Consider the following 138256-nt stretch of genomic DNA (forward strand, 5'->3'; position numbering starts at 1 on the left):
CATTCGTTATATATATATATATATATATATATATATGTATATAAACTCAGGAATTTACAGTAAACGTATAACAATGCTAATGACTTTAATTTGGCTTGCTTCAAACAACTTCTCTACTTCTTTTAAAAATAACTTTTAAACAACTTTTTATTTTATGCATCGCTTAATGGTTACTACTATCGGTAGCTGATTGATTTAGTTTGAGCTTTTAGACAAGTTTCGCAGCAATTTTTCCCGAAATAATTGTGTGAACACTGGTTGTTTTTTGGTACAAGGTAACACCATTTGAAATTGTCCACACATTTATCTGAAATAAAATAATATGTTTAGAAAACAGTAAATTTACTTTTAAAAATTGTAATACTAAATTTTATTTTACGATTTAGTTAATAAAATTTACGGATTTTAGACTTAAATGAGTAGCATCAACTGAATATTAGAACTTAATCTTAATTTTTTTTCAAAAATTGCTCATAAATTTAAAGATATAAAAAAGAGGAAAGCTTCAATTGTTGCGTCATAACCATTACGTCAAAATCGTCAAAGGAGTAACGTTAAAACCTTAAGGATTTTATTAAACGATCTCGTCAAGCTAAATTCTAGTTATAATAAGCCTAATACTCAATTTATTACAAAATATTTAAAATTTTCTCACTTTTGTTATCGGAAGGGCATTTGTTGGTATTGCAAGTTTTTCGAATATCCGGTTTTTGCCCGGGCCGGCATTTAATCGAGGGTCGACCGAATAATAAACATCTTACAATTCGCATTTGGTATCCACCACCACATGTTACTGAACACTGAAAAAAATAATAACTTTATTGCAGTTAGCAGGATTAATTTCTAACAACTAAATCATGCCATTTTCTTAAACTTATTTTTTTGTATTAAGAAGTTTCTATTTATTTAAAATTCGAAATCATAATAAAAAAATAAAATCTAGAATGTTTTAAGTCTTTAAAAAGTAGTAAACTACATTACAACTGGTTTTTATAAGGATAAAAAACTTTTTATTAGTAGTTGTTCTGCTTAATATAAGCAAAAAATACTTTATTAATCCAACCTGTTGCCAATTGCCAGTGATCCAGCTTGCTTCAGTGACACCTGTTTTTAGAGCAGATCCTCTCTCATTCACCTCAATCCGTCTCAATCTTTCACTCGTCGTCCTGACAGTGGTGGTTGTTGGAGTGGTTGTCATGGCAACGGTTGTCGGGCAGCTTTTTATTAAACAAATGGCTGTCCTGTCGGCTTTCCAGTCGTTGGGCTTCTTGATTCGCTTGCATCGTTTTGAGCGGACGTGATAGGTTTTGCCGTTTCTCGATTTGTAAGTGCATTTAAGCTGCCTTCTTTTAATGCCCTCATCGCAAGATTTCGAACACTGGAAAAAATTTAAACATTGTAAAAAATTAGTTGACAGTGTAACTGAACGATTTTAAATACAAGAGGAAAAACTGTCATTCAACAACATTTTTTGCCCTTTTTAACTATCTTTGCAGTAAAATTTAACTGCGAGCCAAAAACATAAGTAGCGATGCTTGACTTTTGCGGTTAACATATGTAAACACGAAACTAAAGGATTTGTTAAAAGAGCTTGGGGTTACGTAATGTTTATATAAGTAAACAGTCTTTTTACAAGCTAGTAAAACTTATTGTTCTCTTTTACTTTGATAGAAACTTTTATCGAAGTGTAAACTAAACAAAACTTTTTCGTAACAACCGAAAGTTAAATAAGGATTAAGTTTTCTATGTATAAGAAATAACTTAAACATCAAAGATTTTAGTCTGAAAAAGCAGCATTACTAACTTGTCCCCATGGTGTCCACTGCCAAGTAAATTTTTTGACCCTGCATTTTCTAATAAGACAACTCTGTCTGCTGATTGGTTTAGTTTTTGTACATTTGATGCTTCTCAGTGTCTGAAGTTCTGATTGACAGAAAACAGTTCGATGTTGGTATCCTTGCCCGCAACGTCGAGAACACTGTAGATTTTTTTGTTAAACTCTGTCTATACTTTTTAAGAAATAAGAGTTTTATTACAGTTTGTTATGAAAGTAACTGTTAAAATAACAAAAATATCAGTTATTTAGGTATTTATCTTTTTTAAAACGACTAAACAACTGTTTTTTCTTCTTTTGTTTGTTTTAAATTTAAAATGTAATATAAAAAAAGGTTTTACCAATACTGATTAATAAAGATTAATTTTTAAAGTTTTAGTTAGTTACTGGATAAAAAATGTCAATTATTCAAATTTATTTTTTATTAGACTTAACAATCGAATATTGTAAATAGAGTGAAGTTATTATTCTCTTATTAGTTAGTTATTTAATGAATTGTTATAAAAAAACCATTTTCAGGATTTAAATTATAAAGGGCACTAAAACAGAATTAATCCTATCATTTTTACCCGAGACCACAGATTGATATGTTTTTAAAAGTTTCAAAAAAGTAAATAATAACATCCAAGAAGATGAAAACCACTTCCTCTTAAAAACAATGAATTTTGACTGACATCTTAAAACTTGTTCACTTGTAAACTTTAAAAACAAATACACTGTAAAAGTACAATGGCGAAAAATAACTTGTTTTTTTTTACGTATGGTTTAACAAAATTAACAGGTGATTTTTCAAAACGTGACTAGTTATAAAATTAATTATATAACATAGACCTTATTTAACTTGACGGGGTTTTTAAATATTATATCTACTAAATAAGATGATTTTTAAATGTTTATTTAATAAAAACTTATTATTTTAACGTAATTCAAAATTCAAAACTTTTAACTACGGGCTACCTTTTTGAGTTGAAGTTAATTAAATTCAGGTAAGGCTTGTTACATTAATATAAGTTTGAGTACATCAACACATTTAATTAGTACGAAAATTAATTGATTCTCAATAAGTTTATAAAATTTACAAACTTTGGACCATGGGCCGGTGTGCCATTGGGGAGGACAAATTACGTCATAGTTGCATTGCTGTGTTGTTGCTGGTTTTGATGACGTCACGCATTCGTAATTGGGAAACAAAAGATCCCCGGTTGCAGTCAATGACATGCACTTGATCTGCCTCGATTTTATGCCGCCCCCGCAACTTCTGCTGCATTCACCCCAGTCATCCGACACCCATCTGGATAAGTTTAAATAAATGTGTTATGTTTATTTAATGGACAAGTTATTATTTATTTTTAACAAAAAAAATTAAAAGTTTATACAATTTTTACTTTTTTATTTATATATTTAAAACAATTAAATTTAAAACTGTATTTTAAAACTATTTTTGCAACTATACAAAATAAAACCTTTAGGAAACTAAACAATAAAAGTTCTACTCATAAAAACATATTTAAACTTAAAAACAATTTTCAAACCTTGCCGGACATTTTTTATTATTACAACGCCTTGTAATAACAATTGGTTTGTCTGATGATTTGCAGTAATAGTCAGATACTGTTTGTTCTTTTTGTGTAATTCCTTTTAATATTTGTCTCCTCAAACAACTTACTTGAAGAGTTTGTGATCCTGAAATTAACATTATTCTTGTACATCAATTGTTATAAAAAGTTTGTGATAGATTTAACCATAAAATCAGCAGTTTTTTATTCAATTTTTATCAAAATAAAACTAACAGAATATATACTAGTTTGAAAATATATACTTTTGAAACTAGTATTGTTATTGTTCCACAATTTTGAAAAAACTTTAAGTTTAGAAGTCAAATAGTCAACAAGAAACTTAAAAAGTGAAGTATTTCTACCGAAAGATAGAATCGATAAAAAGCAAATGGAATAGCAATATATACTTTGTAACGTTAAAGTTGAGTAAACGATAAGCGCTTAATTTTGTGACGTAATGATCTATTCTAGAAAAACAACCGGTGCACTACATAGAATATAATGCTTATATCAATAACCAATATGTTGCACTTGTTTGTTACATTCTTTTAATGTTTTTCAACAAAAATAGCTACTTTTATACCTCTTAAACTATTTAATACCTACTAAAGGTCTCTTAAGATGTAATGTGAAACTAATGTCTAGTATTTATGTAATATACTCAAAACATTATCAGGAAATTAAATCAAACTGTATGGTCTGAAAACCTTTAAGTTAAAAAAGTTGTGTTTTTTACTCTCGCTTAATTGATTTATCAACAAATAACTTTATTAAACAAAGCAATTTAGCTCTCATCTTAAATACACAAAGGCCAAAAATTAATATAAAATTATACTATAATCATTATTTATAAAATAATCAACGGCTTGTAAAATGTCCTTTTGGTTTTATACTTACTATTTTAGATTTAAAGGCATTATTATGAACTATTTCAAACCTCCAGCACAAGATTTAGTGCATTCTGAATACTTTTTACTCCAAACATATTTTTCTATTGGAGCGACCAGCTCATGTTCATAAACAACCAATATTCTTGGTTCAGGGTAATTTCGTTTTTGATTTATGTAAGTCCAAGTTATACCCGGATTATCAGTTACTACTAAAACCTTAAAACAGTTTGATAAATTAAAAAACATAATTATTTTGAACTTAAACTTTAGCTATACTTTATAGTTCTTGACAGTACAAATTTAGCAGAACTCTGTAAAAAACCAAGCAAAAATTTAAACCTCGATTATCAAGTCTTGATATATCGGGCCTTCGGTTGAAAGAGATTCGGTTTTATATGGTGTTCGGTTGTATAACCATTCACTTCCGGCAAATTTCCGATCTCCTTGCATATTAACTGCCCAGTTTCCATTGAGGAAATATCTGGAAAAGTATAAAAATCAAAATGGTTTATCAAATAAACGAAAGTTAAAAATTCTTTTAAGCGTTTTTATGTTTTATTACCTTGGTATTTACAATATGTAATAAAATGTTCTGTACACTTAAAATTTTATTTTCAGTTATTTTAAACTATATACCCAGACTTTGTTGCAGCTAAAATTTAAGCTTCATGAAAAAATAAATTTAGCTGTAAAACAATAACGTAGAAGTTCAATAAAAACTCACTTTGTATTTCTTGTGTTTGCATTTTTCACTGCAATATAGCTGTGAGTGCAGCATTTGTTTTCTTTTATTTCAATTTTCCTTGCCCCAGCTGGAATGCGAACCACTCTGTAGTACCCTGCATTCATTGTTAAGTGTGAGAAAATAATTAGGAAACAAATGTACTACAAGTTCCAAAGATTTTCGAAAGCCGGCTGATGTTACACAGCCTTTTGTTATTGAACTTAGGTCTAATTTTATTTTGATATATAATTTGTTTGACGATACTAAACTATTGTTAATGTGCTCTTAAATAGGAAAACGCGATATAAAACAGCAGATCTGTTGTTTAATTTTTATATGGTAATTAAATAGTTTGTCTAATGCAAATATTAAAAAATACTTAAGTGTTTGAAATTCATAACTAGATTTTTGGTTTAGGGATATATTTTTTATGGTCAACTTAAAATTTGATCGTACCAATTTCAAAAGAAATTTTGTCAAAAAACTACATTTAAAATTCTTAAAAAATATTCAAACAAACCGCTATTGACGACTTTTCTATCGTAGACACCACTTATTATTTGGCATGTAGAATTGTCACCATTACAAACACCACATGCGTCTATTGTCGCGTTTGAATTTATTTTATTGTCACATCCTACTCTCTGTAACAAAAGCAAATACAATCTATTAAGTAATAAGAATAAAATAGAAAATGAAACAAAAAGCATAAAGTATATATGTTTTGTACTTTTACTTCACGAGTGAGTTTATACTAAACAAATCTACCCTAATCCAGTTAAAAGTACAAACAGTGGTGATAACCACACAAATAATTTTCAATTAGGCATACAATTTCGGAACTAATTTTTTTTATTTTGAAACAAACTTGGTGTAAAACTTTAATATTTAAACGTACAAAAACTTTGTAGTTACTATTATTAGATATGTAACCTTTTTAATGATTTGACTATTTTAAGAATAACATTCAGTTAGTTATTTAAAGATACAAAAAACTAACAAAAATTACTTTAACAAACTACTTTTAAATTTTAAAAACACTAACAGAAAGGTAAAAAGTAGGGTTAACAATATATTTACTTTCATTTTATCTTAATACTTTAAACTACTTAAATAAATTAAAATAGATAACTTCAAGAAAACCAATTAAACTGACCGTGCATTTACCCTGAATACATAACATATTTTTATCTTCAGTACAAGGTGTTCCATCTATAACTTGATCTGCCAACATATCGAAAAATCCGAATCCTTCAGCTTTACATAACAATTCACATTGTCCTCGACCTAAACAATAAAATTTGAATAAAATCTGTTCAGTTTCAGGTATTTGAAAAGCTATTGAGCTACTTAGTTAGGCTTAAGTATAATAGTTTCTACAGCTGATTTAATTCAAAAGTAATAATCTGTATTTCACAAAATTTGGAAGTTAAGATTGTCATAAACATGTTTAAATTGTTTTGTATTATATAAATACTATAAACATGTTTTAACTGACCAAAAGTGGTGAATTTAGTGAAAGGTACCCATTTGTAATAAGTTCTTCTGTAAGGTTTTGAATCAAATTTTGAACACTGTTGCTCTCTGAATGTTTTTGTTGAAGGCTCACAATTCTAAATTTTAGAAGATTATTAAACTAACAATTAAAATAACTCATGGCAATATCCTACAAACTAAAAAGAAATAATATTACAAAGTTGTAGATAAGAACTCAGCAGTTAAAAAAAAACCTCTGGGCTGCAAATTTCGTACTGTTTGTCTTCGCCATTACAGGGAATTCCCCCAAATCGAGCTTGGGGCTGTCACAACGCCGAACTCTCCATCGGACACCGCGGCCACAAGTCCTCGAGCAAGATGACCAATTATCAAATTTGCTCCATCCTCCGTTTATTCTATTTGGGACTTTCCCTAATGTGACACATTCGCCTCGTCTGCACCACTGTTATTAAAATGTTTTGATAAACAAAATTCTATTACTTTATCAAAAGTTAATGTATAACTTTTTATCTTTTATTTTGCTAGTTCTTTTAGTCGAATTACAGACAATTATTAAACATTAAAAAAACAATGTAAATGATAACTCGGATGGTTTTTATAAACAGCATGTTATATCTAAATTCAAAAATAGTATGCATTTAAGTAGTTTTATATATATATATATATATATACATAAATTACTAACAAGATTGTGTCCACATTTAGTACCTTCTGCAGCTGGCATATATTTTGTTTCACAAATTTCTCCCCTTCCACACCATAAAGTCTTACATATTCCTTCCTAAGTAGAAATATTAATCTATAAGTTTAAATAGGTAAAATGTATATACATATGGTAAAATGTATAGTATGGCTTGCAGAAAATTAGAAAATTAGAAATAATGTTATTTTAAAATATATCTGTTTGTTTAAGTTTGTAAAACAGTTATATTAAGAATAGTTTAGGTTATATGTTTAATAAACAGCAAATGATGTTGTATGTTAACTTTGTAATGCTGATTAACTAACTCTTTGCAAAAAATAAACAAAATAAACCGGATCGAACGAAAAGTAAACAAAAATATTAAATATCAACTGAGTTTAATAAGCTGTGCAAACATAAAGTTTGTATCTAAAAAGACTTGCCGGTTTTATTGTTTGTTTTTCTATAGTTTGCAGGTTATATAAGCAGTTAACTTTTCTCTCTTTTATCAATTAGGAAAATGCTTTGCTGGTAATTAAGTTTGTTTCAATATGAAACCGCTGATAAAACTGGCTTAATAGTTGTTTTAATCAGTTTTTATAGGTCAGTAAATATTAAGCTCTGGTTTAATTCAGGTTGTGTTTTTTACTGTAAACGTGATAAGCTGCATTGTTCAAGTTTAACTGTTTTTACATTAAAAGCAATTAGCGATTGAACACAAATCAGCTGCAATTAAACTACTGTTTTTACGATCTATAACGGCTTTAATTACTGTTTTAAAATATTTTCAAAACCAGCTAATTACATACGGTAGCATAAAAACAACATTTGATATTTAAAAGAGTTGCAAAACAAGTAAGTTTGTATTTTATTAGGCTACCGCGTGCAAAAACTTTAAAAAAAATTAACTTTAATATTTTTATATTGAATTAATTTTTTTTTTACTAGCTACCTTCGTAGCTCATTAAAATAATGAACTTTTTGAGTATGTAAAAAGACTTTTTTAATAGTATAAAGTGTTTATACTTTTTGCTCGCATTTATCTGTAAATTAATCTACATTCGTGTATAGCTTCTAATAGAAGCATGTAAAAATGTTGACAAGTTAAATTACTTTTTACGTTTGCTTGTCTGTTTTGTAACACCTTTTAAAGGCTTAGTAATTTAAAGGCGAATAATAAGTTTTGAAGTATTTCAATTGACTTTTTACGTTAAAAATAGCGGAAGCATAGATAAAGATCATAAAGAAATCAAGTTATGCTCAAAATTAACTACTAAGCTCACACGTTTTTTATCATAGTTTAAGTTGACTTGTTTTTAAAAATATTTTTACTTAAACTAACAAGTCCATGTTTGTATTTGTGTTTGCAAAGTTGTGTTTTGTTGCCAAACTGCCATCTATACTGTTCTTCAGCCGAATAAGTTTGTCCTGGTTGCTGTGACGGATAATTAAAATTAGAAGTTATTTCTGATGGACTGTCATTCATACAATAACTGTCTGAACTCCTGAAAAAAGTGTATATTTATAAAACTAATTTAGAAGAAATTTTTACCTTTTAGCAAGTAATGTTATTTAATTTTTAATAGCAATTTTTAAAATTTTGTGTGATGAATAATTTGAATTATTTACTTGAGGAAGTCTTTTAATGATTCTTTGCTGCATTGGGACGAGTTAAATACCCCATTAAGAGAATTTAATGTATGTGACATGATGTTTCCTTCACTCAAATTACACGTATTACTTTCACCATCATGTCTCATTCCAAGACTGTATGAAATTGAAAAGTTAAACTATATTTATTTACATTAATAAAATTACTATTTTTTACTATTTACAACAATACACAACACCTACCTATGTCCAGTTTCATGAGCGACAGTAAAAGCAAGTCCAAGACCAATGTCCTCGTTAATTGCACAACTTTCTTTTCTACGACACATACCTCCTATTTGCGCAAGGCCTGATATTGAAAACAGTAAATACTAAAAAAGTTTAACAGAATACAGTACTAATTATTTAAATAATATAGTTATGTATCTGTACTGTAAGGTACAGATGTTGTTTGATTTTTAATTTTATAACTTATAAAACTTTAAAAAACTTAACTTTATAAATATTTACAGAAATTATTAACTAATGTTGAACATGGTTTGTTCTTGTTAACACAAATATCAATTCCTGTGAGTAAAATTGAATGATCAGCTTTTCTACTGCCAATTTTATCTTGTTGTTTTTGCTGCCATTCACAAAAATTAAGCAATGAAGTATCTGCTCTGTGGCTTAATTCCAACTCCTTAAGAAATATTAATATTTTACAAATACTAGCATAAAAAATATTTTAATATAGTGATGTATTACTATAAATCATAAAAAACTTTGCATGTATTTCAAACACCTATTACAAATAACTAACTGAATCATCTTCCAGTAAAACAATTCCAATAATAATGACGTTAACATCAGAATATAAACTTGACACCTAAAATATTTTTTGACAGTTTATTCAATTAAAATAAAATCAATAAAAGCCAAATGATTTAAAACAAGTCAAGCTAAAAAATTGTAAAAAAATACTTTTAATTTTTTTATATTTATTTTTAAAACAGTAATACACTTTCTAACTAAACCACAACGTATCAAAAGAACTTAAAACATTTATTTTTAATTATTCTATAGTTTAAAGAACATTTATGATCTTGCAGGGTATTATAAATTTCATAATTGGATGTTTGTCGGCAAATAAGTTCCAGGTGTTAAAGCAATAACATTGTTGTCTAAGTTTAATTCTTTAGCATTGTAAACATCAAAAACCCACGAAGCTAATTACAAGTCAAAACTTTCAATTACCTTAAAATATTAAAGAACTTTTAACGAATTATATCTGTTTTATGTTAGTTTTAAAAACTATAAAAATACCTATCGATGTGCAACTTATATTTACGAAAAGCTTTCGTTACTACAAAAACACTAGTTATTATCCAGTTATAACTAGCTCCTAGTAGCTTTATGAAACGGTAAAATCGTTATGTGTTTACCAAGGATACCCGTAAAATTAATTACCTTTTAAGTTTTTAAAATATCTGTTTTCAGTTTAATACAATTAAAATTAGTAGAATTTCTTATATCTTTATCTGCTTTTTAAATTTCTGTTCTCAGTGGATCAGCGCATAAGTTATCTTAATTCTACGTATTAATATTACTAGTATTTCTAATAAATACCAAAACCCAAACTTGTGATTCCTTTTAGAGCTTTTTTAATCTCATTTAAAATTAGCTTCAATAAAATAGTAATGTATTGTAGAATTTAGCTGAGTACATAGTTTTCGGTTAGATAATAACTAAAAGGGTCAAAAATTTGCTACTGAAAAAGCAATTACGGTCTAATTTTCAAAGATATACTAAGAAATTTTAAAGAGAAACATGATTTAATCTTTAAAAATTAAACACCTAATAACTTTAAAGTTTTAACTATTTCATAAATATTGTTTTTTAAGTTTGTACGATAAAATATAATAATGTTAAATAAAAAGCTAACAACTTATATGTGATTGCATAGAAAGACTTGTTACTTTTCTAACCATGTTCATAATAGTTAGTATGTAGATTGTAATAGTTACTCCTCTCATTATTTTTATGCTTTTCAATAAACTTTTTATCAGCAACCACTAAAGTTTCAATTCTCTTCTTAACTCTTCTCTCGTCTCTCTCATAATAACTCGACCTTTCTCTCGAAATTGACCTGCGAAATGTTCTTTCTGCTTCAATTCTCTCTTCTTTTTCATTTTGATCTTCCTGTGAAGATGTACGAATTTCACCATTTGACAGGATAGTCAGTGTCTTGTTCTCTATATTTTCAATGATATCTACTGGGTCTGTTGTAAAATAAAATGCGTTACTTTGGTACAGTTTGACTTACCTTGTTTATTTTTAACAAACAGTCGAATAAGCAAAACAACTGCTGGTTTATCTAAAAAGCTAGTGTAGTAAAATTAAGTAAATAATTAAGCTTATTATTTAGTAAAAATTAAAATAAGCTCTCTTTACTTATGTAGATGTCTTCTGATTAAAATTGTTGTTAATAAACAAATATACTAGCTTTAAAACAAATAAAATAGAAGTTTACGAGGAAACTATGAAAATAAAAGTAAAAAATAATTTTAATTCATAAAAATTTTAAGTGAAGTATCTTTACAAGAAAAATTTTAATTTGAGTTTAGATTTATTTTATTTTACATCTGATTTATTTAATTATTTGTCATGCACTTAAAAACAAACCATCGTTTTTTTACGTCATAAAAGATGTCTCATGTTAATTTAGTAGTTTTTTGAAGATTCAACATTAAACTATAAATAACGGTAGACATACTTAATAGTTCGCCTAAATTAAAAAAAAACATAAAAAAATATTTGAAAAAAAAATAACAAGTAAGAGATTTTTGGAAAATTTTATGAAGTTATAAAAGTCTAAGATTTATGTGATCTTAAGTTTTTCTTGTTTAATTTACAAAAAAAAAACATTCCAAAATCCTTCAAGTTATATAATTACTATTGTAAACAGTTTCTCTATCGTAAGCATATCAAATTTAATAAAGTTCAACTTCTCAATAGATTCAGATTTTATATCACAACAACTTAGCTCAGTAAAATCGACTTTTCATTGTTTAGAATAGAAACGTTATTTTCTCTGTATTTGCTTATATAAACTACTAACGCCAAGTTCACAATTAACAATAGAAAAATGCTTTTTAGGTCGTTTCAGCGACACTTAAGACCTATTAGTTTATGTTGTTTATGTTGCTGCAGAAACTTCTACACACATGAATTTGTATAAACAATTATTCACAATAACAACAAATACACAAAAGAATTTATGCCTTACTAGACAGAAGTACATAAGTGACATCATAAACAATGAAATTTGAAAACTTTTTTATAATGCAGTATTTTGTACAAGTTAAAAGTTTTATTGTAAAATACTCTTACTGTTCAACTTTTAAAGATGTTAAGTGATAAACATATTAATTAGGCCAAAAAGTTGCTTTTTGAAGCTTTTTATGTAGATTTATTATTACGTCATAGATTTTTCTGAAAACTTTCAAAGCATGTTGTAATTAGAAGGAGAAAACTTATTGAAAATTTAATATTTAAAACTCTAACAAGAATCATGGAAGAACTTTTAACCAGCGAATTCTATTTGCAGTGACTTTATAACAAAATATAGTAAATTAAAACTTATACTTTGGAAGCATACTTCTCGGTAATTTAGATAAAAAGAAATTAAATGGTCTTTAACTAACCACAACACTAGACGCACGCCGAATTTTTCACGAAAAACGTTTTAGTTATGACGTCATAAACTTACGTCTTCTTCCCTTGCCACAGTACTGTATTTCTTCTTCTTTATTGCCTCCTTGACCTTGATGCACGTGATTTTGACGTTTCTTGTAGATGACGTGAGGATCTGATTCGAACTTATGACGTTCATCCTCACTTATATGGATATCGTCTACCGGTTCTATTATGATGTCATCATCGTTTGTTCGCATAAAGCCGGTCTGTAAAGGATAGTTTATATTGTTAAAGTTTGATGAACTTGATCAAACTCATATTTTAATTATATGAACAATTTTTTATATACAAACTAGATATTATTAACACAAAAACTAACAAAACAAACTCTTAACTTTTTAAACAAAAATTTTTTCTAGCAAATCTAGAAATAAAAAGTGTTTTTTTTTTCAAAAAATAGTTTGTTGTGTGAAGTTTTTTGTTTACTACAAAGTTGTGTCGAATGACAATTGTAAAAGCACTGATGTCACAGTTGCAGCACTTGTACGTCATAAAAGTTGTAAAATGAGCTCCAGATGACAATTGTACTTGTTTAAAATTGTATGTAATTTTACTACCAACTTAAATTAAAGCACTTACTTTTATTTACTAACTTTAAAGCATTTTAAATGGTAACTTTTTACTTTCTCTTCACACGTTAGAAAATTTTTATGTTTTAAAGTTATCCAAAAGTCTTTTATCATTTAAAAAACTTAATAAATGCTGTTACAAATTATTAAAAAAACTTGCACAACATGTGTCGAGTTAATAAATATTAAAATGTAAATTTTTTTATATTTATATTGACGTTGTTAATTTCATGTTAAGTGTACTTATTTTGTAGTTATTTAAATTAAGATTTGTAAGACTAAGTTTAAATAAATTTTTTCATGTTAATATTTGATTTTTAGTAATTTTCGTAAAGTTTAATTCCTTTAAAGTATGTTTTCTTGATAAAAAGTAATTAAAGTTAGTTTTTGGATGTTTATACCAAAAGTTGTTAAAATTTGATTAAATTAGATCTGTAAATTTTTTTGTTACTTTATTTACCGACAAACGACAATTATACTTAAGCTTACTAACTACTTGACCTCATACGTAAATACATATTATGACAAACAATCTGGTAGTTTTTTTCAAACTGAGCAATTGTATACAATATTGGCCAGATTTTCTGTTAAAATTACAGACTAATCCGTTAAAATGACCTAATTTTATTTCACACGCTACTAATTAATAATGACTTTAGAAAAAATAAATATGCTTTAAACAACAAGTACTACACCAGCTTCTATACTTATAAAAATAAAGTTTAAATATAGACTGACTACGAACTTAATAAAACAATGAGTGTACATCAAAAAAAATGCAACAGTATTTGAAGGTTATGTAAAAAAGAAGGTGTAATTAAAACATTACGGTTAGTTATGTAATTTTTTGAAAATAACCACTTTTTGTCCTCAAAATCATTCAATTATTGAAGCTGACTTATTTTAAGAGTTCAATCACAGAATACTAATTAACAAACGCGAAAATGTGATGTTTATGAAAAAAAAGACCTCGATATGTAGTCATAAAGAATCTAAGCTTAATGATTTACTATTGCACCAATGAATAAATTGAAAACAAAAGCAATATGTTTTCAATGTCGGCATCTTCAAACAGAAGCTAAATGGAAATATTTCTACCGGTTCTTTTGTAAGATATTTAATAGCATAACGGTTTTGTTGTATTGTTATTTTCGTAGCGTTGGTCTACTTTGACTACTTGCGAATTAACTTAGTTTCTTACTAAGTGTTTAGGAAATTTTAAATGCTGTAGCCTTAACAGTGGCTTGATTAATAATATGTAATTGATGCAATAAAGTTGCTTTTTTGAGTTAAAATATGTTTGTATACATTTGATAACAATCAAAAACCACAAAGAAACAATTATCTACTTTTTTGCAGACAGATAGTCATCTGTAAAACATAAGATTACTTAATTTTGTTCAATATCTTTTTCATTAAATTAACTAAAACAACTATTTCAAAAATATTAAAATTAAAAAAAAAATAATTGTACTGTTTTTTTGATAGTAATTTTCAATAATATGAATTTAAGATATTCTATTTAAAACAGTTACTAGAATTTGTTTTCCACATAACTGACTACTTCAAAGAAATTCTTTACAGTTATGCGAAGTGGTTTAAACTTTCACACACTTACATCATAACACTTCTTTAAATCAAAGGTAACTTGTTAATTTAAACCTTATGGATGTCAAATAGCTAATAGTTATTTATTAGACTTAAGCAACTACAACAACTTAAAAAACTTATGATTTTAAACAAGTTTATGTCTATTGGTTCTCATTGAATTGTTTTCACTTGTTATAAAAAAAGTTATAAAACCTATAAGTTGTTTTAAGTTGATAACTCTTTAAGTGGCTCAATTTATCTTACATGTATAGTTTATAATAAAACCAAGCAAACTTATAAAACTTTGACATTTATGTAGTACTTTTTCTACCAGTTTTAAAACAGCTCAACCCTTTTTTCCACATTTAAAACAGTGAGATCAGTAAGGTTCATAGGTGTACACAATTAAAATCATAGAATATAAATATGAAATTTTTGTAATAAACTATAGCGTTTGTTTAATTAAGTTGAAAACTTGTTACCATTATGTCATAGTTAATTCAACTAATTTGAATACCTCTGGCAAAAAATTAAACTTGTTATAAAGCGGAAATTCAAGCCATTATCAAAATTTTATCTAATTAGATTTAATCTAGTTTTCTAAAAGTCACACAAAAATTTTTGCTGCGCTTTTTTGCACATTTTTCTGCACCGGTAAAAACTGAATGAAACTTTCTCTTTATGATTTATTAATTGCAGCTTTATTGATTGCAGCATTCAAGAGATTATTGCAGCAATTTTGCAGCTTTTATGTTTAAATCTATAATTTAAGATAATATGTAAAAGTAACTTACTCTCTTTTAGTTTTATAAAAGTTAGTTATTTTAATTGTAACAAAACAACAATAACAAGACCTTAACAAAAAAATAAACTAAGTTTTTGTTTAATACCTACAATCAATTTAACTAAAGTTTGATATAACTATTAAATAATATTCCACTGGTTATTTTAGTTAATAAAAGTGATACAAATAATAAAGCTAAGTAAACTAATATATATTATTTATTGTATGTATTTATTAATTAAATGTTAAACTAAAACTTTTTTTTATTTTGAATGTTTTTTTCAGAATTTAAAATTAAACAACACAAATAAGAAAATTTGTAGGTGTTGATTTAGTTTGAATTTTTTTTACAAGCGTGGATTTTGTTTTATAGTAATGTTAAGGCTATAAATTTTAATTGTATATATACTTTTTTTTTAAATTTGATATTAAAATAAAACAATAAAAGAAATTTAATTTTTTTTCTCTAAAATGTAATCTAGCAAAAAAAAATATAGATACATAATAAAATTTTGTTTACAGTTTAGTTTAATTAATCTTGGTTAAACAAACCTCAAAAGTATAACTTCAAAAAAAATACTTTTGCTAATCTTTTGTAAGTGATTATACAAGTAACCAAAAAGCATGAATATTCCTAGAAAGATAAACACATGTTTGTATAAAATAACATGTCTTTTTGCTTTCAACATCAATTAGAGTTTACTTTTATTTATTTTATAAAAGTTTTATATTTTTCCCGCGCAATTGTTACCGTACTCTCCAACTGTTTGAGCTCAAAAAATACCGGCTTATTTTACTTTTAAAATCTCTCATATCAAGTATCTCGTATATTCTCACTTATACTGCAAATATATAATTGTAACAAAACAAAAATTTGCGAATTAAAATATATATGATGAGGCAGTACAACCGTAATTAAAACTTTTGATACTTATAACTACAATTTTAAAGAATTTAACTAAGTTAAACATTATATAAACTATTAAATTAGTTGTTGATAAAAACAAGTTAATTTAATATAAAACTAATTTTTGAATTATAAAAAAGTTAATATTTTAAACTATTAAGTAAAATTTGATATTGTAGATGTACTAATCAATATGACTTAATTGTCGAAGGCTTAAAACTTAGTAAGCATATGTTTTAAATTAGATAAAAACTTTTGAATAAACGGTATTTCAGAATTAAATTAAACCAAATAAAAGCTCTAATTATATTCATCAATCTACAAATTATACAATAAAACTTAAAAAGTATTGAAACAATTGTTATACTTATTAAGCTAATGAACTCATGAACTTTAATTGGAAACACATTAGATCATATTTTAAATATAGAAAGGTTAATAATATGGAAAGTGTAAAACCACAATCTTGTGGAAAAATGATGAATTTGATCTGCTTTGAGTGATGCATGACTTAAATAGGAAATAGATCTTAAAGTTTATGAATTTTAATGCTGACATAACTAATTGATTATAATGAAAAGTAAAGATTTTTCAATATGTATATTTGTTCATATTATTTTCGCATTTAAGTGTTTTTATCGGATGTAATCTTATTGTGGTATAATATTACATGAAAAATAAATATGTAAAAGTAATTTACTTTAACAATATAAACATCATTGTTTAATGCTATATATGTTATTAGTTAGTAATTTTTAACATTTTTTAGTGTTCAGTATGTTTTACTGAAATTAGAAGAACTTTATCTCATGTAATAAATACAAACTTGTTTATGTTAGTTGTCACTATATAACCATACAAATATGCTTAAAGTGTTGTAATTAAATATATTAAGTAGTTTATATTAACTATTTTTAATAAACGTTTGAAAAAAGTACAACTGTATCTTTAAGTGAATCAATAGTTTAATACATATATTTGTGTTTACTTTCAGAAATCGTAAAAGTTAACAAGTTTTAACTCAAAAAACCAAAAAAAGCTTATAGTGTATCATTGCCAGCCTAAGGTAATGACAAAGTTTTAATTTATAAACTTATAAAACTAAAAAATGAGGTTTTAAAATTTATAGTTTAGTTTAACACTTTTCATTATTTGTAAATTTAACCAGCTACAATCTTATATAAAAAACTATTACTTTAATGATACTCGTTTTTAATCTTAAAAAGAAAACTGAAAAACCTTCATAGTTAAATTAGTTTTTACAATATTTACTTTTAAGCTGGCTAACAAGTGACTAAAATGTTTAAAAATATTTCCAATGTGTACTGAATCATAAAAAATACATTATATCATTATAAAAGATTTCATTTTTTTAACAAAAAAATAATAAAAAGCATATAAAAAACCAAAACAATAGTCAACATTCAAGGGTTTTTTGTATAAAAAAGTTTATGGAATAAAAATGTTCGTTTTAGTTTTGCCTATGATACATAACAAACTGTAGGTGCAATTTACTATCAATAAAACTTTGGTTTAAAATTTGCACCCTATAAGTTCGACTATTTCAGGTAAAATACTAAACATAAATTTCTTTGATGTATTCAACCTATGTACTAAATACGCTTAATAGCGTGATTAAATTAAGTAATGATGTTGAAATTGTTTTCTTCAAAATTTTTAATACTAATAAATTGTGCATACTAAACATGAATTAAAACCTCAAGCAGCATTAAATTTTTACAACAAAGTCTATCACTGAACATCAAATGAAGTAATCTGTTTTGTGTTTTAATAATTTTATCATATATTTAAGTGTAACGACCTTTTAACCAATAACTAAAAAAATATGATCGATAATGTTTAAAAACTTATGACAGTTGGTTATGTTGTTTTTAAATGAATTTAATCGTTTAATTTACGTTTCTGATACCAAAACTATTAAATATATCAAAGCTAATAAAAACAAGTTAACAGCAAAAAAGGTTTAATTTAAACTAAGAGTAACATTAATTTTATTATTTAAGTGTTAAGTAGCAAAACTTAGTTACTTGAACTTAAATTTTCTTTACTTTTATTAAAGCACATAAAGTTTTTTTTTTTCATCAAGAATTGATCCGTCAAAACAATTTATATCATAATTTCATTAGCATCATTAAATTAATATGTGCTAATTTCATTATAGGTAGTTATATTTATACGAAAAAATGTATGATTTAATGAGTACCTTAAAGGTTTTGAACAGCAAAAAAATAAACATTTATACTTTTTGTGTTCAATTATTACGATGCCAGAAAAGTTTGTAAACTAAAAGTTACTTTTTCTGCATAAGTAATAATATATATCCTAAAAACTATAAACTTCTAAAATAGTTTACATATACTAAATTACTATATAATAAATATTTTACATTTGCTAAATTACTCATTAACACGATATGTTATGTGGTAGATAATTATGCTTAATAGTCGCGAGGAAATATTTTTTGTATTTAGTTGCCACGGCTGTTAAGACTTTTAAAGCTTAAAAGATCAAAGTAAAAAATGCTTTACTATCGAATGGAAAATCAGTATATATTTTTCAAATTGTTTAAAACAATTTTGTTAAAATTTAGCTAAAAATTACTAGACTGAAAATTACTTTTTTTGTTTAAATAGTATGATGATTATCAAAATTTAATTTCTGTCAGTCTTTTACGTATGCTAAATTTCTCCATATTTATAGAAATGCAGTTTGGTAGGTAATTTAGCTTATTAACTGTGTGGCAATACTTTTCGTATTAAGATTCTACAATTTTTAAGACTTATGAAGCTTATATATGAAAACAAAAGAACTTAGACTATTTAATGGCAAATAAATTTATTTTTTTAGTTTTAAAATCTATTATTGTTAAGATAACGTAGACTTGAGATTTTTTCAAAGTTAATATCGAAAAACATCTATAAATTTTTATGTTGTAAGTTGTTATCTAATTACATATATGTAAATTTTACGTTTAAGAATATGTAGATAAATAACGTGTTTTTAACTATGCGAAATATATTTGAAATTTATTTTGAACAATTTTAGTACGGAGATATTATGTAAAATTTATACTTATTATTTTATAAATATATTTAAAACAATTTCTTTTCAATGAATCACTAAAACCGAGCTTTGAAAGTTTATGTTTGATAAACCAGTATAAAATTTAAAAAATGCTTGAAAAATTTTTCATTTTTACTTGTTTAAAGAACAATAAACAAAACAATTAAGTTATTGGTCAACAAACTGACTTTTCAAAACTTTTATTCTAGCTTGTTTTTAGTCATTTAATCATTAATTTATAAACAGTATTAAATAAAAGATTGCATTTTTTGTATCTTCATGCTTTGTAGTTATGAATCAGTTCTCATCAAAAAGAAAAACCAAAACGCAAATATCTGGAAATTGAAAGATAACCTTATTGACAATGTTTTAGCTAAACTTTCGTCGTTAATATAAGTTTGAAAAGCAAATTCTTATAACTTAGTATAACTACGTCACAAGTTTTCTTAATGAAAAAATACTTATGTTGCAACTGGTATTTAAATAAAATAAATTTCCTTCTGACAACATAAACAATACATTTAAAATTATTATAAGGTGTTATAAGTTTATTTGATAAGAAACAGTACGACAAAAAAACTAATCGAAATAACAAAACAAAATATAAGAAAACACGTTCTTGTAAAACTGATAAGTTTGTATTTATTGTTTTGTAATTAAAAAAATACTGTAGGATAATTATGTTTAATTTGAGGTTTCATTGTTAAATTAGTATAATACTGTTGCAAACAAAAAGATGATGATTATAATATTTATTCAAATGCTACAAAGAAACAACCAAATGAAACACATTGTTATATCAATTATTTTCGAATAAGAAGTTTTGCACTTGATAAAACTTAGATAATATTTCTTTCTAGGCTTAATACTGTATTTAACATGAGGTTTAAAAGATAAACTTCTATATAAAGGTATCGAAAGAAAGCACTGTAAGCAATAAATACGAAAGCAAAGAAAATATGTCCTTTAAAAATATTGGACTTAACAATAAAAGTTTGGAATGTGTGAAAGTTATGATGAGTTAAAATAATAAAAAAAGTTTTATTTGAGATTAAAACAATAAATTAAACTATTTTACCTCAATTAGATTAAATTTATTAAATAAAGTGTTGTAAATTTAAGGTAACAAAATATATGAATTTTAGGTATATCTGAAAAATATTCAATTAGTTTCACATAACTAGTCATACTGATATATATTGGTGATAAGTTTGTATATAAAAAATATAAAAGTTTATAAAATTGTTTTCATACTTGAAGGCTTAAACTAAAACAAAATAATTTACCTTTACTTATATTTAGTTATTTTGTTCTTGTATTTTATAGCTTTCTAAAACGAAAGTATTTAGAAGTGATAAAAAAACGTCGTAAAACTAATAAATGGGCAGTGATTAAGCTATTTTTTTTAATTAAAAAACTGTTGAAATTGTAATCGACTTTATATTGTTTTTTTCACTCGTTTTATATATATATATATATATTTATATAAACTCAAGAATTTACAATAATGTAAAACAATGCTAATGACTTTAATTTGGCTTTCTTCAAACAACTTCTCTACTTATTTTAAAAATCACTTTAAAACATTTTTTATTTTATGCATCGCTTAATGGTTACTACTATCGGTAGCTGATTGATTTAATTTGAGCTTTTTGACAAGTTTCGCAGCAGTTTTTACCGAAATAACTGTGTGAACACTGGTTGTTTTTTGGTACAAGGTAACACCATTTGAAATTGTCCACACATTTATCTGAAATAAAATTATCAAGTTGAGACAACAGTAAATTTACTTCTAAAGACTAAAACTAGATATTCTTACGATTTAGTTAATATTATTTCAGAATTTTAGACTTAATTGAATAGTATCAACTGAATATCAATTTTATATATTTTTTCTACAATCGCTGAAAAATTTGAAGATATAAAAAAGAAAGAAAAACTTCAATTGTTGCGTCTTAACCATTACGTCAAAATCGTTAAAGGAGTAACGTCAAAACTTTTGGGACTTGATTAAACGAACTCGTTAAGCTTAATTCTAGTTATAATAAGCCTAATACTCAATTCATAACAAAATATTTAAAATTTCTCACTTTTGTTATCGGAAGGACATTTGTTGGTGTTGCAAGTTTTCCGAATATCCGGTTTTTGCCCGGGTCGGCATTTAACCGAGGGTCGACCGAATAACAGACATCTTACAATTCGCATTTGGTATCCGCCACCACAAGTTACTGAACACTGAAATAAATAATAACTTTATTGCATTGAACAAGAATAATTTATAACAATTAAATCATTGCATTTTCTAAATGTCATTATTTTTATATCGAGGAGTTTCTATTTCTTTCAAATTCGAAAGCATAGTTAAAAATAAATCTAGCAAATTTTAAGTGTTTAACAAGTAGTAAACTACATTGCAAATAAATTTTAAAAAGATTAAAAAATTTTTAGTAGTAGTTATTCTGCTAAATATAAACAAATAATACTTTATTAATCAAACCTGTTGCCAATTGCCAGTGATCCAGCTTGCTTCAGTGAGACCTGTTTTTAGAGCTGAATCTCTCTCATTCACCTCAATCCGTCTCAATCTTTCACTCGTCGTCCTGACAGTGGTGGTTGTTGTAGGTGTTGGGGTGGTTGTCATGGCAACGGTTGTCTGGCAACTTCTTACCAAACAAATGGCTGTCCTATCGGCTTTCCAGTCGTTGGGCTTCTTAATTCGCTTACATCGTTTGGAGCGGACGTGATAGATTTTGCCGCTTCTCGACTTGTAAGTGCATTTCAATTGCCTTCTTTTAATGCCCTCACCGCATGATTTCGAACACTGGAAAAAATTTAAACATTGTAAAAAATTAGTTGACAGTGTAACTGAACGATTTTAAATACAAAAGGAAAAACTGTCATTCAACAACATTTTTTGGCCTTTTTTACTATCTTTGCAGTAAAATTTAACTGCGAGCCAAAAACATTAGTAGCGATGTTTGACTTTTGCGGTTAACATATGTAAACACGAAACTAAAGGATTTGTTAAAAGAGCTTGGGGTTACGTAATGTTTATGTAAGTAAACAGTCTTTTTACAAGCTAGTAAAACTTATTGTTCTCTTTTACTTTGATAGAAACTTTTATCGAAATGTAAACTAAACAAAATTTTTCGTAACAACCGAAAGTTAATTAAGGATTAAGTTTTTTATGTATAAGAAATAACTTTAACATCAAAGATTTTAGTCTGAAAAAGCAGCATTACTAACTTGTCCCCATGATGTCCACTGCCAAGTGAACTTTTTGATTCTGCATTTTCTAATTAGACAACTCTGTCTGCTGATTGGTTTAGTGTTTGTACATTTGATGCTTCTCAGTGTCTGAAGTTCTGATTGACAGAAAACAGTTCGATGTTGGTATCCTTGCCCGCAACGTCGAGAACACTGTAGATTTTTTTGTTAAACTCTATTTATTCTTTTTAAGAAGTAAGAGTTTTATAACAGTTTGTTATGAAAGTAACTGTTAAAATAACAAAAATATCAGTTAGTTAGGTATTTATTTTTTTAAAACGACTAAACAGCTGTTTTTTCTTCTTTTGTTTGTTTTAAATTTAAAATGTAATATAAAAAAAGGTTTTACCAATACTGATTGATAAAGATTAATTTTTAAAGTTTTAGTTAGTTACTGGATAAAAAATGTCAATTATTCAAATTTATTTTTTATTAGACTTGACAATCGAATATTGTAAATAGAGTGAAGTTATTATTCTCTTATTAGTTAGTTATTTAATGAATTGTTATAAAAAAACAACTTTTCAGGATTTAAATTATAAAGGGCACTAAAACAGAATTAATCCTATCATTTTTACCCGAGACCACAGATTGATATGTTTTTAAAAGTTTCAAAAAAGTAAATAATAACATCCAAGAAGATGAAAACCACTTCCTCTTAAAAACAATGAATTTTGACTGACATCTTAAAACTTGTTCACTTGTAAACTTTAAAAACAAATACACTGTAAAAGTACAATGGCGAAAAATAACTTGTTTTTTTTACGTATGGTTTAACAAAATTAACAGGTGATTTTTCAAAACGTGACTAGTTATAAAATTAATTATATAGCATAGACCTTATCTAACTTGACGGGGTTTTTAAATATTATATCTACTAAACTAGATGTTTTTTAAATGTTTATTTAATAAAAACTTATTATTTTAACGTAATTCAAAATTCAAAACTTTTAACTACGGGCTACCTTTTTGGGTTGAAGTTAATTAAATTCAGGTAAGGCTTGTTACATTAATATAAGTTTGAGTACATCAACACATTTAATTTATACGAAAATTAATTTATTTTCAATAAGTTTATAAAATTTACAAACTTTGGACCATAGGCCGGTGTGCCATTGGGGAGGACAAATTACGTCAGAGTTGCATTGCTGCGTTGTTGCTGGTTTTGATGACGTCACGCATTCGTAATTGGGAAACAAAAGATCCCCAGATGCAGTCAATGACATGCACTTGATCTGCCTCGATTTTATGCCGCCCCCGCAACTTCTGCTGCATTCACCCCAGTCATCCGACACCCATCTGGATAAGTTTAAATAAATGTGTTATGTTTATTTAATGGACAAGTTATTACTTATTTTTAACAAAAAAATTAACAGTTTATACATTTTTTACTTTTTTATTTATATATTTAAAACATTTAATATTTAAAACTGTATTTTAAAACTATTTTTGCAACTATATAAAATAAAACCATTAGGAAACTAAACAATAAAAGTTCTACTCATAAAAACATATTTAAACTTAAAAACAATTATCAAACCTTGCCGGACATTTTTTAATATTACAACGCCTTGTAATAACAATTGGTTTGTCTGATGATTTGCAGTAATAGTCAGATACTGTTTGTTCTTTTTGTGTAACTCCTTTTAATATTTGTCTCCTCAAACAACTTACTTGAAGAGTTTGTGATCCTGAAATTAACATTATTATTGTACATCAATTGTTATAAAAAGTTTGTGATAGATTTAGCCATAAAATCAGCAGTTTTTTATTCAATTTTCATCAAAATAAAACTAACAGAATATATACTAGTTTGAAAATATATACTTTTGAAACTAGTATTGTTATTGTTCCACAATTTTGAAAAAACTTTAAGTTTAGAAGTCAAATAGTCAACAAGAAACTTAAAAAGTGAAGTATTTCTACCGAAAGATAGAATCGATAAAAAGCAAATGGAATAGCAATATATACTTTGTAACGTTAAAGTTGAGTAAACGATAAGCGCTTAACTTTGTGACGTAATAATCTATTCTAGAAAAACAACCGGTGCACTACATAGAATATAATGCTTATATCAATAACCAATATGTTGCACTTGTTTGTTACATTCTTTTAATGTTTTTCAACAAAAATAGCTACTTTTATACCTCTTAATCTATTTAATACCTACTAAAGGTCTCTTAAGATGTAATGTAAAACTAATGTCTAGTTTTTATCTAATATACTCAAAACATTATCAGGAAATTAAATCAAACTGTATGGTCTGAAAACCTTTAAGTTAAAAAAGTTGTGTTTTTTACTCTCGCTTAATTGATTTATCAACAAATAACTTTATTAAACAAAGCAATTTAGCTCTCATCTTAAATACACAGAGGCCAAAAATTAATATAAAATCATACTATAATCATTATTTATAAAATAATCAACGGCTTGTAAAAATGTCCTTTTGGTTTTATATTTACTATTTTAGATTTAAAGGCACTATTATGAACTATTTCAAACCTCCAGCACAAGATTTAGTGCATTCTGAATACTTTTTACTCCAAACATATTTTTCTATTGGAGCGACCAGCTCATGTTCATAAACAACCAATATTCTTGGTTCAGGGTAATTTCGTTTTTGTGTTGTGTAAGTCCAAGTTATACCCGGATTATCAGTTACTACTAAAACCTTAAAACAGTTTGATAAATTAAAAAACATAATTATTTTGAACTTAAACTTTAGCTATACTTTATAGTTCTTGACAGTACAAATTTAGCAGAACTCTGTAAAAAACCAAGCAAAAATTTAAACCTCGATTATCAAGTCTTGATATATCGGGCCTTCGGTTGAAAGAGATTCGGTTTTATATGGTGTTCGGTTGTATAACCATTCACTTCCGGCAAATTTCCGATCTCCTTGCATATTAACTGCCCAGTTTCCATTGAGGAAATATCTGGAAAAGTATAAAAATCAAAATGGTTTATCAAATAAACGAAAGTTAAAAATTCGTTTGAGCGTTTTTATTTTTTATTACCTTGGTATTTACAATATGTAATAAAATGTTGTGTACACTTAAAATTTTATTTTCAGTTATTTTAAACTATATACCAAAACTTTGTTGCAGCTAAAATTAAAGCTTCATGAAAAAATAAATTTAGCTGTAAAACATTAACGTAGAAGTTCAATAAAAACTCACTTTGTATTTCTTGTGTTTGCATTTTTCACTGCAATATAGCTGTGAGTGCAGCATTTGTTTTCTTTTATTTCAATTTTCCTTGCCCCAGCTGGAATGTGAACCACTCTGTAGTACCCTGCATTCATTGTTAAATGTGAGAAAATAATTAGGAAACAAATGTACTACAAGTTCCAAAGGTTTTCGAGAGCCGGCTGATGTTACATAACCTTGGTAATTAAACTTAGGTCTAATTTTATTTTGATATATAACTTGTTTGCTGACATTAAACTATTGTTATTGTGCTCTTAAATAGGAAAACGCGATATAAAAGAGCAGATCTGTTGTTTAATTTTTATATGGTAATTGAATAGTTTGTCTAATGCAAATATTAAAATATACTTAAGTGTTTGAAATTCATAACTATATTTTTGGTTTAGGGATATATTTTTATGGTAAACTTAAAATTTGATCGTAACAATTTCAAAAGAAATTTTGTCAAAAAACTACTTTAAAAATTCTCAAAAAAATATTCAAACAAACCGCTATTAACGACTTTCCTATCGTAGACACCACTTATTATTTGACATGTAGAATTGTCACCATTACAAACACCACATACGTCTATTGTCGCGTTTGAATTTATTTTATTGTCACATCCTACTCTCTGTTACAAAAAAAGCATACTATCAATCAATAAGAATAAAACAGAAAATGAAACAAAAAACATAAAGCATATATATTTTGTATTTTAACTTCACGAGTGAGTTCATACTAAACAAATCTACCCTAATCCAGTTAAAAGTACAAACAGTGGTGATAACCACACAATTAATTTTCAATTAGGCATACAATTTCGGAACTAATCTTTTTTATTTTAAAACAAACTTGGTGTAAAACTTTAATACTTAAACGTACCAAAATTTTGTAGTTACTATTATTAGATATGTAACCTTTTTAATGATTTGACTATTTTAAGAATAACATTCTGTTAGTTATTTAAAGATATAAAAAACTAACAAAAATTACTTTAATAAACTACTTTTAAATTTTAAAAACATTAACAGAAAGGTAAAAAATAGGGTTAAAAATATATTTACTTTCATTTTATCTTAATACTTTTAACTACTTAAATAAATTGAAATAGATAACTTCTAGAAAACCAATTAAACTGACCGTGCATTTACCCTGAATACATAACATATTTTTATCTTCAGTACAAGGTGTTCCATCTATAACTTGATCTGCCAACATATCGAAAAATCCGAATCCTTCAGCTTTACATAACAATTCACATTGTCCTCGACCTAAACAATAAAATTTGAATAAAATCTGTTTAGTTTCAGGTATTTGAAAAGCTATTGAGCTACTTAGTTAGGCTTAAGTATAATAATTTCTACAGCTGATTTAATTCAAAAGTAATAATCTGTATTTCACAAAATTTGGAAGTTAAGATTGTCATAAACATGTTTAAATTGTTTTGTATTATATAAATACTATAAACTTATTTTAACTGACCAAAAGTAGTGAATTTAGTGAAAGGTACCCATTTGTAATAAGATCTTCTGTAAGGTTTTGAATCAAATTTTGAGCACTGTTGCTCTCTGAATGTTTTTGTTGAAGGCTTACAATTCTAAATTTTAAAAGATTATTAAACTAACAACTAAAATAACTCATGGCAATATCCTACAAACTAAAAAGAAATAATATTACAAAGTTGTAGATAAGAACTCAGCAGTTAGAAAAAAACCTCTGGGCTGCAAATTTCGTACTGTTTGTCTTCGCCATTACAGGGAATTCCCCCAAATCGAGGTTTGGGGCTGTCACACCGCCGAACTCTCCATCGGACACCGCGGCCACAAGTCCTCGAGCAAGATGACCAATTATCAAATTTGCTCCACCCTCCGTTTATTCTATTTGGGACTTCCCCTAATGTGACACATTCGCCTCGTCTGCACCACTGTTACAAAAAGGTTTTATTGATAAACAGAATTTTATTTTTTTATTATAAGTTACTGAATAAATTATTATAATTTTTACTTTCCTAGTTATTTTACTTGAATTAAAAAAATAATTAAATAATAAGAAAAAATCAATTTATGTTAAAATTTGGATGGTTTCTGTAAATGTTTTATGTTTATTCAAAGATAGCATGCAGTTAAGTTTTGTTATATATATATATCTATATATACATCAACTACTAACAAGATTGTGTCCACATTTAGTACCTTCTGCAGCTGGCATATATTTTGTTTCACAAATTTCTCCCCTTCCACACCATAAAGTCTTACATATTCCTTCCTAAGTAGAAATATTATTCTATAAGTTTAATTAGGTAAAATGTATATACATATGGTAAAATATATAGTATGGTTTACAGAAAATAAGAACATTGTAAATAATGTTCTTTTTAAGTATAACTTTTTGTTTTAGGTTGTAAATCAATTATATTAAGAACAGTTTAGACTATGTGCTTAATAAACAGCAGATGAAGTTGTAAGTTAGCTTTGTAATGCTGATTAACTAACTCTTAGTAAAAATAAATAAAATAAATCAGATCGAACGAAAAGTAAACTAAAGTATCAAATATCAACTTAGTTTAAAAAGCTGTGCAAATATTTTACATCTACAAAGACTTGCCGGCTTTATTGTTTGTTTTTCATTAGTTGGCATGTTATAAGTAGATAACTTTTCTCTCTTTTATCAATTAGGAACATGCATTGCTTGTAATTAAGTTTGTTTTAATATGAAACCGCTGATAAAACTGGCTTGATAGTTGTTTTAATCAGTTTTTATAGGTCAGTAAATGTTAAGCTCTGGTTTAAACCAGGTTGTATTTTTTTTAACATGTTTAGCTGCAGTACAATAGTTTAACTATTTTTACATTAAAAGCAATTAGCGATTGAAAATTAATCAGCTGCAATTAGTTTACTATTTTTACGATCTACGACGGCTTTAATTACTGTTTTAAAATGTTTTCAAAACCAGCTAATTACCTATGGTAGCATAAAAACAACAAAATTTGATATTTAAAAGAGTTGCAAAACAAGTCAATTTGTGTTTTATTAGGCTAGCGTGTGCAAAAACTTGAAAAAAAATTCAACTTTAATATTTTTGTATTGATTTAAAAAAATTTTTTAAAAAGCTACCTTCGCAGCTCACTGAAACAATAAAAATTTTGAGAATGTATGTATTAAGCTTGCTTCTACAAATATTAATTTATAAGTACAAAGTGTTTATACTCTTTGATTGCTTCTTTCTGTAAACTAATGTACATTCGTGTATAGCTTCTCAAAGAAGCATGTAAAAATGTTGACAAGTTAAATTAATTTTACGTTCGCTTGTCTGTTTTGTAACACCTTTTAAAGGCTTAGTAATTTAAAGGCAAGTAATACGTTTTGAAGTATTTTAATTGACTTATTACGTTAGAAATAGCGGAAGCATAGATCAAAATCATAATGAAATCAAGCAATGCTCAAAATTAACGACTAAGCTCACACGTTTTTTATCATAGTTTAAGTTGACTTGTTTTTAAAAATATTTTTACTTAAACTAACAAGTCCATGTTTGTATTTATGGTTGCAAAGTTGTGTTTTGTTACCAAACTGCCATCTACACTGTTCTTCAGCCGAATAAGTTTGTCCCGGTTGCTGTGACGGATAATCGAAATCAGAAGTTATTTCAGATGGACTGTCATTCATACAATAACTGTCTGAACTCCTGAAAAAAATATTATATTTATAAAACTAATTTAGAAGAAATTTTTACCTATAAGTAAGTAATGTTATTTAATGTTTGATAGCAATTTTCAAACTTTTGTCTTATGAACAATTGGAATTATTTACTTGAGGAAATATTTTAATGACTCTTTACTGCATTGGGACCAAGTAAATACCCCATTTAGAGAATTTAATGTAGGTGACATGATATTTCCTTCGCTCAAATTACACGTATTACTTTCACCATCATGTCTCATTCCAAGACTGCATGAAATTAAAATATTAACTTGTAATTTTTTAGGTTATTAGAATTACTACTTTCTGGTATTTACAACAGTATACAACACATACCTATGTCCAGTTTCATGAGCGACAGTAAAAGCAAGTCCAAGACCAATGTCCTCGTTAATTGTACAACTTTCTTTTCTACGACACATACCTCCTATTTGTGCCAGACCTGATAATGAAAACAGTAAATAATGAAATAATTATGACTGAATTATTAGTTAGTAAATGAAGTTTTGTATCTGTCGTATGGGGTACAACCAGAGACGAAGCTAGCTCAAAAAAGTTACGAATCTGCAAAAACTAAAATATCCTAAATAACACGTCCTAGCGGGAACACAGCAATTTAAACTACCTCTAATATTATTAAATTTAATCTGAAACTATGCAGTTATGTTAATACATCAAAAATGAAATGTTTTTTGAAAATGAAATTCAAACGAGTGATAACGGTATACAAAGCTATTTATTTTGTTCCACACCCCATATGACTTTTTATGTCATGCCACTTGTGTAAACCCAGAAAACACTCATTAGAAATAATAAATAATAATTAAAAAACTTTACACACTGTGATTTAATAATTATTTAGAATATTAATAACCTAATGTTGAACATGGTTTGTTCTTGTTAACACAAATATCAATTCCTGTGAGTAAAATTGAATGATCAGCTTTTCTACTGCCAATTTTATCTTGTTGTTTATGTTGCCATTCACAAAAATTAAGCAATGAAGTATCAGCCCTGTGGCTTAATTCCAACTCCTTAAGAAATATTAATATTTTACAAATACTAGCATAAAAATTATTTTAATATAGTGATGTATTACCATAAATCTAGAAAACTTTGCATGTATTTTAAACACCTATTACAAATACTAACTGAATCATCTTCCAGTAAAACAATTCCAATAATAATGACGTTAACATCGTTTTCTAATGAAGGATCAGAATATAAACTTGAAACCTAAAATATTTTATGACATTTTATTCAATTAAAAAAAATCAATAAAAGCCAAATGATTTAAAACAAGTCAAGCTAAAAAAGTGTAAAGAAATACTTTTAAGTTTATTATTTGAATTTTTAACACAGTAATACACTTTTAAATTAAACCATAACGTAAAAAAAACTTTTTAAACGTTTATTTTCTATTATATTTAAATTCGAAAAACATTAATTGTCTTGCAAGGAATTTAGTAATTCTATGATTGAATGTTTACCGGTAAATAATGTTCCAGATGTTTTATTAACAGTATTGTGTAATTTAAATTCTTTTAGCACCATAAACATCGAAACCTACAAACCTAATTACAAGTCCAAATTTTTAACTAGGTTAAAACATTAAAGAATTTTTAACGAATTATATCCGCTTTATGATGGGTTATAAAAATTTTAAAAACACCTATCGATGTGCTAACTATACCAATGAAAAACTTTAATTACAACAAAGACACTAATTATTATCCAGTTTTAACTAGTTTCTAGTAGCTTTATGAAAAGGTAAAGTCGTAATGTGTTTACCAAGGATACCCGTAAAATTAATTGCTTTTTAAGTTTTCAAAATATCTGTTTTCAGTTTAATACAATTAAAATTAGTAGAATTTCTTATCTCTCTATCTGCATTTTAAAATTCTTGCGCTACAATTCAGTAGATAAACGCATTAGTTACCTTAATTTTACGTATTACTATTGCTAGTAATTCTAATAAATATAAAAACCAAACTTGTCAATCCTTTTTAGAGCTTCTTTTAATCTAATTTATTATTAACGTATTAAAGTAAATTAAAGTATTGTAGTATACAGCTAAGTACGTAGTTTGCGGTTAGACAATAACTAAAAATGGGGCAAAAATTTGCTACTACAAAAAAAATTAGGGTAAATTTCGCAAAAATATATTAAGAGACTTTAAAGAGAAACATGTTTTTTAAAATTAAACACCAAATAATTTTTAAAGTTTTAACTATTTCACAAATATTTTTTTTTAAAGTTTATACGATAAAGTATAATAACGATAAAATATAAGCTAACAACTTATATGTAATTGCATATAAATATTTGTTAATATTCTAACCATGTTCATAATAGTTAGTATGTAGATTGTAGTACTCCTTTCATCATTTTTATGTTTTTCAATAAACTTTTTATCAGCGACCACCAAAGTTTCAATTCTCTTTTTAACTCTTCTCTCGTATCTCTCATAATAACTCGACCTTTCTCTCGAAATTGACCTGCGAAATCTTCTTTCTGCTTCAATTCTCTCTTCGTTTTCATTTTGATCTTCCTGTAAAGAAGTACGAATTTCACCGTTTGACAGGATAGTCAGTGTCTTGTTCTCTATATTTTCACTGATATCTACTGGGTCTGTTGTTAAATGAAACGTGTTATTTATTGGTACAGTTTGAATTAACTTGTTTATTTTTCACAAACAGTTGAAATAAGCAAAATAACTGCTGGTTTATCTAGAAAGCTAGTGTAGTAAAATAAAGTAAATAATTAAGCTTATTATTTATTATAAACTAAAATAAGCTCTTTTTACTTATGTAGATGTCTTCTGGTTAAAATTTTAGTTTTTAAACAAACATACTAGCTTTTAAACAAACAAAATAGAAGTTTTCTATCAAATTATGAAAATATAAGTAGAAAAAATAACTTTATTTCATAAAAAGTTTTAGTGATGAAACTTTACAAGAAAACTTTTAATTTGATTTGATATCACAAGCAACTTAGCTCAGTAAAATCGACTTATCATTGTTTAGAATAAAAACGTTATTTTCTCTTCATTTGCTTATATAAACTACTAATGCCAAGTTCACAATTAACAATAGAAAAATGCTTGTTAGGTCGTTTTAACGACACTTGAGAACCCTTGGTTTTTGTTGTTTATGTTGCAAAAACTCCTACTCACATGAGTTTGTATAAACAATTATTCACAACACCAACAAAAACACAAAAGACTTTATGCTTTACTAGACAGAAGTACATTAGAGACATCTTAAACAATGGAATTTAAAAAACTTTCTCGTAATGGAGTACTTGTTTCAAATTGTAAGTTTTATTGTAAAATACTTTTAGTGTCCAACTTTTAAAGTTGTTAAGTGATAAACATGTCGAATAGGCCAAATAGTGGCATTTTAAAGCTTTCTATGTAGCTTCATAATCACGTCATTGATTTTTTTCGGAAAGATTTTAAAGCATATTGTAAGTAGAAGGAGAAAGCTAATTATAAATTTATATTTTATAACTCTAACTAAAATCAAACAAAACGTTTAACCATAAAATTCAAAACGGTGACTTTATTGCAGAACAATTTAAATTAAAACTTGTATTTTGAAAGGATAATTTAGAGCAAATAGTTAAAAGGTTGTCTGTTTACCACAAAACTAAACACACGCCGACTTTTACACGAAAACGTTTTAGTTATGACGTCATAAACTTACGTCTTCTTCCCTTGCCACAGTACTGTATTTTTTCTTCTTTTTTGCCTCCTTGACGTTGATGCACGTGATTGTGACGTTTCTTGTAGATAACGTGAGGATCCGATTCGAACTTATGACGTTCATCCTCACTTATATGGCTATCGTCTACCGGTTCTATTATGATGTCATCATCGTTTGTTCGCATAAAGCCCGTCTGAATAAATATAGCTTTTTAAATTAAAATTAAAAAAAGTTATTGAAAATAGCTATAGAAGTGTTATAAGCAAGTTAACATGTACAAACAACATTGACTAATCAAAAACGGTTCAATAAATAATAAAAACGTCATCAAGAAAAATAAAAACAAAAGCTTATATATAGTACAAAAAAAAGTGTAATGTCTGTTCAAAGACAGGTTGTTGTGTCGAGTTTATTGTTTACTACAAAGTTTGTGTCGAGTGATCATCATACAAGTACTCATCTGCCAACATAATTGCAGCATTGTTACGTCATAATAGTCGTTGAATGGCAAAAAGATTAACATGCTAAAGAGTTGTAAACAAGTTTACTATAAACTAAAATTATGGCAGCATTCTAAATTAGTTAACTATTTTTAAAACATTCTAAATTCAAAAGTATTAATTTACGTTTCACAAAATCTAGACCAGCTAAATTGAAAACAATGTTTCAAAAAAATTGTCCATAAATGTATCTATCTCTAAAAATATGTAGGTTCGAAAACCGTAAAGACTTGAATTGTTCACGTTTTGATCTAAATTTAAAAATGTAAAGTTTGTTTTATTCACGTTGATGCTAAAAGTTTTACGTAAAATTTAATTATTTTCGTCTTATTCACTTTTGATATCTGTTAAAGAACTATCATGGTTTTATTTTCTTTTTTTTAAGATGTTTAAGCTTTTACGTACGATAAAGTCTTTAAAAGCTATTTTCGTCAAAAGCTATATTTTAAGTACGTTTTGAATGTTTATGTACTCAAAGTATTTTAGTGTACTCTAGATAGAAGACAAAATTGTCTTTAAACAACAAAATTGTTCTGTTTCAAAAATTAAATTTAAAGTATTTCAGCTTTCAACTTATGAAAGTGTACCAAAAAACTTGCAGTGTTTTTTATAATTAGGTAGTGAAATTGAAACTTGACAGATTTTCTGTCAAAATTTCGAACTAATCCGTCAATCATGATTTTGTTCACAGGTACTATAACAGATTATTTATTTACATTTTTTTGTGAATATAGAACACAAACGTAACCATAGAAGACTGACTGTGCATCAAGATATTAAATAAGAAGATTATGTTAAAAATAAAAGGTAATAAAAACAAACATAAATTTCGAACAAAAACAAAATTGAAAGTTCAAAATTACGTTAGGATTTTTTACTACAACAATATTAGCACGTAATAGTAATTAGTAAACGAGAACATGTGTTAATGATGAAATTGACCACGTGAGTAACCATTAGGAATTTCAACAAAGGTGAAGATAAACTTATTAGTTTCCTATTTAGTTGTACCAAAGAAAAGACAAACAGCAAGTCTGGCTGCTTTTGAACGTCGGCGACATCAAACAAAATTTCAATGAAAATATTTCTACTTGTTCTTTTGTTACAACTTTATAGGTAAATACTTTTGTTATATTGTTAACTTCGTAGCGTTGGTCTAAATTTTGCTGTTTGTAATTTTATAAATTATTTTGTGTTTTGGTTATTTTAGATGTCAGTTGATTGATGTATTTAAAGTTAGTATTTTTACTTATTTCTTTTTTATCTAATGACAATCAATAACCGCAATGAAACTATTATTTATTTAATTGCAGACAGATAGTCATCTACATAGCACAAAAAAAAACTAATTATTGTTTAATAGATATAGAGCTCCTAAATTTTAATATAAACTTTATAAACTAAAATAATTTTACTTGTAAATGAAACTTTAAAATATATTTTTTTTTCTAAGAACAACTTTTGAAAATATAATAAATAAATTTGTTCTACTTATGATAGTTTCTAGAATTTGTTTTTCACACAACTGACTACTTCAAAGAAATTCTTTATAATTAGGCAACGAATTTAAACTTTTACATTCTTACATCATAACACTTCTTTAAATCAAAGGTAACTTGTTAATTAAAACCTCATGATTGTCAAATAGTTAACAGTTATTTAATAGACTGTGGCAATTACAAAAATTTGAGAAATTTAGCTTGATTACAACTTATTTGTTTACTATTTTGCATCGCAAGATTTTCAATCGTTGTATAAAAACTTATTTAAAAACCTTTAAAAAAACTTTTTTAATTAAAACAAATTTGACCTACTATTAATACTATGCAAAATAAGTTAAATTTGTAATGATTAAAAAAACACTTAAACATCTAAAAAAACTCACTGGTCAATACATATTTTGAATCTAACTACTTTGAGGTGTGTAAAAATTCTAAAAATAGTCTGTAATAAATATACATAGCAGTTGTTTAAACATCAAACGCTTTAAAAGTTATCACTGAAACAAATGTACAAAACGTTGCTGTTACTAACCAGTCCGTTGCAGGTTGTCATGGCAACTGGTCGGTTACCATGCGACACCAAGCGTCCGTGGTAGTGACAGTCCCACCCGTTTCCCTCGATAATCCGACTTCCGTTCTTGTCCATTCTCTTCACGTAGAAATTGGGGGACAGCAGTTGTGAGTTGGGCCTAAGGTCAAACAGGAAAGACTGGCCGAGACCACGGACTCGATAGTGGACCACTTTGTAAGTTTTTCTGCTTTTTTCTTCATTCAAGCTTCTGCGATGTCTTTTTGTTGCTTTTTGGTCAATTTTTTGATGGTTGAAACTTCTGTCCGTTTTAAACGGTGTCACAATTTCAAAACCTAGGAATGTTTTTTATTTTTCTTTAAGTTTTCTGTTGTGGTTTTATCTAGAAATATTAAAAAACTATATACACAAAACAACTAAAGATTATTTTAATATAAAATGATTTTTAAATTTGGTTTTACAATCACCTACTTTGCAATGTTTGAAAAATAAGCCCCTATTCTTTTTTTATCATACATCACACATTTACTAGTTAAACACCCATTAAGTTTTTTAACCCTAACATTTTATTACCCTTTAATAACCAAATCTACAACCACTTTGCAAAGCCCTGATTCGAAATCATTATAAAAATTGCTTATATTGTCTTACATAGAAAGTTTATAACTTAATAATAAAGGTATAGAGCTATAACAAAGAAGTAGTAAAATTTATAAAATTTAAAAAAATACTTTAATTGTACTTGCAATTTTTTGGAAAGAAATTTTTATTAAGTTAGATTCACAGGTTTAAACTTTAAGAAATACCAGTAAGCAAAGTTAAAAAACTATTTGTGAATTTTGAGTGTTAAACATGTCATTTATTGAAAATGAAATGGCAGAAAAGTTTTTGTAAGCTAATATTGTGATAACAAGCAGAGTTTATTTAATTAAGCAGAAAACTTGTTACAATTATGTCATAGTTAAATCGGCAGAATTAAAAACCTCCGGCGAAAAATTAAAACCTGTTCAAAACCGGAAATTCAAACCCATATCAAAATATAATCAGATGAGAAAATCTGCCGAAGTTTAAAATCACGTGAAAGCGATTGCCGATCTAAAAGCAAATTTGTTGCCAAACATAATTTCTGCACCGGTTAAACTGAATGAACTTTTTCCTCTTTTGTGACGTAACTGTTAGTTTTCGGTCGTTGACGGCGGTACAGAGTTCGTGAAGAAAAAATAAACTTCAACGTTAAAAATATTTTATTTTGCTAGCTTCTAAATATATAATTATTCCATTTGTTGTTTTAATCTAGACTATTTTTTTATACAAAAATTAACTAGTTCTTACATTAAGTTTTCATTACAGAAGATATAATGAATAACCTAAATATTTCAGGAGTAGAAGTCAAATGAAATTTAAACAAAACAAGGTTTACAGCAAAATAATAAAATCGCTTAAGATAAAAAAAAATATTTTGTTAAAATATTTCAACATACTACCAATAGATTTTACTTAAACATAAATATTTCCTACAAAAGTTATCTCAAAGATTTCGTTGAAAAAGCTTAGCTTTAAAACACCACTTAAAAACAATGCTCATTAATGCAATCATAATATTTAATCACTATATCCAACTACTTATCTTTTACAATAGTAAACAAAAATAAAAAACCTTCTAAATGTCTATGCGTGGTTTGCTTGAGTTTTTTGTGTAAATTTTGATGGTGTTCTTCGTAATGTTCTGGCCATGAATCCAAATCAGCACCATTAATTTTTTTCTGTTAAAATAGTACTGTTACTAAAAATAAAGTTCTACAAGCTGTCAAGACAACTTATTACAGTTATATACCAGGTATAATAATAAAGCTTGGTCAACATGCTTTATTTAACCTTTAATATAGTACAAAAAGCTTTTTGATCAAACAAATTTGTTAAAAATTAACAATAAAAACTTTCAAACTTTCACTGACCTGTAGAGAATAGTTACACATCAAAATAAAATATGAGAAAAGTTGAAGAAACTTGAAAGACTTTTTTGTAAAAGTTAACATATCAGGGTTGTGATAAATATTAAAAAGTTCGAAAAGTAGCTAGTAAAAGTTTAAAGCTGCGTGATTTTTTTTCTGTATTTCCAACGTGCAAACACGTTCTACTTGTAATTGTTAACTTGCTCGACAAATATCTAGATCCAGCATCAACAACTTTTTCTCTTTTCAGATCTCTCGTACATGTACTCTCTCGTGCCTGAACTTAACTTTCGGACTTTTTCCTTTTTTTTTGCGTGATTTTGAAGATGTAAGAAAAAGTTGTTAACTTCTTGCGAGCTTCGTAATTTTAAATATATTTCGAGCTATTTTTATATCTATCATTTATATCTATCAAATGAAAAATTCTCAATTATTTATAAACATATTGCTGTTTTATAGTATATCCAGCAAATGAAAAACTTAAATTTCAATTAAAAGTTTTAATAGTTCAATACTTAAGTTTATACTTGAAAATACAATTTCTTAGTTTTAAACTGAATGTTACTAATAATCTATGTTATTTCGGACATTTTTTATAGTCTGATCACTTACTGTTCCGTTAGAGTATTAAAAATATCAATGACTTCTTTCATGTTAAAACTAGAAAGTTGTTCTTTTTTCTCATTAAAAAAACATACTATGTGACGCAAATCAACCATAGATCAAAAAATAACATTACATCAGCTTAATTATAATTAAAAATATAAACCATGACATAATTACTATTAAAAGTCCAGTGGTATAAAAAAACTTTTCAGTTCAAACTGAAATTTTCATCATAAAAAAGCTTTTGTTTATTCAACTAAATGAAGCAAGTTTAACTTCTTTTAAACTAGATTTAAACTAGATTAGTGAACTTATATTGCTCATAATCAATACAATGTTTTTTAAAGTATGATTAAAGTTTTTATTTACAAACTAAATATAATCATTACAATAGAAAATGATGCATAATAGAACTTCTATAGCTTACTGTATTACCTGTCAATTAGTAACTGTCAACACCTTTAAAAAACTCTTCAATGTAGAACAATAAATTAAAAAGACTTTTTTTCAAAGTGTAATGAGCTAAATTTAAACATCGAGGAAGAAAACATATTTTCATTTATTAAACAAAACACTGTTTTTAATTTCTTTTTTAACTATAGTTCACTTTAAAAAACTTAAAAACAAATATCATGCTATTAAAATATATATAAATAGTTAAAAAGAAGTTATCAACTTTCATTGTTTTTGTGTTTAAATTTACTCAGTTTAAATAGCTTTTAAGAAATCTTAGAATTTTTTAAACGATATGTAAAGTCTTTCTAGATGCAAATTTAGAAATAAAAGTTTTAACTTAATTAAAACTTTTCTTACGTGGTACAATTTGGAAAAGTTTATAAAGTAAAAAACATCATTTACATTTAACAACAAATTAAAAATTGATTTTATTTTACATAAAAACAACTTTATAAAACTGTGGTACCTACAAACAATTAAGTAGCGACTAATCATAATTATCTTACACCAATATTTCTTGTAAATCATTTTACCACTCAAACTTTTATTGTTAATTCTTAGATTTTATATTGATAAATTAGAAGCGTCAAACCGCATTGCAATTATTAAATTAATCTAAAACCAAAGCATACCGCAAAGGAAGTTTGTAATTAATACAGGTAAAAACTCTCAAAATTATTCTAACTGAAAATTAGAAAACAAGGTTTTACATCTTTTGGCATTCATCTCAAACTTTTTTTTTTAGTTTGTGCGTGTTATGTTACTTTTATATAAGTAGAGTATTAAGTTTTAGAAATATTAATGTAAGTTCCGATTACACAAAAATAAAACTATGTAAACTTTACAAGATGTTGTAAAATATTTTAAGAAAAGTATGCTGTAACATTTTCAAAATTACGTCTTTATAGCAAACAATAAGTTTATATACATATTGAGCTTAACAAACACTAAAAGGTTAAACTTAGTTTTGTTTGGTTTTATTATTAAGTTTACTAAACTATATTTTACAGTACTTCAAAAGTTATGTTCATAACTTTACAAAAACATAAAAGTTAACTAAATAGTACCTAATAAAAAGTATGCAATAATTTAAACCTTAACTTAACTGTATTTTAAAGTTAGTTTAAAATTTAATTAACGTGTAAAATTAATAAAACTATATTTTTTATTCACAAAAAAAAACAAAGTAACCTGAAAAAAAAATTAAACGTTTAGTTGGACTAATCGTTGACAATTTTATACACAAGCGACATAAGTTTATTAAAAAAATTCTAACTTAGTTTAACTTTGTTTAAATTCTAAAGTAAATAATCGCTTTTAAATCGCTTTTACTCAATATTTCAACATGTTGAGCATAAATTTTAAAAATACATTTTTATCACATTTATCTTAATTTTGATTTCAAAAAAATAATAACTTGTTTTTCTAAACTTCTCTATGTTAAATCTAGTTAGGTTAGGTATGACTTAAACTATTAACGCTTACAGAAGCTAACTCATAATTTTTTTATGCAAAAAAAAAGCTTTTTTCGTATTTACTAAGAATTAAATATTACAGCTATTTATTGTATACCTTTTAAAATTTTACAAAAAATTTATAACAAAACATGTCCAGCCAAGTATAAAGATCTTAATATATAATTTAGGCTCTTTAGATTACCTTTAGTTCAACTATTTTATAATTTTTTTTTATATATTACGAAGTTTTATTTATTTCAAGTTAAAAGCAAAACAGTTTAGCATTTCTTGTCCAATCTAGGCTAGTAAACAGCTAAAACATATGGCAAAAATTTAACTCTTTAGCAGTGTGCAGCGGTTAAAAAAATTAACAAGCTCTCATACAACTTTGTTACAAAAGGATGTATTTTGAATTTTTTTTCAGACAAGTGGAATCTTGGGGTAGATTTAAAATGTTTTTAGTAAAAAAATTGCTCTAAACAAAGAAAGCATCTTTGTTTTGAATTAATTAAATGTTATTTGTACTCAGCAGTTAAACAATGTTATCTTTACATTATATAGACATGTATTTGTGGGCAAAATACCTTAATAAGAAACCTTAAAAAGAATAATTAACATAGCTTTAAGAGAACGTTAAAAATATAATTATTAGTTTTTTAGCGTAAAAAACTGTAAAAAAAATTTAATAGCATATCACTAACAAACTCAGTGAAAAATGCTTTTAAATAGCACTAAAGATAATTAAACCAAGAAAGATCTAATCACTAAATTAAATAAATATTTAACACCAATTAATATATAAACTTTAGATAACATTTTTTGTTTTTTATAACTTCAGTCATAACACCTTACAGAAAATTTATTATTGTACAAGTTTATATAAAAAAATTCAGAAAGTAGTTCTAATCATAAAGCCGAAAACAATATGAAAATATTTTTCTTAACACTGCGTGTATAGTGTACTAACATACTTAAACTAAATTAAACGTCATTGTTTTAAACATAAACAAGTTCTATAAATAAAATTAAAATAACGTTAACAATGCCTTGTTGTTTTAACTCAGTTTTTTTTGTTAGAAAACATAACAAGTAATACAGTTATAAAACAAGACTCAAGCCGAGAAATGAGCCGAAATCACGGATTGGCTTCTATCAGTTGCATGTTTCAAGGACACAATAAAATTCCCAATCTTTACAAAAGATAGGAGTTACATAATAAAGTGTATACTAAAAACCATTACTGATTTCGAGCAAGTTTATCTTCTGCGGCTAACAAAGGTGTGAGTGAAAAAATGATTAATTTTGCATAATTTGCAAGTTTTTATGCATAGAACATGATAGTTTTCCCCTAGTTTGTTTTGTGTATTATGGGGTTTGCCTTGTAGCAAAAAGTATTTGTTATAGCTTTTGTGGAAAGTACCGTATAGCGTTGATTAAAACTTTATTTAATATTAACTGTTTAACGCATTAATTGGGACTTGACTTCTATTAAAGTTAATTATTCATCAATTAGATCTAATTAAAACATTTTGTTGATTTTGATTAAAAATATTTATCACTTAGTTAGTTAAAAGTTAAAAATTATAAAACTATTAGTCATATCATCAAAGAAAAGCAAAAAATTTAAAATGTTACTAAACGGGAATATATTTAAACTAGAATATAAATCTACTAGAACAGCTCATTAAATCAAATTTGAGCTTGTTTATTTTTAAATAATAAATAAAACAATTGAGTTTAAGTTACTACAAAAAAAAACTACGACAAGCAAATTCAAAGCGAAAAAAGACATAACACTTTTAAATAATAACGATTAACACAAATATAAATTTAGATGTGTTTAGTTATTGAGGATTTTTTATTCAGCTTAGGTATGTTCTCAACATGTTTTTGTTTTAAAAAGTATGTAAGTTAAAAAAATATAAACTGTTTAGAAGGTAATTGAAATTTATCTATTATATGGAAGTAGTTTACATTCGTTGTATTTATACTAGTGTAAAGAAGTTAGTGCATTTAAATTTAAAACATCTTTTAAAAACATCTATTACTTCGTACGTTTTGTATTTAAACTGATGATAGTAGTCTGTTATAACGTTTATTATTTTGTAAATGATATAGAAATTATTTCCAAGATAGTTTTCTATAAATTAATAAATTGAAATAGTTATCTATATTCAACGCAACTTATTTTTATAGTATTAAATTTTATTACATTTCAATTTTAGAAATAATTGGTGTAGATAGGAAACATCAAAAGATATTGAATAAACTTAGCTTAAACTCTGAGTTATTAAGATTTAGTTTTAATGAGTCTATATAATTCTCAGAAAAGTAAATACAATCAATAAAGGTTTTTTAAACTAAAACTGAAACTTGATGCGTGTAGTTCATGTTAAAATTTTGACTAAAAAATTGTTCTTAGTGCTAGCTGTACTGCTGAGCAAACAAACAACTCAAAGTTTACAAGCACAAAAATAAAAAAAATAAAATGACATAGTGTTTTGTATATTTACTGTTTTTGGTATGAAAAGCGAAAACTCAATATATAAAAAGGATTTTCGTTTAATCAAAGGATTTTAAATTTCTACGAATAAAAGCGAACGTTATTACTTTAATATAAATTTATATTTATGATTATTTTATGTATTAACAATTATTTATTTGGTTTTATTAAGATCCTATTTTTTGAAGTTTAGAGATTTTGTAAACAAATTTTGAAGTTTAGTTTAAAAACGAACATCACTTTACATTTTAACATATTTTAGATTACTAATAGCACTGAAAATTAGCACTAAAATTGAAAGTTAATAAAGCATATTTTTCTTTTAAAAAATTTTTTCAAATTAAAAAAAGATAAATCAATTCTGGTTTCCATAAAGATTCAACAAAAACACATTTTGATACATAATTGATCAAACTTGAATTTAAGTAAGAGGTTTAAACATTATGCAAATCAAAGCTAACAAGTTCAAAACTATTCTGTTGTTTAACGTTTTTTGTTGATATGCTTAAGCAAATATGCTTCCTATTAAAACGACATATTTATGTTTATGCAGTTTTTTTATTTAAAAGAGCATTTTGTAACAAATTGGGTAAATAAAACTTTTAATAGACTTAACAAACCTTATTGTTTTCACAAACTTTAGGCTAACTTCACATATGCTTACTTTTTAAGTTTTATCTTTGAATTTAAAAGTGTTGCTGTTAACTTTATATCAGTTGATCAATTGCACGTTTATACAAAACTTGAGTTTGACTGTTACTTAAGAGAACTAAGGTTAGAACAAGTGTTCTAAAAAAACGTCGTCAACTTAAAATATAACTTTAAATACCTAGTTTATAAGTACTTATATGATAGATATTTTTAATAATGCTGTTTATTTTTTATTTTTTTATGTATAAAAAGTAAGCAAAGTGTTTTTTAGTTTTATTAAAACTATAACTAGCGTTGTACACAGTTAATTTTGTATAAAAATTGTTTGTCTTAAGAAGTTAGGACTCAATAAGTGTAAGTAACTTATTATGATAAGTTTTGAATTAAAGACATTTATAGTTTAAAAATGTAAAGTATAGATTTTTGTTCAAAACTTAGATTAAAGTTATATGAGTCGCAAAATATTGCTTGGCACTACTATTGTTTTTTTAAGTTATTTTAATACTATAGATATCATTTAATAAGTAAAGGTTTAAAGTTTTAAGTTTAGTATTGTTTTAAAAACTAAGTATTTTTTTTTTCTTCATTAAAAAACTATAATTAGAATAATAAATTGTTTTTCAGAGTAAGTATATTAGCTGTAAAAATAAAATATTTTTATAAAACTACTATAATTAGATTTTATTCAATTAGATTTTAAACACAATTGTAAAAAATACTAATAAAATATTTAACTACTAATAATTATTTTAAATTTTTTTCGAGTAAAAATTAGGCACCTTGAAAAGTTAACTTAAAATTAAAAACAAAGAAAATGAAGATCCTATAATTTATAAAAAAATAAGATTTATTCTGTTTTTTTAGACAATGTTTAGTTTTTGTTTGTTACAAGAAATCAACAAGATTTTTTTAAAGTTAAAAACTCTTAAAATATTACAATAAAGTTATTTTAGTACTTTATATAAGCTGATAATCATGCGTTCGTGATGTGAAGTACGCAGGTTGATTAAATCACATTTTTGCGCATTTCCTTGTGAAATCATCAGTACTCAACACTGTATATTACAGCTGACTGCTGTTTAATATCGTTTAATTGGATAACCAGTAGCAGTAACGTTTTAAGTATGAAAGTGGTTTCAGTTTCATTGTTGGTGGTTCTCTGCGTTCAGCTGGCTTATTGTGGACTCTCAAAAGGTTTGTTGTTTTAATTAATAGTTTACTGTTATAGCTGTTTAGTATTTCAAATATTACAAACTGTTTTTGAACGAGTTTTTTTAATTTAATTGTAATATTTTTGTGGTCGTACTAATAAGTTTTGAGAAGTGGAGCTTTTTTTAATTAAAATATTTCATAAAAATCAAAAACACAATATATGTTTAAATAAAAGATGCGCAAATGTTTACCAAAAAAGCACAGTTTGAAAATTTTAAGACTTTTAAGCAATTTATACAAACTATAACTATAATTTTTATTTTACAATATAACGTAAAAAAACACTTTTATGTGTTAACTAAAAAAATATTTATTTTTAAAGTAAGGACAAACACCAAGTTTATTTATTTTATCGTTAACCACTAGTCAAAAATTACATTTATGTGGTAACTAAAAAAAACTTATTAATTTTTTATACAGGACCATGCAAGGTAGCGGCAGAGCTTGCAAAAGCCAAGCACGAGGAAGAGTTCAAGAATCTTCCGGAGCCTGAAGATTTGGAAGACATCCCAGTTTGCGACAACAGTGGTTGGTATGCGCAGTTGCACTGCGGGTAAGCCCCAAATAAAAATACATAAATGCATAATTAGTTTATTTTATTATAAAACGTTTAGTAGGTATAAATGTATATGTATTGGTTTTTTATGTAGATAAGTGAATGTTTCTTTTGTTACTTAAGCTAGAATTATTTTTTTGTTACTAAAGCATTTTTAGTTTGAGCATACTGTTGCATGAGATGACTCATGCAAAAGTTTAGTGCTTGACGGTTTTATTTACTACATATATCATCATTTAAATTTAAAACAGCAATTCGCGAATTAAAACAAAATAAGTTCACATGTTTTATTTACTTTGAATATTATTTTGCAGTGTCAACTTGTGCTGCTGTTACAACAAGTTTACTGGAAAGAAACAATTCTGCAAGCCCATCGAGGACAGAAGCATCCGTTGTGATCAGCCCTAAGTGTTTAAAAAGTTTCTTTTTGTAAAAACTTGTTGAATAAACAGTATTGTGATAAGTTACAGTTTTTTATGTATTATTTTTCAATAGTTAGTTAGATGTATAAAGTTACAAACACGTACACAAAATTAGTTTTGGAAGCAGCGTGGTATTTTTGTAAGTACACCAACATGATAATAAACTTTATTAGGTAATGTGTAACAACAAAAGTAAAACTGTAACGTTTTATAACTGATCAAAAAAGGTTTAAAAGATTGAGAAACGTTTGGAAAGTATGCAGCTAGTTTAGCGCAGTATTTGTAGCTAAAAAAAACTCAAATTATTTATTTTAAAATTAACAAAACTTTGATATTTTTTATATTTTATTTGATCATATTGTCGCTAACTAGTTCGAAAATTAAGATCAAAAGGTTAAAATCCGCATTTTTACCCACACATTAATATATATCTTACATTACTAACTTTCCTACAGTTTTTCAAGAATGTTATTAAAATTTTAATAAAAAAGTTGAGTATAGTGTAACTTTTATTTTTATTTTTTGTAAAAGTTAAAATAGTTACATTATAAAACCAAATATTGATAACGACAATCATTGTTTGATAAAAGCTTTACATTTACTAAACGGTGAATTAAAGTTATACTTTTAGTATTATACAGCTAAAAACATTTAACAATGACTAATATTAACATTTGTCGAGATCAATTTTTGTGTCATGTTTTATGTTAAACATTTCACACCAAGATTAAAAGGAAAAATAGCTTTTTTAAGCCAACATACACTTTAAACTATCTTTTAAATACAATCAATCATTTATGTAGGATTAGAAAGTCATAAATTTTGAGTTTTATTTCCTATTTAAGTCATGCATCACTCAAAGCAAATCAAATCCATCATTTTTCAACAAAATTTTGGTTTTACACTCTTCATATTATTAAGATTTCTATATTTGAAATGTGATGTAATGTGTTTTCAATTGAAGTTCATGACTTGTTAAACTTAATTAGTAAAAGTTTTACTTTAACCATTTTTCTATTACTATTGATTTTTTATACCATTTAAAAAAACTAGCTATTACTGTTTTTTTTTTCGGAGGTCAAGTTTTACCACTATTATATCAAAAAAACATTTAGATCTTAACTGTCAAAATATTTAGATTTTAACAGTCAAAGTTATGGGACAATTTATTTCAAATAGTTCAATTTTTACTATGCATTGTAACATCAAGTTTCATTCCAACTTAAAAAATAAATAAGATCTGTGGTTTTTTTTTTGGTTTGTTCAAATAGAATTATATTAATTTCGAGAATTATGTGTATAGGCTTGTAGTGAGTTTGCTTAACTTCTGTGAAAATTTCGGCGTAAAAAAACTCTCATATTTGTCCTTTATTTACTAGCAAATGTCTGAATTAAAGTTTATTAACTTTTTACAGCTTTGATACTTTAAAGCTTTTATTTTTAATTCAAAAGCATTAATTTACCCTAAGTTTGAAATACGATAACGAGAGATTAAAGTTTGAGAGATTTAAAAGATTAAAAAGTTGCTGATGCTTTAGTTTTTATCTTGTTGCTGTGTTGCTGCAACCCGCTAGATTAGAATACGTCATAAAGAAACCGAAAATTCGTCCAGTTTAACCGGTGCAAAAAATATTCGATAGAAATATTTTTAACCGAAATCTATCTTTTCTGTGTGAACTTTAAAAAACTAGATTTAATCTAATGAGATTAAATTCTGTTATCAATTTTTAGACAAGTTTTAATCTTAATTGCTGACTTTTATATTTATGGATTTAATTATGACATAATTGTTTTAAGTCGCCAACTTAATCAAACATTTAGTGTTCGTGATATAACAAACTTTTATGAAAAGTTTTTACTTTATTTCCAAATAATATTGTGTTTTAAGTTTATTCTTATTTGTTGCAATCAACAAAATCGGCAAAAGTCTGCAGAACAAGTCCGGACTTTCGTTTGCCGTGAGACAAGCTCAAATTTAACAAAAGGGTTGATCATGCCAATTCGATCATCAGACCACAAGTTTCGGTAGACTGAGACCGGTTTCGTCCTTATTAGGACTCATCAGTCAGTCACAACCGAAAAAATTGTAGTCGTCAATCTACAAACGGTTTATCATGCTTTCACATGAAGCAACCATTTCAACAATTTCTTATTTGTTGCGGTTTTCAAAAACACTAGCTAGTAAAATATACTTCTTTTTAATAGTTGTTTACCCAGGTTAATAAAAATAAACACATAAACTATCTTTGATACATTTCTGATATCTAAAATTATATACCTTTACGTACTTTAGCACTTTTTAGTTCCTAAATCGCTTAACATCAACTTTTGATAACTCAAAATACACAACTTATTGTTATTAATAACTTGATGATATTCGTTTCTTTACTATAATTTCAAAAAAAAAAAAAAAAAATGTTGATTAAATGATAAAAATTTTGAAGTAGTTTAGAGATTAATTTAAGTTTCTTAAGTTTTTGTAATTGCTACAGTCTCGTAAACACCTGTTAGCTGTTTGACAACTTCAAGGTTTTAATTAACAAGTTACCATGTTACCTTTAATTTAAAGTAGTGTTATGATGTTAGAATGTGGAACTTTAAACTTGCGTAATTGTAAAGAAGTCCTTTTGAAGTAATCAGTTTTGTGGAAAAAGAATTTTAGTAGATGTTATACGTTGAACAATTCTTTTTTTTTTATATTCTAAAAACAATCTAGAACTTTTCTTAAAGTTTGAACCTTAAGTAAATCTGCTTTAAATGAAAATTAAATAAAAAAAAACATTCTTTTTTGTTTTCTAGATGACAAAACAATACATAATTCTATATTTTCACTTATTGATTTTCACCATACAAAAGCAAATTCTAGATAGAAATTTTTTAAAATATAAAGTACACCAATCAACCGCATAGACACTAGCAACTTAAGTGACCAAAACACAAAGTATTAAATTAGTTCACCAACAGTTGAACTTAGACCAACGCTACAAACAATGTAACAAAAACGTTTCGTTAGTGATATTTAACAAAATAACAGAGTATTTTCATTCAGCTATTGTTTGATGTTGCCGACCTTGATAACCGTTCCAAAACAAAGCATTACTGGTGTAATTAAACAGCGAATTATTACGTAAAAATTCGTTTGAACTTAATTTTTCTTAAATTCCTTAAAACTACTCACGTGGTAAGTTTTTCAATATCACATGTTCTAATTTACCAATTGCTTTTACGTGATTGGACTATTAAGATTAATCCGCTATTGTAATTGGATAGATCTAAGGACAATCAAGTGGTTGTTTTCAAAGGGACATTTAAAAAAGTATTTGAAAAAGCGTTTTTTATTCTTAATTCAATATCCGTACTAGTTTGTCTAGATTACTTTTTTGCATAACCTTCTTTAAGTGTTGCATATTTTTCAATTTACAACCAACGGTTTTAAATTATGCTTGTAATAAATCTATAGTTATTAGAAGTTGTAAACATAAAAGCTAATTTAGTACCTGCATATGACATCATATTTATTTTTGCTAAAGTTAGTACTAAAAATTCGCGTCTGTTATAAAATTAGGTTATTTTGTCGGATTAGTCTGGAATTTTAACAGAAAGTCTGACCAAATTTACTTTCAATAGTGCACTTTGAAAAAATACTACGAGATTATTTGTCGCAAATTGTAATAGTAGGTCTGTAGTAGTAATATGCTGAATACTATTTAAGTTGTAGTTTTTAAAACAAGTTGCTTTTAGTATAAAAATATATTTTTTTTTAGTTTACTAAAATACTTTGAATACATAAATCCCCAAGGCATACTTAAAATAAAAAAATGGAATAAAAGTATTTTAAATAGAATTTAATTTTTACGTTTAATATCAAATGTGGTATAAAACACGAAGAAAAAACATTGCTATTCTGATAATGATATTAAGAACAAGTATAAAACAGAATTGTGTAAGTAGAAGTTTATACTGTCAACGAGAATACAATAACTTTTACATATTTAAACTCTGATCAAAACGTATACACGTTTAATTCTTTGCGGTTCAAAACTTCACAACATTGAATAAGATTTTTGCGTGACAAAATATTTTAAAACTACATTTACCATGTTTTGAATTTTGTAAACTCAGATTTAAAAAAAACCTCTTTCGAGAAGGCTTATAGTTAGTTTAAATAAGGATTGTACCATAAATGTAGTTATTATTGAAGCTGTCTACTTTTATAAAACCTTAAACTCATTGCCATCTGTAAGAGACAACACTCTAAAACCATTATTACGTAACATTACTGCAGATGAGTGCTTGTGTGAAGATCACTCGACACAGTCTGTTTAAAAAAAAAATTTTTTGCGTTATAAATTAGCTTTTTTTTTTTTTTTTTTATTTAGATAAAAGCAATTTTTTTATCATTTATTGGACTTTTTTTTAACTAAACTAAGTTATCTCTATCACAAAAAACTTCCATATAACTTTTGTAAAATGATTTTCATTAACGTGTTTTTACTTAAACTACAAAGAAAGGAAGATGTTTAACAGTGTTGTTGAAAGGAAAGAAAATGTGTGTTGATAACGTCATAAATAAAATGTCTTTCTTGGAAATGTTGGCGTGCGTTGGTGTTGTAATTGCGAGGAAACTTTTTAATTATTCGTTTAAAAATACCAACGCATGTGTTACGTTTCCAAAAAAGTACTTTAAAACATAATATAACATATGTTTTATTAAGGTCACCAAAAAAAAATACTAGTTAAAGTTTAGACATGATTTTAGTTATGATTGTATAATCATAAGTGTATAAACTAAAAACAATATAACTGACTTTTTCTTTTTATTATACTTTTTAATCTACTTTAAAAATCAATGACGTGATAAAGAAACTAATGGTTTAGAAAGCTTTGAAAAGCCGCTTTCTTACCTATTTGACATGTTTATTACTTGACAACCTCTAAAAATTCAACATTGCAGGTAATTTACAAGATATTTTTTCAGTTTATACGAAGTATTTCATTATTACGAAGTTTTCAAAATTTCATTCTTTACAGATGTGACTTATGTACTTCTGTTTAATAAAGCATAAAGTCTTTTGTGCTCTTGTTGTTATAGTAAATAATTGTTTATAAGATGTCATGTGAGTAGAAGTTTCTGCAACATAAACAACAAAACCAAGGGGTCTTAAGTACCGTTGAAACGAGCTAACAAGCATTTTCCTATTGTTAATTGTGATCTTGAAATTAGTAGTTTATATAAGCAGATGAAGAGAAAATAACCTTTTTAACCTAAACAATGATAAGTTGATTTTACTCAGTTAAGTTGCTAGTGATATCAAATCTAATTCTATCGAGAAGTTGAAATAACACAATATTAACATATTTGGTATGCTTACGATAGAGAAATTGTTTATAATAGTAGTTATGTATTTATTTTTTCAAGAGTTTATTTTACGAACTAAGTTTCGGTAAAAGACCTCGTAAGTGCTTAAATAAAAAATCTAAACTGATATGTAACAGTCATGAAAAACAGTATTTAAAAAAGAACAGTAGTTGAGATCTCTTTATTTGTTTTCTTAAAGTCAAAACATATAATATAGTAGTAGTTATATAAGTTTAAGGTTGTTCGAACTTTTTTTTTGTAAATTAAACTAGAAAAACTTAATAACACATAAATCTTAAACCTTTATAGCTTGGTAATTTTTTTTTTCCAAATGTTCTTTTTTTTGTTCTATTTTACTTACTCGAGCGAATTATCAAGTATGTCTATTTTTATGGTTTATAGTTTAACTTTAAAAAAAGTACTAAATCAACATGAAACATGTTTTATGACGTAACAAATCTATCGTTTTGTTACGTCATAAAAAGTTATCTAAATGTGGTATTTACCTGGCCTCAGAATCATTTAAAAGACTTTTTAAAGGAAGTTATATACTTTAGATAATAAAAAAATATAAAAAAAATGTTTTAAACAAAAATGACATCACCAGGAAAAACTTTTTGCTAAGTTCTAAAATAATTTTCTGTACACAAAAGTTACATTATTTACCCGGACTTCAGAAAGCTATTGTATGAACAACAGTCCTTCAGAACTAACTTCTGATTTCGATTATCCGTCACACCAATAAGGACAAACTTATTCGGCTGAAGAACAATGTAGATGGCAGTTTGGCAACAAAACACAAATTTGCAATCATAAATACAAACATGGTCTTGTTAGTATAGTTTTTTTATGAAAACAAGTAAATGAAACACATACTATTTACTTAAAGATTTTTATAGTCTTAACAATTCTTTATGATCTTTACCAGCTACGCTAAGTCATTACCCAATAATGCTAACTTAACAAGCTAATTAAAGTACTTTAAACTTATTATTTGCTTTTTAAACGAAAGAGGCCTTTAAAAGGTATTACAAAACAGACAAGCAAACAAAATTGTAATTTTACTTGTCTATTTTTTTAAACGAGTTTTAAGAAGCTTATAACGAATTTAGATCAAATTAATTAAAAGCAATCAACAGGTAAAACGTATTGAACTGATAAAAAAGTTTAGTAAAAGCAAATTTGATACTTAACGCTAATTTTTTTATTCTTAAAGTAAGATTTCGAAGAAAATAAATAAAAAAAGTTTTCTTTAAATGAGAAATCTTAAACTTCATTTGCTTTTAAAGTAAAAACATCCTTTAAAGCATTGCTTCTGAAATAGGGTTCCGCGTTACCCTAGGGTCTCGCGACGCCTATCAGGGGCTCCGCGAAGCTTTTCGAAATTAAAAAAAGAACATTAATTTAATTAAACATTTTATGTAAAATTAAAATTAGGGGTTCCGCGGAAAAGTTGAACTTTGGAAAAGGGTTCCGCCACTAGAAAAAGGTTCAAAAGCACTGCTTTAAAGCTTTTGATCGTTGTAGCCTAATGAAAAAAATGTACATGTTTTGCAACATTTTTATTTCTAAATATTATTGTTTTATGCTACCATATGTTAACTAGTCGCTGGTTTTATATCTAAATTAAATGACTAATTAAGACAGTTATAGATCGTAAAGTTATGAGATTAACCACAGCTAATTAATTTCAAAATGCTAATTGAACTTACTATAAAATCATTAAACTTCACTATTGCAGCTAGATAGGTTACAACAACAGTTATAACCTGGGTTAAACCAAAGCTTAACATTTACGAACCTATTTAAGACGATTGAAACAACTATTAAGTCGATTTTCATTTTTGCTTTGATATAAAAGCAACAAGAACTATCGGCGTACAAGTATTTATTTGATAAAAGAGAGAAAGGTTAATTGCTTACAACTTGCCAACTGTAGAAAAACAAACAATTAATATTTGCACAGCTTTTTAAACTAACTTAACATTTGATATTCAGTTTTAATTCTAGTTTAATGGGCTTAATACCGATTTCAGTCACTAAATCTTGTTTAAACAGTTTGAATAAATAAAATAGTATTAAATAAAAATGATTGCACAAATTTTAAATATTCAATTTATTAAAAATTCAAATTAAATTATTTTTTCTTAAAATAAAAACTACTATTTTATGGGAACAACATTAGTCAGTGGAACACGACTAATAATGGCACACTGGTCCCATGGTCTATAGTTTGTAGTCTTTGTAAGTTTTGTGAAAAATAAACATTTGTCATTTAAATAAACAATTTAACAAAAAGAATTACTTTAAAACAAAACCTATCTATTTAAGAATTTAAAATCCGTAATCTTGACTAAATGTGAAACTTTATACAACTTGTTTTTAAAAAATGGTCACGTTTAACAAAACCACCCGATAACCTTGCGAAATACATTAGTAAAAGAAACAGGTTAATTTTGTCATTTTACTTTTTACAGTATTTTTATTTTTAAAACCTATAAATGAACAAATTTAAAGATGTCAGTCAAAATAAATTTATCTTTCTGTTGATAAGCGGAAATTTTAACCAACTTCTTGGGTGTTATAATTTGTTTTTGTAAAACTCTTAAGAACATGTCATTCTGTGGTCTCGGTAAAATTGATGGGATTGATTGTGTTTTAACTACTTTTATTTAATTAATTTTTGAAGTTAAGGCTTATGTTTTTCTTAAAAAATTATTGTATAACTACTTAAAATAAAATTAATCAATTTTTTAAAACTTAGTGGTTTTTATGTAATTTTAAACTTAACACTAATAAAATACAAATATTAAAATTATTAAATAAATTAAAGTTTTAGTACATTTTAATATTTGCACCCAGTAATTAAGTCAAGTCTTAAGAATTAATCATATTTAGTCAGACTTTTATATACAAGTTTTTTAATATAACTTATAACTTTGAGCTAAATTAAACTAATATTTGATACTTATTAAGATCAATTACTAAAAAGTTGTTTTAAACTTTGTCAAAAAAATATAAAACGCTGAATTGCAGTTAATTTTTGTTATGTTTAGTATAGAAAATAAATATTTATAGAAATTACAACAGTGTTCTCGACGTTGCGGGCAGGGATACCAACATCAAACTGTTTTCTGTCAGTCAGAACTTCAGACACTGAGAAGCATCAAATGTACAAACACTAAACCAATTAGCAGACAGAGTTGTCTTGTTAGAAAATGCAGAATCAAAAAATTTACTTGGCAGTGGACACCATGGGGACAAAATTTCAATATAATGTTTCTAAACCTAAAATATTTAATATATTAAGTTTTAGGTTATTAAATTTTCATGCATTTAATATAACTTACTGATAAAAAAGTTCAATTAACGTAACGACAAAACATCTTTTGACTTCAAACGTATTGGTCGAAGACAGTAAAACTTTTGTTTAACTAATATAAACATTACGTAAGTCCAAGCTCATAAAACAAATCCCTTTTGTTTATTTACGTTTGGCAAAGGCAAAAATCAAACAACATGAACTTATGTTTTTGGTTTATAGTTAAAGAAAATTTACTTGTAAAACTTTTTTTACTGACAGTTTAAATTTTGTTTTTTGCTTCCATTTAGTTTAACAATTAGAAAAGTAAGTCTGTTGACGAAGAACTTGATCATTTTTTTAGTTCTGATACTAAGAAAAATTTCTCAAAATTTTCTCAATATAAAAATTTTTTTAACTAAATATTAGTTTATCAAATATTTTTTTTAGAAAAAACTAGGTTTTGGTAATTTTTTAAAATAATTAATCTTTTATATTTAAAAAATATTTAAATTTGGTTTAAATATAAACATAGCATCTCTGTACTTTAGTTATTAAAAAATGGTTTTAAGTACTTTTTCAAGGTTAAAAACAAGTTATTTATCTACATATTCATGTAAGTACAATATACATATATTTGTTTAGAAAAGGTTAACAAATTAGAAAATAATTTTTGTTTATTTAATGGTATTTTTTAATAAACTTTAAAGTCTAGGTTATCTTGATAATCATAGATTTTAAAAATTTTGAAAAAACTAAATTTATTTGCCAATCGATAGTTAAAGTTTTTTTACTTTTATCTTTCAAGCTTTATATGTCTTAACAGTCTTAACAACTAAATCGGAAAAACATTGCCACGCGACTATTAAGTTAAATTGTCTACCACATAATATTTAACGTATTAAAGAAAAATTTAGCATATGTAAATATTGGTAGAAATTCTTTTTTGATGTTCATCATACTACTTTTACACAAAAAAGAATTTTTATTTTAGAAATTTTTAGCTTGTTTTTACCATACGTTGTTTTAAATATTTTGAATAAAATATTAGTTCAATAGTAAGACATTTTTTTCATCTTTAAAGCTTTATAAAGTCTTAAAATCCGTAGCCACTAAATTCGAAAAGTATAGCCTCGCGACTATTAAGTTAAATTATCTACCATATAACATTTAATGTATTATAGAGGAATTAACTATATGTAACAAATGTATCACTTAATCTTTATTTTACTACTACTATAACAGAAGTTGTAATTTTTAGTTCACATACCTTTTTTATTTTGTTATAGTTAAACATATTAATGTAAGTAATTGTTTTTTTTTGTTGGTAAAAACTTTTAAGGTACACATTATAACTGTTTTCTATTTATTTATTCATATATTTGTGGAATGAATATAACTATCTGCTATACAATTAATACATGTTAATTTTTGATGCTAACAAATTTGTCATATAAACTGCTTAGACAGTTTAAGTATTTAAGTTTGTAAAATAAACACTAAAAATATAATATTGTTGCCAGTTAAACTTAAAACTACTTTTATATTAATCTTGTTTTTATTAGCTGTTATGTAGTTAATAACTTTGATATAAAGATAATAAAAAAGTGATAAAATAAATTCAAAAACACTAAATCAACTGTCACAAGTTTATAATACTATCAATCATGATTTCCTAATTGTTTATTAAAAGGTCATTAAAAATGTATGACAAAACTATTTAAACTCAAAACAGATTATTTCTTTTGATGTTCAATGCTATACTTTGATGTACAAATTATATGCTATTTGATGTTATAATTCATGTTTAGTATACAAAATTTATTAGTATTAAAGTGGTTTGAAGAAAAGTTTATATAACATCATGACTTATTATAACCATGCTATTAAGTGTACTAGTATATATAGGGTTAATACATCAAAGAACATTTATGTACATACTTTTATTTACATTCAACAAATAATGTTTCAAGTGTGTTAATTTTAACTTAAGTTTTATTCATAGTTAATTAAACACACTGTAGCTATTAAAGTATAATAATTTTAGCTGCTTAAGTATTACTGGCAAAAGTTATTAACAAAGTTTTTAATATAAGTTATACAAAAAAATATTATAAATTTTGACTGTTGTTTTGGTTAAAAAAAAATTTTTTCATTATTTTTTTTTTTAACAAAACAACATTTTATAGATGATAAAACATTTAAAGTTTTACGGAGCAGTGAAAAAACTAACCTAATACAAATAACTAAATAAGTATTATCAAACGTAAAAGAACGCTTTGCAACATTTGGTTTACTTATAAAATTTGCTAAGTTTATTTTTAATAAAAAGAAGGTAATTAAGCCTAAGCGTTGACCAACTTTCATTATAAGGATAAATTTAGTAAGCTTCACAAGTTATAAAAAGTCATACTATATTATAATTTTTTTTTATCTTTTAGTTCAAGTTTAAGAAATTAATAAATTAAATAACTTTTTAAAATTTTAGGCTTGTTATGGTACGTTGCACAGACTTTTTATAAAATTTTTTAGATTTATTTTATAAAATGTTTTAGATTTATTTTAAGAACTTTTTCAAACTTCTGACAATAAAAATTTCTGTTTTATCAATGGTTTATTTAAAAAAATATTTATTATAAATTGTAAAAAAACCTACTTATTAATTTTTAGTTTACTACAATGTAAAAACAGCTGTATGGTTTTATAAAAATTACAAACGTAATCATGTTTGCAATAACTGTATGAATAAAATTTACGCAACTGTCAATAAAACATGCTGAATTTAGTTTTAAAAAATTAAAAACTTTTTAATTACTTACGTTATGAACAACATTTAACAGTGACGACTATGTTATTTCTTGAAATAAATTAATCATGTTTTGTTATATGCTAAAACAAACCACAAAAATATTACATCCGATAAGAACAATTAAATACTAAAATATTGCAAACAAAATATAAAAAATATATTTTAGTTTTTATTACAATCAGTCATGTCAGTATAGAAAGTAATAAAATTTAAGTTATATTTCCTGTTTAAGTCATGCATCACTCAAAGCAAATCAAATATATCACTTTTCCACAATATTATGGTTTTACACTTTCCATATTATAAAATTTCTAAATAGGGAATATGATGTAATGTATTTTCAATTAAAGTTCATGGCTTTTTAGACTTAATTAGCAAAAATTTTGTATCAAATAGTTTTTATTTTTTATTATTTAGTTTCTAGACTAATTAACTTAGTTTAAGTATAATATTTCAAGTAATATTAATTTAACCCTGTAAAAAGTTTTCTTATGCTTTTATTCAAAAACAAGAATTTCATTAAATGTCAATGAACTATTAGGTTTTCAACACCCAAGTAAAAATAGATTAATACATTTACAAAATAAACTTTTAACTGAAAATATAAAATATAAACTTTTTGATAAATCAAACATTAATTTTAGATCTACATGAATTTATTTTTACACTACTAATAGGTAGTGTATTAGCTGTATATATATTATTTTATTCAAAAACAAAAGATTAAAATACTGCTGACTATTTGGGTGAAAAATGTTATTATGAGTATCAAAAGTTTTAATTAGAGTTAGTACCGGTTGTAATGCCTGACTATATATACTTTAATTCACAATTTTTATTTTCGTTATAGTTAAATAATCGCAGCATAAGTGAGAATACACGAGATATTTAATATGAGATATTGAGTATAATAATTGGTATCGTTTGAGCTGCAACATTTGGAGAATACGTTAACCATTGCGCGGGAAATATGTAATAATTGTTAAAATAACTAAAAGTAAACCATAATTGATGTTGAAAGCAAAAATGACATGTTGTTTTATACAAGCTTGTTTTTAACTTGCTTGGAATGTTCACGCTATATGGTTACTTGTGTAATCACTTACAAAAGATTAGCAGAATGTTTTGTTTGTCGTTATACTTTTGAGGTTCGTTTAATCGAGAACACTTTGATAATAAAACTAAAAAGTAAACGAAACTTTACTATATCACTAATATTTCTTTGATTTGATTACAGTTTTCAAATAGTTTTTCAATTTATTTTTATTGATTTTGTCATTGTCAAAGTTTTCAAATGTTAAAAAAGATTATTAGGATTTATAGCCTAAACATTATTATAAAACAAGATGTGAGCTTGCATAAAAAACTAAAATTAAATCAACATCTAGAATTTTCCTTATTTGTATTCTGAAGATTTAAATACAAAAATATTTTGAAAACTGGTCAACAATTGAAGTTAAAAAAATGTTTTGTGGTATAGGTAAATGTAAAATAAATAATATTATTTAGCTTTGTTAATTGTATCAACTTTATTATTTAAAACAAGTAGTATTAGTTTTTTTAATAAGAGTATCGAAGTTTATATACAATAACTATTGCTATTATAACAACAAACAATAAAAGAACTTAAATTTTCTTTTATTTAATTTAACTCTTAAGGGCATAGGGGAGTTAACACCCATTTTTGGTGTTTGATCTTATTTTATATAGTTTTTACTAAGCTACAAAATGCTTTTTACAGATTTAAAAAATTCAGTTTTTTTTTTAGATATAGCCGGTCAAAGTCGGAGGCAGCTAAAGGTTTCTTATAGGAGGCGAAAACTAAAACGGCAAAAATTGACTATTTTACTAAAAATCTATCTTCTTCTACGTTTTTTGAAATAACTACCTCAAATTTTCCGGAAATGTTCCTTGATATATTTATGAAATTCCTTTGGAAGGAATTTTCAAAAATTAAAAAATTAAAATTTTAAATAAAAAATAAACAAAAAAAAAAATTTTTTTTATTTTTTTGTTATAAAATTTTTATTTTTTAATTTTTTTTAATTTTGTTTTGACAGAATTTTTCAAATATTGCAAGTTACATTTCCTAAAAATTTGAGGTAGTTATCTCAAAAAATGTAGGAGGAGATAGATCTTTAGTGATTTCTAGTTATTTGCCGTTTTAGTTTGCGCCTCCCAAAAGGAACCTTTTGTTGCCTCTAACTTTGACCGGCTATATCTCAAAAGTTATTTTGAATTTTTTAAATCTGTAAAAAGCATCTTGTAGCTTAGTAAAACCTATATAAAATAAGATCAAAAACCAAAAAAGGGTGTTTACCTCCCTATGCCCTTAATATAGTTGCTTTGTTTTAGTGAAAAATATGTACATTAAAAGAAACGAAAACATATTTACCCACATACATCAAAGCCAGACATGTTAAAACGCTTTGCTTTGTTTACTCGAGCGTGAAATTACTAACTTAAAACAAACCAAAGTTTATACGCTTCATTGCTGAATTACCATAGTAACTATTAGCATTTTACCAACTCTGATCAAAGCTGCAAAGTTGCTGCAATAATCTCTTGATTGCTGCAATCAATACCGCTGCAATTATTTAATCATAAGGAGAAAGTTTTATTCGGTTTTACCGGTGCATAAAAAAAAGCTTAGCTACCATGTTTGTGTGATTTTATAAAATTAGATTAAATCTAATTAGATTAAATTTTGATATGGGTTAGAATTTCCGGTTTTAAACAGGTTAAATTTTTCGCTGGAGGTTTTTAATTTTGTTAATTTAACTATGACATAATTGTAACAAGTTTTCTTCTTAATTAAATAAACTTTGTTCGTTATCACGATTTTAGCTTCCAGAAAAAATATTACGTGTCATTTCCATAAATTTACATGTTTGATATTCAAAACTTACAATTTTGTTGTTGCGGTTTTTGCCAAAACATTAAGCCTATAAATTAATAAACTATAGCTGTTTAAATAATGTTATTTAATTATAAGGGGAGAAGGTAGACATAAAACAACGCAGTTTGTTCTAAAATTTTTCTTTTAAGTTCTATGATTCTAAAAGAGTGCACCTATAAACCTTATTGTACTCACTGTTTAAAATGTGAAAAAATAGTTAAGTAGTTATAAAACTTGCCTAAACAGTAATACATTTATGTCAAAGTTTTATAAATTTACTTGTTTTTTTTTATAAACTATATCCAATGACATTAAAATGTATCCAAGTTGTGTACGACTCGACAACCGAAAGGTTTTTTGTACACCAGGTCCTACGACCAATTATTTTGATTGCTTTTTTTTCGTTCAATAAACAATACTACTAAATATGTATGATAAATTGAACCATTTTAAGAGTTTTTTAAATAAAATGTTATTGTTACGTGTGCAAAAGTTTTAAAAGTCTCTTAAACTAAAGTTTTAAACTGCTAAACAAAGTTTAATAAAAATACTGACAGAAATATACTCTACGTTTTGTAATATGACACCGCTAAAAACAAATATAAATTTCAATCATCAAACAACTGACCTTTAAACATCAAAGAGACATCGCAAAAACTTGAATGAATAAATAATCCGAAAAACTTACAAAGTTGTCCACTATCTAGTCCGTGGTCTCGGCCAGTGTTTCTTGTTCGACCATTGGCCCAACTCACAATCGCTGTCCCCCGATTTCTACGTGAAGAGACAAAAATGGAAAGTCGGATTAGGTAAAAGGGTAGGACTGTCACTACCACGATCGCTTGGTGTCGCATGGTGACCGACCAGTTTCCATGACAACCAGCAACACACTGGTTAGTGACCAGAGTGTTTTGTAAATTAGATTCATTAATAACTTTTCAAAGCATCTTATGTTCAAAACACTGATCTCTAGTTTAGTTGTCCAAAAGACTCTTGCACGCTCCAAGAACTTCACAAGTTTAATAAATGTGTTGCCATGATAATTTTTTCAACATTCATTGATATTTTAATCATTAGAAAGTCAACTTGTTTTGCGAAAAAAAAAGTAAAAGTTTCAGAGTCTAATTTGTATTTATGATTTTATATTTATAAAAGGTTAACAATATATGTTTTAAACAACTGTTTTTATAACAATTTGAAATGTTGTTATGGAAACTAGTAAATAAGTCAATATCAAGCCTACATATCTGAAATAATTAAAATTGCCACAGTCTAATAAATAGCTATTAACTATTTGACAATCATGAGGTTTTAATTAACATGGTACCTTTGATTTAAAGAAGTGTTATGATGTACAAATGTGTAAGTTTAAACTTCTTTGCGTAATTGTAAAAAAATTCCTTTGAAGTATTCAGTTAGTGGAAAACAAATTCTTATAAATGATATACACAGAACAACTTTATTTTTGAACTATTAAAATTGCTATTTAGAAAAAAAAGGCACAAATTTCTTTTATTCATTTATAGGTTTTTTAAAAATTGTTAAATAAGTCGAAAGAAGCTTTAATTTAATGAAAAAGCTATTAAAAACAAATATTGTGTTATATAGATGACTATATGTCTGCTAAAAGGTTCATAATTGTTTGTTAGTGGTTATTGATTGTCACCACGAAAAGCAAGCTTTACATAAAATACTTATAAGCTTAAAAGGCATCAATCACTTATTAAGACACCAACATTAAAAATAACCCAAACACAAAATAATTAATTAAGTTTAATCACAAATAATTTTATGCGTTTTTGCAAAATATACAAAAATAATTAAAATACAAAAGCGTCTAAAACCTACGTAAACAAAATTTGCAAAACAAAATATTAATGTTCAAATAAATTTTACTAAAAAATATTATATGTTGCTAAAAAACAAAAAAAAAGCATTAAAACATTATTTTTTTATTGATACTAGAAAATAAAAGAAAAATGACCTAGCGTAAAGTTTACCGTGTCAAAGTGAACCAAGTAAGTTGTACTTTAAAAAAATCGTACCAAAACGCGCAAACTTCAAAATTTGTTTGGTTATAAAATTTCCACAGCTTTTTGCGTGACTATATATTTTACAACTTTGTTTTTCGTGAAACTCGTTTAGATTTTTTAAAACTCAAACTAAAAACTTCCTTTTGAAAAATTTCTATAAAAAACTAAACTCCGATGCTACTAAAAGTTTATTTAGTATTAAAGTTGTAATTATTTATTTACATGTTGAACTCATTCCCATCTGCAAGGTACAAGGCTCAACAACTATTATGACGTAACAATGCTGCAATTATGTTTGCAGATGAGTGTTTGTATATTTACCACTTGACACCTACTTTGTAGTAAACAAAAAAACTCAACAAAACAACTTGCTTTTTAACAGAAAAACATATTTACACTAAATTCCAAGCGTTAAGTTATACTTTGCGAAAAATGCTACTGTGTTTTTTTTTTAAACGTTTTATTTTTGTTTAAATCAAGCTTAGTTTGTTTTTGCGTTTATAAGAACATACTATTTTTTCTCTTTAAAAACAAGCCACAACAAAATTATTTATACAGACTGGTTTTATGCGAACAAACGATGATGGCATCATAATAGAACTGATAAGCCACAGCCATATAAGCGGAGATGAACGTCGTAAGTTCGAATCGGATTCTCAAGTCATCTACGAGAAACGTCACAATCAGGTGCATCAACGTCAAGGAGGAAAAAAAGAAGAAAAAATACAGTACTGTGGCAAAAGAAGAAGACGTAAGTTGATAATGTCATAACTAAAACACTTTTGTAGAAAAGTATCAAGGTCTAGTTTTAAATATGTTAATAACTGTCTCAAAATTATCACCACATTTACGTTTTGATAACAAAAAAAAGTTAAGTGTATTGTAGGTTAAAGGTACTGAAACTTACGAAAATCAATATAAACTTTCAAGTATGGATTTAATTGTTAATGTAAAGCCCAAATTTATGAACAAACATATATAATTTATGCAGTTCATAAGCTACTACATTTTGTATGTATTATATACTGCTATGTGTTAAATACATACCAGTTTACTAACACAAAATAAACCTTTGCCATATCAATAAACCTAAAAAAATACATAAATATATATATACATAGTTACAGCATACTTTATCTTCCCCAAAAGTATTTTTTTGACGTAATAATTAAGCTATTTAGAAAGCTTTGAAAAGCCGCTTTCTGACCTCTTTGACATGTTTATCACTTAACAACCTCTAAAAGCTTTAAGGGTAATTCATAAAATAAACTTTCAGTTTATACCAAGTACTCCATTATTAGAAAGTTTTCAAATTCCATTGTTTACAGATGTCACCTATGCACTTCTGTCTAGTAAAGCAAAAAAGTCTTTTGTGTATTTGTTGTTATTGTGAAGTATTTTTTATATAAATTCTTGTGAGTAGGGGTTTTTGAAACATAAACAACAAAAACCAAGGGGTCTCAAGTGTCGTTGAAACGACCCAGAAATCGTTTTCCATTGTTAATTGTGAACTTGAAATTAGTATTTTATATAAGCAAATGAAGAGAAAGTAACTTCTCCAATCTAAACAATGATAAGTCGATTTAAGCCTAGTTTTCTTGTGATATTAGTTTAAATCCTTTGTAAAGTTAAAATAACAAAACGTTTTTTCATTAGTTACCTTTTTGATAAAAAATTATTTGAAATATAATTTAAAAAAAATTAGTAAACGTTTGTTTTTTTTAAGCTATACTATAAAGAAATTATATTCTACAAACCTTCTTTTGTTTATGGTAGTGTTTTTGTTTTTTTATTACTTGAATCAGTAACAAATTTAATTTTTTTTGAATTTTATTATACATATTATAAATTTAAGGTTGTATTTCAAATCCCTTAACATGTATAGAAGTAAAACAATAAACAAAATAAATTGAAATCACTTATCGTATGATTAATGATTTTCTTAATATAAGCTAGCAATTAAATTTAATTTAAACAAGTATAGTATTAAATCATCCTAAATTATAACTAACATAAAACATTTTAAAAATGGATGGTGTAGTTTTAAAATACCTGACGGATATAAGCATTGGCGATAAATTCACTTGATCAGCCGTAAATTTAAAGCGATTTAAACAAAATTTGTTGATTTTCACAAAAAAGTAGTTTACTTAAATCCTAATGAAATAATTTTTTTCTTTCCCTTTATAATTAAAAATAGTTGCACGAAACTTTCATCTTAATTATGAAGTTATTAATATTCTTATAGATTATATTAACTATTATTATTCTTAAATCAGGTGGTAGTGACGTATTGTCACTTATTCTTTAACTATAGTACACTAGATTAAAGTTATAGACTATATATATAGGTGTTTACGAAATTTTAAATACACCAGTGTACATAAAACTTTTATATTACAACAATATAAATATTGATAAAAAGTTTATTGAAAAGCATAAAAATGATGAAAGGAGTACTACAATCTATATTCTAACTATTATGAATATGTTAAAGTTTTGTTTGGTGTTAAATTAAACGTGTTGAAGTTAAAAACAATTTATTAAAAGATAAACAAAAATAAAGTTAAGACAATATCACCATAGTACTTTGAATAAAAAGGATATTAATTACGTGACTTGCAAAAAAGGAAATTAATTATAATGTTTTAAAGTATTTGACTCCAGATTTTCAAAGCTTTAAAGTATCGTCATAAACTTTGCCGATCAAACCCCAAGTGCGTTTTGAAGTAGCAAAATTTTATCACTATTAAATATTACCTTACCACAAGATAAGTGCTTTTGTGTAAATTTTGTTACTTTACTATTAGTTTACATACTTCATTATGAATTAGACTAAAAAAAAATAAAAGAATCCGTAACTTAGTGTTTGAATTTTCGCAGAAATATTATTAGAGTAATATGTAGATCGAATGTAACTTAATTGCTAACCTACCATAAAACTTTGAATTCAAATAATATGACTTTTAGGTGTACACATAACTTTTAATCTTATAACTAAAAGAATAATGTAAAACTAAAAGAGTAAATAGTAAACTTCTAATAAAAGACAACTGACCACTGAAAGTAGAAGTTTAACTAGAAACAAATTTGTAAAATTTTTAAGCGTTAGCACAAAATTAAAGCTATGCATAACAGGTGTTAAATATGTTATTATTCTCTAGTTTTTTTTAAACTTTGGTAACTGTTAACATCAAAATCTACGATCTTAACTACCATTCAAAACTGCTAACTACGTTTTAACATTAATAGAATTTTAACGAATATTAACCGATTTTTAACGCGTTTTAATGATTAAATCTACAACACCTGTTTATGCATAAATTGTGTAAACGCTTGAACAATTTACAAACTTAATCTAATTTAACTTTAAGTTATATTACTTAGTGGCATGTTGATTTCAATTGAAAAAATTTATACTTGGATTCTAAGTTACATGGTAGGTTAGCAATTAAGTTACATTAGTTCTTCGTACTACCCTGATAATATTTCTAGGAAAATTCAAATACTAAGTTTACGGATCGTTTTAAAATGTTCCTTTTTAAGTTTTTGCACGTGGTAACTTTTTAAACAACCAGTTTAGTTGTTTTGTAACTTTTATATGAATTTTAAGTTAATTATATCTGAGCTTGCTACGGTAGTTAATTAGTAGCTAGTTTTACGACTAAATTTATTAATTAACACTGTTATAGATCGTAAAGATATGATACTAATCAAGGCTGATTAACTTTAAAATGTTAATGACTTTTACTGTAAAGTAATTAAACTTTACAACATCAGTTAAGTAAGTTTACAATGCAAGTTACAAAGTTGGTTTACGCAAAAGATTAACATTTACTAAAATATAGAAACTGATTTAAACAACTATTAAGCCGGCTATCATCAGTGCATTAATACTAAAATAAAGTTAGTCATTAGCTATGCAAGTATTTAGTTGATAAAAAGAGAAATGCTAACAGCATGTAACTTGCCAAATAATTCAAAACAAACAATAAAGCCGGCAGTCTTTGTAGATGTACAATATTTACACAGCTAATTACATAAAGCTCCCTTTGACATTTAATTTACTTCTAGTTTAATTCGGATTAACTAAGTTTGCTTTATTTGCGTTTTTAAGCCTTAATTAAGCAGCATTACAAAACTAAAATATTATTCCATTTAATGTTTATTCAAGTATAGTGTTAAATTAATTTAAGTGTTAATGTTAAGATTTAAAACCGATAGTTGTAACTAAAAGGAGAGTAGCACTAAATTATTTATTTTTGTTAACTTATGGAAAAATATTTCAACTTAGGAAGGAATATGTAAGACTTAATGGTGTGGAAGGGGAGAAATTTGTGAAACAAAATATATGCCAGCTGCAGAAGGTACTAAATTTGGGTTTTCTCTTGTTAACAATCTTGTAAGATACTTAATTTATTTTTTTATGTTTTGCTAAAAATTCGTACATGTAACAGCTTATTTGAAATAAGTAAATTAAAATGTTTAGAATATTAAAAGTCTTTAAAAAGTTACATAAACAAATATAAATAGAATGAATGGTTTAAACAAAATTTTGTAAATATACTTAACGTGTCTTTGTTCGTTGTTGGTTATTTAGTTTTCAGAGTTTATGTATTTTTTTAAGATTAATAATTGAAAATAAAATCTTGTTTCGAAGTTCAAATTTAATATATCAGTTATAATTGTGTAGTTTTTAAATTCAGAGAAAAACCTAAATTAAATAAATTATTTTCTAACAGAAAACTAACGAAAACGTTGAGTAAAAATAATCGTTTAAAATTCAATTTCTCGCTTACCCTGCAAGTAAGCTGTATTAGGAGACACACATTAAAAGAAGTTACACAAAAAGAACAAATAGTATCTGATTATTACACGAATCATCAGATAAACCAATTGTTACTACAAGGCGTTGTAACATTCAAAAATATACAGCATGGTAAAATATAAATTAAATTAAAATACATCATTAATGTAAAAATAATTTGATATACTTGTCATAAAGAATATAAATGCTTATTCAAAACATTTAAAAGTAGCTGTAGTTTTAGTAAAATAACTGTAAAAATTTAAAAAATACTAATGTAAAAGTTTTTCTCAATATAAAATATTAGTTAAAGTTTATCCAGATGGGTGTCGGATGATTGGGGTGAATGAAGCAGAAGTTATGGGGGCGGCATAAAATCGAGGCAGGTCAAGTGCATGTCATTAACTGCATCCGGAGATCTTTTTTCCCAATTACAAATGTGTGACGTCATCAAAACCTGCAACGACGCAACAATGTAACTCTGACGTAATTTTTCCTCCGCAATGGCATACTGGTCCATGGTCCAAAGTTTGTAGATTTTTGATATAAAGTTTATAAAACAAATTAGCTTTTGTTTAATTAACATGTTAAAATTTGATGTGTAGTTCTATGAAATAACTTTATTAGTTTAATGTGTAGTATGTCTTGATTTTACTAAACTTTAAATAATTAACCAAAGTTCTAAGTCAAAATATTAAAGGTAAAAACTTTCCTTCTTAACAAACAGTCACGTTTTACCAAACATTCTGATAAGTTTGCGGAATATATACGTAAGAAGTACAACTTATTTTTGTCACTTTACGTTTTTTGGTTTGTATATTTATTTTTAAACCTACAAGTGTATAAATTAAAAGATGTCAGTCAAAACTAAACTTTCTGTTTATTTTCAAAACAGGTTTTAAAAAACTTCTTGGGTGTTATAATTCATTTTTGTGAAGTCTTTAAAACATGCCAATCTGTGGTTTCAGTGAAATTTATGGATTAATTATATTTTTATGACATTTTTAATTTATTTCCTGAAAAGAAACTTTGTTTTTTAATTAAAAATTGTTGTATAACTGACTGAAATGAGATTAATCTTTTCACTAATATCTATTGGTTTGTACATATGTTTAAACTTACTTTTAAAATTGAACATTTTTATTTTTAAACTGATCATAATTTTTATACATTCCAACCATGTTGTGTAAAGTTAATAATTTTCTCAAGGGTGTTTTTGATTTTGCTTTTGTATTTATTGCTTACAGTACTTTCTTTAGATACCTTTATGAACAAATTTATGTATTGAACCTCAAACTGAATATAGTTTAGCTTAAAATAGTTTTAATTTATTTTTAAGTAAGATCAAATTCAAAACTAAAACTTTCTAATAAATTATACAGGTATATTTTTATTTGCAATACTTTCATACAAGTTTCTAAATAAAACCTCAAATAAATTAAAAACATCTTGAATTTTAAAATTTGCAAATCTTAAGTGACAATAAATTCAAACTTATAAATTTTCAAGCATATATTTTTCTTGTTTTATGTTTATTTCTGTGTTATTTTGATTTGTTATTTTCGTTCTACTTTTTAATTACAAACAAACTAAAAATCATTTCAAAGCTTATATATTTTTACTCTTAATTATATTTGCTTGTATAACTTCTACTATGTTAAGTTTTAGGCAAATAGAGTATTGTAAAAGTCTGGCTTGAAATTTGTAAAACAATTTGTTAAATCAAAATGTAACACTGAATAAAGTGCTAGTATTTCAAGAAAACAAAATTAATAACTTGTATATTTAAAATGCACATTTATATTAAGTATTGATAATAAATGATCAGTTTAAAAAAATAAGAAAACAATAAAAAAGTCAAAAAAGTAGTACATTTGATCATTAATTAAAATCAAAAAACAGTTTCATATTTGGAAACCAAGCAAAATTTTTCTAAGTCTTTATTATAGTTTTAAAATTCAACAGTAATTTCTTAAATGTAATATTAGAAAATATTAGCTTTTATGAACGGATAAAATAAGTTGTAGAGTATATAATAATAAAGTTGAATCCTATTAGATTTAAATATTAACTTTAACTTGTTGAATCAAAGTTGCTTAAGAGTATTGATTACTAAAGTTTATTAAATAAATAAAGTAGTGAACATACTCAAAAGTATATTTGCAAATGTAAAATTTAAATGATTTTTAACCATTTATGCTACTTTCAAAAATGTTTTACGAAATACAATAACTTTAAACTTTAATTATTAGCAAAATTATAAGCTTAGTTTATTCTGTATAAAACTTTTTTTATGTATTTTGACAAAGTTAAACACACTTGTAATTCGGTGGTAAAATATTTGTTTTTTATCATTAAAGCTTTATAAGTCTTAATAGCCGTAGCAACTCAATACGAAAATTTTCGCCACGTGACTATTAAGTTAAATTATATGCTACATAATAATTAAAGTATTATAAAGTAATTTACCATATATAACAAACTTGTAAAAGTTTATCATATAATGTTTATTTTATTTTTCTACTTTTACTGACAAAGTAACTTTCACTCTACGTACTTTTATTACTCTCTTTTAATTAGGCACGAGATATTATATGTGCTTGTTTTTCAATGCTCAAAATCTTAAAGGCAGATTATAACTGTTTCATGTTTAATGAAACTATACACTTTTATTTGATATTTGATGATTGAGTTGAAACTGTCTAATTTAAATTGTTTACACAAGTCAATATTTGAGGATAAAGTAAAACAACTTTCATGTGCTATGATTTACACTTACATTAATGAAATAAAAGTTTTTTTACTTGACATTACATATATTTACTGTTACTTTTAATTAAACTCAAATCTTTGATGTTAGTACTTATTGCAATCTTATTTTAGTTAGCTTTGATGTAGTTAGTACTTTGATTAGAAACGCAAATTTTAAAGCATAATAGTCAACTTTCACTACTTTTTAGATATTATTAATCATAATTTTGCAGTTGTTAGTCAAAAGGTCAAGTTATAAAATTATTTAAACACAAAACAGATTACTTCATTTCATGTTCAATGATAGACTTTGATGTAAAAATTATATGCTGCTTGAGGTTGTAATTCATGTTTAGTATGCCCAGTTTATGAGTGTTTAAATAATTTGAAGAAAACAATTTCAACATCATTACTTATTTTAATAACGCTATTAAGCGTATTTAGTCTTTAGGGTTAATACATCAAAGAAAGTTTATTATTCGTGATAATTAAACTTTAGCGTTTAAATTTTGACCAAAGATTGATAAAAACTAAAATAAACACAGCTAAAACTAAATCGTAGCTTTTTTTTTCAAATGTTTTTGAGTTAAAATTTATGAGGTTTTCAAGTTCTACTTAAATTTTGCTTTACTTTTTGAACTATTTGTAGTTTTTATAATTTGATTTTGAATTTATTATATTGAAAAAAACTTGTCAACATATAGTTTATAACAATCCTATAACAGTTCAGTAGTTATAAAATTACTGTTATCATAGACCCGTTAAAGATATTTATATAAATAAAAACGATGCCGGTATTAATAAAACATGCAAAACTTAAAAAAAGCAAAAAGCCTATCAATTAATTACGTTATGTACAATACTAAAAAATGACAACTGTGTCATTTTCAGAAATAATTTTTTCATGTTTTGTTTTATGCGAAAACATACCACAATGAGATATCATCCGATAAGAACAATTAAATATGAACAAAATAAAATAAAATATACATAATGAGAAATAATTTTTACTTTTTATTACGATCAATCGTTGTGTCAGTATAAAATCCAAGTTTTATTTCCTATTTAAGTCATGCATCAATCAAAGCAAATCAAATAAATTATTTTTCCAAAAACTTGTGGTTTTACAATTTCCATATTATAAAGCTTTCTATATTTAAAAAAAGATGTAATGTGTTTTCAGTTAAAGTTCATTAACTTTTTTTTTTATATCGTTTTAGTTTAACTTGTTTTTTAAATTTTGTAATCTCTGAAGACAACTTGACTGCTACTATTTTCAATATATTTTTAGAGATAAAGTTTTATCAAAATAATATTAACCATTTGTATATCAATAATTTGAAAGTGAACGACATCTTCTATAGTTTATATTTCTTTTTCAACTTATTTTATAATATCAAGTATAAAATGCATGCAAATATCCTTTTTTTCGTTTATCCAAATAAGATTACGTTAACATTATATATAATACTACGTTTATAGGTTGTTAAAAAAATGTGACTTCAGTTGACTCTTGTACAGCTTCTATACTGGCAAGATGTTTTCTTGAATATAGAATTTGAAATACGATAGAAGCATAATTTAAGAGAGGTGATAAAAGAAAAAGTATTAATTTCTAAAGCTTCAATAAAAAATAAATTGAAAACTGTATTTGCGCGCGAAAATTAAAATTAGCTTAAAACAAAGAAAGCGTCTATCTTTTGATACTTAGTATAACGTTGTGTTTGTGATTGTACTACTATTAAATATTGTTTTTACTAACATATGTTCAGTTTTTTTTTTATCTTTTATTTTGATGTCATCTACTTACTGTGATCAGTAAAATATTTTAGCTGACACATTTAGCTATTCATACAAAGAAAGTTTTGTGATAAAAGTAAGCAGGTAATAAAAACTTGACCCTAAACAGAAGCAAATATAAAACATTCACCAACTTTTTGTTGATAAATTTTTTATCTAAGAAAACTTTATTAGCAACTGTTTTAATTGAACAAAATAATATTGCTGTGTTAGATTTATGACCAAAAAAATACAAATTATGCCATAAAATTTTTCACAATAAACTCAGAAAATCTACACATCGACATATAAAAAGTTTTTATTCACAATGTCATTTTACGATACTTTTTGAAGTAATTATTTAAAAAACTAAAGTTTAAAAAATAAAAGTAAATTACTACTAGTAATATAGTTATTTAGTGCTTTGTTTTTAGGTCACTTATGATAAACCTCAAAATCCTAAAAATATTTAAGGTAAGTATCGAAACTTTTAATGCTTCGTTTTATAAACAAAACTATTAATCAAAAATGTTTTTATTTTTAATTTAAATAAAATTAAGTTTTTGTTCGCATGTTTTAAAATGTAAATTGTAACAATAGCAAGCACTACACGATTGCTGCATAGTTGTTTTGCTGCTGCTGCAATCAACTGTATTTGAATACGTCATAACTAGATTGAAAGATTATTTAATAAAAAATATTCGCCTTAAAATACTTTTTTATCGGAAATCGCTTTCCTGTGACTTTCAGAAAACTAAATTGATTCTGATAAAATTAAATTCCGTTATCGGTTTAAATTTTTGGTATTAAGATAAGTAGTGATCCTAACTGCTGACTTCTAATTTCGCTGATTTAAACATGACACAACTGATACAAGTCGCCAGCTTAATTAAACATTTGGTAGTCGTTATAAAATAAACTAGATATTCTGAAAAGTTTTTACCTTATTTCCAAGTAATTTTGTGTTTAATTTTTTTTTTGCGGTTTTCATCAAAAAGTCGAGCATTAAATGAAATATTCGTTTTTTTGCCGTTTACCAAGGTTATTGAACGACAACAAAATTGCTTAAAATATTAGGTCATATGACCTTGTGCACAAAAAAACCTTTTAATAAAAAAAATAAAATAAAACAAACAGCTAAACAGGTGTTTAAGAACAAACAGCTAAGTATTTTCACTTAACATTTTATAAAGACTAAGTATTAAACATCTAAAAATATATAGTGTACTTTTGTATACTTAAGCACTTTACAGTTTTTCTTAAATCATATAACATTAGTTTTTGAAATCTTAATGATAAACTTTTTTTATACGACAACTTAAAAAAAGTTAAATTAAGAAAAATGTAACTTAAAAAATGATATAAAATTTAATAAAAATTCTTGAGTTATTTTAATTGTCATAGCCTAATAAATAACTATTAGCTATTTGACAATCATAATGTTTTAATTAACAAAATACCTTTTATTTAAAGAAGTGAAGTGGTGTAACAATGTAAATGTTTAAGCTTTTCTGGGTAACTATAAAGAATTTTTTTAGGAAGTAGTTAGTTATGTGAAAAATAAATTTTTATAAATGATATACGTAGAACAATTTTACCTTTAAAATATTTAAAAGCTCTATTGAGAAAATATTAAAATTGTATTTTTCTTTAATAACGTTTTTTATAAGATAAATGTATTTTTGGTACAAAATAATCAGTGATAATATATCTAAATCTAATAATAGATAAATCATTTTTTATAATTAATATAGATGACTATCTATCTATTGTCTAAAAATCATAATTGTTTCCTTGTGGTTATTGATTATCATCATATAAAGGCATCTTTACATAAAAAAACTTAAAAAATTAAAAACCACATTGACACCAGTATCTTAAAAAATTAAACACTAAACAATTTATTAAACTATTTCACAAGTAGTTGATCTTAGACTTACGCGATAAAGTAAAAAAATGTAACAAAAACTTTCCACTACTAATTTATAACAAAAGAGCTATTAGAAATATTTCAACCAGCTTCTGTTTGATGTTGCCGACGTTGACTAGCAACAAAATTGTTTGGTACCGCTTCAAAACAAAAACATCATTGGTGCAACTCAAGACTATTAAGTTCAACTATTTTCTGGAATTCCTAATGGCTACTCATGTGGACAAAATTTTCATCGACATCACATGTTCTCGTATACTAATTTCTACTACGTGATTGGAGTACTGAGATTAAACTTCTTTAGTTATTGGAAAAGTTTAAGATAAATAAGTGTTTTTTTTTGGCAAAAAACTACATTATTAATTTTTTTAATAAAATTTAAATCCGTATTAGTTAATCTAAATCATATTTTTATAAAACTTTTATATTGTTGCATATTTTTTTAATATACAATCAACACTGTTGAGTTACGTTTGTATTATACATATATATTTATGAGGAGTTGTAAATATAGTTTTAGCAAATGATATCATAGTTATTTCTGCTAAAATTAATCTCAAAAAGTCGCATCTGAAATAAACTAGGTCATTTTGACGGATTAGTCTGGAATTTTAACAGAAAATATGACCAAGTTTACTTTCAATAGATCGCTGTGAAAAACAAAATTAAGTTGTTTTTCATAATCTATAACAGTAGGTTTGTTATAGTAAACTAAAATATAATTTAAGTTATTACTTTTTTTTTTATAAACCGTGTTTCATTTTAAAAAATAATTTTTGATAAAATTTGCTAAAATATATTGAGTTTTTAAAAAGCGTACTTTTAAAAAAAACTGAAAAAAAATGCTTTTCATAGAATTCAATTTTAACGTAAAAGATTAAAATTTCGGAAACATAAAAGAAAATATTAGAAACGTGTAACCTAAAACTGTTTTGAAACTGATATCAAAAATAAATTTTAACAAATTTATTTAAAGCGAAGTTTATAGTTTCAACGAGAATACAATAACTTTTACTTTTTTAAATTCCAATCAAAACGTACAGACGTTTAATTCTTTGCAGTTCAAAACTACACAGAACTTAAAAATATTTTTGCATGACAAAATACTTTATAGCTTTTTTTTTCATGAATTATGTCGACATTTTGTATATCTCAAATTATAAAAATTAAAAAACTTTTTTAAATGCTTATAATTAGTTTAAATGATGACTATACTGTAAATACAGTTGTTATTAAAGCTTTATACATTTATAAAAATGTTAAACTCATTGTCATATGTAAGGTACAAGGCTCAACAACTACTATGACGTAACAATGCTGCAATTATAATAGTAGATGAATGCTTGATGTTGATCACTCGACACAGACTTTGTAGTAAACAACAAACTCAACACAATAGTTTGTTTTTTATTTAGAATTTTTTTTTTGCACTATTGATTAAATTAAATTATTTATAATTAATATATCATTTTACTTAAAGTTTTTTTTATAGTTTTTTGGACTGTGTTTTAAACTAATCAAGGTTATTTCTATACTAAAGTTTGTTCATAATTTTCTTATAAGTTAGTTTGATAGTTTCAAGAAAAACTACAGTACTGTGGCAAAGGTAGAAGACGTAGGTTTATGACGTCTTAACTAAAAAAATTTCGTGGAAAATCGGCGTGCGTTTAGTGTTGTGGTTAATAGAAAATATTTTAATTTTTTGCTAACACGTGTGTTGTTTTTTCAAAAAGTTTTTCTTTTTATTTGTTATATTCTTTAACATAGTCACCCTAAAAATAATCACTGATTAAAAGTTCACGCAAGATTTTAATTATAGTTCTAAAACGTTTAGTTTATAAAAAACAAAATGTATAACTAGCTTTTTCCCTGAGTATTATTTTAAAATATTTTCAGCCTACCAAAATAATTTAATGACGTGATTTCGAAGCTAACGATTTAAGATTTTTGAAAAGCCGATTTTTGGCCTATTTGACATGTTTATCACCTAACAACCTAAAAAAGTTCAACTTTAAGAGTAATTTAGAAAATAGTGTTCAATTTGTACAAAGTACTCAATTACTAGAAAGTTTTTCAAAATTCCATTGTTTACAGTTGTCACTTATGTACTTCTGTCTAATAAAGCATAAAGTCTATTGTGTATTTGTTGATATTGTAAATAATTGTTTATACAGTTTCATGTGAATAGGAGTTTTTGAAACATAAACAACAAAAACCAAGGGGTCTTAAGTGTCGTTTAAACGACCTAGAAAGCATTTTTCTATTGTTAATTGTGAACTTGACTTTAGTAGTTTATATAAGTAAATGCAGAGAAATCTACATATCCATTCTAGACAATGCGAAGTCGATTTTAAATAGTTAATCGCTTGTAATACCGTTTAAACTCTGTTGTGAATATTTAGCAACAAAACTAATGCTTTGTATTTATTAATTACCACTATAACAACAAACTTATTTCGAAAAACATTAGTATACTAAAATAACTTTGTACTTTAAAAATTATAATTTTCCAATCCATTTTCTGTACACCAATTTTTTCAAACTATTTTGTGCACATTTCAATTATTACTCTTCTTTTTTTGATAACTAAATCTATGTAAGATATTTTTTGTAATAAAAAATGCACAGTTGCATATGATGAATGTTTGTACTAGCGCATGAATTAATTAATTGTTTAAAATTTTTATAAAAATTAACTCAAACACAAAAGTATTACATCATTTGTACTTCTAATAAAATTATATCGTTCATTTCTCGTTAGACGTTTAAGTATTTTCACGGAACAAACCATCCTAATAATATAGTTTTGAAAATTTTCGCTGAATAATATAGCAGATGAATGAACATAAGTCTAGTAAGCTTCTTTAGGCTACAAGACTTTTACTTGAATTAGCATGTAGCGAACCACAAACTAAAAACTTAAATTTTTGTTATAATACTTTACTAATAAAATTATTTCAGCTTTTTGATTCATCAGATTAATTTTTTGGAACAAAACTTCTTTTTTGGACTTTTCTGAGAAAAATTTTAACATAAATAAGAACAATGGAAAAACTTGAAGTAATTTAATCTGGTAATCAAATAAGTTTTAAGGCCAAATGTTAAAGTGCATAAATTTAAAGCAACTTTTCAATCAGCTAACGAATAGTATCGGAAATATTACTACGTGGTTGCAAAATTTATTATTTTTGTATTTTGTTTAAAAGAATTTTACTTTTGTAAACAAAAAATTTATGAGAATAGCAATCTACTATATTTTTTTATCTGTAGATGAAATCATTCATTTATTTTTTAAGACAGTCAAACTTAGCACTTTGGTGACACTAAACGGTAGAAGAATTGTATACTCAATTTTTTTACATATTTGATTTGAGGTCAATAGACGGATGAATAATTCTGACAATTATGTTTGAAGCTAATTAGAAAAAAAGTCTAACTGTTTCAAAACTCTTAAATTGGAAAAAGATAGGCCAAAAAAACTACTTAAAAAAGTAATTTTACTAACTGAAAAATTCATAAAAAACCCTCTTATTATAATGTAAACAATCTATAATCTATTTTTTTTTGCAAATACAAGTAGAGTTTTTACAAACCGCCATAGAACGTATATATTAGTTGCTGAAGTTTCTTTAGATTTTAATGTAATTGGTAGTTTTGACTTGTAGTTAAGAACGTATCATTTGTTTTGCTCAAAAATTTAAACTAAACAATAACGTAATTGATAAACGACCTGGACCTTAGTTTACAGGTAATCATTTAGATACTGATTAAGTAAATTCCTAAAACATTATTACGCAACAAATTTTATTCAAACTATAAAAGTTTTTAAGTTGTAATTATAACAATTTGAATAATATTTAGCATTTTGTTACTAAAACAAATTTAAAATAAAGTTATCTGTACAAAATATGCAGAATATACCTTTAAAAAAAATAAGAAAAGACTTTTATCGTAGTAATTATCAAGTAAATTATTTTATATTGTATTGATTATATATGTTATATTCTAATCTTTTATTAAAAAATAATGCAAAGTCGTCATAATTACAGTCACTACCTTTTATTTTTTGCTGTTTTTTTTATGAAATAAAAACCTTATTTAAGCTAATAAATTTTGTAAGACAAAATAATTTTTTTAAACTGGTCTATCTAGTTTCATTAAAACGTGCTTTCAATACTCGCTGTAAATTGACAGTTACTTTCTTGTTGTGTTTCTTTGTATTCCATTATGATAAGTAAATCAACGAAAATTATTTCTTTTTAAAAATTAAAAAACATAGTTACATTTTTAAATTGCATGAAAAATACTTGTTTGGTGGTTAATTGAACTGACCATCGTAAAATAAAAACTCACTGTGCTCGTATTGAGAATTTTAACAGGTAATTATATCACTTATAATAATTTTCATTTAAATAAAAAATTCTAATGCGAAATGAACATAATCGTTGATAATTTAATTAGCAAAGTTTGTTGCATAATAGTTTATCAGTTAGAATTGCAAAACTTTAAAACATCTTGAAATTTTTTGGTCTACTTTCGTTTATTCCTTTGCTTTTGTAGTATATTAATTAAATAGTTTCATAGTTTAAATTCTTTAACGTTAAAGTATAATCTGATAATAAAAACAACATCTCCTCATTAACAAACCGACACTCTATTATACAAACATACTATGACTAAAAACATATTTAGTTTTTAATTACCAAACTTGAAATAAACCAAGTTAATTCTACTTTTTAGTAACTATATGTATCTTTCTAACGTATGAAAGCTTGTATCAATATACATTCAAATATCAACTATTTGACAGTAAAACAATGCATTGAAAATATAATGGTAATTTCGTAACAAAAACTGGGTTTTAAAATTTTTTCTAAAAGACATTAATAAGTTAAAGTAAACAAAAATGTCGTGTTCACAAGTATATAGCGATAATATAATAAGTACCTGAGTCAGTTTATTTAAGTTTAACGTTCTGTACTAGCTAAACTATACAACGGTCTAGTGTTTGAAAAAAAAATAATAATAAAACATAAAAAAAGTTAAAATGTTATTAAATCAAACTAAAGTTATGCAAGTATCAATAAAACTTGAAAGAGTTATAATAAAAACAAAAAGCCTGTCAGTTAATTACGTTATGTACAATCTTAACCAATGACAATTATGTTATTTTCAGAAATAAATTTTTCATGTTTTGTTTTATGCTAAAACATACCACAATAAGATTACATCCGATTAGAACAATTAAATATAAAACAAAAATCAAATAAAATATACATAATGAAATATGTTTACTTTTTTCACGTTCAATCATTATGTCAGTAAAGAAACTTACAAGCTTAAAGTTTTATTTCCTATTAAAGTCATGCATCAATCGAATCAAATTCATTATTTTTCCACAAAATTTTGGTTTTACACTTTCCATATTATAAAGCTTTCTATATTTAAAAAATGATGTAATGTGTTTTAAGTTAAAGTTTATGACTTTTAATTTTTTTTTAAACATTTTGATTTAGCTTATTTTTGAGTTTTTTATCTCTAAAGACAAATTAACTTTTACTATTTTCAACCAACTTAAATCTAATTGGATCAAATTTTGTTATCGGTTTAAATTTCCGGTTTTTAAGCAAGTTTTAATCTTAATCGCAGATTTTTAGTTTCATTGATTTCAGATTTAATCATGATATAATTGCTAAAATTCTCAATTAAACATCGACTGTTGGTGATAAAATAAACTTAATTCTAGCACATTGTTTTGTTTTCTTTTCCATGTAATATCACGTTTAAAGTTCACTTTATTTTTAGCGGTTTTTATCAAAAACACTAGTTAGTAAAATTTACTTTTTTTATTATAGTTTGCTAGGTTAATATAAACAAACAAATAAACTACTTTTTTCATCATATAACACAATGATATATTTTTAATATCTAAAAGTATAAACCTTTGTATACTTTAGCGCTTTTTAGTTTTTCTTAATTCGCTTACCATAATTAGCACATTTACTGTATACAATTATTAACATTTCAAATCTTAAATATCTATTGTTTACGTCATAATATTACAAACTCATTGCAAAATTAATTACTAACTCATTTTTCATTCTTGATAATTATTTTTGGAAGTAAGACGAAAAGCTTCAAAGTAACAATAAATAAAACTATTTTACTTTTTGGTAGCAAATTGTATTTATTTGCTTACCATTAACTTTTTACAACTCAATATAAACTACTTATTGTTATTAATAAGTTAATGATATACGTTTTCTTTAATATGATTTTAAAACAGAAAAAAGTTTTGTTGATAAAATGATATAACTTTTGAAGTACTTTAGAGAGTAATTTAAGTTTCTTAAGTTGTTGTAATTGTTGAAGTCTGTTAAAATGCTATCAACTATTTGACAATCATAAGGTTTTAATTAACAATTTATCTTTGATTTAAAGAAGTGGTGCTAAAATGTAAAACTTTAAACTTTCTTCCGTAGTTGTAAAAAAATTACTTTGAAGTAGTCAGTAGAAAACAAATTCTTATACATAAGTTTTGTACGTTATATAATAAAATATGATAGCGATATATCTAGTACAATTTTGTATCTAAAATACTGGAAAAGGGTACTTATAAAAAGAAAACATTTGTTTTATCACTATATTTTTCATAAATTTATAATCTTTTAATAAAAAGTAAAATTAATTTTGTAGATAAAGGTCTTAAGCCTTTATAACAACAAACAATTTTCTAAATTATTAGATGACTATCTGTCTGCAAAAAAGTACATAATTATTTCTTTGTGGTTGTTGATTGTCATCTTATAAAAAATAATAGCAAAACTTAAACAATTAAAACACATCAATCAACCACCTAGGTACCAGAATTAAAAATGACAAAAACACAAAATAATTTATCAAGTTAGTTAACAAACAGTATAAGTTAGACCAACGCTACGAAGTTAACAATACAACAAAAACATTTCGCTATCAGTTTATAACAAAAAAACAAGTTGAAACTTTTCCATTGCAATTATGCTTTGTGTTGCCGACGTTTATAAACAATATCATAATTTAGTTAACAATTAGTATATATAACTGAAAAGTATATTGTTAGCTTTTTTTTACTTGTTACTTATCTGATCAATTCATCCATTTTTATCACATGTTTTCATATACTAATTACTATTACGTGATTTAACTATAAAGATTAGTATGCTTTAATGATTGGATGAAATAAAAAATAAGCAAGTGAATGTTTTCATTGAGGTATTATAAAGCAGTGTGTTATACAAATTATTTAAGGTTTTTTTTTTAGCACAACCTTCTCTTACTGATGCATTTTGTTTAATTTACAATCATCTTTTTTATGTTATGTTTGTAACTTACCGGTTTTTATGAAAAGTTATAAATACAGAAGCTGTTAAAAAACTGCATATGACATCATATTTATTTTTGCTAAAATTATTTTCAAAAAGTCGCGTCTGATATAAAGTTAGGTCATTTTGACGGATTAGTCTGGAATTTTAACAGAAAATCTGACTTAAATTCGCTTTCAATCATTCCCTATGAAAAAACACTGAAAAAATATTTGTTATAAAGTTTATATACGTATGAGATCGAATAAATATTAACGCAAAAAACTATTTAATTGTAATTATTTGATGCGACTTAATTGTATACCTAAAATGAACTTTTGTCTTTTATATAAATTATACTGTCTTAACACGAAACAAACTACATAAACACCCATAACATATAATAATTTGTAATATTTAAAGTATTTGAATACAGACTTTCAATACCTTAAAGTTAATAAGAGTCTACCGATTAAACCCTAAGTGCGTTTTCCTTTAGCAGAATTTTACCATTATTAGGTTTTACATCACCACAAGTAAGTACTTAATTGTAAATTATACTACTTTACTATTGGTATCCAAGTTTTACAATGAATACAATAAAAAAAATCAAGTGAACCATAAACTTAGTGTTTGAATTTTTTTAGAAATAATATTAGAGTAGTACGTAGAACGAATGTGACTTGAACGTTAATCTACTATAAAACTTAGAATTCAAGTAATATGATATTTAGCTGTACACCTAACCTAGTAACTTATAACTAGAAAGCTAATGTAAAATTACAAGAAGTAAATAGTAAAATTCTAATAAAAGATAACTGACCACTGAAATTAGAAGTTTAACTAAAAAAAAAATTCTAAACATTTTAAGCGTTAACACAAAATTAAAGCTATGCATAAACAGATGTTAAATATTTTATTATTATGTTTATTATGTTGTTATTGTCTAGTTTTCTTTAAAAGTTTATTAACTGTAAACATCAAATTCTATGATCTTAATAACCATTCAAAACTGCTAACTACGTTTCAATATTAATAGAATTCTAACGAATATTATCCGCTTTTTGACGCGTTTTAATGATTATATCTACAACACCTGTTTATGCATAGATTGTGTAAACGCTTGAACAAATTACAAACTTATTCTAAGTTAAACTTCTAGTTATATTACTTAGTGGCATGTTGTTTTCAATTAAAAAAAATTAAACTTGGATTCTAAGTTACATGGTAGATTAGCAATTAAGTCACATTAGTTCTTCGTACTACTCTGATAATATATCTAAAACATTCAAATACTAAGTTTGCAATTTCTTTTAAAGGTTCCTTTTTAAGTTTTTGCACGTGGTAACTTTTTTACAAAACCAATTTAGTTGTTTTGTAACTTTTATATGATTTACAAGTTAATTATATCTGAGCTTCCTACGGTAAGTTAACTAGTAGCTGGTTTTACGACTAAGTTTAATATTAATAATTACTGTTATAGACCGTATATATATGATACTAATCAAGGCTGATTAACTTGAAAATGTTAATGGCTTTACTGTTAAACAATTAAACTTTACTACAGCAGTTAAGTAAGTTTACAATAAAAGTTACAAAGTAGGTTTAAGCAAAAGGTTAACATTCACTGAACTATAAAAACTGATTTTAACAACTATTAAGCCGGTTATCATCAGTGAATTAATACTAATATCAAGTTAGTCATTAGCTATGCAAGTATTTAGTTGATAAAAGAGAGAAATGTTAACTGCTTATAGCTTGCCAAATAATTGAAAACAAACAACAAAGCCGGCAGTCTTTGTAGATGTACAATATTTACACAGCTAATTACACAAAGCTGCCTTTGACATTTAGTTTACTTCTAGCTTAATTCGGTTCAATTCAGTTTGCTTTATTTGATTTTTTAATCCTTAATTAAGCAGTATTACAAAATTAAGATATTACTCCATTTCATGTTTATTCAAGTTATGTACTAAATCAATTTAAGTGTTAGCGTTAAAATCTAAAACCGATAGTTTTAACTAAAAAGAGAGTAGCACTACATTATTTATTTTTGCAAACATATTGAATAACAAAAATATTTAGAAAGAAATATGTAAGAATTCATGGTACGGAAGGGGAAAAGTTTGTGAAACAAAATAAATGCTAGCTACAATAAGTACTAAATTTGGGTTTTCTCTTGTTAACAATCTTATAAGTTACTTAATTTATTTTTTTATGTTTTGCTACAAATTCATACATGTAACAGCTTATTTGAAATTAGAAAATTAAAATGTTAAAAATATACAAAGTCTTTAACAAAATCAAATATAAATAGAAAAAATATTTTAATCAAAATTTTGTAAATATACTTAACGTGCCTTTATTTGTTGTTGGTTATTTAATTTTCAAAGTTTAAATATTTTTTTTAAGATTAATAAATAAAAAACAAACCTTTTTTCGAAGTTCAAATTTAATATATCAATAATGATTTTGTAGTTGTTAACTTCACAAAAACCTAAGTTAAATAGATTATTTTCTAACAGAAAATTTACGAAAACGTTGAGTAAAAATAATCGTTTAAAACTCAATTCCCTGCAAGTAAGCTGCATTAGAAGACAAATATTAAAAGGAGTTACACAAAAAGAACAAACAGTATCTGAGTATTACTGCAAATCATCAGATAAACCAATTGTTGTTACAAGGCGTTGTAACATTAAAAAGTATACAGCAAGATAAAATAAACATTAAATTAAAGTATATCATAAGTAAAAAACAATCTAAAATACTTCTCATAAAGAACTTGAATGCTTATTCTAAGCATTTAAAAGTAGCTGTAATTTTAGTGAAATAACTGTAAACATTCAAAATTTAATCATATAAAACTTTTTCTCAATATAAATAATCAGTTAATTTATCCAGATGGGTGTCGGATGATTGGGGTGAATGCAGCAGAAGTTGCGGGGGCGGCATAAAATCGAGGAAGTTCAAGTGAATGTCGTTGACTGCATCCGGGGATCTTTTGTTTCCCAATTACGAATGCGTGACGTCATCAAAACCTGCAACGACGCAACAATGCAACTCTGACGTAATTTTTCCTCCCCAATGGCACACCGGCCCATGGTCCAAAGTTTTGAATGTTTTGGTATAAAATTTGTAAAACAAATTAGCTTTTGTTTAATTAATATTTTAAATTTTGATGTGCAGTTCTATGAAATAATTTTATTTGTTTAATGTGTAGTATGTCTTGATTGTGCTAAACTTAAAAATAATTAATTAAATTTCTAAGTTTAACTATTTAAGGTAAAACTTTCCTTCTTACCAAAAAGTCACGTTTTACCAAACCTTCTGATAAGTTTGCGGAATATATACGTAAAAGGTGCAACTTATTTTTGTCACAGTACATTTTTTGGTATGTATATTTATTTTTTAAACCTACAAGCGTACAAATTTAAAGATGTCAGTCAAAACTAAACTTTCTGTTTATTTTCATAACACGTTTTACGAAACTTCTTGGGTGTTATATTTTATTATTGTGAAGTCTTTAAAACATGTCAATCTGTGGTCTTAGTGAAATTTATGGATTAATTAAATTTTTATGACGTTTTTAGTTTATTTCCTGAAAACAAACTTTACTTTTTAATAAAAAATTGTTGTATAACAAACTTTAATGAGATTAATCACTTTACTAATACTTAACTAATACTAAATCTTTAAACTTACTTTCAATATTTAAACGTTTTTACTTTTTAAACTAATCATATGTTTTATGTATTCTAGCTTTAGCTGTGTATAGTTAACAATTGTCTCAAGGGCGTTTTTTTTTTTTTGCTAACAGTCCTTTCTTTAAATACCTAAATGTACGAATTTATATATTGAACCTAAAACTAAATACAGTTTTAGCCTAAAATAGTTTTTATTTATTTTTAAGTAAGATTAAATTCAAAATTAAAACTTTCTAATAAATTATATAGTTTATTTTTATTTGCAACATTTTTATACAAATTTCTCAATATAACCTCAAACAAAATAAAAAATGTTAAAAAGATCCAGTTTTGCCAATCTATGCCAAGTGACAATAAATTCAAACTTACAAATTTTCAAACATACAAGTTTATTGTTTTATGAATATTTCTGTGTTATTTTGATTTTTTATTTTCATTCTACTTTTTAACTACAAAAAAATAAACTAAAAATAATTTTAAAGCTTATATAATTTTTACTCTTAATTTTATTTGCTTGTATACCTGGTATTATTTAAAGTTTCAGGCAAATCAGAATGTTGTAAAAGTATGACTTGACACTTATAAAACGATTTGTAAAACCAAATTGTTACACTGAATAAAGTGCTAGTAATTAAAGATAACAGAATGAATAACTTGTATATTTGAAATGAACATTTATATTTATTATTGATAATAAATGATCAATCTAAACGAATAAGAAAACAAAAGAAAGAAGTATATAGTAATAAAGTTAAATCGTATTAGATTTGAATACTAATTTTAATTTGTTGAATTAAAGTTGCTTAAAAGTATTGATTTTTAAGCCAGTATTAATAAAACATGCAAAACTTAAAAAAAGCAAAAAGCCTATCAATTATTTACGTTATGTACAATATTAAACACTGACGATTATGTTATTTTAGAAATAATTATTTCATGTTTTGTTTTATGCAAAAACATACCACAATAAGATAACATCCGATAAGACTAATTAAATATGAAAAAAATAAAATGAAATATACATAATGAGAAATAATTTTTACTGTTTATTACGATCAATCGTTATATCAGTATAAAACCTAAGTTTTATTTCCTATTTAAGTCATGCATCACTCAAAGCAAATCAAATAAATCATTTTTCCAAAATCTTTTTGGTTTTACACTTTCCATATTATAAATCTTTCTATATTTAAAACACAATGTAATGTGTTTTCAGTTAAAATCATTAACTTTTTTTTATATCGTTTTAGTTTAACTTGTTTTTTTAAATATTCTAATCTCTGAAGACAACTTGATTGTTACTATTTTCAAAATATTTTTAGAGATACAGTTTTATCAGAATAAGTATTAACACATTTGCAAATTAACAATTTAAAAGTGAATGACAGTTTCTATAATTATATTTCTTTTTTATTTATTTTATAAATCAAGTATAAATTACATGCAAACATTTTTCTTTGGTTTATTCAAACAACATTACATTAATACAATATATAAAACTACTTGTATAAGTTGGTAAAAAACTGTGACTTCAATTTAAGTTCGCGTATAAACTCGACTAGTATTTCTATTTATCGTCGTTCAGGTTTGGTTAATAAAAATATGCAGACCAAAAATATTAGTTTACTTTTGTACAGATTTTATACTGGCAATAAGTTTATTTGAATATAGAACTTGAAATACGATAGTAGCATATTTCAAGAGAGGTGAAAAAAAAAGTTGCGATTGCTGAAGCTGGAATGAAAAATAAGTTGAAAACTGTATTTGCACGCGAAAATTAAAATTAACTTGAAACAAACGAAGCGTCGACGTTTTGATACTTAGTATAACGTTGTTTTAGTGTTAGCACTACTGTTTTATATTGTTTTTAATAACATACAATTCACTTTTTTTTTAATCATTTTATTTGGATGTCATCTAATTACTGTGACCAGTAAAATACTTTAGCTGACATTTTTAGCTATTTAGACCAAGATAATTTTGTGATAAAAGTAAGCAGAAAATAAAAATTCGACCCTAAACGGAAACATCTATAAATCATTTATCAACTTTTTGGTTTGTTGATGAACATTTTATCTAAGAAACTTTTTTAGTAACTGTTTTAATTGTACAAAATAATATTGCTGAGTTAGATTCATGGCCAAAAAAATTACGAATTATGCCCTAAAATTTTGCACAAGCAACTCAGAAAATCTACACATCGACATATAAAAAGTTTCTATTTACAATATCAATTTACAATACTTTTTAAATTAACTATTTAAAAACTAAAGTTTAAAAAATAAAAGTAAACTACTAGTAGTAATATAGTTATTTACTGCCTAGTTTTAAGGTCACTTATGATAAACCTCAATATTTTAAAAATAATAAAGGTAAATACCGAAATTTTTAATGCTTCGTTTTATAAACAAAACTATTAATCAAAAAATATTTACTTCTTAGTTGAATAAAATTAAGTTTATATTTACATGTATTAAAATGTAAATTGTAGCAGTAAAGCACTACACGATGCTGCATAGTTGTTTCGCTGCTGCTGCAATAAACTATATTTCAGTACGTCATAAATAAATCTAAAGATTATTCTATTTAACCGGTCATAAAAACCATTCGCCTTAAAAAACTTTTTTATCGGAAATCGCTTTCCTGTGACTTTCAGAAAACTAAATTGATTCCGATAAGATTAAATTCTGTTATCGGTTTAAATTTTCGGTATTAAAACAAGTTTTGATCTCAATTGCTAACTTCTAATTTCGCTGATTTAAACATGACATTACTGATACAAGTCGCCAGCTTAATTAAACATTTAGTGTTCCTTATATAGTAAACTAAATATTCTGAAAAAGTTTTACTTTATTTCCAATTAGTTTTGTATTTAATTTTTTTGCGTTTTTCATCAAAAAGTCGAGCGCATTTAATGAGATATACATATTCTTACCGCTTACCAAGGTTATTGAACGACAACAAAAATGCTTAAAATATTTGGTCTTTGGACGCTGTGCATAAAAAAACAATTTAATAAAAACAAACAGCTAAAAAGGTATTTAAGAAAAAACAGCTAAAGTACTTTCACTTGATATTTTATAAAGATAATGGGTTTTAGTATCTAAAAGTGTATAGTGTACTTTTGTATACTTAAGCACTTTATAGTTTTTTTAAATCAAAAAATATTAGTTTTTGATAACTTAATGATAAACGTTGTTAATACGACAACTTAAAAAAAAAAAGAATATTGTGAACTTTTAAAATGATTTAAAGTTTAATGCAAATTCTTGAACTATTTCAAATGCTTTAGCCTAATAAATAACTATTAGTTTTTTTGACAATATAAGGTTTTGATTGACAAAATACCTGTTATTTAAAGAAGTGAAGTGTTGTAACAATGTAAATGTTTAAACTTTTCTTCGTAAAAATAAAGAATTTTCTTAGGAAGTAGTCAGTTATGTGGAAAACAAATTCTTATAAATAATATACGTAGAACAACTTTACCTTTATAATATTTAAAAACTCTATTAAGAAAAAAAAACTGTATTTTTCTTTAATAACGTTTTTAATCAAGTAAATGTATTTTCAGTACAAAATAATCAGAGATAATATATCTAAATCTAATAATAAATAAATATTTTATTATTAATAATATAGATGACTATCTGTCTATTGTCTTAAAATCATAATTGTTTCTTTGTGGTTAATGATTATCATCATATAAAAACATATTTAAATGAAAATATTTGAAAAATCAAAAACCACATTAACACCAGTATCTTAAATAATTAAACACTAAATAATTTATTAAATTAATTTACACGTAGTAGAGCTTAGAATAACGCCATAATGTAAAAAATGTAACAAAAACATTTCACTACTAAATTATAACAAAAGAACTATTAAAAATATTTAAATCAGTTTCTGTATGATGTTGCCGACGTTGATTAGCAACAAAATTGTTTGGTAACGCTTCAAAACAAAACAATCATTGGTGCAACTCAAGACTATTAAGTTCAATTACTTTCTGGAATTCCTAATGGCTACTCATGTGGACGATATGCTCATCAACATCATATGTTCTCGTATACTAATTACTATTACGTGATTGGACTATCGAGATTAGTATTTAAGAGCTTTAATGATTGGATAAGTTAAAGAACAAAAGAGTGATTGTTTTCAGTAAAATAACTACATTATTATTAAGAATAAAATATAAAAGCCGTATTAGTTAATCTAGATCATATTTTTATAAAACTTTTATATTGTTGCATAAATTTTAATTTACAATCAAAACTGTTGAGTTACGTTTGTATTATATCTATATATTTATGAAAAGTTGTAAATATAGCATCTGTAAATGATATCATAATTATTTCTGCTAAAATTATTCTTAAAAAGTCGCATCTGAAATTAAATTAGATTTTTTTGACGGATTAGTCTGGAATTTTAAGAGAAAATATGACCAAATTTACTTTCAATAGCTCAACATGAAAAAAAATATTAAATTGCTTTTCAAAATCTATAACAGAAGGTTTAGTATAGTAAGCTAAAATATAATTCAAGCTACAACTTTTTTTTCAATTTAATCGCGTTTTGATTTATAAAATCATTTTTAATAAAATATGCTAAAATAATTTGAGTACTTGAATTCAAAACAATTTGCTTTTTGTATTAATTTTTTTATAAAGTATACTAATATAGTTCGAGTAAATAACTGCTCAAAGCATATTTAAAATTAAAAAATTGTAAAAAAGATGGTTTTCAGCGAATTTTATTTTCACGTAAAAGATTAAACTTCTCAGTAACATGAAAGAAAATATTAGAAGTTTGTGAACTAAAACTGTTCTGAAATTGATAAAAATAAGTTTTAAGAAATTTATGTAAGGCGAAGTTTATAGTGTCAACGAAAATACAATAACTTTTACATTTTTTCCTTTGTTTTCCGTGAAGCTTGTTTAGATTTTTTATACCTCAAACTAAAAACTTCCTTTTTAAAATTTCTATAAAAAACTAAATTGCGATGCTACTAAAAGTTCAATTAATAATAAAGTTGTAATAATCTATTGACATGTTGAACTTATTCCCATCTGTAAGGTAAAAGGCTCAACAACTATTATGACGTAACAATGCTGCAAATATAATAGTAGATGAGTGCTTGATGTTGATCACTTGACACTAACTTTGTAGTAAACAACAAACTCGACACAACAATTTGTTTTTTATTCAAATAACAGTTTTTTTGCACTATATATTCAATTAAACTATTTAGTATTAATTTATCATTTTACTTAAAGTATCTTTTATAGTTTATTCGACTGTTTTTAAAACTAACTTAAGTTATTTCTATAGTTAAGTTTGTTCATAGTTTTCTTACAAGTACGTTTGTTAATTTCAAGAAAACTACAGTACTGTGGCAAAGGTAGAAGACGTAGGTTTATGACGTATTAACTAAAAAGTTTTCGAGGAAAATCGGCGTGCGTTTAGTGTTGTGGTTAATAGAAAATATTTTAAATGTTTGCTAACACGTGTGTTCAAAAAGTTTTTTTTTAGTTTGTTATACTCTGTATTAAAGTCACCACAAAAATATTCACTGGTTAAAAATTCTCGCAAGATTTTAATTATAGTTATAAAACGTTGAGTTTATATAACACAAAATATATAATTAGCTTTTTCCGTTAGTATTAGTTTTTAAATACTTGTCAGCCAACCAAAAAAACCAATGACGTGAATAATGAAGCTTGTGGTTAAGAAATCTTTAAAAAAGCCGCTTTCTGACCTATTTGACATGTTTATCACCTAACAACCTCAAAAATTTCAATTTTAAAAGTAATTTACAATAAAACTTTCAATTTGTACCAAGCACTCCATCATAAAAAATATTTAGTTTCCATTGTTTAAGATGTCACTTATGTACTTCTGTCTAGTAAAGCATAAAGTCTTTTTTGTATTTGTTGTTATTGTAAATAATTGTTTATACAATTTCGTGTGAGTAGGAGTTTCTGCAACATAAACAACAAAAACCAAGGGGTCTTAAGTGTCGTTGAAACGAGCTAGGAAGCGTTTTTATATTGTTAATTGAGAACTTGAAATTAGTAGTTTATATAAGCAAATGCAGAGAAAATAACTATTTTAATCCAGACAATAGTAAGTCGATTTTCATACTAAATCGCTTGTCATACTAACTTGAACTCTTATGTGAATTTTATTCACAAAATTTTTTTTTGTACTTATTGATAAGCACTATAACAAAAAACTTATTTCGAAAAAATAGTAGTATACAAAAATAAATTGTAAGTTTTAAATTTACAATTTTCCCCTATATTTTCTGTACACCAATTTCAAGTTAATTTGTGCACATTTCGATTATTATTGTTTTTTTGATGACTAGATCTTTGTAAGATATTATTTGTAATAAAAAGTGCACAATTGCATATGATTAATGTTTGTACATGTGGTTTAATTAATTAATTGTTTTAAAAATTTTATAAACATTAACTCAAACGCAAAAGTTTTACATCATTTGGATTTGTAATAAAATTATATTGTTCATTTCTCATTAGACTTTTAAGTATTTCACGGAAAAACCATCCTAATTATACAATTTTAAAAACTTTCTCTGAATAATAGAGCAGATAAATGAACATAAGTCTAATAAGCTTCTTTAGACTTAAAGACCTTTACTTGAATTAGCATGTAGCATACCACAAACTAAAAACTAATATTTTAATTATAATACTTTACTAATAAAATAATATTAGTTTCTTTATTAATCAGATTAAAAAAATGGTTTTAGAACAAAACTTCCTTTTTGAATTTTTCTGAGAAATATTTTTACATAAATAAGAACAATGGAAATACTTAAACTAATTTAATCTGGTAACCAATTAACTTTTGGCGCCAATTGTTAAAGTGCATAAGTTTAAAGCAACTTTTCAATCAGCTAAAAAATACTATCAGAAATTTACTACTGGTTGCAAAAGTTGTTCTTTTTGTATTTAGTTTAAAAGAAGTATACTTTCGTAAACTAAAAATTTATGAGAACAACATTCTACTATATTTTTTTATCTGTAGGCTAAATAATTTATTTATATTCTAAAACAATCAAACTTAGCCTTTTGGCGACACTAAACGGTAGAAAATTGTACACTCAACTTTTTTATAGATTTGATATGAGGTCAACAGATGGATGAATAATTCTGACAATATGTTTGCGGCCAATTAGAAAAAACTCTATCTTTTTTTAAACTCTTAAATTCGAAAAAGATTGGCCAGAAATACTGCTTAAAAAATAAGTTTACTAACTCAAAAATCAATATAAAATATTCTTGTCATAAAATAAACGATCAATAAACTTTTTTTTTTTGAAAGTAAAAGAAGAGTTGATATAGTTTTTACAAAACGCAATAGAGCGTATATATTAGCTGCTGAAATTTCTTAAGTTTTTACACGTAATTGGCAGTTTTGACTTACAGTTTAGATCGTATTATATATTTTGCTCAAAAATTATAATAATAAAATATAATAACGTTATTGTTAAACGACCTGGACCATCGTTTACAGGTAATCATTCAGATATTGATTAAGTAAGATCCTAAAATATTAGTACACTACAAATCTTTACCGAAATATAAAAGTTTTAAAGTTATAATTATAAAATTTAAGTAATATTTAGCAGTTTGTTATAAAAACAAATTAGAAAATAAATTTATTTCTATAAAATGTACAAATTCTATCTTCAAAAAAATAAGAAAATACTTTTATCTTAGTAATTATTATGTAAATTATTATATATTGTTTTTAGTATATATGATATATTTTGATCTTTCATTAAAAAATTATGTCAAGTCGTCATAATTACAATTACTACCTTTTGTTTTTATTTTGCTGTTTTTTATGAAATAAAAGACTTATTTAAGCTTATAAAGTGTGTATGACAAATGACTTTATTAAAACTAGTCTATTTAGGTTCAATATAAAGTGTTTTTAATACTAGCTGTGAGTTAGCAGTTACTTTCTTGTGTTAGTATTTTGTGTTACATTTTAGTAAAAAAAAACAACAACAAAATTTTCTTTATAATGATTAAAAAACATAGTTGCATTTTTAAATTCCATGAAAAATATTTTTTTGCGGTTAATTGAACTGACCAACGTAAATCTTGACAGGTAATATTCACTTATAATATTTTTCGTTTAAATTAAAAATGCTAACGCAAAATGAACATAATTATTGTTACTTTAATTAGCAAAGTTTGTTGCAAAATAGTTTATCGATTAGAATTTCAAAATTTTAAAACATCTTGAAATTTTTTGGTCTACTTTCGTTTATTCATTTGCTTTTGTAGTATATTAATTAGAAAGCTCCATAACTTAACTACTTTAACGTTAAAGTATCATCTGATAATAAAATCTTCTTATTAGGAAATCTACACTCTATTATAGAAATATATTATCTCTAAAAATAAATTTAGTTTTTATTTACCAAGTTTGAAATAAACTAAAGTATTTCTATTTCTTTGTAACTATAATTATCTTTCTAAAATATGAAAGCTTGTATTGATAAACATTCAAACATCAACTTTTTGACAGTAAAAAAATGCATTAAAAATATAATGGTAGTTTCATAGCAAAAACTGGGTTTGGAAAGTTTATTTAAAAGACATTAATAAGTTAAAGTAAACAAAATATCGTGTCAAAGTACAATGTATAACGATAATGTAATAAGTACCTGAGTCAGTTTGTTTAAGTTTAGCGTACAATACTAGCTAAATTATACGACGGTCTAGTGTTTGAAAAGTTAATAATAATAAAACATAAAAAAAATTAAAATGTTATTAAATCAAACTAAAGTTATGCCAGTATCAATAAAACTTGAAAAATTATAATAAAAACAAAAAGCCTGTCAGTTAATTACGTTATGTACAATGTTAACCAATGACAACTATGTTATTTTCAGAAATAATTCTTTCATGTTTTGTTTTATGCTAAACATACCACAATAAGATTACATCCGATTAGAATAATTAAATATAAAACAAAAATCAAATAAAATATACATAATGAAATATGTTTACATTTTTTTACGTTCAATCATTATGTCAGTAAAGAAACTTACAAGCTTTAAGTTTTATTTCCTATTAAAGTCATGCATCAATAAAATCAAATTCATCATTTTTCCACAAAATTGTGGTTTTACACTTTCCATATTATAGAGCTTTCTATATTTAAAAAATGATGTAATGTGTTTTAAGCTAAAGTTCATGACTTTTAATTTTTTTAAAATCATTTAGATTTAACTTATTTTTGAGCTTATTATCTCTAAAGAGAACTTAACTTTTACTATTTTCAAAATATTTTTAAATTATTTGGCAAAAAACTTTTCTATCAGAAATTGCTTTCGCGTGATTTTTAGAAAACCAGTTTAAATCTAATTGGATCAAACTTTGTTATCGGTTTAAATTTCCGGTTTTTAAGCAAGTTTTAATCTTAATCGCAGATTTTTAATTTCATTGATTTCAGATTTAATCATGATATAATTGCTAAAATTCTCAATTAAACATCTACTGTTGGTGATAAAATAAACTTAATTCTAGCACATTGTTTTGTTTTCTTTTCCATGTAATTTTACGTTAAAAGTTTACTTTATTTTTAGCGGTTTTTATCAAAAACACTAGATAAAAAAATTTACTTTTTACCTAGGTTAATATAAAGAAACAAATAAACTACTTTTTTTATCATATAACACAATGATATATTTTTAATATCTAAAAGTATAAACCTTTGTATACTTTAGCGCTTTTTAGTTTTTTTTAATTCGCTTACCATAATTAGCACATTTACTGTATACAATCATTAACATTTCAAATCTTGAATATTTAGTGTTTACGTCATAATATTACAAAATCATTGCAAAATAATTACTTACTCATTTTTCATTCTTGATATTTTTTTTGGAAGTAAGACGAAAAGCTTTAAAGTAACAATAAATAAAACTATATAACTTTTTAGTAGTAAATTGTATTTATTTGCTTACCATTGACTTTTTACAACTCAAAATAAACTACTTTTTGTTATTAATAAGTTAATGATATACGTTTTCTTTAATATGATTTAAAAACAGAAAAAAGTTTTGTTGGTAAAATGATATAACTTTTGAAGTACTTTAGAGAGTAATTTAAGTTTCTTAAGTTGCTGTAGTTGCTAAAGTCTGTTAAAATGCTATTAACTATTTGACAATCATAAGGTTTTAATTAACAATTTATCTTTGATTTAAAGAAGTGATGCTAAAATGTAAAACTTTAAACTTTCTTCCGTAGTTGTAAAGAATTTACTTTGAAGTAGTCAGTAGAAAATAAATTCTTATTCATAAGTTTTGTAAGTTATATAATAAAATATGATAGCGATATATCTAGTACAATTTTGTATCTAAAATACTGGAAAAGGGTACTTATGAAAAAAAAAACATTTGTTTTATCACTATATTTTTCATAAATTTATAATCTTTTAATAAGAAGAAAAATTCATTTTGTAGATAAAAGTCTTACGCTTTTATAACAACAGACAATTTTCTTAATTATTAGATGACTATCTGTCTGCAAAAAAGTACATAATTATTTCTTTGTGGTTGTTGATTGTCATCTTATAAAAAATAATAACAAAACTTCAACAATTAAAACACATCAATCAACCACCTAGGTACCAGAATTAAAAATGACAAAAACACAAAATAGTTTATCAAGTTAATTAACAAACAGTATAAGTTAGACCAACGCTACGAAGTTAACAATACAACAAAACATTTCGCTATCAATTTATAACAAAAAAAAAACAAGTTGAAACTTTTCCATTGCAATTATGTTTTGTGTTGCCGACGTTTATAAACAATATCATAATTTAGTTAACAATTAGTATATATAACTGAAAAGTATATTGTTAGCTTTTTTTTACTTATATGATCAATTTATTAAAGTTTATTTTACTTTTACTTATCTGATTAATTTATCCATCATTATCACATGTTTTCATATACTAATAACTATTACGTGATTTAACTATAAAGATTAGTACGCTTTAATGATTGGATGAAATAAAAAATAATCAAGTGAATGTTTTCATTGAGGTATTATAAAGCAGTGTGTTATATTATCTTCTTATCTGATCAATTTATCCATCATTATCACATGTTTTCATATACTAATTACTATTACGTGATTTAACTATAAAGATTAATATTCTTTGACGATTGGATGAAATAAAAAATAATCAACTGAATGATTTCATTGAGGTATTATAAAGCAGTGTCTTTTATAAATTATTTAAGTTTTTTTTGCACAATCTTCTTATACTGATGCATTTTGTTTAATTTACAATCATCTTTTTTATGTTATGTTTGTAATTTATCTGTTTTTATGAAAAGTTATAAATACAGAAGCTGTTAAAAAACTGCATATGACATCATATCTATTTTTGCTAAAATTATATTCAAAAAGTCGCGTCTGATATAAAGTTAGGTCATTTTGACGGATTAGTCTGGAATTTTAACAGAAAATCTGACTTAAATTCGCTTTCAATCATTCACTATGAAAAAACACTGAAAAAATATTTGTTATAAAGTTTATATACGTATGAGATCAAATAATTATTTACATAAAAAACTTTTCAATTGTAATTATTTGATGCGACTATTTTTTATATCTAAAATGAACTTTTGTCTTTTATATAAATTATACTATCTTAACACAAAACAAACTACATAAAAACCCAAAACATATAAAAAAAATTGGCAAAAAAGCTTTTAGTAGAATTCAGTCTTATGTTAAAAACATAAATGGAAAAACTAAAACCATTAGTTTTTTTGAAAATAATATCAAAAATATATATAAAAAAGAACTGACCTATCGCAAAGTTTATTGCGTCAACGTAACTTTAACAACTGAGAATTTTTAGATTAAAAAAACCTGCACATGCTGGAATTATTGTGGTTTTAGAAATTACACACCATTTAATATGCTGTTTGCGTGACTATATATAAAACTTTGTCGAGTTTTTCATGAAACTCGTTGAAATTTTCAAAACTCAAATGAAAAGCTTTTGCATTTGAAACGCTTATAGTAAGTTTAATGAGAATTGTTTTTAATTGTAGTTGTTAATGAAGCTGTTTACATTTATAAAATTGTAAGACTTATTGCCATCTGCAAAATACAGCACTCAACAGTCTAAAACATAATGACGTAGCAATGCTGCAATTATGTTAGCAGATGAGCGCTTGTATAATGGCCACTCGACAAAACTTTGTAGTAAACAATAAACTCGACACAACAACCTGTTTTGAAAATAAAAAAATTACATTTTGCACTATATATTAGCTTAATTTTTCTTTTTAACTTAACGATGTAGATAAAGTTAATTTTATTCATTGTAAGTCGGACTGTTGTTTCTACTAAACTAAATTATTACTATAATAAAATATGTTCATAGTTCGTTTTGTTTTAAATTTTAAACAAGGCGTTGTCACATTCAAAAGTATACTGCAATATAAAATAAACATTAAATTAAAGTATATCATTAGTATAAAAATTATCTAAAGTATTTGTCATAAAGAACTTGAATGCTTATTCTAAGCATTTAAAAGTATCTGTAATTTTAATGAAATAACTGAAAACATTCAAAATTAGTCATATAAAGTTTTTCTCAATATAAAAGGATAAGTTATAATTTATCCAGATGGGTGTCGGATGATTGGGGTAAATGCAGCAGAAGTTGCGGAGGCGGCATAAAATCGAGGCAGATCAAGTGCATGTCATTGACTGCATCCGGGGATCTTTTGTTTCCCAATTACGAATGCGTGACGTCATCAAAACCTGCAACGACGCAACAATGTAACTCTGACGTAATTTGTCCTCCCCAATGGCACACCGGCCCATGGTCTAAACCTTGAGAGTTTTTTGGTAGAAATTTTATATAAACAATTTAGCTTTTGTTTCATCAACATTTAAAATTTGATGTGTAGTTCTATGAAACAATTTTATTTGTTTAATGTGTAGTATGTCTTGATTGTACTAAACTTAAAATAATTAATTAAAGTTCTAAGTAAACTATTTAAGGTAAAAACTTTCCTTCTTTACAAGTAGTCACGTTTTACCAAACTTTATGATAAGTTTGCGGAATATATACGTAAAAGGAGCTTATTTATGTCACTATACGTTTTTTGGTATGTATATTTGTTTTTTAAACCTATTAGTGTACAAATTTAAAGATGTCAGTCAAAACTAAACTTTCTGTTTATTTTCAAAACAGATATTACAAAACTTCTTGGGTGTTCTAATTTATTTTTGTGAAGCCTTTAAAATATGTCAATCTGTGGTTTCAGTGAAATTTGTGGATTAATTAAATTTTTATGACGTTTTTAATTTATTTCCTGAAAACAAACTTTGTTTTTTGATAAAAATTTCTTGTATAACTGACTGAAATGAGATTAATCACTTTACTAATATTTAGTGATTTGTACATATCTTTAAACTTACTTTTAATATTGAAAATTTTAATTTTTTTAAGTGATAATAAATTTTATACATTCTAAACTTTTGTTGTGTATAGTTAACAATTGTCTCTAGGGCGTTTTTGTTTTTGCTTTCGTATTTATTGCTTACAGTGCTTTCTTTAGATACCTTTATGTACATATTTATGTATTAAACCTCAAACTGAATACAGTTTTAGCCTAAAATAGTTTTAATTTTTTTTTAAGTAAGATCAAATTCAAAACTAAAAATTTCTGATAAATTATACAGTTATATTTTTATTTGCAATTTTTTTATACACATTTCTGAATAAAACCTCAAATAAAATAAAAATATCTTGAATATTAAATTTTGCAAATCTTAAGTGACAATAAATTCAAACTTATAAATTTTCAAACGTACATGTTTCTTGTTTTAAAAATATTTCTGTGTTATTTCGATTTGTCATTTTCATTCTACTTTTTATTTACAAACAAATAAACTAAAAATCATTTCAAAGCTTATATATCTTTTACTATTAATTATATTTGCTTGTATAACTGCTATCATGTTAAGTTTTAGGCAAAATAGAGTATTGTAAAAGTCTGGCTTGAAATTTGTAAAACAATTTGTAAAATTAAAATGTAACACTGAATAAAGTGCTAGTATTTAAAGACAACAAAACTAATAACTTGTATATTCAAAATGCTCATTTATATAAAGTATTGATAATAAATGATCAATTTAAACGAATAAGAAAACAATAGGAAAAAAAAAAGGTAGTATATTTTATCAATGATTTAAATAAAAAAACAGTTTTATTTTTGGAAACCAAGCAAAATTTTTCTAAGTCTTTATACAATTTTAAAACTCAATATTGATTTCATAAATGTAATATTAGAAAAGATTAGCTTTTCTAAACTAATAAATTAAGTTGTAAAGTATATAATATTAAAGTTGAATCCTATTAGATTTAAGTATCAACTTTAACTTGTTGAATTAAAGTTGCTTCAAAGTGTTGATTACTAAAATTTATTAAATGAATAAAGCAGTGAAAATATTCGAAAATATATTTGCAAAAAATAAATTTAAACGATATATAACAATTTATGCTACTTTAAAAAATTTTATATGAAATACAGGTATTTTAAACTTTAATTTTAAGCAAAATTAAAAGTTTAGTTTGTTCTGAAAATAATCTTTTTAAAGTATTTTGACAAAGTTAAACATACTTGTAATTCGGTAGTAAAATATTTTATTTTTATCCTTAAAGCTTTATAAGTCTAAATAACCGTAGCAACTTAATACGAAAATTTTTGCCACGCGACTATTAAGCAAAATTATATGCTGCATAATAATTAAAGTATTATAAAGTAATTAACCATATAAACAAACTTATAAAAGTTTTTCATTTAATGTTTATTTTATTTTACTACTCTTACAGAAAAAGTAATTTTCATTCTACATATTTTTATTACTCTCTTAAATTAGACACAAAATATTATATGTGCTTGTTTTTTGATGTTCAAGTCCTTAAAGGCACATTATAATTGTTTCATACTTAATGAAACTATACACTTTTATTTTTGGTTTCGTTGAAACTATGAAAGAAGTACATGTTAATTTCTATGCTTGTAAGCTTAGGTTTAAACTGCTTGAATAAGTCAATATTTGATGAGAAAATAAAACAACTTTCATGTGCCATGATTCCACTTATATAAATGAAATAAAATTTTCTTTACTTGACACTGTATAAACTTACTGTTGCTTTTAACTAAACTCAAATCTTTGATGTTAATACTTATTGCAATTTTCTTTTAGTTAGCTTTGATGTAGTTAGTACTTTGATATTAGAAACGTAAATTTTAAAGCATAATAGTCAACTTTCACTACTTTTTAAAATTTTGCAGTTGTTAGTCAAAAGGTTAAGTTATAAAATTATTTACACACAAAACAGATTACTTCATTTCATGTTCAATGTTATACTTTGATGTAAAGATTATATGCTGCTTGAGATTGTAATTCATGTTTAGTATGCACTATTTATTAGTGTTTAAATAATTTGAAGAAAACAATTTCAACATCATTACTTAATTTAATAACGCTTTCAAGCGTATTTAGTCTATAGGGTTAGTACTCCAAAGAAAATTTACTATTCGTGATAATTAAACTTTTGCATTTAAACTTTGACCAAAGATTGATAAATACTAAAATAAACACAGCTAAAACAAAATCGTAGCTTTTTTTTCAAATATTTTTGAGTTAAACTTTATGAGGCTTTTAAGTTCTACTTAAATTTTACTTTAATTTTTGAACTAGTTGTACTTTTTATATTTTGATTTAGAATTTATTATAACGAAAAAAACTTGTCAACATATAGTTTATAACATTTCTATAACAGTTCAGTAGTTATAAAGTTACTGTTATCTTAGACCCGTTAAAGATATTTATATAAATTAAAGTTATCCCAGTATTAATAAAACATGCAAAACTTAAAAAAAGCAAAAAGCCTATCAATTAATTACGTTATGTACAATATTAAACAATGACGATTATGTTATTTTCAGAAATAATTTTTTCATGTTTTGTTTTATGCGAAAACATACCGCAATAAGATAATATCCGATAAGAACAATTAAATATGAAAAAAATAAAATAAAATATACATAATGAGAAATAATTTTTACTCTTATTACGATCAATCGTTATGTCAGTATAAAATCCAAGTTTTATTTCCTATTTAAGTCATGCATCACTCAAAGCAAATCAAATAAATCATTTTTCCAAAAACTTGTGGTTTTACACTTTCCATATTATAAATCTTTATATATTTAAAACACGATGTAATGTGTTTTCAGTTAAAAATCATTAACTTTTTTCTTATATTGTTTTAGTTTAACTTGTTTTCAATTTGTTAATCTCTGAAGACAACTTGATTGTTACTATTTTAAATATATTTTTAGAGATAAAGTTTTATCAGAGTAAATATAAAAACATTTGTATTTTAACAATTTTATACTGAATGACGATTTCTATAATTAACATTTCTTTTTCTAAGTATTTTATAACATCAAGTATAAAATGTATGAAAATCTACTTTTTTTGGTTTATCCAAATAATATTACACTAAGATAACATGTAATACTTTGTGTATAGGTTGGAAAACAAACTATGACTTCAATTTAAGTTTGTGTATAAACTCGACTTATATTTCTATTCATCGGCGTTCAATTTTGGTTGATAAAAATATGTACACCACAAACATGAGTTGACTTTTGTACATCTTTTTTTAAATAAGTTTATTCAAGTATAGAGCTTGAAGTACGATAGAAGTATAATTTGAGAGAGTTGAAAAAAGAAAAAGTTTCAATTGCTGAAGCTTCAATAAAAAATAAATTGAAAACTCCATTTGCGCGCGAAAATAAAAATTGACTTAAAACAAACAAAGCGTCGACCTTTTGATACTTAGTGTAACGTTGTGTTAGTTATAGTACTACTATTAAGTATTGTTTTACTAAGATATCATTCTTTCTTTTAAATCCTTTTATTTTGATGTCATCTACTTACTGTGATCAGTCAAACATTTTAGCTGACACTTTTTGCTATTTAGACCAAGAAAATTTTGTGATAAAAGTAAGCAGTTAATAAAAACTTGACCCTAAACGGAAACAGCTATAAAACATTCACCAACTTTTTGTTTTTTTGATAAACATTTTATCTAAGAAACTTTTTTAGCAACTGTTTTAGTTGAACAAAATAATATTGCTGAGTTATATTCATGGCCAAAAAAATTACAAATTATGCCATAAAATTTTGCACGAAAAACTCAGAAAACCTACACATCGACATATAAAAAGTCTTTATTTACAATATCAATTTACAATACTTTTTGAAGTAACTATTTAAAAAACTTATGTTTTAAAATTAAATTAAATTACTATTAATAATATAGTTATCTAGTGCCTTGTTTTCAGGTCACTTATAATAAACCTCACTTTCCTAAAAATAATTAAAGTAAGTATCGAAATTTTTAATGCTTTGTTTTATAAACAAAACTATTAATCAAAAAATGTTTTTTTTTTGTTGAATAAAATTAAGGTATTATTCACATGTATTTAAAAGTAAATTTCAGAAGTTAAAGCACTACACAATTGCTGCATAGTTGTTTTGCTACTGCTGCAATCAACTATATTTCGATACGTCATAACTAAATTGAAAGATTATTCAATTTAACCGGTCTTAAAAAATATTCGCTTTAAAAAAAAATCGCCTTAAAATTCTTTTTTATCGAAAATCGCTTTCCTGTGAATATCAGAAAACTAAACTAATTCGGATAAGATTAAAATCTGTTATCGGTTTAAATTTCGGTATTCACACAAGTTTTAATTTTAATCGCAGATTTTTAAATTCATTGATTTAATTGCTATTGACATAATTACTCTAAGTTGCCAGCTTAATTAAAAATTTAGTGTTCGTTATATAATGTACCAGGGGCGTAGCGTGGGGAGGGACACTGGTGCATGCGTGCCACCCAAAAAAAAAAAATTGTAAAAAAAAAAGAATGTAATATCTTTATCTTTTATAGTTTATTTTTTCAGCTTAATTTGCCTTTTTTCAACTATGTTTATCTAGTATTCAAAAAGTTAAACGAAATTTTGAATACCAATTAGTGGCAAGTTAGGAAAGTACATGTTATTACTCAATATACTGATTCAGTGCGTAATTGCAAATGCGCACCGATGTTGATGAAAAACTCCATAAGGAAAAATTTTATAAGTTTATTAACTTCATAAGAATTTATACTCAAAAAGTACGCAATTAATATAGCGCACCGCTGTAGTATAACCTTATGGCAGATTATTTTTCTACAAAAAGTTTAAAAAACTACGTCACGCTTAAAGAAAAATTAAACAATTTTACAATTTTTTTTTTATGCTACATTGTTAAGACTACTGCTAGTTTTTTGAACTTTATTTTTGTAAACATACAAGATAAGCATGTCGGCCTATGTGAAATAAACTTAGTTTGTGATTTTTATTTCAAACAAATGCAATCAAATGAATTAAATTTAAAAAGTATACTTTTAAGTATTTTACAAAGTTGTAATAAACTGTAATAACAGTTATAAAGTTGGTCTATTTTAACTTTTGTGTAAATTTATTTAAATCAGTGCAATGAGGTGTTGTTATCACTGTTGTATTGTATATTAAAGAGATTGATTTTTTTTTTGTAAATAAAACAGATACTTTCGTTTTATTGAATATATTAATTTTAAAGATATAAAGTTTACTATAAGTAATAAAAACAATTTTTATTTAGTAAGTATACATTTTTGCAAGTATAAGTAATTGTACTAAAATTTATAATTTTATTTAATTGTTTAATTTTGTAATATATAAATATTTTTTAAAACAGTTTACAAACTTATTTTACTTAATAAATTTATTTTAATTATATTACTTATACAAAGTTTTTTTATAGCTAATTACAAAAGTTTTAATTTAGAGGATTTTTTGAGAAAAAAATTTGCGCTGCTCCTGACCAAAATACCACGCTACGCCACTGTAATGAACTAAATATTCTGCAAAGGTTTTACTTTATTTACAAGTAGTTTTGTGTTTAAATTTTTTTGTAGCGGTTTTCATCAAAAAGTCGGACATTAAATGAAATATACGTTTTTTTACCATTTACCAAGGTTATTGAACGACAACAAATTTGCTTAAAATATTTGGTCTTAGGACCTTGTGCATGAAAAAGCATTTTAATAAAATAAAAGAGCTAAAACAAACAGCTAAAGTACTTTCAATTAATATTTTATAAAGATTAAGTATTTTTATATGTAAAAGTATATAGTGTACTTTTTTATACTTAACCACTGGATAGTGTTTCTTAAATCATATAACATTACTTTTAACTAACTTAGTTATACACGTTTTCTATACGAAAACTTAAAATAAAAAGTTTAATTAAGAAAATTGTTAAGCTTCTTAAAATGCTTTACAGATTAATACAAGTTTCTTGAATTATTTTAATTGCCAAAGCCTAATAAAAACTAACTATTGACAATCATAAGGTTTTGATTAATGAGCTACCTTTAGTTTAAAAAAGTGTTATGATGAAAGAATGTAAAAGTTTAAATTCACTAGCGTAATTTCTAAAGAATTTTTTTTTGAAGTAGTTAAATGTGTGGAAATAAACTCTAGTAATTGTTACACATAGAATTACCTTTAAAATACTTAAAAACTCAACTTAAAAGTATAATAAATTTATTTTTCTTTAATAACGTTTTTAATTAAATAAATGTATTTTTGGTACGAAAACAATAAATGAAAATATATCTAAATCTAATAATCAAGATAATTTCTTTTTATTATTAACATAGACAACTATCTGTTTGGGAAAAAAATATAATTGTTTCTTTGTTGTTATTGATTGTCGTCATATAAAAGTATCTTTTAATAAAAAAACTTAATACATTACAAACCACATAAACAATAGTAACTTAAAAATTTAAACACCAAACAATTTATTTAATTAATTCACAAGTAGTGGAGCTTAGAATAACGCTACAAAGTAAAATATGTAACAAAAACTTTCCACTACTAGTTTATAACAAAAGAACAATTAGAAATATTTCAACTCAGCTTCAGTTTGATGTTGCCGACGTTGATCAGCAACAAAATTGTTTGGTATCGCTTCAAAACAAAAAAAATCATTGGTGCAACTCAAGACTATTTTGTTCAATTACTTTCTGGAATTCCTCATGGCTACTCATGCGGTTTTTTTCATCAACATCACATGTTCTCATATACTAATTACTATTACGTGACTTGACTATTGAGAATAATTCCCTTTAATAATTGGATAAGTTAAAGAACAAAATAGTGATTGTTTTTAATAAAAACCTACATTATTACTTTTTAAAATGAAATTTAATACTCGTATTAGTTAATCTATATTTTTATAAAACTTTTATATTGTTGCATACTTTTCAATATACAATCTACTTTGTTGAGTTACGTTTGTGTTATACATATATATTTATGAGAAGTTGTAAATATAGTTTTAGCAAATGATATCATAATTATTTCTGCTAAAATTAGTCTCAAAAAGTCGCATCTGAAATAAACTAGGTCATTTTGACGGATTAGTCTGGAATTTTAACAGAAAATATGACCAAATTTACTTTCAATAGATCGCTGTGAAAAACAAAATTAAGTTGTTTTTCATAATCTTTATCAGTAGGTTTGTTATAGTAAACTTAATATAATTTAAGTTATAACTTTTTTTAAATAAATCGTGTTTCATTTAAATAAATAATTAAAAAAAAAATATGCTAAAATATATTAAGTTTTTAAAAAGCGTACTTTTAAAAAAAATTGTAAAAAAGATGCTTTTCATAGAATTCAATTTTTACGTAAAAGATTAAAATTTCGGAAACATAAAAGAAAATATTAGAAACGTGTAACCTAAAACTGTTTTGAAACTGATATCAAAAATAAGTTTTACAAATTTATTAAAAGCGAAGTTTATAGTTTTAACGAGAATACAATAACCTTTACATTTTTTAATTCCAATCAAAACGTACAGACCTTTAATTCTTTGCAGTTCAAAACTACACAGAACTTAAAAATTTTTGCGTGACAAAATACTTTATAGCTTTTTTTTCATAAATTATGTCGACATTTTGTGTATCCCAAATTATAAAAAATAAAAAACCCTTTTTAATGCTTATAATTAGTTTAAATGATGACTATACTGTAAATGCAGTTGTTATTAAAGCTTTATACATTTATAAAAATGTTAAATTCATTGTTATATGTAAGATACGAGCCTCAACAATTAATATGACGTAACAATGCTGCAATTATAATAGTAGATGAGTGCTTGATGTTGATCACTCGACACAGACTTTGTAGTAAACAACAAACTCAACACAATAATTTGTTTTTTATTTAGACAAATTACTTTTTTGCACTAGTGATTAAATTAAATTATTTATAATTTATTTATAATTTTGCTTAAAGTTTCTTTTATAGTTTATTAGACTATTTTTTAAATTAACCAAGTTTATTTCTATACTAAAGTTTGTTCATAATTTTCCTATAAGTTAGTTTGTTAATTTCAAGAAAAACCACAGTACTGTGGCAAAGGTAGAAGACGGAGGTTTATGACGTCATAACTAAAAAGTCTTTCGAGGATAATCGGCGTGCGTTTAATGTTGTGGTTAATATAAAAAATTTTAATATTTTAAATAAATATTATTTGCTAACACGTGTGTTGTGTTTCCAAAAAGTTTTTTTTTTAACTTAGTATATTCTTTATTAAAGTCACCAAAAAAATATTCACTGGTTACAAGTTCACGCAAGATTTTAATTATAGCTATAAAACGTTGAGTTTATAAAATACAAATATATAATTAGCTTTTTCCCTGAGTATTATAGTTATAAAACGTTAAGTTTATAAAATACAAATGTATAATTAGCTTTTTCCCTGAGTATTAGTTTTAAAATATTTTTCAGCCTACCAAAATAATTTAATGACGTGATAACGAAGCTAACGATTTAAGATTTTTGAAAACCCGCTTTTTAGCCTATTTGACATGTTTATCACCTAACAACCTAAAATAGTTCAACTTTAAGAGTAATTTAAAAAATAGTGTTCAATTTGTACAAAGTACTCAATCATTAAAAAGTTTTCGAAATTCCATTGTTTACTGATGTCACCTATGTACTTCTGTCTAGTAAAGCATAAATTATTTTGTGTATTTGTTGTTATTGTGAATAATTGTTTATATAATTTCATGTGAGTAGGAGTTTTTGCAACATAAACAACAAAACCAAGGGGTCTTAAGTGTCGTTTAAACGACCCAACAAGCATTTTTCTATTGTTAATTGGAACTCGAAATTAGTAGTTTATATTAGCAAACGCAGAGAGGAACTACATATTTATTTTAAACAATGATAACTCGATTTTACAAACTAAATCGCTTGTGATCCCATTTAAACTTTGTTGTGAGTTTTTAGCAACAAAATAATAGTTTTTTATTTATTGGTTACCACTATAACAACAAAATTATTTCAAAAAACAATAGTATACTAAAATAACTTTCAAGTTTAATTTTTTTTATTATCTACTCTATTTTCTGTACGCCAAACTTTTCGAGTTACTTTGTGCACATTTCGATTATTATTCTATTTTTTGATAACTAGATTTATGTAAGATATTATTTGTAATGAAAAGTGCACAGTTGTTCATGATGAATGTTTGTATAAGGGATTAAATAAATTAATTGTTTTAAAAACTTTATAAACATTAACTCAAACATAAAAGTATTACATCATTTGGATTTCTAATAAAATTAAACTGTTCATTTCTCATCAGACTTTGAAGTATTTTCACGGAACAAACCATCATAAATACGTAAATTTTAAAATATTCTCTGAATAATATAGCAGACGAATGAACATAAGTCTAGTAAGCTTCTTTAGACTTCAAGACCTTTACTTGAATTAGCATACCACAAACTCAAAACTTATCTTTTAGTTATAATACTTTACTAATAAAATAATTTTAGCTTTATGACGAATCAGATCAAAAGAAGGTTTTTGGAACAACACTTCTTTTTGGAATTTTTCTGAGAATAATTTTTACATAAATAAGAACAATGGAAATACTTAAAATAATTTAATCTTCTAATTAAATAATTTTTGGCGCCAAATGTTAAAGTGCATAATATAAAGAGCATAAGTTTAAATCAACTTTTCAATCAGCTAAGAATAGTATCGGAAATATTACTACGTGGTTGCAAGAGTCATTCCTTATGTATTTTGTTTAAAAGAAGTTTACTTTCGTAAACTAAAAAATAGTGGGAATATCAATCTACTATATTTTTTTAGTCTGTAGGCTAATTCATTCATTTATATTCTAAAACAATCAAACTTAGCACTTTGGTGACACTAAACGGTAGAAGAATTGTAAACTCAATTTTCTTATATGTTTGATATGAGAGCAAAAATGGATGAATAGTAATGACAATTATGTTTGCAGCTAATTAGAAACTACGTCTATCTGTTTCAAATTTCTTAATTTCGAATAAGATAGGCCAAAAAAACTACTTAAAGAAATAAGTTTACTAACTCAAAAACCAATAACATATATTTTTGTCGATCAATAAACTAGTTTTAATTTTGAAAATAAAAGTAGAGTTGGTATAGTTTTTACAAACCGCGAATGTACATATACATTAGTGGCTAAAATTCTTTTAGTTTTTAAATGTAATTGGCAATTTTGACATGCAGATAAGATCGTATCATTTGTTCTGCTTAAAAATGATTATTAGGCAATAACGTTATTGATAAACGACCTGGACCATAATTTACAGGTAATCATTTAGATATTGATTAAGTAAATTCCTAAAACATTATTACACTATAAACGTTTATCGAACTATAAAAGTTTTAAAGTTATAATTATTAAGATTAAAATAATGTTTAGCAGTTTTTTATAAAAACAAGTTGTGAAATAAAGTTATCTGTATAAAATATACAGATTACATCTTTAAAAAATAAGAAAAGACTTTTATCGTAGTAATTATTAAGAAAATTATTATATGTTGTATTTATTATGTATGTTATATTCCGATCTTTCATTAAAAAACTATGTCAAAGTCGTCATAACTACAATTACTACCTTTTATTTTCTGCTGTTTTTTTTTTTTTTAATAAAAACTTTATTTAAGCTTATAAAATGTGTATGACAAATGACTTTTTTAAAACTGGCTTATTTAGTTTCATTAAAACGTGTTATTAATACTCGCTGTAAATTAACAGTTTATTTCTTGTGTTAATATTTTGTATTCCATTTTGATAAGTAAATCAACGAAAATTATTTCTTTACAATAAATAAAAAACATAGTTACAATTTTAATTTGCATGAAAAATATTTGTTTTGGCGGTTAATTGAACTGACCAGCTTAAAATTAAAACTCACTGTGTACAGATTGAGAATTGTAACAGGTAATTACATCATTTATAATAATTTTCATTTAAATAAAAAATGCTAATGCGAAGTGAATATAATAATTGATAATTTAGTTAGTTAAGCTGGTTGCATATTAGTTTTTCAGTTAGAATGACAAAACTTTAAAACATCTTGAAATTTTTTGGACTAATTTCGTTTAAAGTAATAAATTAGTTTCATAGTTAAAATACTTCAAAACTAAAGTATCATCTGATAATAAAAACAACATCTTCTCGTTAACAAATCTACACTCTATTATACAAACATGTTATCTCTAAAAACATATTTAGTTTATATTTACTGGGTTTGAAATAAAACAAAACAATTCTGTTTTTAGTAACTATAATTATCTTTCTATAATATGAAAGCTTGTATCGATAAACATTAAAACATCAACTATTTGACAGTAAAACACTAAACATTAAAAATATAATGGTAGTTACATAACAAAAAACTGGGTTTGGAAATTTTATCTAAAAGACATTAATAAGTTAAAGTAAACAAAAAATGACGTGTTCACAAGAATATAACGATGATGTAATAAGTACCTGAATCGATTTAATCAAGTTTAACGTACTGTACAAGCTAAACTATACAAGGGTCTAGTGTTTGAAAAATTAATAATAATAAAACATAAAAAAAGTTAAAAAGTTATTAAATCAAACTAAAGTTATGCCAGTATAAATAAAACTTAAAAAATTATAATAAAAACAAAAAGCCTGTCAGTTAATTACGTTATATATGTTAAACAATGACAGTTATGTTATTTTCAGAAATCAATTTTTCATGTTTTGTTTTATGCGAAAACATACCACAATAAGATTACATCCGATTAGAACAATTAAATATGAAAAAGAATCTAATAAAATATACATAATGAAATATGTTTACTTTTTTTACGTTCAATCATTATGTCAGTAAAGAAACTTACAAGCTTTAAGTTTTATTTCCTATTAAAGTCATGCATCAATAAAATCAAATTCATCATTTTTCACAAAATTGTGGTTTTACACTTTCCATATTATAAAGCTTTCTATATTTAAAAAACTATGTAATGTGTTTTAAGTAAAAGTTCATGACTTTTAATTTTTTTTAAATCATTTATTTAATTTATTTTTGAGTTTTTTATCTCTAAAGACAACTTAACTTTTACTATTTTCGAGATATTTTTAAATTATTTGGCAAAAAAACGTTTCTATCAGAAATTGCTTTCATGTGATTTTCAGAAAACCAGTTTAAATCTGATTGGATCAAATTTTGTTATCGGTTTAAATTTCCGGTTTTTAAGCAAGTTTTAATCTTAACCGCAGATTTTTAATTTCATTGATTTCAGATTTAATCATGATATAATTGCTGAAATTCTCAATTAAACATCTACTGTTGGTGATAAAATAAACTTAATTCTAGCACATTGTTTTGTTTTCTTTTCCATGTAATTTTACGTTTAAAGTTTACTTTATTTTTAGCGGTTTTTGTCAAAAACACTAGTTAGTAAAATTTACTTTTCTTATAATAGTTTACCTAGGTTAATATCAACAAACATATAAACTACTTATTCCATCATATAACACAATAATATATTTTTAATATCTAAAAGTATAAACCTTTGTATACTTTAGCGCTTTTTAGTTTTTCTTAATTCGCTTACCATAATTACCACATTTACTGTATACAATTATTAACATTTCAAATCTTAAATGTCTAGTGTTTACAAACTAATTGCAAAATTAATTACTAACTCATCTTTCATTCTTGATAAACTTTTTTGGAAGTAAGACAAAAAGCTTGAAAGTAACAACAAATAAAACTATTTTACTTATTAGTAGCAAATTGTATTTATTTGCTTACCATTAACTTTTTAAAACTTAATATAAACTACTTATTGTTATTAATAAGTTAATGATATACGTTTTCTATATAATTTTATATTATTATATATATTATATATAAATTTATATAATATGATTTTAAAACAGAAAAAAGTTTTGTTGATAAAATGATATAATTTTTGAAGTACTTTAGAGAGTAATTTAAGTTTCTTAAGTTGTTGTAATTGCTAAAGTCTGTTAAAATGCTATCAACTATTTGACAATCATAAGGTGTTAATTAACAACTTATCTTTGATTTAAAGAAGTGATGCTAAAATGTAAAACTTTAAACTTTCTTCCGTAGTTGTAAAGAATTTACTTTGAAGTAGTCAGTATAAAACAAACTGTTATACATAAGTTTTGTACGTTATATAATAAAATATGTTAGCGATATATCTAGTACAATTTTGTATCTAAAATACTGGAAAAGGGTACTTATGAAAAAAAAAAACATTTGTTTTATCACTATATTTTTCATAAATTTATAATCTTTTAATAGAAGAAAAATTAATTTTGTAGATAAAGGTCTTAAGCCTTTATAACAACAAACAATTTTTTTAATTATTAAATGACTATCTGTCTGCAAAAAAGTACATAATTATTTTCTTGTGGTTGTTGATTGTCATCTTATAAAAAATAATAACAGAACTTGAACAATTAAAACACATCAATCAACCACCTAGGTACCAGAATTAAAAATGACAAAAACACAAAATAATTTATCAAGTTAATTAACAAACAGTATAAGTTAGACCAACGCTACGAAGTTAACAATACAACAAAAGCATTTTGCTATCAATTTATAACAAAAAAAAAAGTTGAAACTTTTCCATCGCAATTATGTTTTGTGTTGCCGACGTTTATAAACAATATCATAATTTAGTTAACAATTAGTATATATAACTGAAAAGTATATTGTTAGCTTTTTTTTACTTGTTACTTATCTGATCAATTCATCCATCATTATCACATGTTTTCAAATACTAATCACTATTACGTGATTTAACTATAAAGATTAATGTACTTTAGTGATTAGATGAAATAAAAAATAATCAAGTAAATATTTTCATTGAGGTATTATAAAGCAGTGTGTTATATAAATTATTTAAGGTTTTTTTTTGCACAATCTTCTTATACTGATGCATGTTGTTTAATTTAAATCATCTTTTTTATGTTATGTTTGTAATTTATCTGTTTTTATGAAAAGTTATAAATACAGAAGCTGTTAAAAAACCGTATATGACATCGTATTTATTTTTGCTAAAAGTATTCTCAAAAAGCCGCGTCTGATCTAAAGTTAGGTCATTTTGACGGATTAGTCTGGAATTTTAACAGAAAATCTGCCTTAAATTTGCTTTCAATAATTCACTATGAAAAAACACTGAAAGAATATTTGTTATAAAGCTTATATACGTATGATATCAAATAAATATTTACATAAAAAACTATTTAATTGTCATTATTTGATGTGACTATTTATTATATCTAAAATGAACTGTTGTCTTTTAAATAAATTATACTATCTTAACACAAAACAAACTACATAAACACCCATAACATATAACAAAAAATTGGCAATAAAGCTTTTAGTAGAATTCAGTCTTATGTTAAAAACATGAATGGAAATACTAAAACCATTAGTTTTTTGAAAACAATATCAAAAATATATATAAAAAAGAACTGACCTATCGCAAAGTTTATTGCGTCAACGTAACTTTAACAACCTGAGAATTTTTAGATTAAAAAAAACCTGCACATGCTGGAATTATAGTGGTTTTAGAAATTACACAGCATTTAATATGCTATTTCATATTTTAAACTTTGTCAAGTTTATTATTTTCCATCAAACTCGTTGAGGTTTTCAAAACTCAAATGACAAGCTTTTGCATTTGAAACGCTTATAGTAAGTTTAATGAGAATTCTTTCTAAATGTAGCTGTTATTGAAGCTGTTTACATTTATAAAAATGTTAAATTTATTGCCATCTGCAAAATACAGCACTCAACAGTCTAAAAACATAATGACGTAACAATGCTGCAATTATGTTAGCAGATGTGTGCTTGTAGAATGGCCACTCGACACAAAACTTTGTAGTAAACAATAAACTCGACACAACAACCTGTTTTGAACAATAAAAAATTAACATTCTGCACTATATATTAGCTTAAACTTTTTTTTTAACTTAACGATGTAGATAAAATTAATTTTATTCATTGTAAGTCGGACTGTTGTTTCTACTAAACTAAATTATTACTATAATAAATATTTTCATAGTTCTTTTTGTTTTAAATTTTCTTTCTAACTAAAAAAAAGAAAAACTAGAATAATGTGGGAAAGGAAGAAGAGGTAAGTATTTGACGTCATAATTAAAATGTCTTTTGAGGGTAATCGGCGTGCGTTTAGTGTTGTGGTTAAGTGAAATTAATTATTTGCTAACACGTAAGTTTTGTTTCCAAAATAACGAGTTAAAAAAATCATTATATTTTTTATTAACGTATGTACTACGAAAATATTTAAATTTTAAAAGTTTACACTCAACTTTAGTTAAAGTTATAAAACGATGAGTTTGTATAATACAAAATGTATAATTCGTTTTCTCATTTTATAATTAGTTACAAAATACTTTTTCATCTACTAAAAAATTAGTGACGTAATAATGAAACTTGTGATCTAGAATGCTTTTAAAATCCGATTTTTGGCCTATTTGACATGTTTATCACTTAACAAGTTCTAAAGGCTTAGCATTAAGAGCAGTTAACAAAAACTTTTAGAATACTTACGAGAAATTCCGTCATTAGAACAATTTTTCAAATTCCATTGTTTGTAGATGTCATGTATGTAATTCTGTCTACTAAAGCATAAATTCTATTGTATAATAGTTTGTTGTTATTGTAGATAATTGTTTATACCAATTCAAGTTTCTGCAACATAAACAACAAAAATCCAACGGATCTCAAGTGTCGTTGAAACGACCAAGAAATCATTTTACTATTGCTGATTGTCAACTTGACACTAGTGGTTTATGTAAGCAAATGCAGAGAAAATAACAATTCTAATCTAAACAATAATAAAGCAGTTTTACTAGGCTGAGTCGTTTGTGATGCAAAACAAATTCTATTGTAAACTTAATACAAAAAACAATAATTTCATTTAAGACTTTTATCTTGGAGAAACTTTATTTTCAAATCTAAACCTGTAAATACTTTAAATATCTTAACTTTGATAATCAAATGAACGTAAAAAAAAACTTTAACGATAAAATTTAATCTTTTACTATTGTTTACCATTGCATATGGTTAAATGTTTTGGCGGTTAATTGAACTGGTTGACATGCTTCTGCGAAATTGAAATATTGAACACAGTTTAAACTTTTAACGAATAATTCCAAAAACTTGCAGATAATAATAATTTGTTGATGTAGCTTAATAATAATAAGTAACATTAGTTGACAAAACACTTTAAATCAGTTGGCGTCAGTTGAAATATTGTTCGAATATTCTACTCTTAGCTAAAACTTTAATCAACTTTTTAGATTATTTTTCTAAAGAAAATCTAATCTATGTGACAGTTTTTATAAAAAATCATAAATACATTAAGTCTGCATTAACGTTTTTTAACTAAGTAAAACTTTTATTCAGTTTCAGAACCAGTAAAAATCAGTAAAAAGATAGAAAACAAGAAACTGACTATCCTATCAAATGGAGAAGTTCGTACTTCTTAACAGGAAGATCAACATTAAGCAATAACATAATTTTACAGGTCTATTTTGAACGAAAGATCGAGGTTTAGTGAGAAAGAAGAGAAAAAAATTAAAAAGCGAACTGAAACTTTGGTTGTTGCTGATAAAAACTTTATTAAAAAATTAAAAATATAAAAGAAGTCGAACAATATATTTATTGATTATTATAAAACTGGTAACATTTGAAAATTTGTGTTATTTCTGTATAATTATAAAACAACATGTATAAATAAATCATAACAAACAAATAATGTTTTGATACAATTTTAAACACACATCGCTTTAAATGAGCTTTAAAAAACATTAAATAAAAAATGTAGTAACACTAACTAATTTTTAGATTTTAAAGGTCAAAAACAGCTTTTTCTTAAAAAACTCTGTTAAATATTTCAAAAGATACTCTTAAAAACTGTTTTTAGCAGTAGCAACATTTTACCACTAATAGGTGTTATCTTACCACAAACTAGTACATTACCTGTTCATTGTAACATCTTACTATTTGTATACAAATTTAATAATTAACAAGATAAAAAAAACGCTTTTACAAAGAATCACTAGTTTAGTAGTGGAAACTTTCTTAGAAAGTTAACATAGTAATAAAAATGGAAATTTATAAAAAATTTTTAATGTGCTAATCATATTAATTTCTGACCCCAAACAAAATAAAACAACGCTGGGAAAAGAAATTATACTATTTTTAGTTCTGATAAATAGAAAACAGAAATATTTCAAGCTAAAAAATTAAGTAACTTAACAACCTTCGGTAAAAGGCGTAAAACAATGTTACCGTTTCGATGCATCCTAAGAACTGGTCAAGATTAAATAACATGTGTGCAGTTTTTAAATGTTTTCATAAGTTAGTATTTTGCTGCATAAACTATTCTGCTGTTATTAAATTATTATAACAAATTAATACAATTTTTTTCATGTAAGTACTTTTTTACATATTTTGAAACTGGACTTTTTACAAAAATCATTTTTTGTTTTAGTTTAAAATTTTTTTTTACATAAGCACTAACGTGTATTTATTTTTGTCAAAAAATAAATTAAATACTTATATGTTCGAAATATTTTGATACATAAGTATTGGTAATAACAAATGGTTAAAAATTAAGGTAATGATTTGAAGTTAAGTCAGACGTTTTAAAAAAGCTTACCGTATTATTAGCTTAAAACGTTAAAACAAAAAAAAAACATTTGAAGATTTGAAAGAGTTTACAAAACTTTAAACAAGTAAATAATTACAATTTTTTTGAACTAGTTTGTAAATTTAATAGTAAAGTATCGTACAACACTTTAAGTTTACTTAACTTTTTTTTTCTATTCACATCAAAGACTCAACAACAGTATCTAAAATATTCTTATAGTATTTTTTTAAAGTAGATAGTTTTTTATTGTTTTTAAAATGTATTTTAAGCTGTAATCGTTAGTTTGTTTATGAAAGTATAAGTTTTTAGTTTACTTTTATTAAAGTTATATTACTTAAGTTAGTTTTTATAATTACAAACAACCAAGGTTTAATGTTGTTTTTACTGACATTTTATGTGAAAAAACTTAATATAACAATAATCAAAAAATTATTTCGATTTTATAACAAAAAAGTGTATCTACGAATACCATATATACAAATTTAAGCAAGTATTGAACGGTTTTTTTTATTTTGTTTTGATTATTAACTTTTACTTATTAAAATGACTTTATAAAAGAAATCAAGAACTTAAAACATTAACTAATTTGTTAAAGTTTAATATTTTTAAAAAATTATACAAGGTTGTTAGTACAAGCTAGTGACAAACAAGTTGACTATAACTTTAATAAAAGTAAACTAAAAACTTATATTTTCATAAACAAACTAAAGATTACAGCTTAAAATACATTTTAAAAACAATAAAAAACTATCTACTTTAAAAAAATACTATAAGAATATTTTAGATACTGTTGTTGAGTCTTTGATGTGAATAGAAAAAAAAAAGTTAAGTATACTTAAGTTTTTTTTTAACTCAAGCGCGCCGTTGCTGAATAAAAAAAGATAAATCAAGTAAGTTAATCAAGTAAGAGGAAGCGATTACCTTTATTTTGAAACATATAAACTTTCCGCACATGTAAATTATGCTATATTTTTATGCAACTGTACAAAGTTAAAAAGTTAAATCAACACTCACAAAACAAAAACTGTCTTTGCTTTATTTTTAATGTTATAAGTACCACTTTAGTTGTGTAAGACATGTAAGTTTTTCATAATCCATATCAATTTTATTATTTCCATTTAACTGTTTCTTAAAGTTAAAGACAGTATAATAAAATTTACATCAGGTCGTTGATTCTTAATCTTTTTAATCAAGACTTCACTATTATAGCGGTTTAAGAGACATATACGTAATTTATAGTTTTTCGTTTTAAAAATTTTTGAGTTAGTCAATGTTATAAGTAAAAAACGTTTTACAAATGTTATTTTCCCTGAAATTGCAGATTTTAAGTTAGCTTTGCACCCTATGACTGCTAGCAGGAACTATGTTTCAAATAATAGTTATTTATAAAAGAATCTAAAACATATAAGATCTCGAAGAGTAAGAATAAACTGTCGAGTGTGTTTAATTTAATTATTCTTATTTGATTCAATATATAAATGTGAATCTTAAAATTGTTTATTAAAATAATTTAAAATTGTTGAATAAAAACGTTATGTAAAATTTATTTTCAGTTTCGAATGTTGTGATACTTTATACTTTGAAAACACTTACTTAAGTCCCTACAAAATAAATAAACAGAGTTAAATGTAAATACTTTTATATTGATTTAAAACAAGCCTAACAAAAAAAGAGCTCTTTCAATTAATATTTGCTCAATTAACTTGTCTATATTTATTTTTAGCTGTAAACAAAACTAACAAAAATAATATTTTTTAATGGTAACCGAACATTGTATATAAAAGCCAAAATGTAAATTGCATATAAAAAATGAACTTACTCGCTTTTTGATAAATTTGAGTTTCAAGCAATTTCAACGTAAAAAATTTCATAATAAAGTAAAAATAATTAATACAATATTATACATTTTTTATTAAAACTAAAGGTTTAAGTATTTTTTCGTTAGGTCCATATTTGATGTTTTCATTTAATAAGGAAAGTATAGAGTTCTTAAGCATACTTTTTTATTCGTTTAAACTACATAAATTTGCCTGAGATTCTTTAAAAAATTACATTCATTTTAATTAAAGTAAATAAAAAATAATAATATAATAAATTCGGCTAATAAATACATGTAGAAGCTATAAGAAATAAGATTTCGGCTTAAAAGATTATTTTCAAATTATTGCAACGCTGTTAGTAAAATTAAAATAAACTAATAAATAAATAAAACAAGAAAGTTTACAAAGCACTTATAAATATTTTGGCTACAAAAATTTTTTAGACACAATTTTTACAATTTTTTAGTCTTCTATGCCATTAAATCCCTATAGAAAACCCTTTTTAAATTCTAAAGTTATAAATTGGTAAAAAAATTTAATTATTAAAGTTTCATAGTTCTTCAAAATATAAAATGCTTGAGAGGACGTTGGAGTTTTCAAATACCATTTTAGAGAAATACACATTGTGGATTAATAGTTTACCCCGATACTAAAATTTTTGGCTAGATAGAAATATTTTTTATTTAATAATTTATAAACATTAATGTTAACTATAACTTTATTGTATTATAACTTTAATAACTGATTTATATTTAGTTGTATTAACACTAACTTATAGTTATTTTGCACGATTTTGTTTTAAAATGACTAATGAAAAGTCGAAACGTCAACGTCACAAGTATTTAATAAACTATAAATCTACAATGTGTTTATCTCTAAAATAATTTTAAGTTCTTCAATATATGTTACTTATTTAAACAATGTATATAAAAAGCTTTAATTTTTAGTTTTTACAGTACTTTTATAAAGTTTAAAGAAATTACAACTAAAACAAGTATGATAAATAAATTTCTATAACATTGCCAAAATATATTAGTGTAAAAGAAACTTATTATTTGGAAAGTTTAAGTTAAGATAGATTAAGTTAAGAGTAATATAGTTTTTCGATTTACACAATTAAGAACAAATTATTTTACTTTTTTTTATAGTTATATTTACATTTAGCTGTGTTTTATAAGAAGGATACAACTATAACTAACGAGTATTACAAAAAAAAGGCGATTAAAACGATTAGAAAAATTTCATAACTTTCTTGCTAAATCATTTGAAAAAATTAAAAACTTTTGAATTTTAAATAAATGTTCTTTGAAGTTATAAAAACCATTTAGAAATATAAAAAAAAATTACTTCAAACCTTTTGTTTAAAAAAAAAGATTTTATCTAGAAGAGCATCATCAGTTTAAAAACAAAAACTATGTACGTTTTTTAAAATCAATATTAAAGTTATTTACTACAGTAATTAAAATATCTTATGTTTTATAAGCTGAAACACATAGTAAAATTATATTAGATATAAACAATTAATAGTTAATGGTAGTAATAAGATTTCATTTTATTTTCCAACTATTAGGTGGGCAAATGTTTTACTGATTCAAGTTTCGTGACACCTGTGATACCTGTGACACCTGTGTTAACTCTTGATGAAACTCTTGATTCACTGTTAAAAAGAAATTGTAGAAATCAATTTTTTTAATTATTCTTTTTTAATATTGTTTTAGCTAAATATACGTTTTAAAAAATATCATAGAAATTTCTTTAATTTAAAGTAAAAAAAAGTTGTTTTTAGTACAAGCTAAAAATTTATTAAGCATAAAAGTCTTCAGCCACTAAAACTATTTTTTTAAGTTTTATTTTGTATTTTAAAATTTAAACTTGAACAAATAAATTTTTATGTTATTTAACACCGTCATAATTTTTCTTTTTTATTCATTACATTAATAACTAAATAGTTGTTAACTAAAGTTATAAAAAACTTCGAAAATGTATTAGTACACTATTTTATAAATTTTTAAACAAAAACAATACGAAATAAAGTGCTAAGACTAGAGTATTGCTTTATGATTATTTATACTTTACACCAATATTAAGCTCATAAAATTAATTTTATAAAGTGTGTGAATACTTGTGTGAAAGTAGATCGTATTTAATGACTTTTGAACGTGAGTTTTATATTGGGCTTTTTATTATATTATTTAGCGTTTTATATTAGCACAAACTATAAAAATAAACAACTTGAAACAAATATCATTAAACTAAGAAGATAAGTTTTTTTTTTGCAAAAGTTTACGACTTAAACTATAAATAGACTACAGACAGGAAATATTTTGACTTTTATTTAATAAAACTTAAGTGATAAATTGATTTTTATAATTTACTTAAGTCTACAAAAAACCAAAATTATGACTCTTTTAAACTTTTTGTAATTTAAATTTAACGCAAGAGAACTTTATAGCAGTTGTGTACATAAAATATTTAAAAGGTCTTTAAATTTTGTAAGCTTTAAAAATATAATATAATTATCTAAAATAAAATAATAGAAATAAAAATATAGTCTTTAAAAAAAAGCAAGTCACTAAACAAAATTTTGTTTAATACTTAAATATTCATATTAACTTTTGAATTTCAAAATATAATTTTAGATATTAGACTAAAAACTGTGCAAGCCTTAAAGCTAAAGTTAAAACTATTGCACATTTTACACAAGCTTTATAATTTAAATCATCAAAGTAATTCAAAATTAAAAGCTTAGCTGAAAACTTAGTTGTTTACCTTTAGAACATATAGCAATATAAAAAAGTTCAAATACTGGATTTATAATAAAACGATGCTACATACTTACAAAACATTTTTAAGTCATCATCGATTAAACTTTTTTATTGACATACCTTTAAATTGAGCGTAAAAACCAAAAATTAAAAGTTATCAAACTTAATTTAAACTTGTAAACTTCGGTTTCAATAAAATTCAACTTAGGTCAAAATTATTGTCAACTCTTAAACTTTTTTTTAGCAAAGATTAAAGTAGGTTAAATTTAGTTTAAATTTTAAAACTTTCAACCAACAAAATTAAATTAGGTCAAATTAATTTCAATTTTGAAACTTTTATTTTAACAAAAAATAAATTTTAGTCAAGCTGTATTCAACTTTTAAACTTTAATGTTATATTGAGCTACTTTTTTTATTATCAGTAGTAGTGATTGTTTTAATAAAAAGAGTTTTAAAAATTTCAATTATATGTATTTTTGCTTTTAAAAATGATGATAGCTTTATATCTAAACTTTATTATAAAAAATTTGTTGTTTTGAAAATAAGTTAGTTATACCTATTATCTTTCTTTTTTCAATAAATTATTCATTAGAGAATACAAAGCTAAACTAATGTATTTTTCTATGGTGATAAGTATTCAATTTAGTAATGAAATATAACGGAACAAATCAGTATAAGATATGCTGAACACTGATGAGTATATTTATTTTATTGATTTTTTTTCCTTTTTGCTGAAATATTACGATATCTACAATTTGTATTTGTAATATATTAAAACACACGTATGATTTTTGCGGTAATATTTTGTTTCTTTAAAATTTGGTATAAAATTTTGCTTACTTTACATAACAACTTAATCATTGTATAAGTTTCGCAAAACAGACAATATTTTACAGTAAAATTAGTTTTATGCTTTGTTAATCAAGCCTCTCATAAGAATAAATACAAATATTTAAGATGTATGCGGTAACAATCTGTAAATTGAGCATAAAAATTATTTAGATTTATAAAATGTTTACTATTTTAGATTTATAATACAACACTATTAAACAATAAGCTTAGTGACAAGTCGTTAAGTGATAGTCGATAAAATTAATAGATAGAATCATAGAAAATTAATAAAAACTTACTACATATATTAAAATTGACAAAAACTTGATATAAAATACTATCTGCGGTTGTTTTTGTGTTAAACTTCAACTTTAGATACAAAAAGTTGTATTAAGATTACTTTAAGAGTTTTAGTTTTACTTTTCAAATTTCTAACAACTTTTCCCAGCCTTTATTAAATAAATACTATTCAAATGAATACTTTATAACACTATTTCAAAAAGACCACGGAAAAATAAAAGTGTTTTTAATTTCCAAGCTCAGTTAATGGATCAATATGTCATATTACTTAACTGTTCGTATATATAAAAGTTTTGCGCAAAATAGGCTTTATTCTGAAATACGTGTAAAATAGTGTTTTTAACACAGTATATAAACTAATTTTCCATATTTAACAAAATTAGATGTAGAAAATACAAAAAAAAAACACATTTGATTGTATTTCAGTCTAAATTAATATAAATTTAAAAAATATATTTTAAGGCCTTTTTCTGATTATATTAAACTAGATATTACATTTAGAGAAATAGATAAATTGTTGTTAAAAAAACTTTTAACACTTAATTTATAAATGAACTTATTTATTAGCACTATTGAAATCATTTGTTAACCAAGCAAACAAAATCCTATTTAAGCTATTCGTTATAATTGTTATGTAAAAGCTAATAATTAAATAAATTTTATTTTTGCTAAAATTTAAATATTTTATTTCAATATAGCTTGAAATTTGGATAAATAATTTTATAAACTAACAAAGTAAGCAGCACAACATTGAATTTAATAAAATAATGTATAATGATTATAAAGTATAGCTAATTACATAGTATATATTATATTAGTATATGTTAGTATATATATAATAACATATTATATATATACTAATAACAATTAAAAAAAAAAACTTTTTAAATCTATAACAAATATTTATTATGAAATAATTAAGATTTAGCTTTTGCTATTATTTACAAAAATTTAATTATTAAATTATCATCTATAATTTTTAATTAACTTTGTTTAACGTATTGTTGCATTTAATAAACATTTAATACTATTTTACTAAGTTTCTTATTATATAATAATAAAGTTAATTGCAAACTAACGCTAGAATTTTAAAACAAAGCAATACATATACTTGGAAAATATTAGTCAAAATATAAATTGAATAGTTTTCAAAAGAGTTTCATTTTGTATACGACTTTTCGTAGTTTTGTAAAACATACATGACTTTAAAAAAATAGGTCAATTTAGTTTTATAAATAACATTTCAAAAGAAAAAGCATGCACTTTGTTTCAACATAATCCATTAATAACCTATTGTTTTAGATGTTCATTACATACAAAACGTGAAAATAAATAACTTATGATAGAACTTTAGAATTTTGTTTATTTGGCGGACGCTGTAAAATACTAATAAGTGTTTAGCAAAACAAATTTTAGTTACGTATTCTTAAACAAATAAAACTTTTAGTACGTTTAACATGATTTAAATAGTGTAAATTGAAGGAGTAATTAATGAAAGTAAAATTCACTTGTTGAAAGTAGGTCAAACCTTAAGCATTTTTAGACTTAAATTTTACAGTGAGCTTCTGAATTTATCGCCACATTAAAATTTTATCTAAACAGAAAAAAACTCTCACAAACATTTTCATTAATTTTTTTTTAGCCTTACTGAAACTTTAATACAATTAATATTTAAAAATATGTCTTAAAGTTATCTTAGAAAAATTAGGTTTAGTTTAATATCGTTTTAAAACAAAAACTATTTTTAAAAATCTAAAACATTAAGCTATACAATTTCTTATACGAACCTATTATTTTAATTTTTTAAATATTTCCTATAAGTTAAGCTAATATGGCTAACATTTGAGGTTCATAACTGGTTTCATAATTAAACAAGTTTTAAAGTAATTACCTATAAAAGTTAAGCTCTTAAAAATATGTTTTAATGACTAATAGTATTATTTTAAGTACTATATACTAATTTAAACAAACGGTTTGGTTTCTTCACGATGATTATCACAGAAAAAAACTTCTTTTTTGTGCAACTGATTTAATTTTTCCTTTAATAAGTTTTTATCGTTTTTAAATTTGTGACTATATATTTTAGTTTATTTTAGTTTAATTGAAAGATAATTGTTACTTACTTCATTACTGCTTTCAACGAGTTCAATTTGACAAACACTGCTCTTTTGCATCAGTTTTGTTCGTGTTTTCTTCATGAAGTAGAAAAACAATACTATGAATGTTCCAACTATCAATATAACTACCAAAGTCACTACTATAGCAACCAGGGGACTACCAGAATCGATTGAAATATCACATAGTGAGTTGTTATTTAGTGATTCGGTTGGTTTAGAGCACAGAGTTTTGTACATGCCGTTTTTAAAACGCGTATGACCTTGGCAAACGTCGTTTACGCTGCCAGAAACACCTTCGTCCACATTTATCCATAAAAGATCGAATACTCCAAAACAATTCTTTATGGTTTTGTTGAAAGGCTGCACTCGTAGGACGTTGTTGTACATAAAGCCTTCGACTTTTCTTATTTTCTCAACAAACTTCTCAAAATCTAAAGTTTTCAAATTGGCGATTTCACTAGAGTTTCGGTGGCAAGTTTTTTGAGCTTGGGTGAAGTTTTGAAGGTCTTTTGTTACGTAATAATATGAACCGTTAAAGGTGAATTCGTTCATTATTATTCTATTATATACAATCCTATAAAATTTTTATATTTTATTGTGTACGATTAAATGCTATCAACTTGTATTAAATTAAGGACTATGAAAAAAAAAGTATTTTACCGATTCAAACTGTTTTAAATAAATTATATTCCAACATTTTGATATAATATCCTTAAAAATAAAACTTTTTTTTAAAAAACTACTTCTTCAAAAGTCAAGGAGGTAATTAAAAGTTTTTTAAGCTTTGTTTCACACACTTTAACAAAATCTTTGTTTGTTTTATAACTGAAATGCTATACTCTTTTATAATTTTTTTGTTAAACGTTTTTATAATTACAAGTGTAAATATAATATTAAAAAATCTTTCTGATTAACTAGAAATACGACAATTCTATCTATGTTTTATAAACTTTAAAAATATCAGACTAATGCAATTAACAACAGTATAATTAAAAAACAACTTATTTAAATTTAAAGTACTAAAACACCTACTAAAAGATAAGCAGTTTCTTTTTGTAATAATTACCAAAATTAGCTTAACCAAATAATCTGAGTTATAAAACTTTTCTATAATAATTATTTTAAGTTTCATGCACTTAAAACAAAATACTTAGCTTAAAAATGTTTATCAGAAGTTTATAACCATTTATTTTACCTTTTAGATGTTCTGAATTTTAGTTAACTTTAGTTTCTTTAAAAAAGAGTTCTTTAAACAAAATAACCTAATTAAGCTTTAAGAAATTAAAAAGCTAACTAAATGAAAAAAAAAAACATATATATACATAATTGTTTTATTACTTATCATACTAACTTTACAAAAAAACAAAATACAAGTTTTTAAATTTAAGTTCTGGTTATTCTTAATTTTTTTTTAACTGACTATGCAATGTTGGAGCGAAAACAAAAAAAACCTAAAACAAAAAAAAGTATTATAAAATCGAAAAATTTTCAAGCTCAAAGGCGCCAGCCACCAGAAAAAGTTTCATTAAAAAAGTCTCGTGTATTAAGGCAGAAAATAACTTTTTACGACTGTTAATAAAATTTAAGCTGTAAAGAAGTTGTTTCTTTTTAAAATATTTATGAAAAAGTCGACTAATCGAATATTTCAGTTAAATTTTTTTGAATACATATACCTTTATATCTATCTTTCTTTATATTTTTAAGATTATTAAAACTTTGAAACAACAGTATATATATATATATAACAGATAACATGATTTTTAGAACACAAAATCAAATTAATTAATGTGTTATGTTACAAAAAATTTAAAGCAAAAACTTTTATAAAGTAGAAGTTTTCTTTTATAAAATAAATTAGTTTACAGAGCTGTTATAGGATCAGTGTATCAGAAGAAGAAGTACTATTTTATTAATCAATCATGTTCTTTACATGTTTTTGCCATATAACTTGTCTTACTATTTTTTCTTTGGCATTTTAAGCCATACCTACTTATAGTGAATAACTCTAATCTTTTAATTTTAGCAGGTTAATTTTTGTTTTTGTTTTAAGAAATTCTAATGCAAACCTTTCGAAAAGTAAATATAAAATAACACTGATTACCGTGTTAAAAAACACTTGGTTTTAGTTTTTAAAAACACTAATAAGCAACTAAATGCAAACCATCGTGCTTAAATTGTAAGTTATCAGTAGGTTTACTTTGTAGAAAGAAATCACAAAATTTTTTCTATCAATTAATTTTGTTTTCAAGGTTGGTAAAAAATAACACTTTAGAAAGTAGTTTATATAACTACACTTTTTTTTTAAAGGTTTTGCTTTTTAATTTTATCAATTTTAGAACAAAATATTTTTTTATAAATAAATTGAAAACAATACTTTTGGTCACATAATTAAAACTTTAAAGCCGCCTTTGTGGTAAAATTAAGCTGTAATCAATAAATTTTGTAATTACATAGGTCAAGTTCGGATACGTTAGTTTATTTTTTTTTAAACACTTATAAAACTTATCTAGTTTATTCTTTTTGGTAACAGTTTTTAATACGGTACGAAAATAAATAAATTTTGTACTTTACATGAATTATTTTGTTTATATATTTTTAAGTTGTGTTAAATTTAGTCACATGCCAGTACATATAAACCTGTAATTAGCAACTAAAGCTGTAAAACCTGTTTTAATTAAATTATTTTTATCTTATGTCAATCTACGATACGTTTTTCACCAATTACTTTTCGCTTTATAAAAATCACATTGTTTACAGCGATTTTGTGATATTAAGTTCTTATATTGTTCGATGTTTGTCATAAATATAACTTTCTAGATCTTCAGTTTTGTTGTCTTTTGAAGTTTTATTTTAAATTATATATCATACAAGTGTTGGTTTGCTTAAAAATTCATAACAGTTTGATAGTGAAGCAAGTCAAAAAAAAACTCAAAATATATAGTCCTAGCAACTAGTGCACTACGAACTTTTCGGTTATTGAGTCGCACACCTCTAAGATACCTTTTAAAGTTTTGTCCAAGACAGAACAAAGAACTTTAAACAAAGTACAATAGACAAAAAAAGAAGTAACTATATAAATGTTTAGTTGATACATTTAGTTAAAAAAATATAAAAGTTCATTATAATTTCAGTAAAACGTTTTTAAAATACAGATTTTGTTTAGCTGTTGCATCTAATAATATTGTCTACTTTTCTAGATATCGGTAATTATAAAGATATTTTAAAGCATTTCACTGTGCCTGTTTCAAAACATTGATCATAAGTTTCTAAATTCTACTTTAAAGGTTTTATTTGATCACTGAATTTTTTTTATAAGCTTTTTGTGTTATTGTTCCATTTAGCTAAAGATGTTTATATATGTTTAGTTTTAATAAATTTTTAAGGAGTATAAATTACCAATACACACCTATCACAAACACCAAAACTAAATAGAACTTAAACAGATTGGAAACTCTTTTATGTTTATATATAGTCGCACATTTTTTTTACATACTTGTATAACTTTGTTATTATATTTGTTTAAAATTTCCTAAAATCGACTAGCCTTGTTTAAATAGTAAAGGGTTAGAACAGCAAAAAGATATAAAGAAATATATAATACTTTATAGTATTTATTCATTTTAGAAGTCTTTGTACTGGTTTTCTTAAGCTTATAGATAATATTTGTTTAAACATTTTAAACCTCGTTTAAAAAAAATGTTTTTAAATATTTTTAATTTTCTAGGTAAATGAATCGTTTCATCTCGATTGTAGATAAAATCAGGGAAAGATGTGTTAGTATTTGCCTAGCTATAACTGTAGATTTATGTTAATAGTTTTATTCACTGTTTTGATATATTTTAGACTTAATCATTGTTGTAACATGTTCGTTAATCAAACTTTAACAAGAAAGATATTTATTTTATATTTTGTACTAAACTTATAAAAAAAGAATTTTCTGATTAGGTTTACCGTAATTAAAAATAGCTTTAAAGTGAATAAAATAAATTTTTTTTATAAGGATGCACAACAATTTAAATTAACCCTACTCAAATTCCGACTAAAAATCTTTTAATAATACTAAGAACTGTAACAATACGTGTTATTAACTTACTTAACTAATAGTTATTTGAACAAAATATACTAATATGTACTTTTTAAATTAAATTAAATATTAAACTATCAAGTAAATCATTATTATTTTAGGTTTTAAGCACTTTTAGCCCAATTAAAACAATAAAATTGTTTCAAAATTGATTTTAAAGTATATAAACATAATCAGTCAATAAATAATATAGCTAATACAATAACCAAAATTTGAGTAAGTGAAGCTACTAGTTTATAGATTTTACTAAAACTTTAATCACTAAACCTATTCCTTTAATGTTCAAAAAGTTAAAGTTTAATTTTTTATTAAATACCTTACTACTAAAAGTAAAAGCTTTAAGTTTGCCTTATTTCGATATATTATTTATTAATTATTATTACACTTTTTTGTAAAAAAAAGTGTTATAGTATAATAGGGTAGCTGTCAAATTTCCACGATTGTACAAAAGACAGAAGACAGTTTTGCACAAGGGGTATTATTACCTATAATAGACTTTTTATTATTTTTAATTTTTTTTTATTTTATTTATTTTTATCTTTGTTACCCCTAATTCTTACCCTTGGTCGGTAAGACTTTTTTTAGTTTTTTTTTTTAGTAGTTTAATTTTTTTTTGATAATAGTTTTTATTAGTAATTTTTTTCATTTTTACTATCACTGTTACCCTTAATCTCGGTCGGTAGCTATTTTTTATTAAACTATCTTTTAAATTTGTTCTTTTTTTTTTCACATTTTCTTTTACTCCCGTGCAAAAATGTAACTCGTGCAAAATTGACCCTTTATGCAAAATCGTCTTCGTGCAATTTTGTCCATTTGTGCAGTTTTATTGTCGTGCAATTTAGTCTTTGTCGATTTAGAGCCGTTTCCAGGTAAATATAGTTGTATTAACAACATAAATTTATGAGTTTTAAATTTTATATTTGAAATGTTACCATTTTGAACTTATTTTTATGTCCTCTTACTTTTTATGCATAACATACATTATGTTACAAGTATTTTACACAAAACACATACAATCTTATTGCATGACAAAGTGCCTTTCAGAATAAGAATTTAATTTTAGTTAACGTTAATGCATGTTTTGTTATGCAGACTTGTTTATCTTCTGTTAAAAGCCATAATGTATTTTTTTTTAATTTAAAGCAGTCTGTTTAGTACTTTATCGTAACAAAAATTAGTTTTTATCAAAGAATGCTTTTGTTTCTAAAATTATTTTATATATAGTTAGTTATGAAAACTTGTATTGAAAACTATTATTTTAGCATTTTCAAATTTTAAGCCAATTCATAAAATAAGGTTCAAATTGTTTAACTTGTATAAATTAAAACTTTTATGATATAATAATTACTGAATCAAACGCCTAACATATTGATCTTCAAGGTTTGTACAAACACATTATTAACTAGATAAGATCACCGCTTTAGCGTGAAACAATTGTTAAGTAATAAACTCAATATAACTTTTGTCTTAATTGTAGATATATTGGTATGTATAACAAATAAAAAAACCAAATACTAAACTTTTAATTCTATTAATTAATATTATTAAACTTGATAACATCATGTGATACAATACGAATAAATTTATTAACACAAGCATTTCACATATGGTACTTTTATTTTCCATATGAATGGGTAGCTTGAAAATCATGCAAGTATTTGCATAAAAATAGCAAATCGTTTGCATATAAGCATTATAAGACAAGGCAAAAGTGAAAAAAGATATTTGTTAAACGCTAACTTAAATATGTATTGAAGTTTGACTAAGAAAAAACTATTTATTGTTTAAATTGTAGTTGTTATCGAAACTATTTTAAGATAATTTAAGACAAATAAAAAGTTGATAAGGTCTTCGACAAACATAAAACTGTAACCTTAGAACTGGAGTATGACTGGATAACCGAAAAACTTTTTATATAACAAATCCTTATTGTTTATTGAACGACAGATACGCACCCAAAATATTTCGTCAAAATTTTATTAAACAATAAATAATTTAGTACTATACAAAGAAATTAGTTTAAGTTGTTAATTTTGAAACTATAAAAAAGTCTGTACTTCAAGAATGTATTAATAAACTTAAATGGAAAATTGACAACTTTTTGTTTTGTTCGTAGATTTTAGCCTTAAAAATTACAGTGTAAATAAAATTTAAAATGTTTTATTAAGGTGGAATATATTTAAGTTGGATAAAAAAGATAGTTTAACAGTTGTAGACTAACATTTAAGAAGAAAAATATTTTATTTTTATTATGTAAGGACTAAAAAAATTAAATTATTTACGTATGTACTTAACATTTCGTCAGATATTATTGTATTTAAATTATAAATAATTTTTACTAAAGATTTTGAATTAGTAGTATTAATGCATGTTTATACAGCAACATATTTTTAAAATTATAAATTAACTTTTTTCAAAAACCTAAAATTGGTAATTCGACCTGAGTTTATGGCATTTATAAATAAAAATAGAAACATTTTTTGGTAAAAGTTAGTTTTTTTTTCTTAATTTTGTAAACTAAGTGTCGACTTTGTTATATAAACAGTTTAAATTACCGTTAAAAGTTAAAGCTTTTATAAAAATATTAAGACTAAACTTTCATAAATTAGTTTTAAAAAGAACATTGTTTCACTCCTACAGTAAACAATAATAGTTCTCCAGTTATTAAATAAACACAAAAAAAAAGGTTAGAACAAGCAAATTGAAAGTATCATAAATCAAAATAACATTAAAACAAAGTTATGTAAAATTAAGAATATAGAATAAACGGCGTAAAAAAAATTATTTGAAATAAAAGTTAACTAAAAAATAAAAGCAAGATTTAAATATAATAACAATAGAAATTAGCGACCAAAGTTATAAGGACTTATCCTTTGTAGATACGAATTTTTCAAATACTTGGCATCTAATGTATTTTACTTAGTATATTCATAAACTTGTTAGGCTTTTTTTAACTTTTTTCACAGCTAAACAAAGTTAAAGAAAAGCTTTCAATAACGGAAATTTTACGAATAAAAATGATCAAAAAAAGACTGTGTTTGTTTTTCGCATTGAAAACTCATATCAAAATAAGGCTAATATAAAGCTTTTACTTTTAGAAGTAAGGTATTTAATAAAAAATTAAACTATTCTTTTGAACATTAATGGAATATGTTTAGTGATTAAAGTTTTAGTAAAATCTATAAACTAGTAGCTTCACTTACTCAAATTTTTGTTATTGTATTAGCTATATTATTTATTGACTGATTATGTTTGTATACTTTAAAATCAATTTAAAAACAATTTTTATTGTTTTAATTGGGCTAAAAGTGCTTAAAACCTAAAATAATGATGATTTACTTGATAGTTTAATATTTAATTTATTTTAAAAAGTACATATTAATATATTTTTCAAACAACTATTAGTTAAAAAAGTTAATAACACGTATTGTTACATTTTTTAGTATTATTAAAAGATTTTTAGTCGGAATTTGAGTAGACTAAATTTAAATTGTTGTGCATCCTTCATAGAAAAATTTTATGTTATTCACTTTAAAGCTATTTTTAATTAAAGTAAACCTAATAAGAAAATTATTTTTTTATAAGTTTAGTACAAAATGAAAAATAAATGACTTTCTTGCTAAAGTTTTATAATCGAACATGTTACAACAATGATGAAGTCTAAAATATATCAAAACAGTGAATAAAACTATTAACATAAATCTACAGTTATAGCTAGGCAAATACTAACACATCTTTCCCTGATTTTATCTACAATCGAGATGAAACGATTCATTTACCTAGAAAATTAAAATATTTAAAAACATTTTTTTTAAACTAGGTTTTAAAATGTTTAAACAAATATTATCTATAAGCTTAAGAAAACCAGTACAAAGACTTCTAAAATGAATAAATACTATAAAGTATTATATATTTCTTTATATCTTTTAGCTGTTCTAACCCTTTACTATTTAAACAAGGCTAGTCGATTTTAGGAAATTTTAAACAATTATACTAACAAAGTTATACAAGTATGTAAAAAAAATGTGCAACTATATATAAACATAAAAGAGTTTCCAATCTGTTTAAGTTCTGTTTAGTTTTGGTGTTTGTGATAGGTGTGTATTGGTATTTTATACTCCTTAAAAATTTATTAAAACTAAACATATATAAACATCTTTAGCTAAATGGAACAATAACACAAAAAGCTTTAAAAAAAATTCAGTGATCAAAGAAAACCTATAAAGTAGAGTTTAGCAACTTATGATCAATGTTTTGAAACAGGCACAGTGAAATGCTTTAAAATATCTTTATAATTACCGATATCTAGAAAAGTAGACAATATTATTAGATGCAACAGCTAAACAAAATCTGTATTTTAAAAACGTTTTACTGAAATTATAATGAACTTTTATATTTTTTTAACTAAATGTATCAACTAAACATTTATATAGTTACTTCTTTTTTTGTCTATTGTACTTTGTTTAATGTTCTTTGTTTTATTCTGGACAAAACGTTAAAAGGTATCTTAGAGGTGTGCGACTCAATAACCGAAAAGTTCGTCGTGCACTAGTTGCTAGGACTATATATTTTGACCTTTTTATTTGACGTTCAATAAATAATAACTATAGTGTACTTGTAAACTGGTTTTATGGTTCATTTGATTATATATTTAAGTTTATAATAATCTATACTAACCTAAGCTATAAAAATGCAGGCCGTCTATATTTTACTAAGCTGAATATTTTTAACCATTTTTGTAAGTAACACTAGAAAAACAAAAGTAAGTATTAAGTTTGATATTTGTTTTAATTTTATTAAAAGAGTCGTTAATAAAATTTTCTTAATTTATTACAAACTATAAAAACAAAAAACATTTTCAAATAGTACATATCAAACTATTTAAAAAGCATTCTATATAAAACTTGCATTAGTATAATACTTTTTCTAAATAACAATTAATTAGTGATTTGTATTGATACATATTGTATAAAAGCAATCAGTTAAAATGTATAAATGTGTTTTTTTATATTCCAATTCGCTCACTTTGAAAGATTGTCTAAAAATGAAGAAGCAAATTAAGCTGGAGATCAAATTTGACAAGAGCGTAATTTTTATAACAGTCTGGAACACATTAAAAGTGTGTGAGCTTAAGAAGCTAATTAAGAATCAATTTTGTAAGTTTTATTGCTAGTTTTACAAGTTTATTTTAGTTGTGATGGTATATTACTGAACTATTTATTTAGAATAATAAGTTTAAATCTAACTGAAACAAGTACTTTTTCTTTTTTATATTTAAAAGAAATATTCAAATTAAAGATTTTTTTTTATTTTCTTAAGTAATTTTAAAATTATGTGTTAATAAAAATACATATACCTATAACTATTTAGAAGTTTATCAGTTAAAATAAACATTAATATTTTAGGTTCTAAATTAAGCAAAAATAGTTCTTCACTTACTTAAAAATAAGGAAATAAATATGCAAGAATAATTCTTTAAGATTTCTAATTGCAAATCTAAGTTTCACCCTTTAAGGCATTTTCAATCACAATTTAAATATGAAAAATAAAAGTTAAACAAAATATGAAAGATACTTTAAAGTAAAAAGAAAACAAATAAACTAGAAATTGTAAATTATACTGGTTTGAAAACTCATTTAGAATTAGAATAGAATACTAAATAAATACACAATAAATCCCTTTGTGTATGGTAGAATGTAAGTTATTTAGTTTACTTATTCATTTTAAGCTGGTTGTGTTTAAAAACCTATTAGTTTTATGTACAATACCTTAGTTAAAGTCTTCAATTTATTTAGTAATTATAGTACATAAGGTTTTCATGTTTATAGCTCTTTTTATTTATTGTAGTGTCTAAACTATTAAATTTTTTATTTTATTTTATGCAATTATAGTTTATTTAGAGTTAATAGTTTAAAGTTTTCTTTTATTCAAGTTAATAGTTTGTCCAGTATGAGTATTTAAAAAGACTCAAGTAATTTCTGTGTTACAGTTTTTTTTTTTTAAAGTTTTTGCTTTCATTAACATTAAAAGAAATAAATAAAGTAAAAAACTTTAATTTCATATTTGTCTAACAGTTATCTCAAAACAAGTTTCACTAAAAATTAAGGGTCACAAACAAAAAAACCAAATTGAAGATGGTAGAAACATGGAGTCTTTAATGTCTATGAAAGTCAAAAACAATGATGTGATCGAGGTCTCAATCAAAAAATAGTTTGTTACATAAAAACATAAGTTTTGTGGTTTTCGAATTTGACGTTTTTATTATATATAACTTATATTGTTTTTATACTATTAAATTAAGGTTAATGTTAATGATCAGTTTATAAGTGAATTTAGCTAACATTGTAAACTCGCTCTATTAATAAATATAAATTGTATAAATAATGTTTTTTTGTCATTGAAATAATTCATTATTGTTTTAAAAATGTTTAACTAAAATAAATATAGACGGCCTGCATTTTTTATAGCTTAGGTAAGAATAAATCATAATAAACTGAAATAAATAATTTAATAGACCAAAAAAAATAATTTACAACAACATTATAGTTATTGTTTATTCAACGTCAAAATGAATACTCTTAGGTACTAGTGCACGCTAACTTTTCGGTTATTAAGTCATTTTTTTTTATAAACGTTTAGTTGATACATTAATTTTAAAAAAATTAAAAATTCAAATAAAGTTTTTATAAAACATTTTGTATCTAAGGCTAAAGTTTTACTTAAAAACAGGCATAAGTAGCTTATTTTATCAAGTTTTCGATAGAGTTTTTGTCAATTTAAACATTTTTAGTAAGTTCAAGTTAATTTTCTATTATTTTCTACTAACTTTACTTACTAATATTTAATGACTAGTCACCAAACTAAATGTTTTATAGTGTTGGTTTATAAATCCAAAAAGTGAATATTAGAAACTTCAATTCATTTGTATGCTCAATTTATAGATTTTACAACATCAGCTTAATTATTTCTAATATGAACTTCTGAGAGGCTTGATAAACCAAGCCCGCACTAATTCTACTGTTAACTAGTGTCTATTTTGCATAATTTATACAATGAACAAGTCTATACATAAAGTATGCAACAATTTTTATCAAATAAAAAAGAAACCAAATATTATCAAAACAATTATGGTTGTGTTTTATTACTTTACAAATACAGATTTTAATGTTTCAGCAAAAAAAAAATCAATTCAATAGATATAACATTTGTTGTTAAACATATTTATTACTTGTTCGTTAACTTAAATTTATCAATTTATTAAACACTTATTACCGTGTATAAAATTATATTAGCTCAGCTTTATAATTTTAAATAAATAATTTATTGAAAAAAGAAAGATATTAGGTATAATCAACTTACTTTGAAAAACAACAAATTTCTTAAAATATAGTTTAGATTTAAAGGTATCAACATTGTGAAAAGAAAAAATAAGTATAACTGAACTCGTCAAAACTCATTTTCTTTAGACAATTATTATATCTCATAAAACACAAAGTAGCTCAATATAACATTTAAATTTAATAGTTGAATACAGCTTTATAACATTTAATTTTATTAAAATAAAAGTTTAAAAGTTTAAACTAAATCTGACCTACTTTAATTTTGTTGGTTTAAAAGTTTTAAAATTTAAACTTAGTTTAACCAAATTTTAATGTGTGCTAAAATAAAAGTTTAACAGTTAAAATAAAGTTATAGATACTTTTATATGTATTATCATAAAAGTTTAAGAGTTACACTAAATTTGACCTAAGTTGAACTTTATTAATATCGAAGCTCATAAGTTCAATTAAAGTTCAATATACTTTTAATTTTTGGTTTTCAGGTTATGTTAATAAAAATGTTTGGTCGATGTTGACCTGGAAATATTTTGTAAGTATGTAGCATCGTTTCATTATAAATACAGTGTTTGAACTTATTTATATTGCTATTTCTTCTACAGCTAAAAAACTACTAAGTTTTTCAGCTAAGTTTTTAACTAGGAGTTACTTTTATGATTTTAATTTTTAAACTTGTATAAAATATGCAATAGTTTTAAGTTTTACTTTGAAGCTTACACAGTTTTTAATTTAATAACCTATAACACATGTTCTAAAACTTGAAAGTTATTATAAATATTTAAGTTTAAAGAAAATTATTATCTAATTATCTTATCTTTCTATGTTTATAAAAGGTTTTAATTTAGTTCTAATTATTTCATTATACTGTATTAACAAACCTAATAAAAATTTTAAGCCTTTTAGATTAATTTATATAACTGCTATAAAGTTCTCTCAAAACTTCAATAAATTTTTATGTGTCATACTTCGGTTTTTTATAAATCTGAGTAAATTTAAATCTTATTTTTTTAAACTATTTTCACCTACTAAATGTCAAAACTTTTGATGTTTGTAGTCGTTAGCTTTTACAAAAATAAAGATTTAACTACTTAATTTAAAGTTCATTTATTTTTCTAAATTGTCTATTTTTTCAACTTATGCTATTAAAAGCTCATTATAAAAATTACGTTCAAGAGTCGTTAAATTCACCTACTATTAAACAAGTATTTACACAGTTTGTTAAAATTATTTTTATGAGCTGAACCTAACTGACGTGAGGTATAAAACACTTTTTGAACAATGTATTAAAGTTTCAGTTTTTTATTTCGTGTTGTTTTTATTTAATAATTTAATAAAAAATTTAACTAAAAACATTTAATAGTTTTATATAACTTTAGTAAACAACTATTCCATTATTAACACACCAAATAAAAAAAATTCAAATAACGGTGTAAAATAACATAAAATATTACTGGTTCAAACTTTTAATTTAAAATGTTAAACAAACATGAAATAGCTGTTTTAATTAATAAAATTTTTATGCTAAATACGTTTTTAGCTTGCAGTATAAACAAAATTATTTTAGTAAAATTAATGTAAACTTTTCGATGTTTTTCAAAAAATGTAATTTAAAATTCAATTCGAGATTCAATTAAAGACATGTTTTTTTACAGTTTTGACCTTTTTTTAAACAGTAAATCAAAAGGTAAATTAGATGAGGCACATAATTCACTGAAATTGCAACATTAAATATTTGCTCAACTCATAAATGGTAGATGAAAAGGATCTCTTGTAAAAAAAGAATTTATTAAAATTCTTATTTCTATCAACCATTAATTGTTTATATTTAATAAAACTATAAAATTTCAAATCATAATCTGTTTCTGCTTAAATTTAAACATAACATGTTTTTTAAAAATACAAAAATTAACTTTACTTTTTACTTTAAAAACTGTACAATATCTTTTTATTTTAATTTTAAAAACTTATGATATCTCATAACGTTTATTGAACACAAAGTTTGTGTTAATTTTTGTAGTAAAAACTTAGTTCTTTTTATATTCTTTAACGTTATTTTAACTTTATAAAACATTTTTTTTTAATTCTAAAGTTTTTTTATTGTTTCAAAGGTTAAAAGTTTTTTAATCTTCAATCGTTCTTTTTCGTATACTTTGTCAGTGATAGTTGTATTCTATTTATAAAACACATCTAAATGTAAATAAAACCATCAAAAAAAAGTAAGACAATATTGTTTTAATAAATGTAAATCTAAAAACTAAATAACAACTAACTTGGTCAAATTAAACTTGAGTTTTTTAAATAGTTAGTTTCTTTCACACTAAAGTATTTTTGCAGATTGTAGAAGTTTAAGTATCATACTTGTTTAAGGTTTAGTTTTTTGAAACCTTATAAAATTACTGTTAAGACAAAAATTTAAAGTTAATTATATACAATGTTTAACTAAGTAACACATGTTAAAAAACTATAAAATATAGTCAATCAAAATGTTTTTGATAAAGTTTTAAGTTTATATATGTTATGAAAATCAAATTTGATATAAGAAGAAATATCGGTTTTAATTGCAAAGAAAACTAAAACATTGTAAACGCTGATCTAAGAAATACTTATAACCAAAAAGTCTTTTGCAAACTCACCTGTTTCATTTATTTAGTTATTTGTATATTTTAATTTTACTAACGACGCCGCAAAAACAAAAAAAAAAGCCGAAATCTTATTTTAGAAAAAATCTCATTGTAACATGTATTTATAAGCCAAACAAACTTATGTATTATAGTATACTCAGTTATTTATTCAATTATAAAAAAAGCAACTTTTCAAAGATTTTCGAGCAAACTTATGTAGTTTAAGAAACATGCTTAACAGTATTTATTTGACTCTTTATTTCCCTTTTAAACTAACAAAATCAGATATGGACCTGACAAAAAAGAAATACTTAAATATTTACTTTAATTTTAATAATTTTTTAAATAAAACTATTTAACATGTTGTTCAACTTTCTTAAAATTAAAAAAACAAAAAATAATTCTAGTAAGTCTATTTTTCATATGCGGTTAGCTTTTAGTTTTAGATAAATTCTTAGTAAGCATAAAATAATACTATTTTATGTAGTTAGACATATTTACAATTAAAGATAAATACAAACAAGTTAATTGAGTAAGAATCAATGAAAATAAAACATTTCTTTGTCAAACTATATTTTAAATCTATAAAAAAAATATTTTTTATAATTCTGTTTAGTTTTGCTTGGCTAATACTTATGTTTTCATATTTTTAAAATTAAAGTTATCCAAATACTCGATATTAAATAATTTTTTTATACAACTAGTATTAACTTATTAATTATTATTAAATTGAAAATGTT

General features: G+C 24.5%; 2 protein-coding genes, 1 long non-coding RNA gene and 1 pseudogene across 4 annotated transcripts; 1 reads left to right on the forward strand and 3 right to left on the reverse strand.

Annotated features, from left to right (window-relative positions):
- Window positions 1–4316: 4316 nt before the first annotated feature.
- Window positions 4317–12729, reverse strand: LOC145834802 (A disintegrin and metalloproteinase with thrombospondin motifs 18-like; annotated as a pseudogene).
- An 8127-nt stretch (window positions 12730–20856) lies between these two features.
- Window positions 20857–37975, reverse strand: LOC145830252 (A disintegrin and metalloproteinase with thrombospondin motifs 18-like). 2 transcript variants are annotated; one of them, XM_082938198.1, is made up of 24 exons: window positions 37816–37975; window positions 37518–37623; window positions 35864–36195; window positions 33330–33522; window positions 31964–32253; window positions 30775–30858; window positions 30497–30656; window positions 29959–30064; window positions 29734–29871; window positions 29446–29608; window positions 28094–28189; window positions 27639–27848; window positions 27407–27521; window positions 27065–27195; window positions 26432–26555; window positions 25913–26027; window positions 25528–25669; window positions 25236–25404; window positions 24274–24424; window positions 23825–24032; window positions 22713–22886; window positions 21964–22287; window positions 21557–21701; window positions 20857–21216 (listed from the first exon to the last, which is right to left on the reverse strand). In XM_082938198.1, exons 1-24 carry the CDS (start codon window positions 37894–37896, stop codon window positions 21086–21088), a joined length of 3888 nt encoding a protein of 1295 aa, XP_082794324.1. In that variant the 5' UTR covers window positions 37897–37975; the 3' UTR covers window positions 20857–21085. The 2 variants fall into 2 exon arrangements, with proteins under 2 accessions (XP_082794324.1, XP_082794332.1); XM_082938206.1 differs by lacking the exon at window positions 29734–29871.
- A 6572-nt stretch (window positions 37976–44547) lies between these two features.
- LOC145849125 (uncharacterized) lies at window positions 44548–45716 on the forward strand. Its single transcript, XR_014372322.1, has 3 exons — window positions 44548–44679; window positions 45118–45250; window positions 45568–45716. It is a non-coding gene; the product is annotated as an uncharacterized LOC145849125 (long non-coding RNA).
- Window positions 45717–118953: 73237 nt separating this feature from the next.
- LOC145848742 (uncharacterized) lies at window positions 118954–124026 on the reverse strand. The gene is made up of 2 exons (XM_082954018.1): window positions 123481–124026; window positions 118954–119118 (listed from the first exon to the last, which is right to left on the reverse strand). The coding sequence occupies exons 1-2, from the start codon at window positions 124024–124026 to the stop codon at window positions 119116–119118; spliced, it is 549 nt and encodes a 182-aa protein (XP_082810144.1). The 3' UTR covers window positions 118954–119115.
- Window positions 124027–138256: the final 14230 nt, after the last annotated feature.

Source organism: Thalia democratica, chromosome 1 (genome assembly GCF_965202585.1).
Source record: "Thalia democratica chromosome 1, ktThaDemo2.hap1.1, whole genome shotgun sequence".
NCBI lineage: Eukaryota > Metazoa > Chordata > Thaliacea > Salpida > Salpidae > Thalia > Thalia democratica.

Excerpts from the sequence above, each read along its gene's own strand:
- LOC145848742 (XM_082954018.1), bottom strand. The coding sequence starts at position 124,026 with ATGAACGAATTCACCTTTAACGGTTCATATTATTACGTAACAAAAGAC.
- LOC145830252 (XM_082938198.1), bottom strand. The coding sequence starts at position 37,896 with ATGTTAACTTTTACAAAAAAGTCTTTCAAGTTTCTTCAACTTTTCTCA. Across the intron at positions 30,065-30,496 it reads CAAACCATGTTCAACATTAG|GTCTGGCACAAATAGGAGGT; the intron begins GTTATTAATATT and ends TTTCATTATCAG. Across the intron at positions 24,425-25,235 it reads CACTAAATCTTGTGCTGGAG|GATCACAAACTCTTCAAGTA; the intron begins GTTTGAAATAGT and ends TGTTAATTTCAG.